We start from the raw sequence: 115,031 nt of genomic DNA on the forward strand, positions 1-115,031 counted from the left end.
GCAGGGGTGCACAATTAGGCACCTATTTCCCTCAGATTTATAGCCTATGCTCAGCTCTTCCAGGCCACCCAGTATGCCTTGCGTGTGCATCAGCCACAGAACTGTTTCCTTGCCTTCTAAGTATCACTTTACCACCAAGTGTGGTGGCGCACATGTTTAATCCCAGCACTCATTCACTCTTCCACTGTGCATTTCTTTGATTATAAGGAAGAGTCCTATGGGGCCAGAAGGCAAGAAGAACATTGCAGGGCAGACCCCTTTGTATCCTGGTATAACTCAAATCCTAGATGCTTTCAACTTGACATCTCCAGGCCCCTGCTGACCTGAAACTCCTTGGATGACCTAGGCCTGGGTCGGATGTAGAAAGGCGAGTCCAGCTGCGTTCAGGAGAGGTACAGCCCGTCCCTAAGTCACTACAGGGCCAAGCCAGCTTCACCTGCAAGGGTTAATGGGCCCAGCTACCCTGGGACCAGGTTCCCATGTAGACTGCCCTCACTGCTCCCTGCAAGGGTTAATGGGCCCAGCTACCCTGGGACCAGGTTCCCATGTAGACTGTCCTCACTGCTCACCTGCAAGGGTTAATGGGCCCAGCTACCCTGGGACCAGGTTCCCATGTAGACTGTCCTCACTGCTCCCTGAGGCTGGTTTCTTCGGAGATAAGCAGTCAGAGCTGTCGCCAAGCAGAGTCAACTTGGTCCCTTGAGCCAAGTGCCAAAGAAGCAGCCAGGAGGGGAGCCTGCCTGCTGCCTGTGGCAATGTGAGAGTAAGTATGAGAGGCACAGATTCATGACCTCAGAACTGTCCTGTACCCACATCAGGCTGCCAACCTGGACTTAGTTCCCTGGGTCAGGATGGCCGCTGGGATGCACCCCAGGATCTAGACTGTGTGGACAGGATATGTGGGAGAGAAAGGGCAGTTTGACCTCAGCTCTGAGGAGGATTAGGTTTCAGGTGTTGGGCTAGAGGCCCTGCCCCTGCTGTCTAGACTGCAGTGCCAGCCACCGAGCACAGGTCACCCCCCCCCTAGAATCAGGAAAAGAGGAGGCTGTGTGTCCTGCACAAGGAGTGAGCACCCACCCACCGCCTATACCCCAGTCCGGCTCTTCTCTGGGGTTTTTCTGTTCATCTCAGAATCCAGACCCATAACCCTGGAGCCACACAGCTCATACCTGCTGGGATGCAGAAAATCCCCATGGCTACAGGAAGCACCTGACCTAATCTTGTTCAGTTGCTTGGCCCCACAGTTATCTCTACATTATTCCTGGCTCATATGTCCCTTCCTGGGGGCTGTTCTGACCCCAGCAGCATCACCTTCTTCTTCTCCTCCTCCTCCTTCTTCTTCTTCTTTCTTTTTGGTTTTTCGAGACAGGGTCTCTCTCTGTGTAGTCTTGGCTGTCTTGGACTCGCTTTGCAGACCAGGCTGGCCTCGAACTCGCAGGGATCCACCTGCCTCTGCCTCCCGAGTGCTGGCATTAAAGCTGTGCGCCACCACTGCCCAGCTACACAGCATCTTCCTTCACTGCACATCACTCAGTTTCTAAGACGCTGAACGAGAGGCTCAAACCTTGCCGCAATGCTTGGCCTCCCGACCCCGATTGGAAGGTCTACAAGGCAGGGTGCAGACTGACTGGGGGTCAGTTCTAGCACCTGCCCGGTTCTTGTCCATGAATCAAGTTATCTTTCCCAGGTTCCCAGTACAAAGCAAGTAGGATAAGAGAGAGGAGGGGCCCATAGTTTCCCAGTGGCCCACACCACAGCAGGTACCTGGCAACGAGATAGCTCTAGGATAGAGAGCAGGTTTATCTGAGCTGGACCACAATTCATTCCCAAATTTTGCTCTTCTCCATCTGGGCAGCAGGATTTGTGGGCAGGGGAATGGGAGCAGTGTCACTAGTCAGGTGGTCAGCTTGGAGGCTGTGACAGTTCCAGGGACAGACACGGATTTCTCCCCACTGGGCCAGGGAGAACCCAGGGCTAGTACCAACCTCAGAGTGACAGTGCAGAGCAGATAGCTGGGCAGATGAGCACGTTTTCCTTCAGCTAGACTTGCTGAGGAATCAGGCCCCTGTGACGCTAATTACTCAGCTGTCCAGAGGGACTGGGCTATTGTAGGAACAGGACGGCCCTGGGTCTGACCCCTGCCCATGGGAGTCCTGTTGTCAGCTGAACGGCCTACATTCCCCTAGTCACACTGGCCACAGTCAGCGTGGAGACTCCAAACCAAGCAGAATGTGGAGTGAGCTAGGGGAAGCTGGGCCTGGACCACTTCAGATCACTACAGCTGTCAGCATGAGCTGGCTGTAGCCCGTCTGTCTCCATTCATGCTGGGTACCATGTTACCTGAGAGGGACCAACTCTCAGCTACTGACCAAGCCAGGCCTAGGCAGGGTATAGTGTGTCAGGGATGCCTGGAATCTGAAATGGACCAGTACACTGGACAGTAGCAGTGGAGGGGAGAGCAGGTCTGCAAGCATGTGCACAGGTGGCCTCTACAGACACCAGCTCTACTCATGCACTTGGTACACACAGCACATGGGTGCCGCTCTCACACTAGCCTCCAGCAGCACCTTACCTTGGGCATGAGGTAGACTTCATCCTATGAGGCTCCTCTGGTCTATGGGCCTTTACGCTGGCACCAACCGGGCAGTCATAAGCAGCACCCACACACGCATCCCTGCTCATCCTGAGACTAACTTGGTTCTCACGGTTGCAGGTCTTCCACCACAGGCCCTCTACCCAGGGTTTTTGGCTGCTGATGCCGTTTCCATTTTTGTCTCTGAGCCGCATCTCGACTGTGTGTGTGTTCACGTTCACGAAGAGAAGTGTGTGAGTGTGTGTGTTTGTGGGGGGGGTGCACATGCGCGTGCATGCACATGTATTTGTGAACACATATGGGAGGCAGAGGTCAACCTCACATATCTCCCAAAAGCCATCCACTTTTAGTTTGGCCTAGAACTCGCAGGGCAGACTAAGCTGGCGGGCCACTGAGCCCCATGGATCTTTCTGTCTCCCAGTGCCGTGATTACGAGCACTTGCCGCCACACCTGGCTTTTGATGTGGGTGCCAGGGATTGGACTCATCTCCTTGTGCTTGGGCAGCACACACTTTACCCAGCTGGGCTCTCTCCATGCCCTGGACATCTTCTGAGGATCATCTAGCTCCACAGCAGTTGCTGGACTTACCTGAAAGTTTTCACGTGGGGTGCATAGCTCTTCCTTTCTCTAGGTTCTGCTCGTCTGGACTGAGGCGTCTTCTCTGAACATGGTATGCAGCCTTGCCCTGTGGGTGATGGCTGAGAGCCCTAAGGTGCACACAGGCGGCTCTGCAGTCTGTCCTTTAGGTTGCTGCTCACAGGCCAGGCTTCCTGGAGGTCTTGGCCTCTTGGTTGTCGTCTGTTTGATAGCCTTGGAAAGTCATTTATGAGATGGGTGGGTAGAATTCTAGGATGGGGGAGGTTTGTATGTGCTTGAGGGCCTCGGGTGTTATCATTTAAGAAGAAGCTTGAAGCCTAGGGGGCTTTTGGCCAGTATAACAATTGGAACATAAGTCATGCCTTACCAAGTCATGATGACCGTGGCTCCTTGGCAGCCTTGCATCTGGACCACCCAGGGCCTCCGTGTCTATCACTGCCGGCCGAGCAGCGTTCTGAAGAGGCTGGTGGGAAGAGACAGCAGGCGCCACGTAGACGCTCACCACATGCAGTACAGAGAAATGGCAGAAGGTATCCCCACAAAAAACACCTGGCAGTGGCCAGGCCAGTTTGTTTACCCAGCAAAAAGTAGGGTGAGACCCTCTCTCAAGAACTAAGCAATCTTTCTGCTCCCCTGCAGCTGTGAAATCTAGCTTTGCTCCCTACCTTCTGCCAGTCTCTGCCCCTCAAAGTGAGTAAACAATCTGCGTACAAGCTGGCAGGTGGTCCCAGGACTGGCTCCCAACGCTCAGCCCTCAGGCCACCACAGCTCATTCCTTTGTTCCCATGTAAGATATAAAACACAAGAGGGCCCTGGCCAGAAGGCTATGTGTCCCTGGGCTTCCTTCTCTCAAACTTGGGTCTCCTAGACCTTGTAAGTTCATCACTTCTGAGCTGTTTCCTATTTTCACAAAGCTCACTTACCTGTGTTTAGAGATAGGAGGCCAGGCACCCACACCCCCCATACTCTATCCCCAGGAGGAGGGTGCCACTAAACAGTGTCTACTACAGGACTCCAGCAACGTTTAAGGCCAAAGGCACCTACTGCATTGAGGTCAGCAGAACCTAACCTCCAAGACCCCACATCAGCTTGGCCTAACAGCCCGGCCACGTCCCACGTCTCCCTGTGCCCCAAGTGTGTAGAGAAAAGGAACAGCCCAAAGAACAGGAAGGCCAAAACGTTTAAGTTATTAAATCAAATATACAGAGTGATTCATTTAATATGTACATATTTACAGAAATGCACTTTCACAAGGAGGGGGGCCGGGGCCGGCAGGTGGGCAGTGGCCTGGTGCCCGCGGCAAACGCTGACAGCTGGGAGGGGGGTCTGTGTGAAGGCACTTGTCACAAGCTTCAATACTGCCGCCATCCCGGGAGGGAGACCGAGCAGTTGGGAAGGGCACTTCTGAAAGCACAGTTGGAGATCTCTGGAGAGTTCTGGGCAGGAGGAAGCAAGGACGGCAGGCTGGAGGGGCTAGCCAAGGCATGGGCCAGGTCTGCTTGCCAGCCTTAGGCCACATGAGTGACCTCCAACCCCACTGAACCACAGGCGCCACCAACAGCTATAGTAACCAGCATCACACGGGCCACCAAAGGTCCCACTGACAGCTGCAGGCCAGCCCCGGCAGCTAGTGCCACTGACAGCCATGGGTGTCACCAACAGCCACAAGCCGACGGCCACAGATGTTTCTAACAGCCATAGGTCCCACTGACATCCACAGGCCAGGCCCATTGCCGTGGGTGCCACTGACAGCCACAGGTCCCACTGAGAGCTACAGCTAAGACAACAGCCACAGTCCCGCTGACAGCCTCAGGCCGCGCTGTCAGCCACAGGTCCCACTGAGAGCCACAGGCCACACTGAAAGCCACAGATCTCGCTGAGAGCCACAGCCCAGCCCATGGGTCTTGTGGGCTTTTGGGCCTCGAGCCAGAGAGAAACTCAAATGAGGAATAAAAAAGAAGATTCTGTAAACAGCGACAGCCTGTGGTAACAAACATTATACGATTTGGTGAGAACACAAACACGCCCTGCTCTCCTGCCACAGTGCGTGCGGACACGGAAACGTTACAAAAATAGCAATGATCCGAGAATACTCCGTTGTTTTCTGCCTGACAGCCATTGAATAATTTATACAAGGTTAAAGAAACGTAAAAAATAAACATTTGTTTTTTGTTTTTGGTTTTGTTTTTTACAGAAAATAAAGAAACTATGCACACGGCCTTGGGTCCTGTGGTCCAGCAGGCAGCGTGGCACCAGCAAGAGTTCTGGGTGCCAGCCTAGCAGCCAGCCTACTCCCTGCCAGCACAGAGCACATCCTTGGTGCTTCTGACCGCGCGGTTGTCCACTTTGGGCCCTGGAGCCCAGCAGGCTGGCCTTCCCAGGGAGCAGCTGGGGTCTTTGGTGAATTTGTGTGAGAGGAACTTCTCTGCCTCTGGGGAGTCCCCGTCTCCACGGCCCAGCTCCTCATCCTCCTCGTCCTCCCCACCAGCCCCGTGGCCGGCTGGCCCGGGCAGTGCCTCGCCTGCCCTGCGGGGCGGTGGCGTGAAGTTCTTGCACTGATAGAGTCCATCCTTGTGGCCCCCAGTGCCCAGGCCACTGCTGCCTGGCCGCTCAATGGGGTTGCGGATGGGGTTGAGTGGAGCCCACTGGTTGTTGGCGCTCTCATCCCGTGGTAGGCGGCTCCTCTCACGCTCTTTCCTGCGCTTTCGCGTCCACCATACGCAGATGACCACGCAGGTGAGCCACAGCACACTGAACACACTGCACAGCACAGGTACCAACAGACCTACGTGGGAGGAGAGGAAATAAGCATCCTCAGATCCCCAAGGCCAAGCAGGGTCTCTTTGGTTTCTAGAAGGGAGCTGGAGTGGCAACAGATGCACCTGCAGATTCCCACTGGTCTCAAGTCTGTGAGCCCCCCGTCACCCCAGCTTACCTGTGGAAGAGCCACCCATGACAACTGTTTCCACTTTGACCTCAGTGACAGCCAGCAGCAGTGAGCTGTTCCCTCGCTGAGTGATGGCAGCCACGATGGCATGGGCTGTACTCTGAATCAGGTTGCCGTCAGGCAGGTCCCTTGCAGGGCTGAAAGACTGCAACAGAGGACGACACTGGGGGACAGCCCGACAGCCCAAAGGTACCCTGCCTACATACCAGGAACCTGTCATGGCCACTGCCCAAATCCAGACGCACAGAGGGCTGCCACGGGTAGAGCTGCAACAGCGCTCTGTGCTACATATCATAAGGACCTGAAAGAGCCTGGAGGCCAAGAAATGGGGTGCTCAGTGGATGCCCCACCAGAGAGGCTCAGGGAGCGGCCTGCCTCTCCCCAGGTCAAGCCCCTGAATCCTGTATGGGGACAGTTGGCCTTTCTCAGTCTACTCAGCTCCCAGGTCTGCCCCTAAAGAGCTACACACACAAAAATAAGCCTCATCCCTCCAGCTCTACTTGTGTGTTGAAACCACGCATCGGCACCCAACCTGCACCCAAGGCCTCTCCCTGAACACGGTGCTCCTCCGTTACAGTGTACCAAAAGGCTTCTTTGATCTCCTGCCTCACCCTTCCCTTGGCTAGCCCCTACCCCTGCCATCTCATGGCCACCTCTTTCAGGGATAGTTCCAGAACATCCTCTCCTACCTGCTTGTACATGTCAGCCAGGGATCCTACCCAAGAGCCAAAGTGTGGCTTCAGAAGCCAGGCAAAGGAAGGGACTTGTGCTGTGTGGTGAGCCAGGAGTCCTAGGAGTCACTGCTCAAGCTGCTTCTGGAACTCTATTTCCCACTAGCCTGTGCCCATCTTGACATCTCTGCCTCCGCCTCTGCCCTGGGGCCTGCCAGTGCCTCTGTCCAACCCTCCCTTCCACATCACACAGCCAGCACCGCCTCACTGAAGCAAGCCCCCTGCTAACCCCACTGGGCTCTAGACCATTCTTCCTAACAGAATCTCATCATCTCACACCCTTGCTGCCTTCTCATCCATCAGCTGGCCCCATGGACTGCCAGTGACCATCATCCACATGAACATCTTGGTGTTCTTGCCTCTTACAGCTCTTACAGCCCTCGCTATTGCTGCTGTCCAAGTGGGTACAGCTCCCCACCCAGCCCTACTCAGCTGTGGAGGTGCCCCCCAGGGGGATGCCGGATCTGGTTCCCATCTCAGTCCCCACTCTCCAACCGCCATTCTCCCATGCAAACGCCTCCCTGCCTCAAGTTTGCCACTGCCCACCTCCTCCAAGATGCCAGAGTGTCACAGCAAGGGGGTTTAGAGCCTGCTTGGGACAGGTCCCCACTCCACTCACACTCACCACAGCCACCTCCACGGCACTGGCCCCTGAGGATGCACGGTCACAGAGCAGCAGCAGGAGGCGGTCTCGTGCCACTGCCCTTGTGGCAGGCAAGGCTCGGATTCCAGAGCAGATAGCGTCCACGGTGGTGCCCTGGGCAGAAGGGCAATAGGTTAGCAGGGCCTGGGGCCTGAGGCCACTCGTCTCTCGGCTGCCGGGGGCTCCATCCACGAAGCAGAGGAACAACAGCGGGAGCCTCCCCTCTCCCTGACCCAGGGTGTCTGTAGGCAACGGAGGAGCTTAGGGAAAGCAAGGTTTGTCAGGACAGGCGTCATGGCTTCCAAGCTTCTCCATTCCAGGGGACAGGCAGGTTAGTTCCAAACATCCAGAGGATGAAGAAGGGATGCTATCACAAACAGGAACTATCCTTTAAACGGCAATCTAAGGTACCCCTGCAGTCTAGGCTCCTGGAACACTGGAGGAGTAGGCAACCCAGACAGGATCTACTCTCTCCCGTGTGAGCCCACTGGTGGCCATCTGGCCAACTATGGCTTCTGGACCTACGGTAGCTGAGCTATGACTCTAAGGGTAAGCTTTGAAGTACGGGGCTCCCCCAGGATCACTTACCTGAGGCACTTGGTCACGGTTAAAGCGCAATGTGAGGCGTGCACAATTGTTGTCTAAATGGGTGGTCCGTGGCAGGCAGGGGGTGCTGGGTGGCAGAGGCTCCTCAGCTGTGCACTCCCCCCAGTTCTCACAGGGTGGCTGCAAACACTGACCCAGGGCCTTCTCCCGGCATTGCTGCCCTGGTGGGCACTGGGCACTCAGGGCGCTGGGCTGGCCAGAGAGCAGACAGGGCTTCCATCCACACCACACCTGGGGGGAGACACGCCCAGGAGACACACATGGGAATGTGGAACCCCAGGCAGGCTCAGGCAGCACGGGAGATAACACATGATGGAGTCCGTGAGTCCCAGGCCAGTGTGTGTACCACCCAGGGACCCGAGGGAGGCAGGCGAAACCGCTCCGGAAAGGGCTTTCTGTCCAAGGAGAAAGAGCAGAACCTGGGTGGACCTCAACATCCCTAAGAGTACTGGGAAGAGAGATGGGTCCAAGACCCCTCCCAGTTTATCCCCCTAGGATGAACCTCAGAACTGGGCAGCCTTATCCACCAATACCCCGACCCCTGCACCAGCCTCTTGATATCTGAGTGAGCCTAAAGGCTCAGACTGCTCAGGGTCAGAGTGCAGAAGGGGTGCACGAGGGGCTGGCCCCACCTTGCTGCAGTCCCGGTGGCCATCCAGGCAGTGGCAGCTGTTACAATCTTCGACCCAGGAACTCCCATGTGGGAAGGTCATGCCCCGGGACCAGCAGGGCCTCCTGATCATGACCACTGTGACGAGAAGGAGGCGGCTCAGCAGAGAATCCAAGGAGGATGGGTCTGGTCCACGCCCTGACCAACGTGATCGTGGCCAGCCTACCTTCCTGGCATCTGGGGCCTGAGCGGCCTGGTGGGCAGCTGCAGCGATACCCGTTGATCTCGTCCACACACGTGGCTCCGTAAGCGCAGGGCGAGGACTGGCACTCATCGATGTCTGCAGGGAAGAAAGCGGCTGTGTTTCTTATGGCAGGAGGGTGGGAGGATGTGCCTCAGGCCACCTGACCCCACAGCTACCTAGGCCGAGATGGCTGCTATGCTATCGCTGTCACTCTGCCAGTCAGAAGCCTGCTAGTCCACAGGCCTTTTCCCTCTTCCACGGGCCTCTGTGCTCCACTCTTTCTGAGGTGGCCACGCCCACAGAGACATCCTTACAGTCAGAGGTGAGCATGTGCATTCCACCCTGTAAGCCTATCCCCCTCCTCCCAAGATGCAACTGGCTCTTTGGGGAGGACTAGGAACCCATAGGACACAGACATGAAAGAGGGGTGGGGGAGAGCTGTGTCCCCAGCTCTTGACACTGAGGTTGCCAGGTGGGGGCCCAGGACAGATCCCTCCGCCCCACCTCGATTCCTTCTATCCACCTAGGCTGCTTACTGATGCGGCAGTCAGGACCCGCAAAACCGGGGGCACACTCGCAGCGGAACCAGTTGATGCCATCAACACAGATGCCTCCATTGTAGCTGCAGGGGAGAGGGTGGTCATAAAGGGGTTCCTCATGATGGGCCCTGCCCCCTACCAGCCTCCTGGGCTACCACTCACCATGGCAGAGGGTTGCAGTCGTTGGTGTCTGGATTTGGGGAGAGAAGACAGGGTGGTTATTTCAGCACACACTTGCCTGTCAGGCCTCTGCAGCACATCTTTGTGTCTGAGGTTCATGGGTAGACACTATCCTATCCATACCAGCCTGGCACAGCCAGCAGCAAAGTGCCAGGAAGGCTCAGGAGCCCCAGGCAAGGCACAGGGAATGGGGCTATAGTTGGAATGGGACCTGTGTCTCGGCAGGAGCCGCAGGCTGCACAGTGGTGGGTTGTGGGGTGGGGGTGGGAGGTAGCGGACGCTGCAGATCTGGGGTAGGGGTTGAATCGCAAAAGGGCAGAGCAGAACAGCAAGAGTGTGGAGGTGTGAGGAGGAGGACGGGTGGAGGAACAGGTCTTCGAGGCAGCTGGAAGAAGGGATGGGGAGATGGGTGAAGACACACAGACCCCACAGGCCTCCCCCACCTGAAGCCCCTCCAGCTCACTGTGTGTGCAGGTGCGGCCCTCCCAGCCATCCCGGCAGATGCAGGAGAAAGAGTCCCCACTGCCCACGCAGGTGCCTCCGTTCGCACAGGGATTGGGCAGACAGCTGCTGTTCTTGGCTGCAAGGAGGGAGAAAGGGCTTCTTGTGACACCTGGGCAGACCCCAGCACAACGGGGGCAGGCAGCCCAGGGCAGGGCGGAAAACAGAGCACGCAGGGCTGTGCTGGGCAGGTAGGGGGCTCACCGATGGTGCAGGTGCTACCCTTCCAGCCTGGAGGGCAGGCGCAGCGGAAGGTGTCGCCACTGTCATAGCATGTGCCGCCGTTGCTGCAGGTGTAGGCGTCGCACTGGAACTCGCCTGCAAGCACGCGGGCGCTCAGTGGGCGGGCCATACTGACCACAGCAGGGTCCCAGCGGGCAGCCCCTTCAACTTGTTTGCGGGGACTCCAGGCACTCACGTGAGTGGCAGGTCTTGCCCTTCCAGCCCTCATCACAGGCGCAGTAGAAGTCGTTGACCAGGTCAAAGCAGCGGCCGCGGCTGTGGCAGGGGTCGGGGAGGCAGTCGTTGGGATCTGGGGGGAGGACGCCGGTCAGCGGGGGTCACCGGCGCTGGGGAGGGCTTCACGGAGAAGAGCAAGAGCTGGGCCCAAGCACATGGGAGCCTGGGATCCTACCCCACAACTTCAGGCCCACGCACACAATGCCGAGTAGGACACAGGGGCGGAGCCAGGCCTTAGCCAGTGGGGCAGTCCACATGAGGCAGGGGTCTGCAGGAGGACACACTCACTGATGTCACAGAGCTCGCCTTCCCAGCCGCTGGGGCAGAAGCAGCGGAAGGAGTCCACTTCGTCGATGCACGTGCCCCCGTTACGGCAGGGCCGGCCCATGCAGTCGTCAATGTCTGTGGGAGAGGTTAGGTGAGCTGTCCCTACGGCTGGCCAGCCTGCCCCACCCCACCGGACTCTGCGGGCCACTCACTCTCATGGCAGTAGGTGCCCGTGAAGCCGCTGTCACAGATGCAGGAGAAGTTTCCCCCAGGCAGGCTGACACAGTGCCCATGAGGGCCACATATGCCAGAGGACGCTGCACCGTGTGCCCTGGACCCTGCCTCGAACCCGCAGCCATCAACCACTGTGGGAAAGACGGACGGGGATCAGACCCATCTCCACCTGGGCGCCCACCCTGCCTTGGGGGCTGCATCCCGCACCTCTGCACACCCCGCCAGGGCATGTCTCCCTGGGCACCGAGCAGTTCTTGCCGCCAAAGTCTTCTGGGCAGGCGCAGTAGTAGTCACCCTCGAGGTTGTAGCAGCGAGCGCCATTGAGGCAGGGGCTTGGCTCACAGAGATCCAAATCCACCTGCAGATAAAGGGTGGGGGTGGGGGTGGGGGGTATATCTGTGAGAGCCCAGCTCTAGACAGAAGCACTGTGTAGTGTAGACTGCCAGGCCCTTTCAAGCTTAGACCAGGCAGTGCCAAGCTGAGCTCGAAGCTCCCGCCCACCCGAGAATGTCCAGGCACCATCAGCTGGACGGAAACACCTGTGGGCCACCAGCCCCCTCCTGCCGTCCTCGCCTCCACAGCAGCCAAGCTTCCTCTGCCTCCCACAGGCAGCATCCGGCCTTGGCTCCTCCTGCCGGCAGGAAGGCCAGCTTCTGACTGACCCCCATGTTGCCAGGCTACCCTCGGGGCTGAGAGAGGACCTTCCCACAGCCAGCACCGCCATACTCCCTGGACCTGAAGCCAGCCCTTTGCCATGGGTCCCCAAGAAGCCCACTGCGCTAGAGGCTCACCCTTTTCACAAGGGCCAGAGCAAAACCATGTGTTACCCAGGACAAAGATCATCCAACAGAGGTCAGGGCAACAGCCGTGGGGAAAGCCACCCATTTTTTCCCAGGCCCACCCTTGACCCACAATGGGCCCACACATCTAGTACTTGGCTCTACCTTTGAGGGGGGGCAGGTCCTCACAGGTTGCCTCCTTGCATCGTCCCATTAGAGGGCACAAAGCACAGGACCGTTGTGACAAAGGTCAGGCCTGTCTTTGGTGATGCTATGAGGCCCCCTCTCAGCTAGGCTTCTGAGTGTGGGCAAAACACCCAGCTCCCACCAAAGCCCTCCAGGTCACTACCTCACAGTGCAGCCCAGAGAGGCCCCGTGGGCAGTGGCAGCGGACGCCATCCACCAGGTCCTCGCAGATGCCACCTCGACGGCAGGGGTTGCTGGCACACTTGGCATACTCTAGTTCGCAGTGCTGGCCTCCAAAACCCCGTGGGCATACACACTGGTACCCATTTACCAGGTCCTGGGTATGTGGACAGGTGGGTGGGTGAGCCTGCCTCACCCCACTCCTTACCCCACGCCCTCCAGCCACACACCACCCTCTCCGGTCTTAGCAGGGCATTTGTCGGCCTCCTTACCTTGCAGGTGCCACCATGTTGGCACTGCCCGTGACAGTCGTTGACGTCTAGGGACAGAAGGGCACGTGGGCAGGGTCAGGTGGGCCCCCCTCTGTGCTCCCCAGCCCCACCCACCTGCGCCGCCCACCCATACTGACTGATGTGGCAGTTGATGCCCTTCCAGCCCGGGAGGCAATCACAGTAATAGCCGCCAATCAGGTTTTTGCAAGAAAAAGCATTAAGGCACGGCTTCCCTTCGCACTCATTGGCGTCTGTGAATGAGACAAGGGGAGCTGTGGGGCTCAGGCCCCACGTTTCCCACTGTGCCCTGCACCTGGCACCCGCAGCCCCAGCAGTGCCTGCAGCAGCAGCAGCAGTCACATGCACAGCACGCAACTCATGCACGGACAGCCCCTAGGGAGCCCTTACCCAGCTGGCAAGTAGCCCCCACCCACTGCTCCGGGCAGATGCACTCAAAGCCGTCCACCTGATCCACACAGGTGCCGCCTGCTGCACATGGATTAGAGGCACACTCGTCAATGTCTGCAGGGGCAGAGCGGGAGAGAGGAAGAGAGAGAGGGAGAGGGAGAGAGAGAGAGAGAGAGAGAGTTGTAGAGGTGTGGCCAGCCAATGGGAAGGCAAAGTCACTGGGTATAGAGCACGATCAGTGGATGAGGGATCATTTCTAGTTAGTGTAGATGCATGAACTGTGGGTATGGGGTGTGGCCAGTCAGAGGGATGGCACAGCCAGGGAGTAGGGGGACAGCCCATGGGGGCTCGGTCAACAGTAGGGAGAAACGGTCCCATGTAAAGAAGCAGGAACCAGTTGTCATCTGCCCAGTGTCCACTGTGCAGTGAATCCAACCACTCCATCCACACTCCTAGGTGCTGCCCACTCCCTACCTCGTGATGCCCCCGGACACTCACCGAGTGCACAGGTAGGTCCACTCCAGCCCGATGGACAGTGGCATTCAAAGCCAGACGGCACTTCATGGCAAGAGCCCCCGTTGGCACATGGGTTGGAGGCGCAGGCATGCTCAGCTGCAGAGCCAGAGTGAGGAGAGTGACACCAACCAAACTCAAGCAACTCCTCCCCAAGCTCACAAGACCCAGAGTCCACTGGGGGCACAGCCCACTGTACCACAGTGAAAAGTGGGCTCAGCCAGGCTCCCCGAGAAACAACGGCATTGCAACGTACCCCGCTCGCAGTTCTTTCCCAAGTAGCCCTCTGGGCAGGCGCAGAGATATTGGTCAGGCTCAGCATTGATACAGGTACCCCCATTGACACAGGGGTGGTGGCTGCCACAGTAGTTCAGGTCTGGGCACAAGAGTAGAGCTCTCAGGGATGGGCCTAGCTTCAGAGCTGAAGGCCTGGCCCTGCCCACTGCCCACCATCTACCTTTGTCACAGAGCAGGCCACCCCAGTTGGTCTCACAGTCACAGTGCCAGGGCTCCACACAGCTGCCGTGCACACAGCCAGGGTAGGGGACACACTCATCACAGAACTTGCCCTGCCAGCCGTAGCTGCACCTGGGGGGGGGGGGGTTGGACCGAGCGGTGAGCCCATCAGACAGGCAGATGAGTAAGGGATATGGGAGGCAGGCACAGAAGTGCAGGCCACCGCCACTGGGCCTTGGCCATAAAGAACAGCTCTGAGCCAAGCAGGGGTTACGGCCCACCGGCCAGCCTCACTGTCACGGGCATTCCCGGCCACTGGCCGACATGATCAGCCCAGCTGTCCCGTCACTCCTCTCTGAGTTATTCTAGGACTCAGCCCTGAGCCAGGCCCCACAAGCAGGCGCCGGGGAGGAAGGCCAAGCCGAGGGAGGCCCAGGGATATGGTGCCAGGTCCTGCTCACCAGGTGCTGCTGGGGCCACAGCACAAACCAGAGTCTGAGGAGGAGAGGTCCCGGCTATCCTGGTCCAAGGACTGTGTGACCTTGGGTGCCACCCATGTACTCACTGCTACTCAAGGGCTGAGGTTTCTCTGATTCCTAGGAAAGTCCAACCCACGGGCTGTCTAGCCACCCTGAAGGGAGGGCCACATGGAGTGGACCTGAAGGTCTTGGCTGACGCCGTAACCCTAAGACCTGGCTCGGACCGCACAGTGGATTAGAGTCTCCTCTGGGGAGTCCCTCAGGATGTAAGTAGGTGGCCAGCAGGTGAGAGTATAGGGTTCCAGTAGGCAGCCCTCTGGGCCCTGGACAAGACTCTGGGGGCCCCTTCCTTAAAGGCTAAGGCCCTGTGGGGCAGGAATGACGTGCAGTCCACGTCACTTCCACGCCGACACCCGCCACAGGAGTTATTTTTATAGAAGGAAAAACCACAGCCCTTCCTGAGCCGCCTGGAGCCACGCACACAGGCAGTTATCAGCTCGGCTCACCCAGGCTCACCTAGGGAAACTGAGGCTGGCTAAAGGATCTAGCCCAGAATGTCTAAGGCAGGCCCACAGTAGGCCTCCCATCTATAATTGGAGTCTTCTCCCCCAGGTGATATGGGGAGTTGAGGGACAGAGTGAGGCTGTGACTTGCACTGGGTCATCCACCAGGGAGCTCCATGGCCAGCTAAGAGGCCAGACCCTGTGAGTCCCAAGGGTGAGTTCTCCACCCTGGGCGGGCCATTCCACACCAGACCCCACCTTGTGGCTTTCCTGCCAGTAGTTCCAGGGCTTGGGGAGGGTGGCAGGAAAGCCCAGCCATCTCCGCAGTAGCATCCGGTTGGGGAGGGGTGTCCTCTGCTGAAACCTGAGCCCTGCACAGCAGGAGGCTATTTGGCCTCACCTTCTGGCCCAGAGTGGGGGGGAGGGCACTCACCTAGTGCCCCCTAACCCGGTTCTCCCCCCTAGCACTCCTGTCGGTGTGCTACCCACAGCCTTCCAGCACTGTGGGGAGGTTGACTTCTTTCATCTCCCTCCTGCCCAGCACTGACCACAGGGGGATGCTGGTTCAGCCACACCTTGGGCCAAGGAGTGAGTGTGGGGTTTGAGGGCAGGCTCCTATGTTTACCACCAGTATAGGCCACATCTGCCCAGAAGTCATGCCAACTCCAGCACACTGCTCAGAGCCAGGCTGTAAAAGACTTACACCAGACAGAGAGCTATCCCCACGGACAACTGCTGCCCCTCCCACCCCCACTTCCCTCCTAGGGTGTGGCTCCTACAATGAGATGCTAGCCTATCCTGATGCAGGTGCTCCACACTCTGCCTGGAGTTCATGCCTGTCTGAAACCAGTGTGTGCAAGTGACACTGGGGAGTGGCGGCAGATCTCCACTGCACACACATTGCTTTTTGCCCCGGGACCAGCCTGGCTGCTGTTCACATCACCACCCAGGCCGTTGTCACCATACCCCTCCCCAACCCACCTCCACTCCCTAGCCATCACTGGCCTCACTGACCTCACCTGAGAACACTCAGGAAGCATACCCATCATCGCTCAGAGGGACACCCAGGGATACTGAGAGCCAGGATGGCGGGGGGGGGGGCGGGGGGGGGGGGGTGGTGCCTTGACAGGCCGACCGCTGGAGCTCCTCATCTCCAGACCCTTTTTCTATACCCTCCAGCACCCTGGGCCGCCTCCCCAGTTCACAGACCTGAGGGTGCCAACCTTCGCCCGCGCGAGCTCTACTCGACCCTCTACACCATCACCTTGATCTCATTACACCCAGAAGGCTTTGCAAGCTTCAAAGGTCTTCAGCTTTCTGCTCTAAGCTGCAGGACCCCTTCTGGCCTCCCTGAAGCTCTAGGTCCCTTGTCAAGCCCCTAGTTAGTCTCTGTCTACACGCTTCCAGCTGCACCATTCCCAGCCTCTCCTCTCCACCTGACCATTGGGCTGTAAATGTTCCTGTTTGCCACACGCTCCGGTGCCTTAAGGCCAGGCCAACCCAGAACATCCATTTTTATATACGCCAGCCTGCCTCTCCCATAGCCATCCCTACCTCAGCCACCACAGCTCCAGTGTTTAGTAGCTCAAGCTGGCAGGTTTGCAGGCCCTTCTTGACCATCCGCTCACTCCTGTACCAAACTTATCACCAAACCCCTCCCCCCACCCCCCAAGCCCTGCGAGTGTCTGCAGGCCCTGTCCACCCCTCCACCCCTCTGGCCCGTCACTCTCCTTTTGTGGTCTCCAATGTACTTTCTTCCTCCTTGCCACCCTGTGTGGCTCTCCCAAGCCTCTCTTGATAGGGTCCCTCTTCTCACTAAGCCTGCAGCTCTCCCTTTCCCAGCGGCCTGCCACTGTGACTTCCTACTGCGCTCCTCGGGGCAGCAGACTCCTCATATTTATGTAGGGCGCCCGCACGCCCGCACACCCACATGCCCGCATGCACACGCACGCACACACACACACACCTTTGGCCTCTGTCTCCTGGTGGTGTGACTACTTGACCACCCTCCCTTGTCCCCTTCTAGATGTCCTAATGGAGAAAACGTCACACTGGGCAAACCATGCTCAGGACAGCACTGTCCCCTTCATAGCCACAAGCTTCACCAGGGCAGGGTTCCGCTGCACCTCTATAGCCTCCATCCTTCCTGCACAGTGGGCACCTGGCATGAAGCCCATATACTCCATGGCCTACCAAAGCCTGCAAGGTGCTCTGGCTGCTGAGGGCTCAACAGCAACTCAGGTGAAGAAGGGCGGGCACGGTGCTCACCTGCACTCCCCAGGCACGGTGCATCCCCCGTGGAGCAAATTACATCCTTGTTTACACACGGCTGGAACAGAGGGGCAGAAAGAGGCACAGCTGCAGCCAGCCATGCTGGCCATGCCCCATGCCCACTCCCACAGTGGGAACACTCCTCTCACCTTCTTTGCACTCCTTGCCCATCCAGCCATCCATGCAGGCCTTGTTGCCATACTGGTCGCAGGTGTAGTGGCCAAAGAAGTCGTTCCGGGGCCGGCAGAATTTGTTGCAGGTGGCGCTGTAGTAGTGCTCATCACAGCGCACGCGGATCTGCAGCTCCAGGTGCGCCACATGTCCGCTGAAGTGCAGGTTCTTCCAGCGGTCCTCGGGGTTGATCATGCCGGCGTGTGACACCCGCTCAATCAGCAGCTCCTCTTTGGGAGCAGCAGAGTCAGCGAGCAGCATGACCACCCGTCAGACCCCAGGAACGCGCGCGGCACAGGGCTGCCAGGCAGGGCAAGGCTGACACCCGTGCAGGAGCCAGGGGCGTTGGGAGACACTGTCCAGGCTCCCACAGGAAGGCGGGACCAGAAATCTAACCCAGGGCCCAGGGAAGCTAGCACTCCTGCTCCACCTCACAAAGGCAGGGTCAGGAGGGTTGTAAGCCCTAAGCTTCCTTCCACACGCCCTGGGCAGCACATCAGCCATGGGCCACAATCCTCTCCTCCTTCCTGTACTACCTCTGGCTTCCAGAAGCACCCTATCGATGCATCTTTTTTGGTTGTTTGTTTTTCGAGACAGGGTTTCTCTGTGTAGCCTTAACTGACCTAGACTCACTTTATAGACCAGGCTGGCTTCGAACTCATGCCTCCTGAGTGCTGGGATTAAAGGCGTGCGCCACCAGGGCCCGGCTTCTGATCCGTCTTAAAACAAAATTCTGGGGCCCCATTTACACAGGCTGGGCCTCCCAAATGCACTGAGCAGGCTACCTGAGCAGGCTGCATAGTATCCGCTACTGCTGTTTGGGGTTTTCTATCTTACGGAACTCTCCATTTTTTCCTCCTGTTGCATTAGGACATGCCCAGCTGGGTACTCAGTGCCTTGGGCTAGCGCTCTCCTAATGGGGGGTGGGGGGGTTGCATCAGGTGCATTGGCCTCTCCTTGTTTTTTTTTTTTTGTTTTTTTTTTTTTGGTTTTTCGAGACAGGGTTTCTCTGTGTAGCCTTAACTGTCCTAGACTCACTTTATAGACCAGGCTGGCTTCGAACTCACAGCGATCCGCCTGCCTCTGCCTCCCAAGTGCTGGGATTAAAGGCGTGCGCCACCACGCCCGGCTGGCCTCTCCTTGTTAAGACCCTATTGCATTCCTTGGGCCTTGGTGACCCCTACCCTAGCAGTCTGTTCTCCCTGTTCATGTATCCTTGGCAACATCATGGGTAGAACTGGGTTTCATCCTGGTCATCATGCCTTGCTCTGGAAGGCCTCGAGGGTGACATTTGACCCTATGCCTCAGGTCTCATATATCAGCCACCCTGTGCCTCCGCCTTCAAGAACAGCCAGAGCCCCTTAACCGTTCAAGCTGCCCATCTCAGGACCCCTGTCTTGATGTGAGCAGCATCCTCTCTGCTGGCCTTAACTTGGCCTTGCAGACTTTGTCCACACAGCAGCCAGAGCAATCCATCCCCAGAAAGAGGCCGGGCTCCTCACTGGCCCCAGAGCCTGCCTGACCTGAATGTAGCCTGACTGACTGCCTCATCCCCAAGCACGGGAACCCCACCCAGATCTTCAAACACTGGGTGTGATCTAGCCTCTGGGCCTTTGTACCTACAGCCAGTCTCTGCTCAAGGAGCTTCCCTGCGCGTCCACAGAAAACCTCTGCCTCACCACTAAAAGGCTGAGGTGACCCCACCATATACACACACTGCACACAGAACAGCCGGCTTTGAGGTGGTGACCCTCAAGCTTCATGTTCCAAGATAGAGAAAATGCCACAAAGCCAGAGAGCCACTTGAGGGTATCCCATTCCACCGTGTCACTAGCATGGGCCCCAAAAGAGTGCACTGGGAACCCAGGAATGGAGGAGCTGTACACACAGCTCTGCAAAGCTGCAGATTATGGAGAGAGTCATTGCCCTCACAGAAGACAAAGGACCGGGGACCTGGCCACAAGCACGCTGGCCCAGGGACCAGTTTCTCAGCACCTTGGGGAAATGCTGCTGGCAGCGTCACCCGCCCACCCACTTGCCCCAGTACAGGGTACACTCACCATCTGGAGTGGTCTCGTTGTCCCAGTCCCAAGCCTCCACAATGAGGGTGAACGAACGCTGCAGACAGAGGATAGCTGGTCAGGTGTCTGAGGTTCCCTCCCACCTGCTGCTATTCAAGTTGGCATCCCATGTGGCTCTGGGATGCTCAGGCCTATGGCTCTGTGGTGTCCTCCCGTCACCATCTTCTGTCCCCAACACTGGCTCCTCTCCTCTGCAGACCCCCAGATATCCCAACTCAAATGTAGAAGATTTATCTCTGGCTGTATCTGTCAGGAAACTCCGGCTCCTTGCTCTTGGGGTTCTTGGGGTTCAGCCCAGCCACGTGCAAGCTCCTTAAGTCAGCAAAGGGTGAAGCAAAGGGTTCAGGCATCTGTGGGCTAAGCACTCCACTGGGAACACACCCCTGCGCCTCACTGAGGCGTAAACTGAGGTTGAGAATTATGTGATGCTATGTATTTTAAGCCCACTTGGGAGGATGGTACCCTGGCCACTCAGCAGTCCCTCTAGCGGGCACATGGAGGTGTTTACCCAGAAGCCCCCCCCCCCAACAGACAAAACCAGGGAGAGTAACTACCATCCAGAGCAGGGGTTAGGGAGCTCTCCTGTTGTTCAGATAGGGGATACTGAGCCCAAGATGTGCTATGCTCAGCACAGCTTCAGTCTTAACCATAGCCAGCCCTCACCATCTGTCCCTCCTGCCCCGGGCCACAGTGATGAGCACTGCTGTTGGCTGTTACCTTGGCAACATAAGGCCTGCCTTGTGAGAGGGTGACCTGCGCCCACCATGCCTTGTCCCTCGGGCACCCCTTCCTCTGCATCCTGGCTGTGCTCAGGAAACTTCATGCTTTCCTGAATGGCTGAACACACCACTGGCCATTGCTCAGCCCCCAAACCCTCCCCTCAGTTGCACTGGAGCCCCATCTAACCTGGTCCTAAGCCCTAAGCTTTCTAGGGCTTTTCCCATTCCCCACTCAGCCTGCCATACCCAGCCTCCCTGGGCCTGGGGTCGGGAGACCTTGACCTGTTCCCTGTCTGTTGGCACCTCAACCTAGACACCCTCACTTCCTACTCTGGCACCTCCTCTGAGCACCTGTCTTTAGACATAGGGTCCATGCCACTGTGAGCAAGGCCAAAAGCAGAGGGCCACTAGTTCCCCCCTAAAAGTCCCTGGTTCCATGAAGCTACTACCAGGTTTCTTAATACTCACTAATCCCCCTTAAATTCTCTTCCCCACGCCCACGCCCCTGTTCCCACCCTAAGAGCTCCTCTCTCTGGTCTCTGAGCAACCACAGGCCTCCCAGCCCTATTCACAGAAGCCTAAGACAGCCCCACAGCACTGCCGTCACCGGCCTTGACGAGAGCCTATCTGGTGCTCCACAGTTTCTCCCTTTGCTCCGGCACATCACGCGAACCACCGGGAAAGCCTTCCTCCGGGGCCTCCATTCTGCCAAGTCTGTCTCCCTGGTGATAAGCCGGGTACCCAGTCCCTTCTCAGGCCTTACCTGCCCTGTTTCTTCACCCACCCACTGGTTAGAGTGCAGGGCATAGTTCAGACACTGCCTGTTGCCTACAGCCCCTGCACCAACAGATGGAGCCAGAGAAAGGGAGAGAGAAGCCCAGGTCATACAGCCCCAGGAGAAATAGGCTAGAGCCCAAGGGAGAAAACAGTGCAAAGAGGAGGGGAGGAGGAATGAGGGCCAGAAAGGTGCCCAAGCGGGCAAGGACTGTGAAACGGAGAGGGCCACAGACCCCACCGTGGACACCATCACCGATTCCCACAAACACAGGTGCCCAGTGGGATCTGACGCCACCAGGCTTGACACTCACTCCACTGCATAGGGGCAAGGAGCTGCTGGGCTATCAGAGGGCAGGCTGCGCCTGAGGTCACTGCCATCACTGCCACAAGCCAAGCCTACCAGCTGGGTACAGAGGCAATGGCCACAAGGCAGGCATAAAAGCCCGGGTCTGGATTCCCTGCACACACCTGGCCTTCAGGTGAGCCAGGAGCACTCCCAGGAAACCCATGCCAGCCACACAGGTAGGGTTACCACCACCTTAGCCTGAGCCCAGGGCTCCGGTTACCTGCTCCCGCAGGGACATGGCCCGCCCGCCGCCCAAGAGAGCCTGTCGCCCGCCAGCTGGGCTCCCTACACCTGGATGGCAGGAAGTCATCCGGGGAGAACCTGAGCCAGCAGGCAGGCGGCACCTGTGGCTTCCCCCCACCTGCCACAGCAGCCCCCCAGTTCCTCCCTTCCCCCAGCCTCCAGTACCACATCCCTCACTACAAGGGGCAGTGTGCATCCCTGCCTGAGAAGCCAAACCCTACAGCTGACAGAGGGACAATGATGCCTAGGCTGGAAGCCTGTGGGATCTTGGGGCCCTTGGGGTGTGTAGGGGCTAGGAAAACTGGAGGAGTACGGGAGAGACAGAGAGCTACCACCTGCCCAGGTTCCCCAGAAGCAGAGACAAACTTCTGGTCCTTCCTCCTAGGCCAGCCCTCCTGGGCCACCTGCCTGCCAGCCTCTGGAGGCTCTATGCATCAGAACCTCTTCCTACGAGCCTGGCCCCAAACACACCCACAGCCCAAGTCCATCGATGTCTGGTCAAATGCCAAGTCTTCCTGCAATCCCCTCGCCTCGCCCTCAGACAGAGCTAACAGGACAACAGACAAACACGGGGTAGGTCCACCTGGGACCAGGCGTGCCTCCTGCCTAACAGCCAGGGTTCTCAGCACCCAGCAGCAGGCATGACACTGGTTCTAATCCAGCCGTCCAACTTGGCCCCCCGACACAGCTCCACACTTGCTGCCAATGCCTGGAGCCCTAAACACAGACACGTTTCCTGAAGCCAGAGCTTCGGAGAGGCCCAGACCTCTGTCACCACTGTTACCCAAGGGATCGGTGGAAGGGGCAACCCTCTTAGGCATCAGGTCTCTGGATCACAGGAAGAGACGGTAGGCTACCCCATGCCAGAGCTTAGACAGCCACAGCCCACATCAGAGACCAGCTGAGGCCTGGCCTTGGCGCCCCACTCACCCACTGCTGGAGAACCCAGGCGTGAAGAGAGAAGCAGCCAACAGGCACCCTAACACGCCTCAGTTGTCTGGGGTTATAGCTAGCCCAGGATCAGGTATGCCCATACCCAGCTCAGGATGGGGTGTGTGGACAGAGACTAGTTTAGGCCTTCAGTCTGCTCACAAACCCCTTCTGGGTTTGCGGATTAAGTTCTGTCATCTCCTTACTACCAACTAGCTCAAGGCCTTGCCTGGCTCTCTAGGACCTCTCACTCGTCCAGCCCCATGACGCATGGCCGGCCTGTCACACTACAGCCCTGCTTTCCAATCGCTCCCGTGGGCCCAGGGACAAAGGCCCCATCTACTTCCATGTCTGGATCCTCCACTGGCTTGTGCCTCCTGGGGTGCCCCCATGCTGCGGGCTACTGGGAGCCCTACTTCACTGCACACTGTGCAGCCTTGAACAAGACGCCCCCAACCCACGAGGGAGAAGGTTGGGTACAGAACAAAGTGCCACCTGGCCCTAGTTCCACTCAGGGAGGACTCTGGGTCTCATGGGGATGGTGTGGGAGGCATGATGAAGAGGCCAGCGCCCAACCCAGTCCCGGAAGGCATGGAGGGCAGTGTGGCCTTTTGGTGTACACACAAGGCACAGATTCCAGAACAGCTCACCTGGGTCAGGTGGCTCCAGGCCGTGTGCCCATGCCACCAGAGCTGCTCCAGGACCTTCTGCTCTGACTAGGTAGAACTGTTTAGCCCTCTGCCCTATAGGACAGTCCTGTCCTGATCCTCGCCTTGTCACCCTCAAGAACACACTTGGCCATGTGCTAGACAGCCAGCACGGGGAGAGGACGGATTTATGTAAGACAGAGCCACACTGAGGACTTCAGCTGAGGACGTGCTGGGCATCCTACAGCCTCTAGGCTTGAGGACTCACAGTCAAAAAGGCACTGCATCCATCTCAAGGGAGGGGAGCCAGGCTACAGCACTGCTGCCACCACAGCTCTTCTGAGGCACAGAAACCAGGTCAGCCTCAGAGTGCACCTCACTTTCACACAGGACCCCAAATGAGCCACGGAGGCCACACTTTACCATGACGCCATTCTTGCAGCTCTGATGGTACATACACCACTGACCTGCCACCAAGGAAACAGACTGGAACAGGGCTGCAGCCCTGTGCTCAAAAGGCAAGCTGGTCAGGCAGAAGGCTTATAGCGGAGACCTGCCCTCTCTGGCAGCCTTTCAGGAGCAGAGCCCCACTATACACAGGCCAGCAACCACTTTTCTCCTCATTCGGCCTACAGAGACCCCCCCTGAAGATGCCTCCCACCAGACCCTGAAGGAAAGCTCTCTCTCTTCCCCAGAACCCTCCATCAGCCGCCCGCTCAACCCACAGAGCTCAAGCATGTATGGCAGGCAGCAGAGCCACCCCAGGGAAGACACACATCTCCTGGGGCCATCTGCAACGTGCACAGCCTGATGTGGGTTGCTGCGCCTTTCCGAGACACATCCAGAGTCACCGCTACACCAGTGCAGGCAGAGGGGGGACTCGTGGGAGGCCTGGGCTTGTTCTCCTCCCATCTCTCCACAAGGCCCTCCTTCAACCCGAGGAACCCAAGTCCCGGCTGGTCCTTGCTGTCCCCAGGAACCAACTGCTCTAGTGGGCACCTGGATTCCCAATGTACCCTGGCTTACGGAACAGAGCCGAACTTGTGGCAAACCGAGCCGCATGGCCGCAGGGCAGTTGCTGAAGAGCGGAAATACCAAGAGCCTGGCATCACGGCACCAGCCAGAGGCCTGGCAGCCAGGTCATGCAGCAAGAGGGGAGAGAGGGAACCAGAACGGTCCCCCAAACACAGGATACCCTTTAACGCCAAACCTCCATCCAGGCTAGAAACTTGCTCCTTCCTGGGGCATTTGGGGAAACCAGCTGGGAACAGAATGAAGGAAGTTAAAAATGTCCTCAGGACCAGGTACCCTGACTCCAAGGAAGGCAAGGCCTGTTCCATCCCGTCCCACACTAACCGGCTGGCCAGCGGGGCAAAGAGCCACAAGGGACACGCGTTGGCCCGCCACATTCCTCCAGGCCCTCCCTACCCCCACACCCACTGCTGCCAACTCGAGCAGAAAACACATCCTCAGGTAGCGATTTGGAGCCACGCTGGCTTGGGCCCAAGTGCAGATGACAGGCTGTGGGCCCTGCTCAGACCTGCCTGCTGTGCTGCTGTGGGGGCGAGGGGGGCAGGGCCAATAGTAACTGCCTAGGGCCCCTCCCATGCCTGCCCCTGCCTTTTCAACTTCAGGGACACACTTCCTACCACAAGCCCCCAGGGTTGAGGATACCTGGCTAGGCACTGGAACAGAGCGCACCCTATATACGGGGCAGGAGCCCAGGAAAGGTAAAGTGAAGGCACAAGCTGGGTGGCCTTGGAAGGAGTTGTCCAGGGCTCAGAGCAGAGCAGGGGAAACCCTGCCTGCCCAATCTTGGCCACGCCTGATCCCCAACTGGTTTCTTTCAGGACCCAGGCACCAAGCAGACCCACTCCCATGGTTCTTGGTTGCCGGACCAACCAACCACAAGCCCTCGGTCAGGACAGCTCTTGTGCCATTTCCTGATAGCCCACTCCACTCCCTAGTCAAAGGGCTTACCCACACTAGCTGTTTTTGACCTGAATCTCAAGGCTGTGCCCACGCTCACATCTGCTCCCACCTAATTCCACCCATGCGGACATCAGGTAAGGAAGGGTATGAGCCAGGACCAGAAAGTGAACAAGACCGAGCTCCGTAGGGCTCCCAGCTCCGAGGCCTTTCCACTACAGGCACGGGGCCTGTCTCCCCGATGCTGGATCCCCACCACCTTTCTTCCCAGCATGTTCAGGTTTGGGTTCCTGCCTGACCTGGCCACCCCTAAGCCGACAGAATGCTTCTCGATCCCAGAAACTAACGAGCAAAATAAAAAGTCTACAAACGGCAGTGCCACAGAGGGTTTCAACTTGGAGCCTAGTCAGTGTCTCTTCCCTTGGTGGGGGGTAGGGGGGGTCTTTCCATCTGTAGCAGCTTCTACCAACACACACACACACACAATCAGGCCATCCCAGCACAGGTACCGGGGGTGCCTGTCCGTGCCCTCGGGCATCCAGGAAACTGCAGGGCAGGAGCAGGCTGGCCACGGGCCCGGACGGCTCCGCCAGGGCCTGCCCTAGACCAGCCCCAGCACGCGCAGCGCACATGCCTGCGCAGTCTACCGGGCCGCAGACGCCTCGCACCTCCCCACGCGCAGACACGCGCACGGCGACCTAGGCACACTCCGAGGCCGCCGTGCAAGCAGACCTCGGCCACCCCACCCTGCCGCGACCCCAAGCCTATCGGTCCCCGGGTACCCCGCGCGCCCACGTGGCCAGGCGCGAATCTGGTCTCAAGAGCACGCGCCCCAGGCCCGCCCGCGGCGCGGCGCCCCCTGCCGGCCCCGCCCCGTCTGGGCGCGCGCGGCCCGCACCCGCGCGGCCGCAGGTGCTGAAGGGACCGCGGCGGGCGCCGAGGCGCGCAGGGAAGCTGAGTGCGGGGGAGGGGCGCACGTACCGGCCAGGCGAACTGAAAGGGAATGACGACGAGGCCCGGGTCCTGGTGGCCGCCAGTCCGAGACCGCGCGCGCGCTCGGTCCCCCGCAGCGCCCGCCGGCGGCAGGTAGAAGGAGTTGCCACCCAGCACGGGCGTGGCGCCGTAGCCGTAGCTGCAGGGCCCCGTGGGCGTCACCTTGGCCTGGTACTCCTTAAGGCACACGCGCACGTACGTGTCGCACTCGTCCCGGCCGCAGCCCCCCGCGCGCGTCGTCCGGCCGTCGCCGTCACAGCAGGCGCCGCTCAGCAGCTCCCCGTTCACGTTCCGCAGCGCGCTCAGCTGCAGCTCGAAATAGCCCATGGGCCGCGCCGCCTAAAAATAAGGCAGCGGAGAACGCAGGGAGGCGCGGGCCGGGGTCGCCGAGCCTCCGCCCCGCCCCCACCCTCGCGCTATCCCTAAGGCTCCGGACTGCGGTCGTTAGTGCGCCGCCAGGCCGGGAGGAGCGGCCCTGCCCGGTGCGCCCCGTCAGCGCCCGTCGCCGCCGCGCGCCCCACTCACCTGCACGCACAGAACCAGCAGCAACAGCAGCCGCCGAGGCAGGCGCCCCCAGCCGCGTGCCCGCATCGCCGCCTCGACCCCGCCCGCGGCCCCGCCGCCGCCGCCGCCGCCCTCGCCCGCTACAGCCGCCGCGCTGGCCTCCAGCGCCCGCCCGCCCTCCGAGCCCGGCGGCGCACAGGCGGCGGCGGCCGCACAGGCGGCGCGGGCGGGGTCGAGCAGTGCGCGCGGGCTGCGCGGCGGGCGTGCAGGGGAGGCGGCGGCTCCGGCTCGTTGCGACCGCGCTCCGGCGGCCGGCCCGGCTCCCACCCGGCGGCGGCGGCGGCGACGGCGGCGGCGGGTCCTGGCCTCGGCTCTGCGCGCCCGCGCTCCCGGCACCGCAGCCAACAAGTTCGGGACGAGACTGACAGCTCGCTCGCCCATTCGTCACCCGCGCACCTGCATATGCATGAGAGGGCGGGGCTTCTCAGTGGGGTGGGGCCGTGGGGGGGTGCCGGGGGCGCCCCTGGCTTTAAAGGAGGCGAGGGCGCGGTCTGTGCTCCGGGTGGCGGGGCGCAGGGCCACCAGGCTGTGGCTTCTCCTGCGCCCAGGCTCGCTGAGGTGGGGCTTCTTCTGCTCCAGAATTCTCGCCCGGGTTAACAGCCTGGGAGTGGGGCGCCCCCTGAGGTCACCGCCTTGGTCCCCTCCCATCAGAGCGCAACCACTCTGGCGCTGCTCTTGGTCCCAAAGGAGATGCTGCCTGCTGTACACATCAGGATTTTGTCCCCACGCAGAGCGGGTGGGGCCCTGGGACCTGAGTGAGCCCAACTCCTGGTTCGCCCCCTTCTTCAGAGGAATCTCCCTCGCTCCGCAGCCTCCTATCGCTTCCACACCAGCTACAGGGGGCGCTGCTCCCCTCCGACGCCCAGCCCTCCCTTCTTCCAAGCGCACAGGTTGAGTAGCCAGTCAACAAATGCTCCTTCCTGCAGTGTGTTCCCTAAGATGGAGGTGGCCAGAGGTCCAAATTTGAGGGAAAGGAAACTGGCATAAAGGATAGTGGTCCATGTCAAGTGAGCTACCCAAAGAGTATTTTCTAGCACTCTGGGAGTCGAGGTCAAAAAGCCTGGGTGACCCACCCCTCCGCTACCATCTCTTAACCCTGTTCCCAGGTGATCGCCTCCTCCATATGTCAATACCAGGGGTTCTTCGTCTACAAACTGCCTCTCTTCCACACGACAGGGCCCTTTCCAGTGCCAGGGCTAACCTCAGTGATTAGAAATCCTACCTACCCTTGGAGCCAGGTATGGAGGCACACACCAGGAGTCTCAGCACTGGGGGAGGCAGAGGCAGGTGCAATCTCTGCGAGTTCGGGGCCAGCCTGGTCTACAAAGCAAGTCCAGGACAGCCAAGGCTACACAGAGAAACCCTGTCTGGAAAAACCAAAAAAGACCCAAAAAAAAAAAAAAAAAAAAAAAAGAAAAGAAAAGAAAAAGAAAAAGAAAAAAAGAAATCCCCACAATTGGGGTGGTGATGTGCTATCCTCCCCTTGAAAATCCCACATTAGCTGTGCTGTCTTTCCCTGCACTAGTCTCCTTGACTGGACCATATCATGGTAGAAGGAAAGTGGATCAGGGCTACCACCCATTCTCCTGGGCAGTGCCAGGCAGCCTACACAGGGAGTCGAGCCCTGGTAAGTCTTGATCCAGTTCGCCCGCCCTACCACTGTCTGGTGGTCCTCCACAATCTTCTGCAGAAGCAGTAGGCCTGAAAGCATATGCCAGCATCCCCGACTCTTGCAGTGCTCCTGGCTCTTTCCACTCAGAGTGCTCCCACCCCAACCTGAGCCCAGAGAGCCCACAGGCAGGTAGGGTACATGAGGGACCAGACACAAACCAGGCTTGGCTACACCCAGAGCCCCCACCAAATAAGGGAACTGGAGTGTGTTAGGAGTCTTCCCATTGTTTGCCTCCTTCAAGAAACATTCCCTTACCTCCCCCTTCCGCTTGGCCCGGAGACCTGAGGCCACAGAGGACAGATAGCCTTAGCTTCCACCTTGCCTATGTTCACCACCTCTCTGAGGCACTTAGCCAAGCTGTGACCTGGGCAGCCACAGCTCTGGGCTATCTGCAGGGGCCTCTGTATAAAGATGGATGGTGGCAGAGACAAATATTGTAGACCAGCAAACTGTAAGAGTCTAAAACCAGGTAGGTCCCTCCCCTAAACACCAGAGGGTGGGGCCAGCGAGGTGAGGAGGAGTAACACGCCACCATCAAGGTCCTGGGGCTGAGAGAACCTCACAAGGCAGCCAAAGCAAGGTGAGTGGCATACCACAGTCTTCCTGCTGACGCCGATGGGAGCTCAAAATGAGCAGGGCTGGGCTGTGTCACACAGTGACTTACATTTTCACCAACATCCCTGGCTGTGGCATGGAGGGGTTCCAGGGGAGGTCAGGGTGATGCCATGGTGCTGTTGAGAGCCACGGGGGTCTAGGACAGTGACTAATGGTGCGAGGACTAAGGAGAGGGAGTTTAGCATAAAACAGAACCCAGGGAGGCTCCCTACACGCCCCCCCCCCATACCTCCCTGTTTCCTGCTGTCAGCCAGCTGTAGGAGGACAAGCCAGCAGCAGGCAGAACCACAGTTTGCTGACACGGGCTTCTGTATGGCTGCCTGACTCAGACTACCCCCCCCCCGACCCTGCTCCTGCTCAGAACTGTGGGTACAGTGGCCCAGAGAAGGATTCTTCATGAGGTCAGGACACACACGCAGGCTCTTGAGGGGATCTGTCTACCAGCATGTCTTAGAGAGCAGGGAGATGTGGGTCTGCCCCTCCTGTCTATCCAGGCCCTTTGTGTGTGAGACCTGGATCCCCTTGGCCAGAACAGCTGGTGAATGTTAGGGCAGAATATTCAGTATCTGAATGACACCTGCCATGTCCAGGTGCCATTTCCACAGTGGTGATGACCTCTTCCTCCTCCTCCTCTTCCTCCTTCTGCTGCTGCTGCTCTTCTCCTCCTTCTCCTGTCTTCTGTGAGCCACAATCTTGCCTAATAGTGACCAAGAAATGCTCAAAGTGTAAAAGGTGGCCACTTGCATTGAGAGGGTCCCTTCCCTGGAAATACCCTCCTTCCTGCATGGACGTCTGCCGCCCTTGGGTAGCACTGCCGGGGCAGATGGGCGACCAACATGTGGAGAGTGTTGCCTCACACCCCTTCAAAGCTTATACCTTCATGCTGCTCCCAGTGTACTTGGGGGAGGGGGTTGCTCAGGGTTCCTGACCTGACCCTGTGGGGTCAGCTGCTCTCTAGGCCTTTACAGGAAGGCCTTTATCACCCTCCAGGCATGATAGCCTTTGGTCTCCCACCTGGTAGCTCTCTCTAAGATCCCTAGCACTAGGGGTCTGGATATATTCTAAATCTGTGCTTGGCTTGAGCTGAACAGGCATAGGGGTCCTCAGGACCAGGCTAAAGGATGAGGCAGCCCAGGATTTGGACAGAGCTGGCTGGCCTCAGGAGTGAGCTATGCTTCCGCCCATGTCCTGTGGTGCTAAATATAGTGACCAGGGAGGGGAGTTTCCGGTTACAGCCCCCCCACCCCAAGCCGGGAAATCGATGCCAGCTCCATTAGTCCCGGCAATGGTGCCTGCTGACCTGCCCGTAAGGCTGCAGATCTGAGTGAGGGACTGGACTTTACCCAACCCAGGTTCCCTGACTCCCAACCCATCCTTCAGGCCACCAGAGCCCTCCCTGACACAGTGCCTGTAGAAGCCCCTCAGACAGCAAACACCAGAGAGCAACCCGGAAAGCCACGGGATTCCATTGGTGGATGTCAGGCAGCTGCAGAAAGTCAGGGCAGAGCATAGTTGGCAGGGTCTGAGTAGACTCCTGTCCCAAGAACATCAGGTTGAAGCTGGGTCACTGTGCTCCACCACCCCCCAACCCCCTAGCCCCCCTCAACCCTTCTCCACAGACACATCTATGGACCCTCTGCTAAAAGCTGTGTTGCTTGTCTGGCTTGGCTCCACCTAAATTGCTGCAAACATTTGCATACAGCTGGTGCTACCTGAGCACTCCACATGTCACAGCCTCCTCAGGGTGGTGCCTCAATGTCACACCCACCTGGGGCATTGTGAGGGGGTGAAGTCGGTACCCCTCATCTTCCAGGGCAGGGCAGGCAGGGGAACTAGAAGAGGGCAGAGGGCACCCCATCTACGTCAGCACACCGATCTCAATGTGTACAATTAGGACTCCAACACTTCAGCTCCCGGCCTCATCCAAGGAGTTGCTGGGACAGAGAGGCCCCCAGGACATGCTCGCAGATGGCTCATCACCTGAGCTTCACTGACTAACAGGAGGTTGGGGGGGGGGGATCCCTCCAGGATACCTCACTGCCTTGGGGAGAGGGGGGGGGAATCAGTGGGCCATGAACTTGACTGATCCTCAGGAAGTCATACAAGATGCTGACTGGAGGGTTTGAAGCTCTAGGAAAAGACACAGCTGGGCCACTATTCTGAAGCCTGATGTTACCCCAAGATAGACCAACTGACCCCCCCAGATGTTGCCCCAGTGCACCTTTAACAAAGGGGCCCTAAATACATGCCTGTGTCCCATGCAGGTGACTGGGTGGGACAAGAGTGCTCTTTTGTCTATGCCAGGTACTCTGGGGACGTGTAGGATGGCTCTGAGCTATGTGTATGCCTCTCATGTAGCCCCACCCTCAGGCCAGAGAACAAGGCCACACTCCTGAGGCAGTGCAAAGACCAGGCTGCCCACACCAAGATGACTACCCTGGACCCCTGTCATGAACCTATCCTTCAGACATTACTTATGTCCTGCAGGCCACCTGAGGTCCCTTCCCTACCTCCTGTGGCCCAAAAGTCATGGAGAGGGTACTGGAGACACCAGATAAGGAGCATCACCGGATCTGAGTTCCTGGGCAGTGGTGGTACTGCGGTTCTAGCCCAGCCCCAAGCATGGCAAGGACCTGGTATCTGCCCGTACCAGGGAGTACACAGTCTCTGGGATAGGGAGTACTGTGCCCATTCCTCTCTCCTGAGGCCAGGCTCAGTCTCTCCTTTGGGGACACAGATGATGTTATGCATATGAATCATGGCCCCATCCAAGGCTGAGCACCTGGCCCTCTTCTGAGCTGGCTATTCCACCTGACAGTACCCCAGGTTTGTTGTGCCAAGCCCACGGACAGCCATGTGCCTCCCAGAGCCTGCACAGCCAGTAGAGGAACAGAGGGTTTTGTGTGGAGACCGTGCTACCCTTCAAGGCACTTTCCTCACTCAGGTCACAGTGCTCAAAGCCATCGGCCTTCGGTAAAAATTATACAAGCTTTATTGTGTGTTCTGGGCATGAAGAGGAGTGGATGGACCAGCCTGTCCAGCTCTAGGGTCTCCTTGGAGACTCAGGTGGGGAACCACCTGGCTAAAGAACCAAGAGATAGCGAAGATAACACCAAGGGTCTTGGGAATGTCCGGGTTGTCTGCAAAGGCCTGGGCATCATCCACCTTCAGATGGACCACCTCGATGAGTTCTCCCTCCTCCGCCAGGCCTCCACCAACCCCGCGTCGCTGAGCATCTGTCACCTCCGCATAGAACATGGTCTGCCTGGAGCCAGTCAGTCCTACGCCAGACCTGTCGGGAGGGACAGGGATCGCTGAGACAACCTGCTCCCGTACCTCTCTCTCCGCCTTTTTGAGTTGCTCCACCCTGGTGGGTACATCCGCGTAATCTGGCCCTACAGTTGGAAAGCCTCATGCAGGCTGGGCAGTCCTTCTGTTGCTAGGCTGTCACACAGCAGAGGTGGGGTCTCACACCAATGAGGAAAGAGATATAAAGGGCACTGGGGAGCCGGACGTGGTGGCGCACGCCTTTAATCCCAGCACTCGGGAGGCAGAGGCAGGCGGATCGCTGTGAGTTGGAGGCCAGCCTGGTCTACAAAGTGAGTCCAGGATGGCCAAGGCTACACAGAGAAACCCTGCCTCGGAAAAACCGAAATAAATAAATAAATAAATAAATAAATAAATAAATAAATAAAGGGCAGTGGGATGATTTTTAAGAGGACTCTGATAATCAGGCAGGAGAGAGGGTTCAGGCACCAAAGGCAGCACACCATCTGACTTCCCAGATGAATATAATAACTGGTATTCTGGGGGGAGACAAAAATGTCAGAGAGAATTTACATATATCAAGGACCCGGGACCAGGACCCAGCTCAGCTACCTCACTCAACTCACCCTATGGGAGACACATAGATAGGCCTGGCCTGATCACGTGAGTTCACAAGACAGCTGCAGGCTCAAAATCTGAAGAAGTCTGATACTCTCTGCTGGCACAGAGGCCAGACAAACTGCTGTGTGTAAGGAAACATGTGGCAGGGACGTGCAGGCATCACAATCTGAAAGTGATTCTGGTTAACAGCTTGTCAGGAAATGGCCTCTACTCCATAGCCACAAGGAGTTAGATTCTGCTCCCTTTGCACCTGGATGGACCATGGATGTGGCTGGTAGCTCTGAATGCAGCTCAGTCTCGTGAGGAGAAGATAAAGGACACTGGACGTACACTGTGCACATACAGATGCCATGAGGTAATTAGCTAGTGGTATCTGAATCTGTTCCTTAGGCCCCTGCCCATGACTCCTGCTGTACCCAACCAGGGCCTCTGACTTCCATCCTGCTAAGGCTCAAGCCAGGCCTACCCACATCAGGGCCTTCTGACTGGCTGGGGAGTCATGGACTGCATGTGGTGGTGGAGATGCAGGCCTCCCACAGAAAGGCCAGAACTCCAGCACAGTTCCAGACATGTGGTGGAGGCAGGGCATCTCCCAGCAGGACACTTCATGGAGACAAGAGCGGAGCTGCAAAATACTCAAGGCCTCCCAACCCCCAAGAGAAGGAGCCTCCCCCCTCCCAGACTGACTATGCCCAGCTACCTCTTTGTCCCCACAGGTGCTACCTGATGGCCCATTTTCCTGGTAGTCATGGCTGTGGCTGGGATTAAAATAAGCCAGTGTGTGCAGCCTCCAGCCTCAGTTTCCCTAGTTTCTGAGAGAAACAGCTCCAGCCCGTGGTCTGGTCAGACGAGAGGCTGCCTCCAGCCTGAGCGGCTTCTCACTCACATCACAAGGCAACAGTGAGGAAGCTCCTTGGCTTCCCTGGGCCTAGTCATTTATGACTATCAAGGGAGTAAACTGGCTAAGCTCTGGGGTCTTGGGCAAGGAACCAGTAGGCAGTGGTCTCTGGCCTGTTCAGTCCCAGTAAAGCTCAGAGGGACAGGTGCTCTGACCTTTACTTACCTGACCCTCAGTTCAGGCTTCCCCACAGCCACATCCTCCTCTTCAAAGCATCAACCGGAGGAGGACATTCACTGTCCAGAACGCTCACTGTCTTGCTGGTACTTTGTGCAGTCAGGACGCAGGCCAGAGGCCCTGCCTATGAGACCTCTCAAGACAAGGCTCCCCTGCCATCAAACATCTGCGAGGACATCGCCACCCCCGCCCCCAGGCTAACTTCCTTCCTGCCCTCCATGCCTGGCCAAACTCCTATGAAGGTCAGGCTCCTTAGATTTTTCCCCCTGCCCTAAACACTGCCATGTTGGAAGTAGAAGGATTCAGGCATCACTGGCTGTCTACATGGAGGGAATAGGGCACAGGCCAGCACTTCAGAGGCAAGACGGTCAACACACCGGATCTAACACGCTCCACCCACAGCTAGGTGTACAGGGTGAGGTCAGCTGGGAGGAGGCAGGAGGTCCCTGGCTGTGTGGAGTATGCCAGGAGACAGGTGGCAGGGACTCTGGTCCTTCTTGGCTGGGGGGTGGTCAGAAGCTGGCATGCAGCTTGTTGGGGATTGACAGGCACCATAAGACCTTCCTTCTGCCCTAAGACCTCAGCAAGGGTCCGGGATGCACACACCATCCTGAGGTAAGGGGTGGTTTCTCATCTAAGGACGGTAGCCCGGGTTGGCTGCCTGAGGGAATCATGGGTGGCTGGCACCTGGGCTTCGGTCAGGGGTTGTCCCTCCTCTTTCCCCTCCTCAGGACTTGTCCTTCCCTCATTCCTGAGCCACGGGTCAGAACAGAGCTGTGACTCACCCCACCCCCAGCGCCGGGGCGCTTAATCCCACAGGAAGTGGGGCATCTGTCGGCAGCAGCTGCCACCCAGAGCCCAACCCCACATGGCCAGGGCTGCAGGGTAGGGGCACAGGGTTAGCATGCTTCAGAAGCAGCCCAAGGGCCCCAAGTCCGGCCCTTCCTAAGAGGTGGTCCACCAACCTCTTCCAGTTGCATGTCTGCACACCTCCGGGGACAGGGGTTTCACCCACTCCCTGACAGCCCATCGCATCCTTTGGACCACACTTGGTAACATTCCAACCCACCAAGCCTCCTTACATGTACGTGGCAATTCTGCGGATATCAGTGGGCTCCAGGTGATAGCCACACTCTTCCCAAGCCTCCTTGCAGGCCACCTCTTCCAGTGAGCAATCAGGCTTGTCCACAATGCCGGCGCACAGTTCCACCATCACTCCCACTGAGCCAGGCAGTGCTGACTGAAGTTCTTTGGGCTGGTCTTGGTCCACATCTGCCAGAGACCCTGGGAAGTGGCGCTCCACCTCGCTGGCATATACAGCTGGTTTGGGGGGGGCGGTTGAGGGAGGAAGCACCGCCACATGGAGATTACCTCAAAGCCATCTACTCTGGGCCAGGCACCACTTGCTGGCCTCAGTTTCCCCTTCAGCCACCACTGCACCAGCATCCAAACCCTCAGGATGAAGAGCTTGAAAGCACGCTGCCGTTCCCCATTCCCACCTCCTGCCCACCCCGCTGGTCTCACCTGGCCGGAACTGCTTCACCAACACCAGGCTTCTCTGAGAAGTGTTGAACATAAGAACCGCTACACTACATGGGGGAACAGAGCTCAGTAAACACACACTCCCCTCTCCCCAGAGCCCCAGTCCCCAAATCTTTTCTCCCCTTGACAGGCCTTGCTCAGATGGCCACACCATCAGGCCATGTTCCAGCTTGCAGGATATGGGCAGGGGAAATGGGCAGCTGGGAAAGTGGAGGCCCCTGCTGGACAGTTTCCCAATTGTCACACCTCCACGCTGCTCTGGATCCTCAGAAGTAACATCAGCTCTAGGATGGCCAGCCTGCCACCAGGGGCCCCATGTCCCCATGCTGGACTTAGCCCCCAGGCCTCAGGGACATGAGAAGCAGAGACTGGGTTGAGGTGGGAGGTGTTTGAAGACGCCAAGAAGAGCAGACACTGGGGAGCTCCCCAGAGGCCAGGCCAGGCTCTCTCACCTGTCATGTGTCTTCATGAAGTCCCACGACTTTTGGACACCAGCCTGAAAGAGAGACAGGGTAGCAATCAGGAAGGGTGAGTAGCTGCCAGCAACAGATGGAGGTACATGGGCCAGACAGACCCGTTGTAGCAGCTCCCAGCAGCGTCAGGGATGGGGACTTGCAGGAGGTGGTGGAGGAGATTGCCCAGGAGGTCAGGATAGCTTGATGGTCTGGGAACGGTAAGGCAGGAAACCTGGGCAAAGGGCAGGAAAGGCATTTCGTGAGCACAAAGGACCACAGAGACCTATGCTGCCACCGCGTGTGGCAAGGGACCAGGAGGATATGAATAGGGCAGACATGACACCCTTAGGCAGAGTAGGGAGGATTCCAGGTGGGCAGAGCAGAAGCCGGTGTTCATTGCTGAAGCTCCCTTGGGCCACTGGACAGTTTACAGTGCAGTTGCAGGTGTGGTGACACCAGAGGGATGGGTGAATACCTGCCCCACCCTGTTTCAGGCTATCTCTTTCGCATCTTATGGTCCTGCTCCTGCACGGACGGCAGGCTGCTAAATTCATGCAGCGCTCAGGAAGTAGGTAAGGTGAGCCCTGCAGGACAGGGCAGCCAGAAAGGATGCCAACGGTGCTTTGTATACAAGGTTACAAAGGCCCCACCATTCCTGTCATCAGTGGGCTGGGATCAACAGAAGGACTCCTCTGTGAAGAGGATGGATCCAGGGCTTAGGCACCCCACCACCACCACCTGCTTAGTCCACCGCTGGGACATTCGTGAGCCCTGGCCAGCCCACCACAGATGCCCAGGCTCCATCCAAACTGCAATAATAGACAGAGGCCTGATCCCAGAGACAGTGTGTGGCAGGCCATGCATCAAAGAGGGAGGACACTGAGGAACAGCTGCACTGGCTTCCTCAGGTTAGCTTACAGGTGGAGACTGGTGCCTCACAGGTGGAGCTCCCAAATCAGAAAGGTTGACTTGAGCCTGCAGGCTGAGATATTCCTAGGAGGGTAGCAGCAACCTGGTTTCCAGGGGGAGAAGAGAGCCAGTGTCCTGGGCAGGTCAGGCTGCCCAGGAGGCCGTTGAAGCGCCACTCAAGAGGCGAGCCCAGGCCTGCCCGACATCCAGCCACCCAGGCAGGCTCCAAAGGCTGCCAGCCCAGGCTGCAGTGAGCCTGTCCTGCCTACCCCCACAGCTTCCCTTCAGGTAAGCATTACCTTATATGACTTCATGGGACCCTCTTGACTCAAGGTCAAACATTTTGTCAGGTAGGAAGGGCCTTCCCTGGTAGGAAGGGCCAGGGAAGCTAACATTAGCACTAGGAGACAGGCCCAGTAACAGTGGACACATGCTGGTTGGTCCTTGCTTTTGGTCTGTTTACCAGACCTCTTTGGTCAGGAGGAGCAGTCAGTTAAAGGCTGCAGATCTCTACTTATGGCAAACACAGCCCAGCCCACTATCCCTCAGCTCCTGAGGAAATGCTGCCTGGCCCCCCAGCCATGACTGCTGCCTGCTCAGCTGAGCTCTGGTTACCAACACCATCAGCGGAAATGTGCTGGTGGGCCGCCAGCCAAGGCTGCAAAGCCATCCCACAGCACTTCCCAGGAAGAGAGGGAGAGTGCTGCTGTCACAGGCCATAACAGAGCTAGCCTGGGTCACCCTGCTCCCACCCACTGCTCACCAGAGCCCCAGGGCCTGGGTATGGACAGCCACATGGCCATCCCATGTCACCAGCCAGTGAGAGGGAAAATGAATGTGACCCTCATGTCCTGACCCTTTGTCCCTCAAGTGAACCCAGCTGCTCCCCCCAAGCCTCTACCACCCTTGGCTGCACTCCAGGAGAGGAATTCTTATTCTGGGGTGGGTGGAGGGGAAAGGACCTCCACACAGCAAACTGTGCGGGTCAAGGGGATTTTCAGGCTTGGGGGGCCACAATACTTGTGAAAGGGATGGGTGGAATGGGAGGAGGGGTGAAGGGTGGCGGGGGTGGGGTGGGTGGGAGTGCTGGGCAAACCCCAAGCCGTGGGTGGTGTGATCTGGGCTGAAACTTGATCAGAGCTACATTGGTCAGGTTTGGAAAGCAATGTGTATCGGACAGCATGGAGAATGGAGACAGGCACGTGCCAGGAACAGCAGGGACGTACTGGACGGGGCCACGCGAGGTGAGGAGAGGGAAGACCACAGGGTGAGAGGAAAAAGCCGTGGCAGCAACTATGATCAACAAATGCTCTCCGTGAGCTACTATGTGCCCCACAGTGCCAAGTGAGATAGCAATCTATGGCCCTGTTGTCCTGGGGGACGCCTGGGAGCTGAGAAAGGCTGAGCTGAGGAGGCTTCTTCAAGGCAGTTAGCCTTTCTGTTAAGGCTTGAAGGAAGAGCTAGAAGGTGCGATAGAGGGTGTCTCCAAAGGTGGGCTTCTTTTCCAAGAGCTCTTCTACCTTGCTACCCAGGGTAACCAGTGGGTTCAACTGCATAAAAGGATCGACGAGCGGTCAGAAATGAAGGGTCAGTCAATCCACTTTGGAGGAAAGAGAGACTCTCTTCTTCGTACGTCCTTCCCAGCCATTCCGGGTGGACTTGTGTCTGAAAATCCGCGATCAGGACTGCAGGAGGGCGGAGCTCAAGCTCAGAGAACCGGCTTTAGGGAAGAGGCAGGAGCTCGGGGGCGGGGCCAAATCGGGCCGCAGGTGGGGGCTGGGGTGGTGGTGGAGGGAGTGAGCACTGAGAGGCGCGCTCGGGGCGGATCACCTGGCGGTAGTGCAGCGTGAAAGGCCGCAGGTAAGGCGAGCGGGCACAGAGGCCCACGGCCACCTGCTCGATGCGCTCCATGGTGGCGCGCGGAGCAGTCTTCCTCAGACCGGAGCTGGCGAGCGCGTCTACGCACTTCTGGGCATGCCCAGTTCACGCGTGGGGCGGGGCGGGGCGGGGCGGGCCGGAGGGCGGGCCACAGCACACAGGTAGCACTTGCAGAGTGGTTCGCTGCCCGGCTAAAGGTTACTCGAACTGGGTGGGATGGAGGAGGGTTTCGTGGTAGGAATCAGAGGGGACCACCGGGGTAGGTGAGTCGAGCGGGTGCCTGCTGTCCCTGGTTAGTAACAGCCCCACCCCCTCCCCGAGTCTGTCTTTTTATGCATTTGATTTTTTTCCAATTCAGATTCCACTCGGGCCTTTTTCTCAGTCTTTTTGAGCGTCTTACTGTGTAGCCTAACCTCACCAGAAACTCCAAGCCCATCACCCTACTTCAGCCTCTCAAATGCTAGGATTACAGTTCTGAGCCACCACACTGGACAGTTAAAAAGGTGTTTGTTTGCTGTCTGGTGTAGCCTGATGACCTGAGTTCAGTCTCTGGTCTGACTCTACAAAAGTTGTCCTCTGACCCCCACAGGCCACGTGACACCACCTTCACCCATCATACATATACCTTTCTATATATGGTCATGCTCACTCCTCTACTGCGTGCCTTATTTATTCTGCCTCCTTCCCCAAGAGCTGAGATTACAGATGTGCACCCTGGCTTTTGTGGGGGGGGGGGGTGCTGGGGCCTGGATTCAGGTTGCCAGTGCTTGCATAGGGGACACTTCACCCACCCCTCAGAACAGACTTTTCAAAGGAATAGGTCCCTTACGACCAGCGGTGGCCTCAGCCATCCCAAGCATGTCTCAGGCATGTACGCATCCTCTCAGGCAAGCTCTATCGAGAGTTCCAGCAGGCTCCTGTAAAGTTAAGAGTGAAAAACATAGAGTCAGAATATTGCCCAGGGGTTGTGGCCCAAACAGCTGGAAGTGAGGCCAGGGCAGCGAAAGCAGGTCCTAATGTTTGGCTGTGGGGTGGAGACTGGGGTTTTTGGCATCTTCTGAGTGCGAGGCATCTTGGGGACGGGGGGGGGGGGGGGGGGGGGGGGGCGGGCGGGCGGGCACATGGGTATCAACAGCAAGAGAATGGAGTTGGAGCCTTGCCAGGCACCAAACACAAAATTAATTCGAATGGATCAGAGGCTTGGGCATAAGAGGCAAAGTTTAAGACCCTTGGGGAGGGGGCAGAGGGGGACATCGGAGAAATCCATGATGTTCAACTTGTCAGTGACAACCAAAGGGGCATCAGACAGATTGCACTTAACAAAGATGCAAAAGCCTTGTAAGCTGAAACCTTTGGGCATGAGAACATGACTGGATGAGGGAACAGGCAGATGTGAGGGAAGGAAGCCATGGTACATGCTGCAGAGGATGACCGAGGAGGCGGCCGAAAGCACTGTGCTTCCATTCATATGAGGGCCCTGGAGCAGACAGGTTGGTGGATGCAGGGGATAGAACGGGTCCCTGGGGAGGGGCTTGGGGAGTTACATAGTGGGACAAGACTTTAGTTTGGGATGATGACAGTGCTCTGGAGATGAACATAATGATGCTGAGCTTAATGCCATGGCCACTTGAAAGTGGTTATAATGGTCAGGTGTGGTGGCCCACGCCTTTAGTCCCAGCACTCAGAAGGCAGAGGCAGGTGGATACGTGAGTTCAAGGCCAGCCTGGTCTACAGAGCAAGTTCCAGGTCAGCCACGGCTACATTGAAAAACCATGTCTTGAAATACCAAAAAAAAAAAAAAAAAAAAAAAAAGAAAAGAAAAAAGGACTGGAGAGATGGCTCAGTGGTTAAGAGCACTGCCTGTTCTTCCAGAGGTCTTGAGTTCAATTCCCAGCAACCACATGGTGGCTCACAACCATTGATGATGTGATCTGATGCCCTCTTCTGCAGATAAAGTACTCATATACAATAAATAAATAAATTAAAAAAAAAAAAAGAAAGTGAGAGGGTTCACAATAGAAACTATAATCCCACACAGGAGATGTGGAAGTTCAAAACTCACATTGGCTACATGAGACAGTTTTAAACTAAAAAAAAGTTATTATAATAGTAAACGTTGGGTATGCTTTAAGGAAAGAAAAAAAAAAAAAAAAAAAAAAAAAAAAGACAGTGACAAGATTAACCTTGAACTTTCAGCAGTCCTCCTGCCTCAAACTTCCAGATTAAAGTGCTAGGATAACAGATGTGCACCACATACGAACAGTCAGCAGTGAATGAGTATTATGCTGTGAGGGCAGGATTTGCCAGGTGTGTGTGTGTGTGTGTGTGTGTGTGTATTTTGTGTCAGAGGTGAAGCGGCCCTGGGAGACTTAAGAGAGAGGTGGCAGGACAGGGACGTGAGCAGCATGTAGCGAAAGGCGCCCAGATACCTTGGCTTGCATCCCTTTAGAGCCTCCACCACTCCTCTCAAGAGGTAAGATGAGGGAGGCTTCCCTATTATACCCCTGAGACACCATGGTGGCTCTCGTCCCTCCTAGTGTGTTCTAGAAGGCTCTGCCGGGGCAGGTACTCAGCCCTGAGTCAATCCTTAGGGCCACCTCTCCTGAGGGGTCTAGTCTTGTAACCTGTGCCGTTGCCCCCGGGGGTCCGTTTCAGGCCCCTCCAGTACACAAGACGTGGTCCTACTTCCTGCACTAGGACTGGGCTCCCTTCAGCTGGCCACCTGCTTCTGTGAGATGATCTCCCCACATGTCACTGTAGACTCTGGGTCTCCAGGAGACAGCTGTGTTGTGGACTCTTGGAACCAGGAGCCCCAGATCTCCCTGCGTGCTATTCGGCTGTGGACAGTTCTCACCTGCCTTCAATAACGCTGTTTGTTCTGTCTGACCAAAGAGGTCTGGTGACACCAGAGGGCTGCAGTGTGCTCACGTACAGGCCTCTGTATGTCAGGCCGAGCCTGCGAGTCTGTATATGGTGGTGAAAATGAACCCGAGCTCTGGTTGTGCTACTGAAATCTTTGACCTGCAACTGAGGCAGGTTCAGGCTCTCCCGGGACAGCTTAGGAGAGCTCCCAGGTGCGCAAGGGTGGTGTGGATCTGGGCTTCGGATGCAGCTCAGAGGGTAGAACTCAGAAAGGTGAAAAATGGGGTTGTCCCTTACTCTCTGGGGGTTGAGGGAGAGGTGCTGGGGCTAGGGACCTGCCCACCTGGCTGCCTTCTGTGCTACTCCCACCTGGTTACTTCTACGCTGCACTGCACCGCGTAGGGGGCGGCAGCTTCCCCCTCCTCCTGTGAGGCCTTGAGTCTTCTGCGGTCTGTCAGTAAAGGTGAGCACCTGAGGGCCAGGTGACACTCTGCCCTTCTCTACCCATGTGCCCATTTCCATACCACAGCCATTACAGGATCACCCCTTGTCACAGGGCCTGTGCAGACTCAGAGCCAAAGTGAACAGAAGGCTGGGGTCTGCAAGGCTTTCCCGGGGGAGGCAGCTGCTGGACACACTGCATAGTGTAGGGGACAGTGCTCAGCCCTTGCTTCTCCCTCTTTCATTCCTGAGCTCCATTCCTGTGACCTTCCTGATCTAGCTCCCCCTCCCCCCCAGGGCACCCCTCCATGTAGACGTGCTCCTGTCACCTCAGACTAGTGGCTGGACCAGGGCCCCACATTCTTAACCTCCAGGCGCCCCTGGGTCTCAAAGGGAAGCAGTTCAGTCCAGAGTCCTAGCCTGCTGGTTTCTGAAGGAGCCCACCCGGAAAGCACTGGCCACGAACAATGCCTGCGTGTGACTGGCTTTCCCCCTGTGAGAGAAAATAGTTCCATAGAATGGCAGTTTCCTGCATTTGTGCCTGGGCCTGAAGGGGGTGACTCATGCTGAGACCTCCAAGAAAGAGCCGGCCCCAGAGCCCCTCCCCACCCCAGGTCCCAGGCAAAGCAAGGGTCCATCTTTCCCCGTGGCCAGGCCTTGCCCAGCATCGCGCATCTCCCAGGCGAGCGGATGATGGGAGGGGTCTTCTTGGGTGAACCCGGTGGGGTATGTAGCTAAACTACTTAGGGATAAAAGGCTTAGGGAGAGAGGCCATTGGCGTGAGAAGGGTGCACTGATGGCCAATTAGGACCCCACAAAGGGTTGAGCCACTCTGAGCGGCACTGTACCCCTGAGAGGGTTTTCTGGAGCAGTGGGAACAGCTTCGGGGGAGCTGACAGGTACTCCAACTCGGGGTGATGCAGGGGAGTCATTTCAGACCAGGACTGTGGGGACGAAGCATGTAAGGATGCCTGGCTCCTCTGGCCTTTTGTTGTCACACAGGGAGCTCGTGTCACCTCCTGCATACTGCATGCTCTGGGAGACTGCTAGTTCCGGTTCTGTCCTCAGCCCACCAGGCTGCCTTCCCAAGTCTGTTTCTAATGTAGGGTAGTCCATGGGAAGGGAAGGGACACACCTCTAGCCTTTTGTCCCTGCCTGGCCAGTCCCATGTGACCACCTATCTCCCAGGTCCCCTGAAACCTCACCTCAGCCCTCCCTCTCTGCCAGTTCTTGCCCCTCTCCTAGGGGCACCACGGTACTCAGAAATGATGGCTCCAGTGGCCAACAGTGCTCTCATCTCATGCCACCTCCACTCTTATTTCCCAGGTCCCCGTCTCTCAGACCTTGTGACCTCCAGCTGTTCCCACTTAAAGCCCCTGTCAGACATCGGTCGTGTAGGGCTTTTGTCCCTGGAGGGTCCAGGCTTCTGAGAGCACCTGCTGCTTGTGAAGGAGCACTAGGCTCTGTTCTATCGGATGGTGTTTGTGCGTGCCTTCTTCAGTCAGCACAAACTTCACATCATGGCTAGAGACTCAGACATGGCCAAGACATGCCCAACGGGCAAGGATCTGGCTGGGCAGGGCAAGCAGCTGGTTACGCTCATCAGCTCACCTGGAGCATTCTCGCCCCACCGTGCCCTGAGGTGAGTATGTAGGGAGGTCTGCCTTCATCCCAGGGAGCCTGCCATCCCCAGACACTTTCTGTCCATTTTGTGATATCCTGGTGCCTGAAAGAATCCAGGACAGGCATAGGTATTCTGGCTTCCTGGACAGCAGGGCAGTTCTGCCCACTTGCTTAAGCCCTTTGTTGCTAACTCCTCGTATGAAATCCCTATTTGAAGTATGGGTGTGAGTGGCTGGAGAGATGGCTGAGAGGTTAAGAGTGCTGGCTGCTCTTCCAAAGGTCCTGAGTTCAATTCCCGGCAACCACATGGTGGCTCACAACCATCTATGATGAGATCTGGTGCCCTCTTATGGCCTGCAGGTGTACATGCAGACAGAATACTGTATACATAATAAATAATCTTAACACACACACTTACTTATCAGTGTGAGACTGGGTACTGAGGTCTGGAGAAGGGAGGACAAGAACTGTCTTGATCTATACTAGGTGGTCATGGGCAGCCCGGTGGGCCAGAGGGCAGATTCCTCTCTCCCACCTGACTCATAGGCCAGGTGTCGGCCCTCAAAAGATGCGCCGTCTGGCAGGCAGGTCCACAGCCAACCCAGGGGTCCCACAATGCCCAGGAGAAGGAGCGACAAGAGGACTCACAGTCCACGCCACAGTCCCCTTTTTCTTTTTTTTTTCAGAGACAGGATTTCTCTGTGTAGCCTAGGCTGTCCTGGACTTGCTCTATAGATCAGACTGGCCTGGAACTCACAGTGATCCGCCTGCCTGAGTGTGTGGATTACAGGCATTGCCACAGTCTTTTAAAAAAAAAAAATTTTTTTTTTAAAGTTGAGTTCCAGTGGATTCTTCCTGCACGGGAGGCAGTAGGAGTGGAGTTTCCACGCCCGGATATCTGAGTTCCATCCGAAACAGCGGTTCTTAACTTCTCTGAGCCTGGTGACCCTGTGTCCGGCAACAGCAGGAGGCAGCAGACCTGGAAGGGCACCCGAGTCTGGGGAACCTTCCTCGGCCCCTCCCCCAGCTCTATAGGATCTAGCTCATGAACCCAGCCCCCACCATCGCTTCTCCAGAAGGAGTCATTCCGGCTCTCCCATCCACCCAACAGGCTGCTGACGGAGCCGAGACCCTGAGACAGGACCCCAGGCCAGGCTGGCCTCCGCATCTTGGTTTCCTGCCGCCCGCCCCCTGCTCGGTCCTGCAGGAAGTGGCCGCCTCCTGAACAAAGGGGCCGGCGGACAATGGCCATTGAATTGGGCTGGGGCGCTCGTGCGGGGACAGGCCGCCAGCTGCCCGCACTGATAAGACCCGGCGCGCCGGGCCCAGTGCGACACGGAGCTACGCGCGCGTCCCTTCTCACCATGCGCTTCCACGGTGGCCTACAGAAGCACGGCGCGAAGCCGAAGGCACGCCGAGGCCTGCGCGTGGGTGGCTGGGGACCAATGGGGAGTCGGCGCGCCCCACTTTCGGACCAATCTCGGGAGTGCGCGGGGCAGCCGCCCCGCCCAGAGCCTGGCGCAGCTCCCAGCTTCGGTACTGCCTCTTCTGTTTCCTACTCTAAGGCCGCTAACGAGCGACTCCATCCGTGCTGCCTGATACCGCTGACCAGCGACTTGGTCCTGTGCGGCTCTTGAGAGCTTGTATGATGTTTTGATTTTTTTTTTTTTTTCTCCCTGAAGCCCCAGACGTCATCCCTGTTAATGCTGGGAAACGTTCTCATAGCTGCGCTTCTCTTGTATTTCTTTGGGTGGCATGGGTGCCTACGTGGCAGGCAGTGCCGCCTGGCTTTCGGCAAGGGTTGAGGTGCTGGCTGCCTAGACTCCACGGATAGTACGAACAGCAGGAGCCATGCTAGAATAGCGTCTGCTCCAGACATCCCCTTTCCTTGCCACACTTTACCCTTAAAGTGTGACAGGGCCATCAGAGCCAGGCCAGATTCCTACTCCCGGTGACTTTGAGGGCTATCCAACAGATTCCGCGAGCCCTCTGGGACCTTATCTGGAAAGCTCACCTCCTTGGGCCTCCTCCTGCTCCGGAGGCGTGGATGGCTAGCACTGGAGCCTACTCCAGAGGAGAGGGGAGTTGAAACTATCAGTTTCCAGGTTCCCAAGTCCTTACCCTAACCCGGTGCGGCTCTGAATGAGCCCACAAAGCTGTAATTAGTGTATGTGGCAGGCATCTGTTGTAGTTGGCCAGGGAGAGCTCAGCTGCCCCAGAATGACAGGGGATACAGGGAAGAGACAGGTGGCAAGGGTAGAAGCAAAGGCTGTAAGTTTGGGGAAACTGAGGCAGAGTGAGATGGCCCTGCTCATGTCCAGTCTTGGCAGACCCAGGCGGATGGGACAGAGAAGGGGCTGCTTCCCCTGGCAGTGCCCAGAAGACAGCTTTTCCTGCTTCATCTTCACAAGCAAGCAGCCCCTCCCCCCAACAAGTTCGGATCTGCTGGCTGCTCTCCCTACCACGGGGGGGGGGGCAGGAATTATGGGATAGCAGAATGCAGTGGGTTGGGGACAGAGGGACCTTCAGACACTCCTGAGGCCCTGGAGGAGGAGGCACTGTAACTCAGCTCTGGTGCAAGGGAGCAAAGGCTTCTTCAAGAAAGGAACAGAGAAGAGAGGCTGCGGCTGCAGCAGCAGCAGAGTAGACACTAGGGTCATGAAGAGCCAGTTTTGGGCAAAGAGCAGCATACAGCAGGGGTGACATAGGGTGTTAAGAGTGCTAGGGGATCTGATGAGATCTACTTCTTGTGTTGTTTGAAGCCATTATATTGGTAACCCTGAGGAGGCCAGCCCAGGCAGGGAGCATGCCCATGTGGTAAACACCTGCCAGGGCCCCCAGGAACTGAGTGGGAGTGACTTAAGAATATCGAGTCTGGAAGGCAGTGCTGCGTGTGTGGCCCTAGTGATGCAAGGGTCAGGCTAAGCAGTCCCTCAGTGGCCTTTGTGGCTCTGTTGGTGGGCAGGCTGGGTGGCCATAGCATGGCAAGAGTGCTGAGGTGTGGAAGGGCAGCACCATAAGCCACAGAGATAGGACTTTGGGTGGGGCTCTCTACAGGTACCATCTGGAGTCACACCAAAGGTGCGAGTACGGTGCCCTTCCTGGGCGTGCCTTGCCTCCTTGGCCTGGCACTGTCCACCTTCTCCACGCTGCCCCTGATTAGAAGGACCTTCTCCTGGCAGCTGTCTGAGATGCCTTGTGCCCACTAGGTGTTTTCTTGTCACCGATACTGCCAGACAAGTCATGTTTTGTGAGACATCCAGGCCAGGCTGTGGACACCTGGGCCTGCAAAAGCAGATGCCCGTAAGTCTCCTGGCTGTACCACTCAGTCTGCAGGAAGTGGGAAGCCCTTGGCTTCCAACCCTGCCTTTTATCAGCCTTCATGGCTTCCTGCCATAAAAGTGCCCTGCTCCCCCACCTTGGCGCCAGGACGTCGGGTCAGTGGTGACTCACCCAGTGCCCAGCATGAGGACGCCTTGGCCTCATGTCCTCCTGCCTACCTTCACAGCACTTGTGGCCTGGTCATTAGGTCTCACAACAGGCTGGCTTCTTCTCCAAGACCCTCACAGCAGGGCACACCTCTGCTTCTGGGCCATGAGCTTGCCTCTGTTGGTCTGCCCCACTCTGCAGAAAGTATGACACCCCAATCTCTGGGCACCTCCCACCCAGAGAACCATGCTATCCATGTGAGTCCTGCCCTCACCTCCCTACACCTTACAGCTCCATCAACCTTACTCTAGCATAGTCTCTATTGCCAGCTGGGTCCCAAGTATGTGGAGACCTAAGACTGTTTTGGCCTGGCTCTGGGAAGCTGTCCCAGTGTAACTCCCATGTATCTCTCCCCTCAGGGCCTCAGGAAGGCTCTCCAGGGCTCCTTTTCCACCCTGGGTGCTTGCATTCCACAGGCTTGTCTCTCAGTGTTAACGGACTGTTAGAACCCTGAGGGATGCTGCCCTCTGGCAAAACTGATCCTCCACTTTCGCCTGATGCACCCTTTGCCCAGGGCACTCCAGGACTATAAAGATGGGAGCTGGGCTGGGGAGAACAGAGAGACCCTTGGCTCCTACACCAAGGAGGCTGGTGGAACGTGGGGAAAGCCAGGATGTCTGGGAGGGCTTTTGCCTGTAGGGGAAGCATTTCTCTCCTTTGCATGGGGCTTGTGTTCCCCGTCAAGTCCTGCCCTGCTGAGCCTGAGTGGGGGGTTGTGTGGTTAGTTAGCACAGTCACCTTGGAAGAGCAATGATAATTAAGGGATCCTGTCTGCGGGGAACCTCACGTGGGCCACGCCATCCCCGGGAAAGCAAGCTGAACAAGCCTTGGAGATCACAGCGGTAAGCGGTGATCCTCCATGGATCCTGCTTGGACTTCCTTCAATGACGGACTGTCAACAGGACATGTAAGCCAAAAGAACCCTTTCCTCCCTCCCAAGGTAGGTTTGCTCAGCATTTAAAAATCATAGCATTTAAAAATCATAGCAAGCCATGCTCGGTGGCGCATGCCTTAAATCCCAGCACTTGGGAGGCAGAGGCAGGTGGATCTCTGTGAGTTGGAGGCCAGCCTGGTCTACAAGTCCAGGGCAGCCCAGGCTACACAGGAAAACCCTGTCTTGAAAAAAAAAAAAAAAAAAAAAAACACAACAACAGGCTGGAGAGATGAGATGGCTCACGGTTGGGAGCACTTGTTGCTCTTACAGAGGACCCAGGCTCACTCTCTCCCACCCACATGATGGTTCACAGAGATGTTAAGTTCACAGAGATGTTAACTCGAGCTCCAGGCATCTCATGCCCTCTTCTGACCTCTGCAGGCACCAAGCATGCATGTGGCGCACATACATGTATGCAGCAAAACACTCACACACAAAAATAAATCTAATGCCGGGCGTGGTGGCGCACGCCTTTAATCCCAGCACTCGGGAGGCAGAGGCAGGCAGATCGCTGTGAGTTCAAGGCCAGCCTGGTCTACAAAGTGAGTCCAGGATGACCAAGGCTACACAGAGAAACCTTGTCTCGAAACCCCCCCCCCCAAATCTAATGAAAATTTAAATCACGGGAGAAAGCAAACTATGACAGAAAGGGTGTGACGCCCATGTCCCACCCAGCTGGACATGGCTGTGTGCAGCCTTCAGCCCAGGACAGCGCTCCTACTCCAAGTTCTCAATCTGTCAGTGGGCTGGGACCAAAACCAGGCTGGGGCACATCTGCCATTAAGCCTACAGTCTGGATTTTGCTTGTTTGCTTTTTGGAGAGAGGGCTTCTCTGTGTAGCTCTGGCTGTCTTCGAACTTGCTCTATAGACCAAGTTGACCTTGAACTCAGAGATCCATCTGCCTCTGCCTCCCAAGTACTGGGATTAAAGGTGTGCCCCCACCATTGACCAGCAATTCTAGATTCTTATGCGCAGGGGCCCCTGTCCACATTGCAGGCCCCTCAGGGTGAGCCAAGTAGCCAATCCAGCATCTTAGCAGGTGATGGGCATGGTTTAGCAGCTTTTCTGTTACACTTGTCTTTGAAGTATGCTCATGATAACAGAGAGGAGTCTGGATTAAATTCCATGGGGCATCTGCTTTCTATTAGTTCTTTTTTTTTTTTAATCTTTTTAAAATTTATTATGTAATGTGTACACTTGCAGGCCAGAAGAGGGCATCAGATCACATTATAGATGGCTGGGAACCACCATGTGGTTGCTGGGAATTAAACTCAGGACCTCTGGAAGAGCAGCCAGTGCTCCTAACCTCTAAGCCATCTCTCCAGCCCTATTAATTGTTTGAAATAGGGTTTCTGTGTAGTCTTGGCCTTCCTGGACCTCATTCTGTAGATCTGCCTGCCTCTGCCCCCTGAGTGCCCCACGACTGCCTGGCCCATTGCCCACATTAAAAAAAAAAAAAAAGATTTAGTTATTATTATGTATACAGTGCTCTGCCTGCACATACAGCTGCACAGACCAGAAGAGGGCACCAGATCACATTATGGATGGTTGTGAGCGACCACGTGGTTGATGGGAATTGAACTCAGGACCTCTGGAGGAGGAGGTCAGTGCCCTTAACCTTTGAGCCATCCCATCCCATCCCAACCTCCAGCCCCCCATTACCCAGTTGGAGTACACTATTTGCACTCTTGTGGAGTGTGCTTGTCTGTAGGTAATGAGGGTGCCTTGCTTTCCACGAATTGGGAGGTAACTCAAACCAGCAGAATCAGCAGCTCCTTAAGTGAGCGCTCAGCTGTGATGAAGGACCTCAGTAAGCCTACACCACCACCACCACCACTTTTTTTTTTTTTTTTTTTAAATAAAGACAGCATTTCCCTGTGTGTAGCCTTGCCTGTCCTGGACCCACCAGGCTGGCCTTGAACTCACATATCTCCACCTGCCTCTGCCTCCCAAGTGCTGGGATTTTAAAGGTGTTTACCACCACTGCCCGCTATAAGTCACTTCTGAACACATGTCCTGAAGACAGCATGCTTTACCTCTACCTCACAGTCTGTACCTTCATCCACCATAGTCTGCCCCTTGCTTCTACCCACACTACACCTCAGCTGGACAGGGGGGGTTATGCTCTGTGATCAAGCCATGCCAACTTCCCCAGGCCCTGCTGAGGCCAGATGCCTGGCAGAGAGCTAATCATAACCTTCATACTGGGAGATAGGAGTTATGACCAGGCTTAACTAGACCCTCTCCAGACTTCTCCAAACTTGGCCCATGCTTGGGTTTCCTGGGCCTGCCAGGCCTCCACCTAAGCAGTAGGGCTGCCAAAGGGCCTGTGACATTCTCTCTACTCCACTCCCTTCGAGCTGGGCTGGGGTATAAGGTGCATTATGCACTAAAGCCCTTCAGAGATGCTTTGGGAGGACCTCCGCTCTCCTCACCGGCAGGGTCAGCTGGGATGATGGGAACCAAGAGTATGGCAGGATGGGCCTCAGGACAGGCTAAGACCCAAGGTTAGGTTGAGATGAATTAGGTCCCTCCAGCTTGGGGGGAACTGGCTTCATGGGTCCTAGCCAGGCCCATTGTTTGGGGACAATAGCTCCCCTGAGCTAGGTTCCTCTCCCAACAGGAAAAACCATAAAGTCTGCCCATTACCACTGCCCACGGCCCCTTTGAAGGCCTGGGCAGGCCTCAGGCGCCAAGTGCAGCTTGGAACCTGGTCCCACCGGTAGCCAGTCTGCCCTAGGGACTAGGAGTCCTTCAGGCATGTAGCTCAGGCTACAGATACAGGTTCTAAGGAAGCAGTGGCCCGCCTCACTAGAACTCAGTAGTATGTGGACAGCTAAGCCCCCTGCCTAGGAGTCCTTCCTGAAAACCACTATGGGCTGGAAACTCCCAACTAAAGCTGACTTGATACCAGTGTCCCCTAAGAGGCAAGAGCACTTTTGCATAGTGCCTGAGCCCTGTGAATGGGACAGATAAGGAGTTTGAGCAGTGGTTCCCAAACTTTCTCAAGCTGTAACCCTTTAATGCAGTTCCTCATGTTGTGGTGACCCGCTCCAGCCATAACATTATTTTCATTGCTACTTTATAACTATAATTCTGCTATTATAAATCATAAATATCTATTTTCTGATGGCCTTAAACAACCCCCGGTGAAAGGGTCATTCCACCCACAGGTTGAGAACCACTAGGTTAGAGGGTGCCAACTGTAGGGTAAGTGCCTTAGGACTAAAGCCTTGGAGGTGTGTGGCTCCAGGAGCTGTGTTCCTGCCCACATGCCTGCCAGTCCTCTCACTGAGCCTGGCTGGTTCAGGGGCACCCTGTATTTGTTGATCTGTAGTGTAGGGAGTGATAGGGCCAGTCTGGCTGCACCACCCAAGCAGTCAAAGCACCTGAGGTCAGCTTTGACTGCTAAGAGCATGCCCAGCAAGGTCCTTCAGAGAGCAGTGCTGCACACAGCCACCAGAGGGTGCAGCCCAAGCCGACCACCCACACCGTGGCAAACAGACCCATTTGCTGCAAGCAGCAGATAGATGTGCCTGTAGATCCTGTGCTCCTGAGGTTCAGCCCCAATGCCTAGCTTCTCCCCTTCACTGTGCCCTACCCCACTTCTGCCCAGCCAGCTTGACACGTGCTTCTAGCTCACCTGCCCTGCTGTTTCCTCACCCCCACTGGGGTTTACTGGCCCAGGGCAGTGTAAGTTAAAGGTTGCTTAGCTGTGGGCTCTGGTCTGCAGTCCCACAAAGCAATGGTGCTAAATATTAAATTTTACCCAGGTCAAGAACAGGAGGGGAGGCTCAGACAGCACTGTCGTAAGTGCACACTCTCATGGATGACCAAAGTCATGCTTGCCTGCCTCAGGGCAAGGCACACCGCCTTATACTATAGGTCACCTGGAGACCCCAGTCCTGACTGGGATAAGCTGACTTCTAGGAACTCAGGGAGCAGGCTACCTCCTCCAGGATGCTCCCAAGGCAGGGCCATCCAGGGCGTTCATGGAGTAAGCCTGTTGTCCTTGGCTGGGCCCCTGCACTTGGAGGAGGCTGCTAAGTTAGGTGCAGAGGGCCATGCAAGCTTCAGAGGGCTGAAGGTGCAGGGGAGCCGAATAGGAAGATAGCCACAGTAGATAAAAGTGGCGACACCCTCAAAAGATACCATTGCCACATGAAACATTAACCTGTACTGCATGTCACCAGACCTGGGTACAACCAGCAGAGCACCAGCAGAATCAGCCTTCCACCCCAGCAGTCACAGAAATGGGTTGGGCTGAGGGGTGGGGGTGGAGGGATCAAGCAGGTATGTTTTCCCCAGTGATCACAGAGCTTCCTCTGAGCCCAGGAGAGGCCCAAGATTTGGGATTGCCACAGGCTTGCCTGACAAGGGTTACACCCCAAGGCTTCAGAGACTGTGTTCCCAGAAGGAGCAAATGAAGTCAGACACTCCACTCTACACAAACTTAGGGAGGATGTTTAGTTCCAGTTGGGGTAGGCCCAGAGCTTGCAAGGGTTGTGGGGCCTGCAGGGTTGGTGGCCTGCAGCAGGCTACGGCTCCAGCCATCCAATGAAGTTGAGCTGTCTGGATCTCTTTGCTAAAGTCAAGGCCTTTCAGGGGTTGGCCCAGTCTTGGCTCCCAGACTGGACAGACTCCCAGGAAACCACCCTGGACTCAGTTCCAGCTACTGCCTGTAACCCCATTGTCCAGGGCCCCTAACTCTACCTAAACTGCTGAGCAGAGAGCCATTTGAACCCAGGTTATCTACCACACAGGAAGCAGTCCACAGAGGGGTACAGAACAGTCTCCTTCAGTCCCCCCCCCCCCGCCTTAACTCCTGTTCTAAGTCTCTTAGAAGAGAGGCCAGAAAGAAATGCTGGGTCTAACAGGTATTCTAAGATGTGGGCACCCATTCCCTCAGGAGCAACACCCACTGAGGCTGCTTCTCTGACCTAGGAGTCCTTGCCGCCTAGCCAAGCATCTGGTGACAGCTACTTCGAGCACATCCAGCTGTACCCATGTCCATTTCATTCATTTCTCTCAAACTGGCAAGGTGTGTGTCCCAAGTCTGAGGCACAGACCTGGGCTAAAGGTGCCTCTGCCCGGGCTTACTTCACTCCTGCTCTAACAGCTGTGCGGTGGGGTAAAGCAGCTGGACCACAAAACTGGGGTTTAGGGTTAGCTGGACAAGACTCTTACTAGGCCCAGCCAGGCGGTGGTGGCGCACGCCTTTAATCCTAGCACTTGGGAGGCAGAGGCAGGCGGAACGCTGTGAGTTCGAGGCCAGCCTGGTCTACAAAGCGAGTCCAGGACAGTCACGGCCACACAGAGAAACCCTGTCTCGAAAACCAAAGCAACAAGACTCTTACTAGGCCCAATAGCTCAGCTACAAGTGGGAGCAGTGCTTCACAGCCATGAGGGACTATAACCTCTCTCTGTGCCCAGATCCTGTAAGGATAGGCACATACCCTTCCAAGCCTCAGATACCTAGGGTCATCAGGGCCCTTGTGACTGTTATTGTCTTGCCCCTGTGATCACCAACTTTCAGAGGTTCCTCAGTTCAGGTGGCTGGCAAGAAAAATGGATAGTGCATCCTATAGGTAGCATCACCTGCACTTCCCTCTCCCTGGTAGGAGAGGGCAGAGCAGGCTGCCAAATTTGCTGTCTGCTTAGCATTCAAGTGTGCACGCCATACAGGGTCCCAGTCTAGAGTGCAGGATCCAATAGACTCCCTTATCCCTTCCTCCCCACCCCCACCTTGTTTTGTTTTTCAAGACAGGGTCTCTCTGTGTAGCCTTGGATGTCCTAGACTCACTTTGTAGACCAGGCCTCTGAGTGCTGGGATTAAAGGCCTGCAGCACCACATCCAGCTCCTCCCCTTTTCTAAGGTTCAGTGTCCTGAGACCTGGCTCTGCCCCTAGAAGGCTGCCCGAGGCACTGCTCCGCACTCTGGGAAGATCCCAGCCAGGGGGACCCTGCTATGATAATCCCAGTCAGAAAAGAGCACACAGAAATGGATTAGCTGCATGCAGACGGGAGCACACAGACGCAGTGCCTCCTCGAGCTGGTGGTGGCTCAAACACAAGGCTGTGACCTCAGCTCAGAGGCACCTTGCCCACTTCATGGGCTGCCCCCTACTGGGACCCTCCCTCCTCAGCACCCCAGTCTCTCAACTATGTGACACAGGTCCCAATCATCTCAGGACCGTCCCATGTCACCTATCTTCTAAGAACCATCCTCACTACTGTCCCCCATGTGACACAGGTCCCAATCATATCAAGACCTTCCCATATGTCACCTATCTTCTAGGGACTGTCCTCACTACTGTCCTCCTCGCTCTGCCCCAACTTTTTTCAACTCTACCATGGTAGTGTGGAATTCAATTACTACCACCATTCCAGCCTTACGGGCCCTTGCTCATTTCCCAGGATTGACAACCCCTCCTCCTCTGTCTCCCGGGGCACCTCGGTTCCCATGCCAGGGTATTTGCTTCTATGGCCTCAGCTCTCACCTCCCACTCCTCATCCCTGTATTCTCTCCATGCCACAGGCAAGTCGTGCTGTAAATAAGCACACAAGCATCCTGAAAATACTCTCTCCTACCACAGTTCTAATCTCACTTCTGAGAAGGGCCCCTGACTATGGTTGCACACCCCTCATAGACTTCAAAAGCATTCTGCAATCTTCTCATCAAAATCACATCTATCGGTCCTGCCCCCAACTCACCATCTCCAACCTGGCCCCACCTCTGGATCTAAAACAAGTACTCTGCCTCAGCCCAGGGAAGGGCAGCTTCAGTTAAATGCACTGAGGGTAGGCCTTGGGTCTTCTCATGAAGAGGCCCAGGAGACCTTGTGGGCTTCTTGGCAGAGGGTTCTGTTCAGCTCATTCCGAGTGATGGGAGAGCACCAGAACCCAGAATTCCACATAGGATGTGCTGGACATCAGCAGGAAACTGCATGCAGGTGTCCGTGGTCTGCTGGTCTCCACTTTCTGGGCGCTGCTGATGAGCTTGACTAATTTGCTATTGGGTGGCCCCAAGGGCTCCTGGATGCACAACTCATGAGTCCTAAGCAGGAGGCTGAGGCCTGTAATGCTCTTGGTGGTTCAAGACAGTGAACGGCACTGGAGACGGTAGGGAGCTCCTGCTCACTTCTGCAGGAAGCTGGTGCTGCAGTGAAGGCAGGCGCTCCAAACTACAGTTGCCTAGAACAGGGCAGTAACTGCCACGTGTCTCCTGACCCTGGCAGCAGCACAGACCAGGGCTCTACTTCTTGACTTAAGCCCTTGTGCTTCGGCCTGACGAGTAGGCTAGGCCATGAAGTAGGATCTGGACTCGGCTACTCCCTGACCATGTTTCATTACACATAAACACACAGCTAGTTTCCTTCGCTGGGCAAAAATATCCCTTACATTGCTCAAAACATGATTCCCAACAGTGAGTATGATGGGGCCGCAATGTGGCCATGGGAAGGAAGAGAGGTTCCAATCAAACGGGACAGTGCTTGACTGGCCGAGTCTCAGGAGTTCTGCCTGTGAGCCATGGCCCAGGGCCCATCTGACCCTCATAAGACAGACACACTTGGAGTCCAGCACCCGGACGCTGCCTGGCCTTGAGTTCCACTCAGTAGCCGTCGTCCTCATCACCATCACAGCCGTAATCTGTAAAGCACAGAGGACAGTGGTGGGGTCCAGGCAACCCTCTGCTGTCATAGGCAGCATGCCTCCAGCTCCCAACACCAACTCCTCTGCTCATCTCACAGGCCCCACAAACTGAAGGACCATCATTTCAATCTGTTCCCAGATGTCTTTGGGGTTGGTGGACTGTGTGTGGCCTGTGGGGAGGCCTTGGCTCCTAGCTGCGCACTGTCAACAGTATGACCAACCCATGCCATTTCCCTACTGACCGACCAGCCCCTCTGCTGACTTGCAACAAGCCCAGAAACCATGACCCTCATAGCAGATGCCTTGCCTTCACTGTGGAGCTGGCCTCCTAGTCTTTGCCTAGTTCCTTCTAGCATATTCAAGGGCCTCAAAATCAATATGGGCAATTTTCAGTCTTTGTTCAAATCCCCCGCCCCCTTTTTTTGTTTTGCAGAAAGAAACTTAGTTTGCAGCCAATGGGCTCATTCATACTTAGAAGTTACTCAGGTGAGCGGCTATGTTTTTATGTCTCTGGATGCCCCTCAAAGTTCCTTATTGGGCCCATACCATGTGGGCCCTACCCACCATTGCCACCCATCATCTGCAGAGCACTGACGCAGGGCTCTCCATCCTCTTCCTCTGCATCCTCCTCATCTGCATCCTCCTCAGGATGATATGACACAGGGCCACTCTCCACCAAGACTGCTGATGGCTTGATGGGCTCAGCTCCCAAGGCAGGGGGACTTAAGAGCAAGGCCTGGAAAGAGAGGGCTGACTGGGATAAAAGCAGAGTGTGTGCTGCCCTCCTGACTGTACGGGACCTCAGGTTTTTCTCAGTGTGAGCATGGGCACTTCTCGGAGCTCCTGTGGAGCTGGTCAGAGGGTCAGCCTGCCTCCTAGTATGCACTAGCTCCTTCTGGTCTCCTGGGGTTATGTAGTCCCAGCACTCCTTCTCCCAAACGCTGTGGTATGCAATCTAGCCTCTGCCCACATCAGTCCACAGTGGCAGTTAGCTTACCCCTAGCCCCAGACCAGCAGCATATAACTGGCCTTTATTACCTGCTGCCTGCTCCACCCAGAAGCCCTCTCACCCTGAGCTTTAGGACTCTCTGCTGAAGCCAGGCCAGTACTGGAGCAGCAACCAGCTAGGCCTCTCTCCCTGCCAAGCCTGATGGCAACTTGTGATCCTGAAGCTAGGCCTAGCTGTGTAGGACAACATACCTGTCCCACAGCTGCCTTCTTAGTGGGCTGTGCAGATACCAGAGGCCTCAACCTGAAAGAAAGTATAGAAGCAACTTCATGGAGGAGGAAAGAGGAGGGGAGGGGAAAATATGTCATACATGTGTGGGTTCCTGTGGAGGCCAAAAGAGAACATCAGATCCCATGGAGTTATAAGAGCTCCTGACATGGGCCTGGGAACTGAACTTGGGCATCTCTTAACCACTGAGGCATCTTTCTAGGCAGTTTTTGATTATTTTGGGGACTGGGCCTCACTATGAAGCATCAGCCTTCTAGGTGCTACAATAGGTCTCTATTATTAAGAAGACAACAAGAGGGAAGAAGCACAGCAAAGACATGCAGGCATTTGCTCCATTAAGACAGATGCCCAGGGCTGGAGAGACGGCTCAGCAGTTAAGAGCACTGTCTGCTCTTCCAGAGGTCTTGAGTTCAATTCCCAGCAACCACATGGTGGCTCACAACCATCAATAATGTGATCTGATGTCCTCCTCTGCCTGCAGATGTACATGCAGGCAGAGCATTGTATACATAATAATAAATAAATACATCTTTAAAAAGAAAAAAAAAAGACAGATGCCCTTCTGGCTTTCCTCCTTCAACAAGCCATGGCTAATTTAAACATGAAGACTGAGCAGGACGCTCACCACACTGAGTGTCCAGCCTATTGCCAGAACCAAAGAATGAACTATCTTGGGGCCTCATCAGGAAAGCTGGCAGCTACCACCCAAAAGTAAATCATAGCACAGGAGGACCACACACAGCTCAGCAACCCCCAGTTATCTCCCTGTCAAGCCACAGAGTAACACTGACCCAGCATGCTGTGGCTGGTCGGCTCTGTCCCCACCAGAGGTCTAACTGTGGCTGCTTCCTCCCTCCCAGCAGAGCCAATGGTGTGGCCTCATGTCCAGAAGAGGTGTGGGTGTGGCAGGGCTGGAAAAGCCCATTTCCACTGAGTGTCCAGCTGCTTTCTGGGGATGGAGTAGGTCCTGCCAGAACCTCTCAACTCTGGGACCCAGAAGTGAGGGGCGTCAGGAAACACCCACATCTGGAGATCGCCTGTTAGCATTCAGCATACAGTGGGACAAGTATGGCTCCTAGAGCTCTGGCTGGCAAACAACAGCCCCGATGGTGGCCTAGACCTCTGCTTGCCTCTTCCCAGGCCGAGACCCAGTCCAAGGGGCAGAATGGTACCTCTTCCCTATGCTTGTCCCAGGGTCAGCACTATTCCTGCTGGCTGCTCTTTTCCTCTGTGACAGCTTCTTGGTACTGGCACGCTCTGGGGGCTGTGAGTCCTCCCTGGGGGGGCTGCTGCCACCCTTGCTGTTAAGGTCCCGCAGCACACTGTAGTTAATCTTGCTGGAGATTTTCTTCTGTTCCAGCATCTTCTCGATAGCCTCCCCAGCTGTGCTGGCCAGGATCGGCTCCCGGCGTTTGCAAGACTTCTTGGGCTGAATGAAACACAAAAGTAACTCCTGTCACCTGCTGGCTTCACAGCTGCCATCTACGCTTGAGCCACAGCTGTAGCCCCACCTGGCACAGGAAGCAGTTTAGCCCTTCTGCAGGGGCACAGGAAGCTGGCTTGGATCACCTTGGCAGCTCCCAGCCTGGGCACCTGCTACCTCACTTTCTGTGTTACCTACCGTTCCAGCTAAGCCTTTCTTGTGGAGAAGAAAGGAAGCGCCTCACAGAGCATGGAGCATGATGCCTGGTGGTATGGAGTTTTGGGACCCACGTCCCTGCCCAAGTCTCCAGTCCTCCTTTGGGGCTAGTAGCACTCACTCTCTGGGCCCCTGCCCAAGTCTCCAGCCCTCCTTTGGGGCTAGTAGCACTCACTCTCTGGGCCCTAGAAGTTTTGCAGCACATCCTCTTCTCACTTGGCTCCTAAAAGGTTCAGCCTCTCCCTAAGATAATACTCAGAGGCTGAAGCCCCAGACAGAGCGACTGAGCCAAGTTACCAAGACTGCTTGCCTATTATTGAAGAATACAGGTGCAAAGAGAGGTTTTTTGTTTTTTGGTTTTTTTAATGTATACAGTGCTCTCCCTACACATACCCCTACAGGCCAGAAGAGGCCATCAGATCACATTATAGATGGTTGTAAGCCACCATGTGGTTGCTGGGAACTTAACTCAGGACCTCTGGAGGAGCAGTCAGTGTCCTTAACCTCTGAGCCATCTCTCCAGCCCCAGAGAGGGATTTTTTATTTAATTGTTTTTTTTATATCCCAATGGAATGTTCTCCTTCTTCCTTCCTTCCCAGTCCTTCCTTCCCCACTCCCTCTCCCCATCTATTCCTTCTCCCCTTCTCCTCAGAAAAGGAGAGGCCTCCCACGGTAGCAAACAGCCTTGTCACACCAAGTTGCAGTAAGATCAGGCACATCTTCTAATGAGGCTAGACAAGGCAGTCCAGTTAGGGGAAAGGAATCCAAAGGCTTTTGTGTCCTCAACAAAGACCTCAAGCCCAAGGACTTTTGAGTCCAGCCCTGTATCTCAACTCTGTCTCCTCCTTAACACCTGTACTGGATACCCCACTCCAAACCATCTGGGATGGAGCACGCAACCAACACCACAACCTGGCAGTCAGATGTGTGGGTCCTGTGGTTTCCATTGCCTGTTCCAGGCGGGTTCCTATGGACACAGGAGAAAGGTGTTCCCAAAGTTCTTTCCTCCTATCAGCGAACTCTAAGGCTGAGTTAAGCTGGCAAGAGGCGCCCACCTTGTGTTCTTTATAGATGCCAAGCTCCTTCTCCTTCGCTATTCTTGCTTCTTTCTCTGTAAGATGAACAGAATAGCTGGCGTCAGCAAGGGACATGTCCTGGGACCTGGGCAGATGGATGGATGGTACTTACCCTTCTGCTCCCGAAGGTACTCAGCATTCTCCCGCATCCACAACTCGGCTTTTACTCGGGTTTCCGACTCGTTCAGGATATACTGTGGGAAGCACAGTGAAGTGGCTTCAGCTCTCTGAAGGTGAGCTCTCAGGTATCTTGAGATCTCTCAGCAACTAGTTTCCTATTTATATGCTCAAACTGCTAAAGAAAGGACGTGGGAAGGCCTCCCTTCAGCATTGAAACCTGTCACTCCTTTGTCCTTCTCTGCCAACTTTACCCTGCAACCATGAGCCAGTACTGATAGTTCCTAAGCCTTATTAGGCACATCTCTGAGATACGGAGCCAAGTATGAGTGTAGAGTCTGGAGCCCCTGAGGCTTGGGGACTAGAGATGTACAACATACTTGTAACACAATGGGAGCCATGGCAGGTGCAGAACTCAGGGTCTTCCCAACATGGTCCTGGTGGGGCTGCTTGGGGTTTCAGAAGGAAGGGCACATGGCAGCCGAGGCTGCTTTGGAACAGAGTTTGGAGAAGGGAGTCCAGCTGCATGCCTGGACCATAGGCACTACATCCTGAGACCACTCACCTCTCAGGGAATGTCTGAGAAAGCCACAAGGCTCAGAGAGGCTAAAGATAAGTGGCCGGCCCTGAAGCTAGGAGTCCAACCCACCTTTGCCTCCTTAAGTCCCAAACACCACTTGGGGACAAGGAAAGCCAGGGCGTACTTACTCTGTCAATCTCAAGGTCATCGATGCCACTGAGGTCCAGCTCTCCGTCCTCTGAAGTGTCTTCTAGAGAGAAGAACCTTGATCAGTGTCACAGAGGCTGCCCTAGCAGACACTGCTCACCACGGGATGCTTGGGACACAAGGCTGGGACAAAGGGGCAGCCCACACAGCCAGGGTGTCTCATTAGTGGTCAGACCATCCCTCTAGGCTCTCTGAAGTCTGCCCCACTTACCTTGCTTTCTGCTCTGAGCTCCCTATGCTCAGATTGCCAAGTCCTTTTATATTACTTTTAATTACCTGCTCCATCAAAAGCAGATATCCAACAGTCCTCTACATACTTGGCCCATAGGTGAAGCATTCTGCCTCCCCAACTCAGAGGCTTACCCCTCATATAGGCCCTACCCTCCACCCATTTGAAAGGCTCAATGTTCTTGCAAAGGCCAAATCTTTTTAAAATATACTTTATTAATTTATTCATATTACATCTCAATTGTTATCCCATCCCTTGTATCCTCCCATTCCTCCCTCCCTCCCGCTTCCCCCTATTCCCCTCCCCTATGTCTGTGACTGAGGGGGACCTCCTCCCCCTGTATATGCTTATAGGGTATCAAGTCTCTTCTTGGTAGACTGCTATCCTTCCTCTGAGTGCCACCAGACCTCCCCTCCAGGGGACGTGGTCAAATATGGGGCACGAGAGTTTGTGTGAAAGTCAGACCCCACTCTCCACTCAATTGTGGAGAATGTCCTGTCCATTGGCTAGATCAGAATAGGGGTTCGAAGTTCACTGCACATATTGTCCTTGGTTGGTGCCATAGTTTGAGCAGAACCCCTGGGCCCAGATCTGCCCGTCATAATGTTCTTCTTGTAGGTTTCTAGGGCCCTCTGGATCCTTCTATTTCCCCATTCTCTCATGCTTTTCTCACCTAGAGTCCCAATAGGAGGTCCTCCCCTCTGTCCCACTTTCCTGCTAAGTGAAGACTTTCATGGGACATGCCCTTTGGGCTAGTGTCCAGATATAAGTGAGTATGTAACATTTGACTCTTTCTGCTTCTGGGTTAACTCATTCATTATGATCATTTCTAGTTCAATCCATTTGTCTACACATTTCAGGAATTCCTTGTTTTTAATAGCTGAGTAGTATTCCATAGTATAAATGTACCATAGTTTCTTTATCCACTCTTCTACTGAGGGACACTTAGGCTGTTTCTATGTTCTGGCTATTATGAATAAGGCTGCTATGAACATGGTTGAGCAAATGTTCTTGTTGTGTGCTGGAGCATCTTCTGGGTATATTCCAAGGAGTGGAATAGCTGGGTCTTGAGGAAGCCCTATTCCCATTTTTCTGAGATAGCACCAGATAGATTTCCAAAGTGGCTGTACTAGTTTGCATTCCCACCAGCAATGAAGGAGTGTTCCTCTCTCTACACATCCTCGCCAGCATGTGGTGTCACTTGAATTTTTGATCTTACAAAGGCCAAATCTTTACCTGATCAGGGGTCAGAGCCAGATTACAGGGATGGAACCAGGTAGCCTTCCAGACCATTGGTGCCCTAGCCCTTCTTCATAATGATTTAGTATTAATTTTATTCTGTGTGTGGGTGTTTTGCCTGCATATATGCCCATGCATCACATGTGTGCAGGACCTCTAAAAGCCAGAAGAGGGTATCAGATCTCCTGGGACTAGAGCCACCACGTGGGTGCTGGGAGTCAAACCGGGTCCTCTCTGAAAGAGAACAGTCAGTGCTTTTTTGTTGTTGTTGTTTTTGTTTTGTTTTTTCAAGACAGGGTTTCTCTGTGTAGCCTGGGCTGTCTTGGACTCGCTTTGTAGACCAGGCTGGCCTTGAACTCACAGCGACCCACCTGCCTCTGCCTCTGGAGTACTGGGATTAAAGGCGTGGGCCAGGCCACCACCGCCCGGCTTTTTTTTTTTTTTTTTTTTTTTTGGATTGTTTATGAAGTTTTCTGCCTGATTGTGAAGAGGGTAAACAAATCTCATTATGGATGGTTGTGAGCCACCATGTGGCTGCTAGGAATTAAACTCAGGACCATCAGAACAGCCAGTGCTCCTAACCTGTGTGCCATCTCTCTAGCCCCCAATCAGTGCTCTGAACCTCAGTCATTATCCCAGCCCCCCAGTGTTTTAAAGGTGACGGGCAGAAGCTGTAGGGATCTGGCACTGCTGTGTAGCAGAGGCAACTGTTGGCCTTTATGTTTCCCCTCTGCCCATGCTCAAGCTCAGCAGGTGATACTGACTGTGAAGACTCACCACAACTCAGGCTTTCCTACCCCAGCAAACAGGGAAGGATCAGGAATGACCTGGTCCCCTCCACCTGCATGACTCCAGGCTATGTCAGGTCCTCTCTGAGTCATTTGGTAGCCATGCCGTAAGGCAGCTAGCCACAGCAGCTGGAGTAGAGGGAGCTTATGATGTAGCAAGACCAGCTGGCATCTCAGCATGCTGCTACACACCCGGCTCTTCACCCTGTGTGCTCCTTAGTTTTAGATGTCAACTTGTCACAATTCAGAATCACCTGGGAAGAAAGTCTCAATTGTATAAACATCTCTGTCAGGTTTGCCTGAAGGCAAGTCTGTGGGGCACTGTCTTGAATGTTAATTGGCAGCACTTCCCTAGGCAGGAGTCAGGCCTAAACTAGGTAAGACAGGAGAGACCCACATCAGAAGCAACAATGTGCTCCTTCTCTTTTTGCCATTGGCTATGGGTGTGACATGATTAGTTGTTTGAGTTCCCTCAAAGGATGGGCGTGACCCATAGCTGCTCCCTGCTGTTGCTTCTGACAGGAAATCTATCACCTAAGATAAATGAAACTGGAGCACCTGGGACCTGACTTCTGCAGGGGCCTACCTAGCAGGGCCTCACCCTAGCCCATGGTATTACTGGTTCAATCCACAGCAGGGGCCACTCAGACTATAAACCTCCCCTGTCCCAGGGCACTCACTGGGGTCCCCACTTGGGGAGGAGATGCACTCTCGAATGGAGTCGGAGATGCCCAGGCTGGCAGCTGTGGGCAGGGGGCCAAGTAGAGACTCCAGAGCAAGGGGCCTGCTGCCCCCATCAGGACCGTCTGCTGCTTCCGTGCTGCCGTCTTCCCCCAGGAGCTCTCGGTAGAAGTCCTTGTTCATATGGCTGGCAGCAGCCTCCAGCTCCTCATCCTCAGTGTCCTCCTCACAGAATGGGCTGCATGTGGTGTCCTCACCGGAGCCTAGGGACACACGATTCGCACACCACCTGTCAACCAGGCAGAAAGCCAAAGAGAACCCACTTTTGTAACAGAAACATTTTTGCAAAGCTGCAAAATAACCAAGAACACAAAAACTACCAAAAAGCATGCCTTTTTCTGCATCAAAGAAAGCATGGTCCTGCCAGCAAATGGCATTGGCTGCCTACGTTCAAGAAGAGCCCGGCTTATTCCTCATGATCTGTGCAAAAGCTGAGTTAAATGTGGTATCTGAGAGTGCAAGAATATTCAGGAAAGACAAAATGTCTGTGACCTAGGGTTGGGCAAACACACCTCAACAACACTAAAGCAGAACCCATAAAACACACACAGATTGTGAAAGAATTATGATTTTTTTTCTAAACAAATAATAATGCTCACCCTGTGAAAGATACTGTCCAGACCAAGGCGAGCCACAACTTCTTTACAGATAATGTCTGAAAAGGACAGCCTAGAGCATGTCAAGAGTGCCTATGCTCAGCAAACACAGAACCCAAATAAAAAGGGACCAAAAGGAGACCTGCCAGGCCAACACAGAGAACACATGAAGGGCAGAAGAGCAAAAGAGCACAGCCAAGCCCTGAGAGACTCGCCAGCTACACCAAGTCAGAGCGTGAGAGCTGTCTCCTATAGTCTGACTGCTGAGAACTCACACCATACACACTGGTGACCTCATCAGAGAGGATGGAGAGAAAAGAGAGGCACTGGCCTCATCCATGCTGACAGTGGGAGAACAGTGGTGTCTGCTGTGCAAACTGTTTGCCAACAGCAGACCTAACAATTCTATTCTGCCCAAAGGAAATGAATATTGACAGAGACTATATACAGGTTTATCTGCAGCAAACACAAATGTGCAACAGGACTGGTAAGCACCTCACCGCACTTAACAGCAACTACAAATACAAAGGACCACACTGCCCTTGAGCAACATAAAAATGGTGCTAAGGAAAAAAGAGAAGGGAACACGCTATGTCTATAAAAGACTTCTGCACAAAAGTCTAGGAAAAAACCCACTAACTCAATGACAGAAAAAGCCAGTGGCAGCCTGGAGTGGGAAGGAAGGATGGGGCTCCATTACCAAGGACACAAAAGACAGTGACAGCAGCAGGTCTGGAATCACAGTGACTGTGGTGCTGGCCTTAGCTGACACCAGGTATGTCCACAGTCAAAACTCAAAGCCAAAGGTGCTGCAGGTCCACACACAGCCTGCAGCATGTGCATTCTGCCCTCTCATGTTTGATCTGAAAGATACATCTCACCCCAGTCTGTATGATCTGACCCAGAATACCCGGCCAGTTGTCTCTGTTGTGCTCCAACGCCAGGATATGTGGAAGAGGAACACAGATATAGCCCAAGAAAAAGAGGAATAAAAAATTACACAAAGGGCAGGGTGTGGTGGCACACGCCTTTAATCCCAGTACTCAGGGGGCAGGGGCAGGTGATCTCTGTGAGTTCTAGGCCAGCCTGGTCTACAAAGAGAGTCAAAGACAGCCTGAGCTCTGTGTAACAGAGAAACCCTGTCTTGACAAACAAAACAAAAACAACAGCAACAAACAAAACAAAGCACAAAGGACATTAGAACAGACAGACAGCTCTCCAAAAAGGGTTTAATGAGTAGATAAGCTTACTTCAAACCACTAAAGGAAAATGGATGCTCCAGATTGAATCAAGACACCAAACACGGTCTCTGCTGTGTTAGTCAAGTCTCCAAGTGGGCATACAGTAAAAGAGGAGGACAAGTGGGGACCTAGTGACACCTGGGCTTCTATGTGCCCCAAGCGACAGGTCTCTAGGCTTGAGGGTGGTTAAGTGCCTCCAATAGAATACAGGCCTCGGGAATCCTAACAAGGCAGCAGCTGTCTCTTTTTATGAGGGGCCACTGGGGAAAGTGAGGAAGGACCAGAGCTCTGAAAGAGAGCCACTATGTGGCAGGTTCTCAGTATCTATTAGTAGTGACAGTGGGCTAGCATCACCTCTGTGCCCAAAATACAAAGTGCCTCTCATACTGCATGCCCAAGAAATACCAAGGAGCAACAAATCAACAGTATTGCACAGCACAAGCAGCAGTTAGTAGCCATATCAGAACACACCTTACCCCCAGAATTTCCATAGCTCCCTCACATAAGGAGAAGAGGAAATATCTTGAGACTAAGAAAAGAGGACAGTTCTCACAGGAAGTTCACTGCCCCAAATGCAGGAAACCAGCAGACTCAGAACAGAGAAGTCAGCGGTGACCTGGAAGGTGGAGTAAGATTAGAAGGAAGGATGGAGCCAGGCAGAGGTCACTGACCTAGCAAACACAAGGCAGCAGACTATGCACAGCAAAGGATGGCTTATGCAACAAACCTAAGTTAAAAACAAGACGGTAAGAAAGGTCACAGAGAAAAATCACTACACAGAGAAACCGAAAGCAGCAAACTCAACTCTGCAAACAGACAAAGTCCTTGATTGGTATGAGTAGAGCAGCCACTGAGGCTCAAATGATGCCTTCCAGGTATGAGGAAAAACCCAATGTGTGACTGTCAGGACACTGGATCATATTCATCCATTACAGGAACTCCTGTGGTCTCCAGAGACACTGTGATCCTCTGAAGCCCTCACTTGCATGGAGATTAAGTCAGCAATGCATGTGTGGCCGTATACTCACCATGACAGGTGAGGGAACAACCTGCCCAGTGCATGCACTCTAGTCCATGAGAGCTCGAGTGAAGATATACTGCCATCCCCCAAATCAGGAAGATGCTGCAGGGTCAGGCAGACTCAACAAAGAAATTAAGGGGTGGTAGAGAACAGCAGTAGAATCACCATGCGAAGATGACACGATCAAGTACTTAGAAAACCCAATGGCAAAATGACTGAAAACTAGTAGGAATGACAAGAGAGTTTACATTGCCCAGGAGTAGTCAACACACAGAAGTCAATGCTATTGTCCAGCTGGAAGTTGCCATGGGAACCAAAGGAGGAAAGATACTACTTACAACAGCCACATGGAGGCAGCGTGGTACTAGCATCGGAGCAAAGCCCAGACAGAAAGGAAGCTAGTGCAGGACAGAAAGACAAGCTCCACAGCTTCCCCAAAGCTGACAAGTGAGGCAGACTGTAGGCTGGAGAGTGGTGAACAAGGTGATCCTAATGTGGACATAGAACATATGCAAGTGTCTGCAAACACTGAGGGGAAGTACAAAGGACATTCACCTTTCTCTGGCATGGCTCAGAATGTTAGCGCAGGGCGTCTGATGAGCAGAGAGGAGAGCAATCACAAGGATGCCCAGAGTAGCTTCCCCAGACCAGGTGTTACAGAAGGAAGCAAGCACTTATGCCTTCACTCTGCACGGTCCAGATGAGGGCTATCTAGCAACACAAATGGCTGCACCAGCTCTCAAGAGCCCACCCTGGGATGCACTGTCCAACAGGGGCAGGCAGAGTAAGCACACCCCAGTAGTCACAGCCTTGCAACAAACAGCTTGACTGGACGTCAGGGCTCCCTAATACAGCGCATGCAAGGCTGAGGCTCTTCGACAGCCACTGAAAGGACAGGTGGGTGTCCCGGCATAACGTGATATACAATTTAGTGCTTCATGTAGGGAGTGACAAGCAGCCAGGGGTGGGGTCATGGATCAGCGCATAGGACAGGTCACGGATACTGGCCTAGGTCCTCATGACCCACAATGGCAGGGAGGACTCACCATCTTTTGACAAGTTGGCAAGAGCCCCTTTTGCTTTTGGCCGGCTGTTTTCTAGCTCAATTTCAATGGCATCCTGGTAAGTGGATATTTCACCTAAAGGGAGAAGTTGAAAGCAAAAAGTAAGCATGTTGATTTCCTACCAGACAGGAAGCACTTGTGTGAGAACTGGTTAGTTACCTTCAACTTCTTCTAGCTTTTTCGACAGGACCTGTTCCAGCTGAAAGACAAAGGGACAAGGAACCAAAGGCTCAAGGCCTGACTGTGGACCAGACTGTGGCATGTCAGGGGGTCTGGGTGGTGGTCAGAATGGTGCTGTAGTCGGGCCCTCTCCTTCCAGCACAATGCGTGGAGCCCTGGACAGAGCACCCTTTCTAAACACCGAGAACTTAGACTCTAACCTCTCACCAAAGCCAGCCTGAGCTGGCAGGGTCAGGTCTGGCCCATCTGCAAAATGCACCCCTGTAATCCCCAAAACTCAGCTGCAACACACTTCTAGCCCTCTGCTCTCCCCTGCTGAATGCAATCCTACTATGAGAGCAGCCACAAGCTCAGTGACGATGAAAAACAGTCTGGTTGCAGTGGAAGCTGCCTTGATGATGAGCAATAAACCAGAAACAAAGCCTGGCTGTGGGGATGGGCTCAATGGGCCAGGATGAAAAGCTCGCCACGAGCCTCGGCATGAACAGTGCCTGGAGGTCCACATGCCACACACACCCTGACACTCTCATTTTTCAAGACCCAAAGAAGACCAAGTTAGCAGCATGGAGAGCTCAGCAAGTGTGAGAACGGCAGCGCAAACGCTCCTGGAAAGCCAGAGTGCTACTGGAAGGTACAAAGCCACCTGCTTCATGCGCAGCTTCCTCTGTCCAGCTGTGTAGGAGGGAGGGTCGCATTCCTCCTCCAAGTCAATCTTCATAAACTCATCAATGGTGAGCTGACTTGTTGGAGTGTCTTCAAATTCTGTGAGCCTAAGACAGAAAAGCAGGAGAAAAGCCCATGGCTCCCTCACTGCCTCCACACACCTCCCCCTGAGTCTGGTGCAAGAGTCTCAGGAGACCCTACAAGGAAGGCCCTCAGGAGACCCTACAAGGAAGGCCCACCTCTACCTGCCAACAACTTAGGCAGGCACTTCTGTGACAGCCAGCACAACGTAAATCTTCTTCTTTTTTTTTTTTTTTTAAAGATTTATTTATTTAATGTATGTGAGTGCTCTATCTGCATGTACACCTGCAGGCCAGAAGAGGGCATCAGATCTCTATATAGATGGTTGTGAGCCACCATGTGGTTGCTGGGAATTGAACTCAGGACCTTTGGTGCTCTTAACCTCTGAGCCATCTCTCCAGCCCCCACAATGTAAAAAATATTTAAATTTTATTTTGTTTTATATATATTAGTATTTTGCCTGCATTTGTGAGGGAGTTGGATCCTTGGAAGTGGAGTTTCAGACAGCTGTGAGCTTCCATGTGGGCACTAGGAATTGTACCCGGGTCATCTGGAACAGCAGCTAGTGCTCTTAACTGCTCAACTATCTCTCCAGTTCCACAATTTAAATCGTATCAACTTTTCTACATTTTCTTAAACTAAAAAAATTTAGTACATTTATTAGGGGGGTGCTCTTGTACACAAGCATGCACGCCTGTCACACTGCATAGGCAGAAGTCAGACAACAACTTGTAGGCTTGGCTCTCTCCTACCATGCAGTCCTGGGGACTGAATTCAGGCTGTTAGGCATGGCAGCAAAGGCAAGTGCCCTGACCTGCTGAGCCACCTTGATGGCGTAAACTTGGACTCTCCATCCTCAGGCCTCACTAGCACTCTGAGTATGAGCACCTGGACAGTGGAAGGAAAAACAATTATGGCAGGTTGTCTCTTGAGCTCCACATGCATACTTACACACACTATATTTTTAAAATGTATTACAGGGGGGAAAAAAAGGAGGTTGTGTGTGGTAGCACAAGCCTTTAATCCCAGCACTTGGGAGGCAAAGGCATTAGGGTTTATGTGAATTCAAGGCCAGTTCTATCTAACAGCAAGCTCTAGGTTGGCCAGGACTACATAGAGAGACCTTATCTAAGAAAAAAATAAAAATTTTAAAGAGTGATTTGTGAGACTAGCTCAGTGTGTAAAGGTTCTTGCTGCCAAGCCTGAAGGCCTGAGTTCAATACCTAGGAACCACATAGAAGGAAGAAAGAGAACTTACCGCCCCCATTGTCCTCTGATTGCCATATGTGTGGACTTTTGTGTACATGTATGTGCAAACATACACATAAATAAATGTAACAAAACCTTTAAAAAAGTAATTTTAATGATATTAGAAGAAAAATACTTAAAAGCAATTTTTGAACTGCTTCTAGAAGGTATTGCAGCAGCTGCCCTCGGCAGAAGTGGTCGTCACGTGTTGAACCTGTGATACATGTCAGCAATAGCAGGCGTCCCAGCAATTCCTTGGCATGTTCACCTTGCCCAGGTTGCCCAGGTGAGCTGGCACAGAGCCTGTGGCCCATGACAAACTTGAAGAGGTTTAACTAACTCTAGCAAGAAGTCACTCGGGCTCTCAAGGCCAGAGTGGACCATACCTAATGGGCTGAGGTGGCCTCTGGTGCTGTACTAGTGTGTGAGGTGGGAAGTGTCTGCACTTTACAGTCTAGTAAACTCACGAGACACTGGAGTAGGAAGCCAGGGACTTCTAAAGGGTGGGACAACCAGGGCAGGAGCTGCTCCAGTACAGGCTGGCCAGTAGTTGTGACAACATGAACTAGAATGCTTACCTCTTTCGTAGTGTGGACTCACACACTTTGACCACACTGATGACTTCTTTGACGGTTCTCCGGAAGTCATGCATTCTGGCTGCAACCAAAAGCGCTAGAAAAGAAACAAGAAAGATCATCAGAAAAGTCACACAGAAAGGAAAGCAAGCAAAATTCTGTCAAATGGTGACTGACAGCTGAACAAATGTGGGTGGGATGTGTCTGCTGTGGCTTCTGCAAAGGGACGTGGTGTTTGCACTCTCTAAGTAGACCTATGGTACAGACAGTCTTGGGCAGTCACAGTTCCCTTCTTATTTTGGGTTGAGACTATACTACATTCTACTTTTAAACATAAGGGAAACTGAAACACAAGATTTAAGAATTTCTTATAACCTTTCATTCAAAGCACATGAACTAACTTTGATGCGATGTATATGAAACCCCTAGTTGTGATGGTCCTGAGGATCCGGTAAAGCTGAAAGGGCTGGGGTTGCAAGGCCAAAGATACCACCTGACACCTATGAATCATGGTAATAGTGAGTGAATGGGGCCCTTGAATCTGCAGTCTAAGTGTGGAAATCAGGTTTCAGATACAAGGAGAGCCTCGGGCAGCCTCACCCTGCCACTGGCTGGTGCAGAAGTGGTGGCTGGCTTTGCAGAGAGAGAGAGATGAATGCTGTAGAAGGAGCAGCCCCGCTGGCCCGCGGCTCCTCCTCAGTAGGGAGCTCTTGGTCCAGGCCACCTGGTGCTCCTGACAGGTACAATCAGAGCAGCTATGCTCCTAGGCTAGCAAAGGCTCAGTGTCCAGTGAACGGCCATATTACTAACCAGCTGAAAGTGCCAATAATTTGCCATGAGTAGACAACCTGGGGTGGAACTAGGGCTACCACTGTCATCTCACCCTCTGAGGCCCTGTCTCTCATCTTAGAACCTGCAGAGGCCAACAGAAGCAAGTACCAGAGTCCTTACGAGGTGAGGAGCATGAAGGTCAGGCCAGTCCTAGGTTCAGGACACAGCTCTTCTACAGAAGCGACTCTAGAACTACAACCAATAACTCATGGGCTTACTGCTTACGGCTCAAGACAGATGGCTAGGGTTCAGTTTACCTACTGTGTGTGGGGCCCTAAATTTGTCTGCTAGTACTGTTCCACACACAAGCATGCATGCAAACATGCACACATCAAGAATCAGGATAGAAAATGCTACCCAAGAGCCAGACTGAGCAGTCATCTTAGGGTCAAATGGCCCCCACTGTACCTGCTCCACAGAGGCCAGAAGGGCGCCGGCCCGTGTGCATCCAATCTCTCTTCATTCTCTGCAGAAGCCTCAGGGCTGTCATGGATACCTCATGGTTCTTCTCCCCAAATTCCAGTAGATGAGCAAAGCGTGGAATGTACAAGCATGGGTCTGCACAGTAGAAACAACACTGGCATTTATGCATGTGTACACATAGCACTAAGCAATGTCCTGCAGTTGGGTACCCACTTCTCCATGTACACAGTCTCTCTGAGGTGCCCTCCCTTGAAGCACAGCCTCTCTAACCCTTAGCTGTACAGCTGTGTTTACCGTACTCAGAGAACCACAGCCTTCACATGGCACAGTCCTGGGCATTTATGGCAATGTATGGGGGTGGGGAGAGGGGTGATGAGAGGTCAAAGAGTAAGACAGACGTGGGCTCTTTACACCGACCACCCTCTGAATTTCCTGAATGGCTGTTGTCAGCTCAGCACCTTACAAAATGAGCACAGTAGGCACACAGGTCACACATGCGTTTACAGTTGCTTATTCTCCTCCTTAGTGCCTGGTACTCTGCTAGGTACTAAGATTTCAGTCAAAGATTTATGGAGTTCGTGAATGAGGCCAGCAAGAACCGCCGAGGCACTTGATGAATTCAGTTTATTACTACCATGCCATTAGTGCACTGATGGAAGCCACTAACTAGGGACTGAGGAATCTTGGGATTTGTCCAGGAAGAGCCACTTATGCTCAGGCCTGAGAAGCAGGCAGCAGGAAGGGAAGGGAAGCCAGCCAATGAATGACCTAACCCCCTCCCAGGCTAACTGACCTTGACCAAGAGATCCTATGAGACCATTATACAAGGGTCCACTCCAGCTCACAAAAAGACACAGACAAAAAAAAAAAAAAAAAAGCTGTTGGTGCTTCCCCCATGCTGCTCCTGTTACTGCTAATGCACTTGACAGAAGACAGTGAAGAAATTCTGAATCAAGGATTGGACTTGCCCCAAGGAACCTAACGACCCTAAACAGCAGGAAGTAGCTAAGGAAAACTACACCCCATCTTCCTACTAACCTTTCTCTCCTACCTGGTGTTGGAAGGGATTGGGGTGGAGAAGGGAGAAAGATATAAGAAACAAAAATATAAGGAAAAAAATGGGAGTTGGCAAAGACCACTTCAAGATATTCTAAAGGCTTCAGGAAGGCTGCTGCTGATTCCTTCCACTGCCACTGTTTGCTGCTTGCTGTTTGCTGTGTAGCTGAACTACTGGAATTGCCCCCAAGGAACTGAGTCTAAAAAGGTCTGCCTCCCCTGTCCCTACTTTCTTTCTCTCCTACCTAGGACCAGTGAGTTGGAAGGGAGGTAGAGGCATTAAGGAACCCCAAGTAAAGTAGGCTTTAAAAACAAAATCAAAGTCTGGGGGCTGGAGAGATGGACGGCCCAGAGGTTAAGAGTACTTCCAGAGGTCCTGAGTTCAATTCCCAGCAACCACATGGTGGTTCACAATCATCTATAATGATATATGGTGCCCTCTTCTGGCATGCAGGTGTCATGCAGGCAGAACACTGTATAGATAATAAATGAATCTTTAAAAAATAAAATCAAGCTGGGCATGGTGGAACACGCCTTTAATCCTAGCATTCAGGAGGCAGAGGCAGATGGATCACTGTGAGTTCAAGGCTATTTTAGTCTACAAGGGTACACAGAGAAACCCTGTCTCAAAACAACAACAATCACCACCACCACGACCAAAGCCCACACAGAGGAGTCTGTCCACAGACAAGGCAACCACAAAGATGGGAGAAAACGTCTGTCAACTGCTAGGATCAGGACTGGCACCCACACTACCTAAAGAGCTCAGCACAGTGAGAAGGCAACTAACTAGAAGATGGGTGAATGACTTGAGTAAAAACTTTTCCAAGAAGATTCACCACCTCACACCCACTAGATCATCTCTAGTAAATCTACAACACTGTAAGAAGCCTTGGTCAGGGTGAGGAGAAATGAGCCTGCAGAGATTGTGGAAGAATGGAAAATAATGGAACCACTAAAAAAGGCTGTTGCAATTTTTCCTCAAAAGAGTAAATGTAGCCAGGCAGTGGTGGCACACACCTTTAATCCCAGCACTTGGGAGGCAGAGGTGGGGGATTTCTGAGTTTGTGGCCAGCCTGGTCTAGAGTGAGTTTCAGGGCAGCCAGGGCTACACAGAAAAATCATGTCTCGAAAAACAAAACAACAAGAAGTAAATGAAGGGCTGGGTGTGACTCAGAGGATGAGGAGAGTGCTCACTGCTCTTGCAGAAGACCCGGGTTCAGGTCCCAGGACTCACATCTCCAGTCCCAGGAGATCCAACACCTTCTTCTGACCTTTGTAAACACCAGGTACACATGTGGCACATAGACACATGCAGGCAAAACATCCATACGTATAAAATAAAAACACACATAAAAAATTTAAAGGTAAATGAAGAATGACCATTTTCTCTAATCATCTCACTTTTTCTTCTTCTTCTTCTTTTTTTTTTCTTTTCTTCTTCGAGACACAGTTTCTCTGTGTAGCCCTGGCTATCCTGGAAGTCTTTCTGTAGACCAAGCTGGCCTCAAACTCAGAGATCTGCCTGCCTCTGCCTCCTGAGTGCTGGGATTAAAGGTGTGCAACACCACGCCCAGCAAGTGTCTCACTTCTAGGTAAAGACCCAAAGAATTGCAATTAGGATCTGGAAAGGATAATTGCCCTGCTGTGGTCACAACAGTGGAGAAATAGTACCTACCCTGGAGTCTACCCATTGGTTGGAAAAGCTGGCAAAACACACACACACACACACACACACACACACACACAGCACAATGGAATAGTCAACTTAAAAGGAGGGTCTACATACGGAATTTGAAGTCACCCTCGGGCACCAGAGGTCCTGATTCATAAAAGAAAAAGAAATTCTGACATACTACAACATGTACTGCCCTTGACTTTAGGCTCCATTAACCAAGCAAAACACAAAAGGAGAGATCATGCCTTGTGTTTGAGACTCATTTCTTCCATGAAGAAAAGCTAGCAGTGTCAGGTTCTTTTACTAAACCTGAGCTGCTGATAAGGTCTTATTTCTGAGTGACAGAAGGTGTGACTATAGCCCGCAGACAAACCTGGGCTCCCGGCAGGCTTCACTCCACCCCCACCAGGGCGGTTCCTCTAAGGGAGGAGCCGCGTCGTGACGCACCGTGACGAGAGACGCCAGCGCCGCAGAGGGTACGGGCCGGACAGCGCCCCCTGCGCGCCCCCTGCGGCGGGGCCGCCGGCTTGGTGCGGGGCGTGGGGTGCGGGTGGGCGGCGGGCAGGGCAGGCGTGGCTCCATGCTGCTGCCGCTGGCCTGCCTTCATGGGCGGGTGGCGCAGTGCCTAACCTCCCTGCTGGTGCTCGCAGAGCCGCTGCCCAGGCCCCGGCGCGGCCCGAAAGCGTGTAGCGCGGTGCCGATCAGCGTGGAGGCCGCCCCGGCAGGAGTGAAGATGGCCGCGGAACTGTACCCGCCCGCCAGTGCCTCCCCAGCTACTGCCACTGACATCGCCAACAGCAACGCGGCGGACGTGGCTGTGAGCAGGAAGGTCGGCCTTTGCTGCCCGCCCTGCCTGGCACCCGCCCCACTGCCGCCCTTGCCCACGCCACCCTTGCCAGACAACAACAATCCCGAGAGCCCCAACTGGCAGTCCTTCCACCCTACACTGCGCGAGAGGTGAGCCACCGCCCGCCCCCGGGCTCCGGAGCCCGGGAGCGCGCCGTTCCAGCCCGTGTGCCTCTACCCTTTGCAGGAATGCGCTCATGTTCAACAACGAGCTGATGGCTGACGTCCACTTCATCGTGGGGGCTCTGGGGGCAGCAAGGCGCGTCCCCGCCCACAAGGTGGGTAGGGGCGCAGCCCTGTCCCCTGGTGGGCCCGATTTAGTGCAGTCTCCCTGGGCCTTCTTTACTGCCCTGTAGCTCAGGTGGCTTGCTTTCATCCACAGTACGTCTTGGCTGTTGGCAGCTCTGTCTTCTATGCCATGTTTTACGGGGATCTTGCAGAAGTCAAGTCAGAAATCCACATTCCAGACGTGGAGCCTGCCGCCTTTCTGGTCTTGTTAAAGTAAGTGTTCTGCTCTGGGGCTGGAAGGATGGGGTGGGTACATGCTTCCTACAACCCAAGAGGTTGTGCACAGGAGCCCATGAGCTCTTCTCTGAGGCCAGCCCTTGCAGCTTCCCAGGAGAGTCCCTGCCTTACCCAGGTACATGTACAGTGATGAGATTGATCTGGAGGCGGACACAGTGCTCGCCACTCTGTATGCTGCTAAGAAGTACATTGTGCCTGCGCTAGCCAAGGCCTGTGTCAACTTTCTGGAGACAAGTTTGGAAGCCAAAAATGCCTGTGTCCTGCTATCCCAGAGCCGACTGTTTGAGGAGCCTGAACTGACCCAGCGATGCTGGGAAGTCATCGATGCACAGGCTGAAATGGCCCTGCGGTCTGAAGGCTTCTGTGAAATTGACCGGCAGACGCTGGAGATCATTGTGACCAGGGAGGCCCTCAACACCAAGGAGGCTGTGGTCTTTGAGGCGGTCCTGAACTGGGCTGAGGCAGAGTGCAAGAGACAGGGCCTCCCAGTCACCCCTCACAACAAGAGGCATGTATTGGGAAGAGCCCTCTACCTGGTCCGAATTCCAACTATGACCCTGGAGGAGTTTGCCAATGGTGCTGCCCAGTCAGATATCCTGACCTTAGAGGAGACCCACAACATCTTCCTTTGGTACACAGCTGCCAAAAAGCCTCTCCTTGACTTCCCCCTGACCAAGAGGAAGGGCCTTGCTCCACAGAGGTGCCACCGCTTCCAGTCTTCTGCCTATCGAAGTAACCAGTGGAGGTATCGTGGGCGCTGCGACAGCATCCAGTTTGCAGTGGACAGAAGGGTGTTCATTGCTGGGCTGGGCTTGTATGGGTCCAGTTCTGGGAAGGCTGAGTACAGTGTGAAGATTGAACTCAAGCGGCTAGGGATGGTGCTGGCTCAGAATCTCACCAAGTTTGTTTCAGATGGATCCAGCAACACATTCCCAGTCTGGTTTGAGCACCCGGTCCAGGTAGAGCAGGACACCTTCTACACTGCCAGTGCTGTCCTGGATGGCAGTGAGCTCAGCTACTTTGGGCAAGAAGGAATGACGGAAGTGCAGTGTGGAAAGGTGGCCTTCCAGTTCCAGTGCTCCTCAGACAGCACCAACGGGACTGGAGTCCAGGGTGGACAGATTCCAGAGCTCATCTTCTATGCCTGAGGCACAGGGGTTGGGATGGCCTTGCCACCAGGCTCGCTCTTCATGGAGTGCACCCAGTAAGTGCAGTGGAGGTGCGGGACACTGCCAACTGCTTTACTGGTACCATTAAAGGCTTGGCTTATGACATCAGCCAGAGTTTGAAACAGATATGTTCTCCTCACCCGGAGCCTAGGAACTGGACTGCAGGTGTCCCCTCACCCTAGATGGTACTCCACAGATGGAGGACAGACTTGGGTCCCAGGTAGTGTAGTCCCAGGCCCCTGCCCAGGGGCACCCCACGCTTCAGGACCCTTGGATTTTCCTCGCCCTCTTTTGGATTCTCAGTGGCTCCAGCCTACCTTTGGGCCGTCCATTCAAGCCACAGTTGCTGAAAAGTCACTTAAAATAGTTTCATCCTATTTAAGTGAATTTTCATAATAAAGATTTCACACAACCACACGTAGATAAGTGACTGTAGGAATTATTAACTGGGGCATTCTCTTTCTCAATTCTACTGAAAAGAACATCTTGTTTGTATGAAGTCTGCAGTGCAGAGCTGTTAAAGTCAAACCCTATGTCAGGGGAACTCATTCCCAAGATAACCTGTGTAGAAGTCTGCAAGTCTGGGTGTCTGCGTTTCTTTAAGTACCTCAAGGTTCTGTTGCAGGCAGGAGTCATATTTAGGGAGTGGGCTGTGTGCTCTGCTGCCTGCTGTGGGGTGCTCTGTGAATAAAGCAGGGTTCCTAGGTCCAGGCCTCTATGCTCCCTTGCAGTTTTGTCCTGGAAAAGCAGCTGACCTTTAAAGACCCACTAGCAGGGCAATGGTCTCTAGGTAGAGTGTATATGCCCAATGCCAGAAGCTTGGCAGCACTGACACTCAAATCGACAATCCCAGCCCCTCTGCTCCAGCCCAGGCTGATGCTTCAGAAACCATAACAACCCCATCTTTGCATAAGGGAAGGAACATGGCTGAAGGGCACCTGCTCCTGGGGCTTCCCTCAATTGTGAGGAGGGCCCTGCCTTTCTCAGGGTGTCTGCTTTAAACAGGACAGGTTCCCAACGTGACGCACATCCCTCTCTCTGAGCACCTTAGCATGTTAGTTTTCAGGGATGGTCCTATCTGAAGCAGCCTACCTATAGCTGGTGCGTTGATGCAGAGCTCCCTCGCCAAGAGCAGGAACGTCTTCCCTAGCACGTACACGTTCACCTGTGGCAAAAAGAACACAGGAGTGCATTGCTGTTCAAGGAAACATTTGCTGCCTTTCCCCCTCTGCGCCCCCCTCTCAAAACAAAACAATTTTTGTTGTTTTTTGAGACAAGGTTTCTCTGTGTAGCCCTGGGCTGCCCTAAACCAGGCTAGCCTCTTAACTCAAGAGTTCTGCCTGCCTCTACCTCCTGAATGCTGGGTAAAAGCGAGTGCCACCACAAACAGCTGTTTTCTTAAAGTGCCTTCTTCACTGTTCAGTCTTGAGAGACCCTGCGGGACTGCCTCTCTGCCCTTCTTCCTATCTGGCTGACCAGACTCCACCAATCTTTTCCACAGTTGCTTAGAAGAGTTCTTTGAGGGTACCTGCTAGAGTGCGGTAGGGTAATACAGTACAGAGTTATGCTGAATTCTGAACCAGCACACCTTACAGTCCCAGGGATCTGTCGCCTTGCTGGACTCCCAATATTTCTTCCACTACCCTCACCTGAAGTCCTTCCTTATCTGCTATGAAGCCTGCTGCCCAGATTGGGCCACCTGCCATAGCTTTCCTTTGCCACAGGAGGTAAGCAGTGGGAATAAGCCCGTCCTGTGGGCTTTGCTAATCACGTGTCCTGACATGAAGGTAACACCCTCTAGATGTTTGCATATGAGAGACAGCCCAAGGGATGACACACAATAGCGTCTATATTACATGCAAGACTGGGGGGGGGGGGAGATTTATGACTTATCAGCTTAGTGAGTCAAGCCAGCTGAGAAGGCCAGGTTCAGCCACCATAGCCAATCAGCATTGGGCTGGTCACCTTCCACCCTGACTAGACAGAGGTACTATCTTCCTGAGGTCTTCACAAGGCCTGGCAGCTCACAGAACATCTTCTGAAGTAATTCTACCTTCCTAGAGTCTCAAGGGTTGTCCACAAAACTATGGTGTACCTGACTATATGGCCTATGTGAGTATGCCGGAGTGTGTCATTTAAGCATATACATGTGACATAGCATGTGGTATGTAGTCTGCTCAAGTATGCAGGTAAATGTGCTCCCATAGAAGCACTCCGCTCTGCAGCAGCCTCTCAGCTCCTACAGATATCCAGGTCCCCACTCCAGAGGAGTGGCCAAGGCTGGCCTACCTCCCTCAAACTCCTTCACTATCTTAACCTTGGGCTCCAGTGGACATGCGTGACGGTGAGATCTGAATGCTACAGAAAGTTCTCAAGCTTTACTCATATGTCAAGTATAAGTCCAAAGTTTTAGGAACACTTTCCAGGGGTTAGAGAGATGGTTCAGTGGTAAAGAGCACTGGTTTCTCTTTCAAAGGCCTTGGGTTCAGTTCCCAGCACCCACACGCTGGCTCACAACCATCTGCACCTGGAGTTCTAGATGATCCAACACTCTGTGCTAGCTCTATGCGGACCAGGCACAGGTGGTCCACATACATGTAGGCAAATGCTCATAGAAATAAACCTAAAAGAAAAACTTAAAACCAATCCTTTCTAGAGATAGTTTTTGGATACTCCTGCACCTAACTTCTAGGCATACTAATATTGGTAGGTACTATTAGATATCGCTACATTGACAATTCACTGTGTGCTTGTGGCTGCCAGCTACCTGCCTTTGCCATATATGTGAATCAGGAACAAGCAAGGCTTTAAATACAGGGCCTTTGCCAATTCTACTCTTTCACGCATTTCTTCAAAGCAGCCAGTCCCTCCAGAAGCCTTCATGGACAGGGTGGATGTGCTCCACCCAGGTAAGAGCAGAACTGCCTTTAGGTCAGGCAAAGGCTGGCACCAGGGAGATCTTGGAGGAACAAAAAACATACTGAACATGTTCCAGGGCAGGGACAACTCTGTATGGCCCTCAGCTATAGGCTCCCTCATACCTTGCCAGCATAGCCCTACCAAGAAGAGTAGTCTGTAGCCACACAGACCACACAGCTGGCCAGCCCTCAGCCCTTCCTGGTGGCATGCTACCATGTATCCTGACAGGCCCACCTCTGTTTTTCTCTAAGAAGTGTCCAAGATACTTCTAGAGCAGCCTGGCTCTGGCCCTGGCCCCCATCTATGGCCATGTTCTGAACTGAGTACAATGCAATCAAAGGTGGAGTCAATGGAGTATCACAATTCCAACAGGTTATTTTTAGCTTGACCAAAAAAATATTTCAGCAATAGCTGCTGAGAGATGCCATTTATAAAGACAGCTGGAATGACAAAAATACACACACAGCACCCACCCTCTGACTGGAATCTAAATGTTAGCCTCTCCAGGGGCACTAGTGCGCGAGCAGTAACCTGGCCTATCAGCTCTCAAGATCCCAGGCAGGCACGCAGATCAGGGCAAAACTTAGGGGCAGTCTACTTCCTAGTCCATAGTCACTGGACCTCAAGATCTTGCCACAACTCAGGGTGTGGTCTGGAGACTTCAGTCAGTCTCCACCCAGCCTCCTAGCAGTTCTATCAGTGGAGTGATAGGGCAGTCTTGATGTCCCTCTCTCCTTCACTGCCTATGAAGATCCCTCGCTGCATGTTCCCATGACGTTCAGTTACTTAGAAGTGAGCGGTGCACTGGTCACTGTACCACATGCCTTTAATCCAACTACAATCAGAGCAACATGAAACCTGGTGTTAAAAAACAAACAGTTGGAAGCCAGGCATGGTGGCGCACGCCTTTAATCCCAGCACTCGGGAGGCAAAGGCAGGCGGATCGCTGTGAGTTCGAGGCCAGCCGGTCTACAACAACGAGTCCAGGACAGCAAGGACTGTTACACAGAGAAACCCTGTCTCGAAAAACCTAAAAAACAAACAGCTGGGCATAGTGGCACACGCCTTTAATCCCAGCACTCGAGGAGGCAGAGGCAGGCAGATCGCTGTGAGTTCAAGGCCAGCCTGGTCTACAAAGCAAGTCCGGGACAGCCAGGGCTACACAGAAAAGCCCTGTCTCAGAAAGAAAAACAAACAAACAATGCAACAAAAACCACTTATCTGAATCCAGAAAGGCAATGACCCTAAATAGAGTCTCTCAAGCAGTTCTAAGGCCCTTGATAATGCTGTGGCTATGAGCTGCCCTTCCCTGCTGAGGCCCCAACCTCTGGCCACATAAGCTCCACCACCCTGAACACCAAGGCTGCCTACTGCAAGCAGTGGCCCTGTAATGCCCTCGGGCCAAGAAGGACTTAAGAAGTGATCTACCTGGAGCAGGTCGCTGAGGTCAAGGAGCATATCTGCAGCCGGAGTTAAGGAGTGTCTGCATGGAGGCTACTAGGGCAGCATACCCACTGAGCTGGACCAAGTCATCACCTCATTAGTCCCAGGGTCTCTCCAGGCACTGAGGGAGACCTCTACACTTCAAGGACAGAAAAGTACAAGAGAGAGTGGGGAACAGGGTTAGGGAAACCAGAAACGGAGGTGTCAGACATCTACCTCAGTGTCTTCTGTTCAGACACAGCATGGAAATGGACCAGCACACTTCAGCTCTATTCCTTAGGTACCAATGGGGATCTGCTAGTCACCATTCTGAGAGTCAGCAGGCCAACTGCTAAGGGGACAGACATAGACATTGTAGCAAGGCAGAACACCTACCAAACACTGCCAAAGGGGCTCTGATGTGAGACCTATCCAAGAACAGGCCTCACATGAGTCCAAACACAGATAGCACACAGACAAAACAAAAAACAAGTTACTTGTCAGTGAAGTTAAGATGCAGCCCAGTGGCAAATCTTGCTTAACATGCACAAGGCCAGCACCCATCCCCAGTGCTACATACTTATACAGGCTGCTCCAATGAGAGCAGAGACAGGAAATTGCTGGGGCTTGCTGGCTTCCAGCAGAGCTAAGAAAATGAAGCTCCAGGCTCAAGGAGAGACGCTATTTTAAATGAAGAGGTGGAGAGTGATAACGGCTGAGTCAGGAGGGTGTGAGTTACAGGGCCAAACACTGAGGCCTTGTCTCAAAAATAATACTCCTCATACCATACTGATCTGGAGGTTGGCCACTGGGAAACAAAATGTGGGACTCTGGCCAGGCGTGGTGGTGCATGCCTTTAATCCCAGCACTCGGGAGGCAGAGGTAGGCGGATCACTGTGAGTTAGAGGCCAGCCTGGTCTACACAGCAAGTCCAGGACAGGATAGCCAAGACTACACAGAGAAACCCTGTCTCGAAAAACCAAAATGAGGGACTTTGTACTTACCACAGAATTTTTCTGTGAAGCCTATAACTTCCTCTAAAAAATAAAGGTTATTTAAAAATAAGCTGAGGCTGCATCGATGACTTAGCAGTTAAGAGTACCTACTGCTCTTCCAGAGGATCTGGGTTCACTTCCCAGTACCACACGGCAGCTAACAACCACCTATAACTAAGGTCCAGGGGATCCATTACCTCTCTTGGCCTCTGTGTACTGCATGCATATGGTGCACGGGCATATGTGCAGGCAGAAATCCATACACATAGAATAAAAATAAATCTCAAAACAATTATAATGAAATAAAAATTGATCAACAGGCCAGGCATGGAAGTACATGCTCATAATTCTAGCACTTGGGAGATGGAGGCAGGTGGATCTCTGTGAGTTCAAGACTAGCCTGGTCTATGTAGACACCGTGTCTCAAACAAACAAACAAACAAACAAACAAACCCCCAAAATTTTACAAGGCAAAGGAGGGTAGTTGTAACCTATAGTTCTAACACCTAAGGATCTGATGAAGCAAGATCATTTAAACTCCAGTTCAAGGACAACTGAGGAGAGAGAAACAGACCTCTCTAGAAGATAAGATGGAGGGAGGGGTTTAGCTGGCAGGACTGTTTATTGCACAAGCCTGAAAACCTGGGTTTGACCTCAGAAATCCATTGTGAAGGAAGAAAAGTGACTTTTTCAAGTCCTCTGATCTCCACAATGTCCATGTGGCATGCACAAGTCCTATACACACAAAGATGCAGATAACTCATTTTTTAAAATATAGAAAAGTTTGTATGGGTAATAAAATAAGAGACAAAAACACAGGCAAATCTTGTGAACAAAAGCTTTACAAAGGGGCTGAAGAGATGGCTCAGAATTTAAGAGTACTGGCTGTTCTTCCAGAGGTCCTGAGTTCAATTCCCAGCAACCACATGGTGGCTCAAAACCACCTATAATGAGATCTGGTGCCCTCTTCTGGTATACAGGTATACATGCAGGCAGAACACTATATAAATAATAAATAAATATATCTTTTAAAAAAAGAAAAGAAATTACTCCATGGTACTCATAACACCAAATGCTAGCAAGGATATAGGTAGCCTTAGCCCCACTCTGTCCACAAACTGACCCAGCACAGCCACTGAACATTGAAGGGTTTTGAGACAGGGTTTCTCTGTGTAACAGAGCCCTGGCATCCTAAACTCACTTTGTAGAGTAGGCTGGCCTTGAACTCACAGAGATCCGCTTGTCCCTGTATCTAGTGTGCACCACCATACCCAGCCCTGGCTGCAGGTTTCCTAGACAAAGTACAAGCCCACCTGTAACCCACTATTCCAGTTTGAAGCATTTATTTGAGACAAACAAAATGGTTCACCCACAAAAGACTGCACAAGCATGCTTACAGCAACTTCATTCAAAATGGCCAAATAATGGGACCAACCCAGGGATCCATCAACAGAAGGCTAACCACTATCTTATAAATAAAATGACTCTAGTGTGAAAGCAACATAAGAAATACAAAGCTTGCCAAGTGACACAAACCTTGGAGCAAAGAGCTTAGGCAGTGTGCCTGTATTTAAAGTACATCCACAATAAGGCAGCAAGTCTCTAGTTGTAGGACAGAAGAAAAACGGCAGCCTTTGGGAGCTGGTGAGGCAGAGTCTGACTGAAGGGGCAACAGCAGACAGAGAGGCATGCAGATGTATATAAATTTTTCAGAACTCACCAAGCAGTAAAGGAAGGCCTATGCACTTTGTTTTATGTCAGTGTTACCTCCAGAGCTAACCCTGTTTATCTACAAGGCGGGGGCAGCTGGGTACACTGCGCTCTACAGCTTGTTTTGAAATGTGTCAGAAATAAGATGCTAAAGGACAGAGCTGATGGGAAGAGAAGGTGGCTGGGGTGGAGCTGCTCTGGGAGAGTATAACTGCTTTAACCCTGTGATGACTGGAAACCACTCAAATAAAGCTGTGGGAGAAAACTTATGTACTTCAAAAAGAGACTAGAATTCAATCTGCAACCAAAGTGGCGACTTTCTTTGGTGTGAAACCACCAGGCTGATAGGATGTGTCTGTGGAGTTCACAGAAAACTGAACCAGAGTCTGTTAGTGCCCTGGAGGCCAGCCCAGAGTTTCTCTAAATAACAGCCAGAGGCACTGAACCTCCAGCCCCCTTTGATAAACCCTCTGCTTTTAACATGGGTGCTGGTGTGTCATAGAAGTCAAGAGAAAAGTGAAAGTCTGACCAAAGCATGAACATGCAAGAACGCCAGTTTCCAAGGGGTAGGACCACTCTGTGACTCCATCTGAACCATACCATACTGACAGGTGGCAATTCTGTTCAACAAGCCTCTAGCTCCAGTTGTTAAGAAGAAACATAAACACAGCAAAGATTTTGAGAGACGAAAAACTGTTAGGCTGGACTCTCTGGAGGGCTGGAACAGGCCAGAGTGTGAGAGATTCCCTCGAGCCATCATACCTTTAACAAAGTCTGAAAATGCCACTACGCCAACCTGGCCCCATGGCAGCCAATGCTGGAGGCTGGGATCAGTCTCTCTGTAGAGAGCAGGTTAGTGGGCAACCACAACATGAGACTGGCTGTGCTTGGCAGAAGAAGCTCTGATTTAAACTTAGAAGCAGTCTTAAATTCGCCATAAAATTAAAGTGTAGAGATTTAAATGAAGCAGAACTAGAAAAAACATGGAACTTCTTTCTTGCTCTCTCTTTCCCTCTTTCCCTAGAAGCATGGAGGCCTGAGCCGAGGACTTGGCACAGACAGCTCTCTATCACTAAGCTCAATCTCTAGCCCATCCCTACATCTTCCAATTTGAGCTACAGGTAGGGTCCAAATTACACAATTATTATATTTTTTAAATATTTGTTTGTTTACTTATTTATGTATGAGTGCTCTGTCTGCACGTACACCTGCAGGCCAGAAGAGGGCATCATATCATGTTATAGATGGTTGTGAGCCACCATGTGGTTGCTGGAAATTCAATTTAGGACCTCAGGAAGAGCAGCCAGTGTACTTAAACTGCTGAGCCATCTCTCCAGCCCTGCCATCTCTAACTACCTAGACTAGACTATTCTGGAACTCACTCCAAGGTCCAGGTTGGCCTTGAACTTAAAATCCTTTTGCTTCAGCCTTTTGTGAAGTTGGGATTAAAAACTTGTATCACCAGGCCCAGCTATGAAATTTCTTTATACAGCCTCACATATAAAATGTTTCTACAGATATCCAAAGACAGAAATGAGAGAAATGGCCCTTTTATGTACAATCCAATAAAAAGTTCTGTGTCCATAACAGCCAGCAGATGCATGGGTTAGTAGGGAACCAGCCAACTAACACTGTCTCTACAGGACCCCAAGAAACAAAGAAGAGAAACTGGCCTAACACTCACCCTAGTCCGCCTCCACCGTCTCCTGGGCCCTCCTGCTTTGACCAACAGCCCTTTAACTGGACAGTCCTTCTAAGCCTGTGCATGGCGCCCTCTAGAACAGGAGCTCTCAGGATGCTCCATCAGGCAAAGGCCAGCCTGAGCTCCCTCTGTCTGAAGCCATGGTGAGCAATGCCTACAGGGCTCTGAACACCTGCTGCCTGTCATCAACACTGGGGTCTGCTGCCTATACAACACTAACACCTGAGCTCTACAAGAAGCTGACGGCTACTGGCTGTATGACATTTGCTTTCTGTTCTTTATATAACCCCAAATCTAGTGTCTACACCGTACTACCTGCTGTCTATAAAAAGCTGGAGCTTGTGCCCTCTATACCACTGGTGCATACTGTCCACACAACATGCGGATACTTGCTTCCTGCACAGAACTGATCCTTGTGCACACAGAACTGATGCCTGCTCTCTGGCAACATGACATGGAGGCATAAGGCTTTCCCTTCCCCTTCTCCCTGGGAAGACAACAGACTAAGAACCAAGGTTACCAAACTCTGGGGCAGAGGCAGAATTAAAACCAACATAGTTTGGCCTTGTAGCTTTTGGCCTAGCAGAGTACAGACCCCTCACCAGAGGGTGACGGAGACTTCACAGAGGCTCCCAGTGTGTGCTGTCTTGAGTCTCTGCACTGGGACCATGAAAGAGAAGCAAGCTCACAGTTCAGAACTTTTTTATCTGGATTCCTGAAACAGGAGCTAGAAGGGCTGAGGGCATCCTTCACAGCTGCCTAGGCCAAATTCATGGTCTGAACAGGGCCTAGAATGGCTTGAGTTACCCCAAGCCTCAGGCAGCCCCAACAACCAAGGGCAGGTTCTATGAGAATCCAGTCCTCAGGATATTATCTGCAGAGACTAACTGGCTTTAAAGCCAAATAAAACAGATGCTCTGGATGGTTTCTAATGTCTCAGGGCCTGCTGATGTGCTTCATTCATCCATCTCCTCAGGACTGGCCCCTCACCAGTAGCTCCTGCAATTCTGTATGTATGGCACACCTCAGACAACGGACACATCACACTACCCTAACAGAATATCTGTATAGCGTGGTGCTGCCAACGTGCCTCCGCAAGGCCTCTGCCTTGAAGACTAAGCCTCCTCCCTCCAGATCCAGAGATGCTAACTACCTGCTTCTATCTGCTCCATTCTATGTCTGTGCAAGCCAAGTTAGTTCACACTCAGGCCCCACTGCCAACGCGTGTCTCCTCTCCTCCCCCAACCACTGAAGAGAGGCACAGAACGTAGGTGGAAGCTGCAGAAGCCCACTCTGTGCTCATAGGACAGCAGCCAAGCAGTTTAGTCATCCACGCACAATCTGACAGAGGTTCCCCCTGCTGCCAGGGACAGCTGAGCCAGCCAAGGCAGGAAAGCCAGGCACCACTGATCTATTCCCAAGGTCTTCAGGTACCCTGCCCCAAAAAAACAGAGGACAAGAAAGTAGCAGACTGGTACTCACATGCCTCACTGGGAGACAGACTTAAAATTCAGTGGTCTCTAAACAACCAGACTTGAAGTATCAAGTTGCCCAAAACAGAGGCAGTCACTTCAAGTGACTCTACCCAATGTGCCCAGGTTCCCTGTTGGCACTGGTCAGCCTGAGCTGCCCCAGTGTTAGGGCTGGCTGGCTGCCTGGCAATAGGAGCGCTGCCAAAGATCTAAGTAGCTGTGTGATTGAAACGTATCATGAAGCAAACAGCTAAGCACTCGAGAGTTCTTACAGACCAGGATGCTCTGTGCCAGGGCTAGCTCTCCAACTAGCCTTGCCTGCATGGGTGCCAATCTCTTCAGATTTCCAGATATACTTTTCCAAACATTCGAGATATGACCAAATGTGACAGTGATAAAAAAATGGAGAGAGAACACTAAGAAATAAGACCAGGCTTACCTTTAAGCCTCATCCCTCAGTCTTCTGAGTAGCTGCTAATGCAGGCTATACCACCAGGTACACATGAGTCAAAGACTTAAACTGAGCTCAAAAAACAGCCCAGGATGGTCAGCACTTGGCAGATCTCTGAATTCATGGTCAGCCTAGTCTACCCAGCAAGCTCCAAGACAGCCAGGGTAGAAACTCTGAAAAGCTGACAGCTGGGTGTGGCCATTAATCCCAGCACTCAGGAGGTAGAGGTAGGCAGATCTCTGTGAGTTCAAGGCCAGCTTGATCTACAAAGTGAGTTCCAGGACAGGCAGGGCTCTTATACAGAGAAACCCTTGTCTCAAAACAACAACAACCCAACAAAAAGAAAGAAAGAGAGAGAGAGAGAGAGAGAGAGAGAGAGAGAGAGAGAGAGAGAGAGAAAAGATGGGTATCTTTTGATAAACTATCAACCATTCTGGTTTAAACCTACTGTTCTTGAGGATTATGGGTAGTGGCTGATGCCCAGGTAGAGGTGAACCATGAAGTCTAGGAGAGCCTGCCCATCATTTTCAGCAAACCATATAATTAGGTACCCAAAACTTGTTTAAAAAAACGGAAGGGGGAAAAAAAAAAGCAAACCCTGAAAGCCGCTTCAGGCCTATAGAACGTGCTGCTGTAGTAACTGCACAGGACCCGGAGGCACAGCCAAGAGGCCTCTCCGACGTAACAGCACAGGACCCCATGGGGCACAGCCAAGAGGCCTCTCCAGTGTAGTGAGGATGCATGTGGGAGCCAGTCAGCTTAGTAACACACCCTGAGCAGATCATTACTGCCTATCACACCGAACCATGTAGGCTCACTGGCCTCCTCCCCTGGGGGTGTCAGCTGTAGTGGGTCCTTGGCTTAGACCCACTGCCTCAGGCACCCATTGCAGGCTCCTGGCCACATGTAGGTCTACTGTAACAGCTTAGGTGTTCCAAATAAAGACAAGTGTAAGCAGAAGCACCCTCTTCCATGAATGTGCCTCACCCAAGTCGTATAGGAACAAATCTGGACACACAACTCAAGACAAGTACACTGGTCATACTTATCTTCTTGAAGGAAACAATGTCTCCTTGTATCTGCCCATCACACCTAGATGCTGCCTGAAACAGGTCAGGTCCTTCCCAGCCCTGATACCCCATCAACCTTCCACTACCCTATGAAGAGACTTGAAAACGGAGGGTGAGCCCACAAGGCCTGGTTCCTATATACCAGACGTAGGAGATCTCAGTTCCCCTAGGGTAAGGGACTGGAGTGTGGGCTGGCAGGCTGACAAGGGTGGGCACAGTGTGTGGGTGAAAGGTCCCAGCATAACCTGGTACTTACTGGGTCACAGTAGACACAATTTTGAGGATGCACAAGAAACAAAGTTGGGCAAGATGGCAAGCATGAGCCTGAGTATTGTAATAAGCCCTATTCCTTCTGCACGAGGACAGCTTGTGATTGGTCCCACACCCAGGATTCTCCTTCTGCTAGTGGGCTAACAGAATGACAAAAGAACCCCAAAGGGGCCTCAGCCCCTCCAAGCACAGAACTCTCCCAAGTACCACCTAAGGCAATCGGGAAAGGGCTGGGGTATGGGAGTGGGTCTTAGAGAACCAGGTGTCCCACAGCAGCATGGGCGAGCCAGGAGGTGATACACAGTACATGCCTACTAGGACAGCATTTCTGGTGCCAGAACCACTAAACCACAACAGACCAGCTGAGGGAAGTGACCCAAGAGCTCACCTACACCACTTCCTTAGGAAGTCAGGAGATGCCACGTCTGCACGGAATGGGCACAAAGACAGAAATACATGAAGCACACAAAGTGCTCTAAGAAGAAACATGAGACAGAAATGAAAGAACTTTGGGGCTGGGGAGGTGTCTCTGTATATAAAGTGACTGCCACACAAGCAAGAGGACCTGAGTTCAGAAGCCCAGCACTTACACAAAAGCTAGGTGTAGCAGTGAACGCCTGTAACCCCAGCATTCCAGGGGGTGAGGGAAGATAGCACATCCCAGGACTTGCTGGACAGCTCGTCTAGACAAAATGACAAGCTTCAGTGAAATATCCTGTCGCAAAAAATAAGCAGACAGAGGCCAGAGAGATGACTCAGTGGGTAGAGGTGTTTGCCACCACACCTGACAACCTGAGTTTGATCCTGGAACTTACAGGGTAGAACTGACAATCACAAGTGGCCCTCCTAACCTGACTTGTATACTATAGCACATGTGCTACCTGCAACCTCGCCCTCCCCACTTCAAAAATACAAGGACTGTGCTGAAAGATAAAAGTCTAGGAACTATCTCAAACCAAAAGGGTGAGTACACGATGGAAAGGAAGCAAAGATTACCTAACATTCAGACTGGGCAGGCAGGGCACACAAAATAGAAACAGGTAGAAATCAAGTAACCTAAGACAAGGTGCAGGTGGGACGAGGTCAGAGGGAGGGGCTGGAGAGAAAATGCCTTATGCTTATATATTTAAGCAGCAGCACACCCAAGTCCCTGGAGTGGTGGGGAGAATACACTCTAAGGAGTATGTATACGGTAGGAATGCATGGCTGATGGCACCGGAGGGTTAGGAGATGCTGAAGGACAAAAGAGGCACCTGACAGGTATGCCTGCAGAGCTGCAAAGGAAGAAAACAAAGCCAGAGATCATCAGCTGTCCTCCTCCTCCTCTGCCATCCAAAAGTGGCAGGGACTTAAGAGTCTAGCCTGACTACCCACTTTGGCAGCTGTGGTTGTTTGAATGAAAATGGCCCCAGAGACTCATAGGGAGTGTCATCACTGGAGGTATGGCCTTGTTGGAGAGAGTGGTGGGCTCAGAAGCTCCAACCAGGCCCCGTGGTCTTCCTGCTGCCTACTGGTCCAGCTGTAGAGCTCTCAGCTACCTCTCTAGCGCCATGTCTGCCTGTGTGCCACCATGCTCCCTGCCATGATGATAACTGATCAAACCTCTAAGCCAGCCCCAACTAAATGTCTTCTTTTATAAGAGGCGCCATCGTCACTGCCTCTCTTCACAGCAATAGAAACCCTAAGACAGCAGCTTCAAAAGGGAGCCCTGCATCAAGTTGGGAGGAGATATCCAATAAGGCAACACCAAACTCCTACAATTCCTAAATCAACCAAGAGGGGACTCCCCAAGCAAGGATATGAGGTGTGCCTTCAGTTCGGCAAACCAAGTAGAGGCAGGCAGCAATCACATGGGCCATCTTCCGTCCTCGGGTAAGATGCTTGCTTACAGCCATCTTGAAGAAGTTGAAGGCTGTGTCCAGGCAGTGCTGGTTCAGCTGCAGTTGGCTCCCCAGGTGGTGGATGTGGCGCCGCCCTAGGACAGAATACAGAATGACTCTCAGTCACAACTTTCTACTTAAAATTAATTATCACAGGTCCACCTTACAATTTAAGATTTGAGCAAAGCCTGTTAGTGTAATTTCATCCACTTTGGAGATTGAGGCAGGAGAACCACAATTTCAAGACCAGTCTAGGCCAGGCATAATGGCGCATGCCTTTTAATCCCAGCAGAGGCAGACAGATATCTATAGTTTGAGGCCAGCTTGGTCTGCATCATGAGTTCTAGGACAACCAATGCTACTCAGGGACCCTGTCTCAAACAAACAAACTAGCCTGGGCTACAGAATAGATTAAAAGCCAGCCTAGAAACTAGGCATGGTGGTACACGCCTTTAATCCCAGCACCTGGGAGGCAGAGGCAGGAGGATTTCTGTGAGTTTGAGGCCAGCCTGGTCTACAAAGTGAGTCCAGGACAGCCAAAGTGACACAGAGAAATCCTGTCTTGAAAAACAAAAACAAACAAACAAATAAAGCCAACTTAGAAAACTTGGTGAGACTCTCTCTTAAGTCAAACTAGGGACTGGAGAGATGGCTCAGAGGTTAAGAGCACTGGCTGCTCTTCCGTACAACCTGGATTTGATTTCCAGTATTCATACAATACACAGACATACATACAAACAAAATATCCATACACATAAAATAAGAAATGTTTTTAAAATAAAATGAGGTTGCAGATGGAGATTAGTGATAAAATACTTGCTTAAAACACACAAGGCCTTAGATTTAATATTTCAATAATCTGAAAAAAAGACAGATGACAGATAATAGTGATAGATTTATCTTTGTCCTAAGTTTTTAATTCAGTTTGTACATTCCAATCAATTTTCATTATGAACACCAAAATATTAATTTCCTGATTTTTCACATGCCATAAAGCCCTGTTCCTGACACACAGCCTTTTGGCTATGCCTCTTTTGGAGATTCCCCGAGGCCTGGAGTATCTGGCAGGAATGGGTCTCCCACAGCTATGTGCAAAGCACCATTTTTGTTTTAACAGCACAAGACTCAAGCCATCTTCCTGGCTTCCCAGGAATGGTCTCTCTGCCTAGTCAGCCCTGGACAAGCCCTGGATAGGCTTTACTCCAAGAGCAAGCAGCTTGGCCAGACAAACTGGCAGCCTAGTGAGCTATTCCCTGTACACTTGCAGAAGCAGCAGCAATGGCAAAGCCAGGCATACTACCAGGCCCTCATAAGGACTGCAGAAGCACCTGCAGCTGGGAGGCTGTGTCTGTGTGTATTCACTGCACTGCAGAGAGGAGACTCGTGGTCTCTACCTACATGATAAGCACAAAGCAAAGACACCCTGAAGCCCAGTGGTGTAGCTTTGTGGGAGAGCTGCTGATACCAGCTCTCAGTGCAGACTTGTGGGTGGGTACCAGGGATAAAGAGTCCTCCAGACACAAGGAATACCGTAGGACATGGGGATGGCAAGCACTGTCGCCAGAGATGTCTAATCCCACTAGCATCTTCAGGTCCTTCTCTGACACTGTAGGCAACCTCCATCTCATCCACAAAATGTTAGATACTGGCTTCTCTGGGTCTTTGATAAGGACTGAGGGCTAGCACACTACTCACAGCCAACGGGGACAATAACACATTTCAAGGCACGACTAACACCTAACCAACTGCACAAAAATCAGCTCTTTTTGTTTTATTTTGGAGGTTTTTCCCCCTCTTTCTTTCTTTCTTCCTTTTTTCAAGACAGGGTTTCTATGCAGCCCTGGCTGTCCTGGACTTGCTTTTATAGACCAGGCTGGCCTTGAACTCATAGAGATCTGCCTGCCTCTGCCTCCCAAGTGCTCGGATTAAAGGCCTGCGCACCATGCTCTGCTTTTTTTTTTTTTTTTTCCCTTTTCTTTCTTTATTTTCCCCTCAAGATTTGCTTGTTATTATGTATACAATGTTCTGCCTGCATGTACACCTGTAGGCCACAAATAGGCATCAGATCAGATTATAGATGGTTGTGAGGCACCATGTGGTTGCTGAGAATTGAACTCATGACCTCTGGAAGAGCAGTCAGTGTTCTTAACCACTGAGTCATCTCTCCAGCCCTTTTAAAAAACTTTTTCGAGACAGAGTTTCCTAGTATAGCCCTGGCTATACTGGACTTACTTTGTAGACCAGGTTGGCCTTGAATTCACAGAGATCCACCTGCCTCTGTCTCCCAAGTGCTGAGATTAAAGGCCTGTGCCACTGTGCCTGGCTAAAAGATCAGCTACTCTTATCAGCACACAGTAATAACACACCAGAGACAGCTAAGGCTACTCTGGGTCCAGAAACCGACAATTTGCAAACAGTAGACTACACTAAGCTGGAGCCCAGGCCCACTAGCCATCTAAATTCTACAACGCAGGTAAGACAGTTCTTCTCTACAGCCCATTGCTCAAGGCTAGACCTATTCTAAAGCCTCACAATCCCAGGCTAGGGCTTGCCAGCATCCCATGAACAGGATCATACAATAACTGTAACTGATACAAAGCAGCTGAAGATACTCTTTATGACAGTGTTCCTGACAGCAAAAAACACTGACCCTTTCACACTGAGGTAGGTTGACTCTTGTTTTTAAACACTGTTTTATTTGGGGTATTGAAGTCTCTACCTCCCTTCCAACAACCCCTTAACTTCTCCCGGCTGTTCAGGGTCAACTGGGTTCTTTTGAGGATAATACCAATCTTCTTCAATAGCAAATGCAGCAAGCAGTCTCCTCTGAGCCACTGTGTTGAAACCTTCCTCTCTATTTCCAAGCTGCCCATTACGAGCTGGCAAAGACCACGCCCCACAGGAGGCCATTATGAGCTGTGGACAAACTAAAGCCCGAACTAAAACTCCCCACTTGGGATTAAAACAAAAACATTTAGCAGGGCGTGGTGGTACACACCTTTAATCCTAGCTTGGGAGGCAGAGGCAGAAGGATCACTTTGAGTTCGAGGCCAGCCTGGTCTACAAAGTGAGTCCAGGACAGCCAGGGCTAAACAGAGAAACCCTGTCTCAAAGAAACAAAACAAAACAAAAAAACAAAAACAACAACAAAAACCCATTTATATAACATAACTGAGTTTACAAAGAAACTAAAACTTCCATTACAAAGGTTAGCAACGAGTCAAGCCTATCCACTCTCAGCAATTCTGAGAAGCCTACAACATATGACAAAAAAATAAATAAATAAATAAATAAAATAAAAAAAGAAAAGAAAAAGAAAAAGAAAAAAAAGAGCACAGCTTTGAGAATAAGTGAGAACAAAGGTGGGAAGCAAGTCTGCTCACAGCCTGTGTGATTGCTAAAATAAGAAACTGTACAAGTTCACAGTTTTAGGTCAATATCATAAGTTCTATAATTTGATCTACAGATTCAATACGACCCCAACCAGATTCTTGTCAGGCTTCCCTTTGGACAGATACCAAGATAACTACAAAACTGAAACTATAAAGACTCAACTCAATGAAAAGAGAAGCCCAGAAGATTTAGTGTCATCGAGGAACCATATTCCCCACAACGATCAGGAAGCAGAGGCAGGCGGATTGCTGTGAGTTCAAGGCCAGTCTGGTCTACAAAGTAGGTCCAGGACAGCCAAGGATAACACAGAGAAACCCTGTCTCGAAAAACAAACAAACAAAACAACAACAACAATAACAAAAGCAACAACAAAAGAGAATCCCCTTAAGCCCCAGCTGATTTCCTGGCAGAAATTGGACACAAACAGACTCAAGGGATGTAGTGGGGCAGGCCTTGTGAGCCCAGAACTGGGTAAGGCAAAGGGTATCATGAGTCTTAGGCCAGCCTAGGCTACACAGCAAGACTCTGTCTCAAAAAAGAGAAGGAAGAAGGAAGGAAGGAGGGAAGGACGGATGAACCAACCTATAGAGCGATTCAAGAAACTCAGAATAGGGGCTGGAGAGATGGCTCAGAGGTTAAGAGCACTGGCTGCTCTTCCAGAGGTCCTGAGTTCAATTCCCAGTAGCCACATGCTGGGTCACAACCATCTACACAGGGATATGATCCCCTCTTCTGGCAAGCAGGTATACACCACACAGATAGAGCACTCATATATTAAATAAATCCTTAAAGTTAAACAAACAAACAAAAACCTCAGAATAATCAAAACAGCACCCCTAAGAGAAGAAGTATATACACCTCCCAAATTCAAACTCACCACAACGCTAGCAGCCAAATGAGAAAAACATACAGACCAGCACAGCAGAACAGTCTGGAAATGACTCTCAACAAGGGAGGGTGTCACCTGGGAAAATACAGTCTGGATATGCACACATAAAATGGACCCAGCCTCTCACCACATGTTCTAACTCATAAGGACCAACTCCCAAACACAACAGGCAGCCCAGACAGTCAAACCCAGACTAAAGAAGCTATAAGCACCAGCTTGAAGAAGGGGATGCATGCCCACCATGATCACACCTATGAAGGCTGGTGCATGCACACCATGACCACACTATGGAGGCTGGTGCATGCACACCATGATCACACCTATGGAGGCTGGTGCATGCACACCATGATCACACCTATGGAGGCTGGTGCATGCACACCATGATCACACCTCCAGAGGCCAGAGTCAGGCATTGGGAGGGCCCTCTATTGATCTGCACCTTGTCAGTTTTTTGATACAGAGTCTCTCATTAAATCTGGAGTTTGCCACCAGGTGTGGTGGCGCACACCTTTAATCTCAGCACTTGGGAGGCAGAGACAGGTGGATCTCTGTGAGTTCGAGGCCAGCCTGGTCTACAAAGTGAGTCCAGGACAGCCAAGGCTACACAGAGGAATCCTGTCTCAAAAAAAGAAAATAAGATAAAATAAAAAAGTTGGGGGCTGGAGAGGTAGCTCAGAGCACTGTCTGTTCTTCCAAAGGTCCTGAGTTCAATTCCCAGCAACCACGTGGTGGCTCACAACAATCTATAATGAGATCTGGTGTCCTCTTCTGGAGTGCAGGCATACATATGGGCAGAATATTGTACAAATAATAAATCTTAAAAAATAAAAATAAAAAAGTCTGGAGTTTCCCATTTTGGTTACAGTGACTGTCCACTGAGGCTCTAGAATCCAACTGTCCTGTCTCTCCAGTGCCAGGGTTACAGGCTCAGGTCATGATGCTCAACTCAGGACCCTAACTCAGGACCTTATCTCCGCACAGCAACCACTATTGTATATCATCAAATAATGAGAAAAACAAAAGTAGTGAAAAGACAGCTCATGTAACAGGAGAAAATTTTCCATAATATATATATCTGGTTAAAAAAATAAAAAAACCAAAAACCTCATAGAGGGTAGCAAGATGGCTTAGGGGCTAAAGGTGCTTGTGGTCACAACCAATAATCTGAGTTCAGCCTCCAAATTCACACAGAGGAAAGAGAGACCAACCTCCTGCAAGTTCTCCATAAATGTGCCATGGTAAGCACACACACATACATATATAAATAAATGTAAATAAATAGATATTTTTAAAGACTTACAACTAAAACCAGGTGTATTGGCACACATCCTTAATCCCAGAACTTGAGAGGCAGAGACAGGCAGATCTCTGTTGAGTTCAGGGCCAGCCTGGTCTATATAGAGTTCCAAGACAGCCAAAGCTACATAGAAACCCTATCTCAAAAAACAAAACAAAACCTTGTAGCTAAAATATACAAAGAACTTTTTCTTTCTTATGTATATGACTACACTGTCTTCATGCACACCAGAAGAGGGCACCAGATCTCATTATAGATGGTTGTGAGCTGCCATGTGGTTGCTGGGAATTGAACTCAGGACCTCTGGAAGAGTAGCCAGTGCTCTTAACCGCTGAGCCATCTCTCCAGCTCCTACAAATTCAATAAAGGCAAATAACCTAATTAAAAACAAGCAAAGGATCAGACAGACATTTCTCTATTCTGATGCTTTCATAAAACAGTAAAAATGTCACTTGTGCCAGGTCAAACTGTTACAAACTTTCTGGTTCTATGCCTATCTCCAAGAGATCAGGAACAAACAGCTGCAGGCTGGTTCCATCTGAGGGCCCTTCACTGAGGGGAGCTGTAATGGAACTTTTGGTTTCTTTGTAAACTCAGTTATGTTATGTGAATATGTTTTTGCTTTAATCCCAACTGTGGGATTTCAGTTTGTGCTTTAGTTTGTCCACAGCTGATAACTGTTTCATGAGGGGCGTGGTCTTTGCCAGCTGGTAGCACCTGCCTTATGTGGCATGGATGGCGTGGTCAAAGACTCTGAGGAAAATAAATATGAGAGCCTGGAGAGAGAAGGTGGGGGGGGGGGCGCTAGTATGTGGTGTATAGCAGTTTGGAGAGACCAAGGACTGGCGTGGTGGAAGGAGAGAGACATTTCAACATGGTTCAGAGGAGACTGCTTGCTGTGTTTGCTGTAGACGAAGATTGCTCTTGCCTCAAAAGAATCCAACTGACCCTAAACAGCTGAGAGAAGTAAAGGGGTCTGCACCCCTCTCCTGACTTCTTTCTCCCTTATCCAGCGTTAAGAGGTTGGTGGAAAGGAGGTAGAGGCTTCAATACCCCTAAGAAAATAGAGTTTAAAAACAAGCATCAACAGGGGGCCTAACAAGAGCTGCAGAATGCGTAGAAGAGGGGACACGCTAGGAACCACTCCTCCCAGAGTGCTACTGGCCCTGGACTATAAGGGTGGCAAAAAGTAGTTGGCCACAAGGTAGGACATGGGATAGACAGAGTGGGCACTGCAAAGTCTGGTAGATTCTTACCCTCAACCGCAGTGTCCTGTCCCACCACCTCCCTCTCCTATCCCACCCCATGGCCAGCAGCATTGAAGTGGGCAATACCATTCTGTAGGGTCTGTGCTCTTGATTCCTTTCCCAAGTTCACGTGGAAGCCACCGCCTAGGGTTGGGGTTTTGCCCGCACCTGGAAATATAAAAAAGTGAGGTTAGCTAGAGCCTAGCAGACAAGCCCCACAGCCCTTTACTGACTGAGCAAAGCAAGACCCAGCTTTCCAACAGGGAAGAGCAGCGGGATGAGAGACTTTGCTCTGCCTATCCAACATCTGTGGCCTTGGCCAGAGGCACCCAAACCTTTAAAACAAAGCAAACCAACAGGGGCTGATGAAATGGCTGAGTAGCTGGAAGCTCTTGTCTCCAAGCTCGATGCCTGCAACTCACACTGGTTCTCCAAGTGTTCTTCTCCACACATGCACCATGATACCTCCCCCAAATAAATGTAATTTTTAAAAAGAACAAGAAAAATACTTTATTGCTCTAATCAAAACGAATGTGTGTTTTGTTTGTTTTGGTTTAAGACACAGTTTCTCTATGTAACCCTGCTCACTTTGTAGAGCAGGCTGGCCTCGAACTTAAAGAGATCCGCCTGCCTCTGCCTTCCTAGGGCTGGGATTACAGGTGTAATCCCACCACACCCAGCACCAGGATATGTGCTTTTAATACAAGTCACTCATAGGATCTAGAAAGAGCGAGCTCTTTTTTTTTTGGTTTGGTTTTTGTTTGTTTGTTTGTTTGTTTTTGTTTTTTGAGACAGGTTTCTCTGTGTAGCTTGGCTGTCCTGGACTCTCTTTGTAGATCAAACTGGCCTCAAACTCTCAGTGATCCACCTGCCTCTGCCTCCCGAGGGAATGCCATCAATGCCTGGCCTAAGAGCAAGCTCTTAAAGAGGATTCAAAATTGCTTCACAGACAGTTCTCAACTGCCTGTGACTCCAGTTCCAGGGAGAGCTGGCACCTGAGGCCACTGTGGGCATTTGCACTAACGTGCACATAGCCATACACAAATGCACACATAATTTAGAAAAATAAAAAGATCCTAAAAAACACAAAAATTGGGCTGTAGAGATGCTTAGAGGTTAAGAGCTCTGGCTGTTCTTCCAAAGGTTCTGAGTTCAATTCCCAGTAACCACATGGTGGCTCACAACCATCTATAATAAGACCTGGCGCCCTCTTCTGGCAGGCAGGCACACAAGGAGACAGAATACTGTATACATAATAATAAATAAATAAAGCTTAAAAACAAAAACACCCACAAAAACTACATTACACTTAAAAACAATGGTGGCATGAGACAGGCTGGGTATGGTGACTCAGGTCTGTGATCAGGCAGCCAAGTGACAACACGGCAAGGCTTGCCTCACTCTCCTACTGTACCCGCACCCTTGCACCCCCCCCCCCTTACCCCATGCCAAAGAAAAGACTTCTACTTCAATTGAATGCTTACTGCAGTCTTTGCGCTCCTCCACTCCAGACCCACAGAGCAGTCACTACCACTTCCACAGACACAATCGTACCCCCATGCTGGGAACCCCACACTTATGGTTGGGCCGTCGTTCTATCTGTACTGGCCCTAAGAACTACCTTCTGACTACTGCTCCTGCCACACCTCCACGTGTGTGCAGCAAGAGGAAATGTGGTGTAAAAAGCGGTTACTCCTCAAATGTCACACCAGGTGCTAGCTGACTCAGGCTCCCAGCAAGTGTGAAAGAAGAAAAGGCAAATGTGCCCTCTAGATGGCGCTGCTGACCCTCAATGTCAGCTGCTCTCTACTACAAACACTGGGCATTTCTCTTCTCTCTTCTTCCTTCCAGACCAGGTTTCACTGTGTAGCACAGGTTGACCTAGAACTCTGCCTCCCAGTGCTAGGATTACAGATAAACAACACTATGCCCAGCAGGCTGGAAGTATAGCATAGATGGGTTTGGAAGAGCGTGGCCCCTAATGGTCAATGAATGGTCAAGGAAGGAAAGGAAGATGTACTCTGATTTAGCACAGGATACAGAGGGGTCAGCTCAAGACAGTGTGAGTACAGACAGACTGGACATGCTTTGGAACAGGAAATACTACCCTCACATGCTAGACCAGACCTAGGAAGAGGGCCAAGAGACCTCAGTGTCCAGAAAGGCTAGCCCATAACGCTGTCCTTCATTTTTCTCAGAGTCCCCAGATTAGAAAGTCTTTACAACTCTATTGGCTTGACATAGAAGGCTAGAGACTCTGAGGCCAGACTGGGCTACAAAGCAAGTCCGGGACAGCCAAGGCTACACAGAAAAAAACCCTATGAAAAAAAAAAAGTTCTGTGGGGCTGAAGAGATGGCTCAGAGGTTAAGAGCACTGACTGCTCTTCCAAAGGTCCTGAGTTCAATTCCAGCAACCACATGGTGGCTCATAACCATCTACAATGAGATCTGGTGCCCTCTTCTAATGGGCAGGTACACATGCGAGCAGAATATGTATAAATAATAAATACATAAAGTTTAAAAAAAAAAAGTTCTGGCTAGTGGGCTGGGAAGTACCTGCCCCACACATGAGGCTCTAGGTTACACCAGGGAACCTCAGGAGTATTCCCAGCCTACCAACAACGTTTGCTGCTCCCAGTATAGGGGAGGACGAAGCTGAGGAGACAAGAGCCACAGGAGGCAGCCTGGTGCAGGAGCTCTCTCTGCAACAAGCATTCTGAAAGTAGTTCCAAGTCTTGAGAAGGGTGCATTAGCACAGAGGTCTTCATCCACTGACAGAGGGAGGCCTCAGAGGGCCATGGCACCTGCTGGGGAATGTGTGTGTATAACATGGAAACCCTGCTTTGCCCCTACCATCCTTGCTCATAAAGCCCAGACTCTCATGGTACAGCTCAAATCCCAGCTTCTCCAGCTACCCACTGCCTTGCATTTGGTATCTGAGCCTGTGGTCCTGAAGCCCACTATTTCCCTTGGCACAGGCTACTTAAAAAGGCCAGGTACAGGGTGCCATGAACCACTGCTGTAGGACTCTCATCACTCCCTTTGGGGTATTAGGCACATATCCTAGAGCAGACTCTTACGTGTCCAGCTTAGGCTGTGGTAAGCAAGGACACCTAGGGAAGATAGGTGTTTTAGAACCTATGAGATACCCACCAATGAGAAAACAGAGCTTTAAAATGAAGCTGGAGGAAGGGCAAGATGAGCAAGGAAAACTAGGGACCTATGAGGGCAGGAAATGGGACAAGTCATTTGTTTCCAGCCCATGTGGTCATGCTAATTAATGGGGTTGGGGTGCAGGGTAGGCAGGTAGCCATGTGAAAGATGGCTGTTCAAAGCAGCTGACACCTCTCTCCTGTATACCCTGTCCGACCAAGGCTAAGGATCCACGGACCCACAACGCATTCCCATGGGCACCCGTGGCTGGTTGCTGGAGTGCTGCTCCCTGAAGAGCTATCCTGATGCCACCTACGAGCCCATCTGAGCTTTCTGCTCAATGCCTCTGAGCATGATTTCTTAGGATGCACGGTGAGACCTCACTCCACCCTGGCTCCACACTATTTCCCTGGTGTTATGAGGGAACAGAGCGCAAAACATTGTCACCAAGCCATGGATGCACCTAGAAAAATGCTGCCCTAGATGTCTGCTCTGACTAGTACTGTTATCACTCCAACAAGGCATCAACACCCAAGGCTGATGGATGGTAAACTGCAGACCAATATCCCAAGTAAACAGAGTCAGAAATCTGCAAACATGCCCAAAGGATAATACCTCAGGAGAGCTTAGCTCTGGAACTCACAGCAGATCTGAGAACCTGCCACAGGGGTTGGGGAGATGGTCCCGTGGATTAAATGCTTGCTGTGCAGGCATGACCACAGTTCAGATTCCCAGAACCCAGCCACCTTTAACTCCACCAACTGGAAGGCTGAGCGTGGGAATCCCTTGGGCAAACCGTCTAGCTAGAGTAGCCTGGATTGGTGAGTTCCAAGTTCAGTGAGAGACCCTGCCTCAATAAATAAGGTGTAGAATTACCAAGGAAAGGACTCAATGCCAACTTTGGGCCTACTCACTCATGTACCCACACACGTGTACCTGCACATGCATGTGCATCGATACACACACAAACACTACAACACACACAGTCAGCCACACAGGGCATGGTGGTGATGCATGCTTGCAATCCCAGCGTTTAGGAGGCTGAGGCTGAAAGACTTCAAATTCAACGCTTCCCTGGACTACTGATTAAACTCAAAGCCTGCCTGGACAACTTGGCAAAGCCCTGCGGGCTCAGTGGCAGAGCACTTGCTTAGCATGAGCAAGACCTGCGTTCTGGCCGGAGGACCACATACACACGACACATATCAAACAAATACACAGTTACTCTACAGTCCCCAAAACGGAGACAAACGCTGGATGGCTCACAGTATCTGATCTCAAGACATTAGAATGTAAACAAAATGTAAGGATGGACACAAGACAGAACCCGGAAGCAGGCCCACACAGATGACATACAGTGATCTCTGCTGAAGGAACAATGGTAACTCCATGTTTAAAAAAAAAAAAAGCCGGCGTGGTGGCTCATGCCTATAATCCCAGCACTCCTGTGAGTTCGAGGCCAGCCTGGTCTACAAAGCGGGTCCAGGACAGCCAAGGCTACACAGAGAGACCCTGTCTCGAAAAACCAAAAAAAAAAAAAAAAAAAAAAAAAAAAAAAAGAAAGAAAGAAAGAAAAAGAAAAAAGAAGCCTTCCAGCAAATTGTGCAGAAAAAAACAGGATCTCCACACGCAAGAAAGGAACATCGGCCTGCACATCACACTTTCCACAAGGCTTAACTCAAAATGTGGCATAGGCTTCCATTGGTATAAGGATTTGGGAGCTATTTAGTATGCCAGAAGCCCTGGGCTAGATGGGGGAGGGCGGGTAACTATATAAACATATAAATAACTTTTAATAGACAAATGCGGTGACTCAAACAAAGACATTTTAGGTTCATGACAAAAGAAAAATTAAGAAAGAAAAGACAAGTTGGAATGCTTCAAAATATAAAACCTTTGGTCAAATGAGTTAACTTCTGCTTCATGAATCACATATACAAAGAAGGATTTGGAAGTAGACCACACCAAAGACTCCGACACTTAACGGTTAGGAAACAAACACTAATTAAATCATAATAAAGACTTAGGTGACTGGGCAGAGAATTGAGGCTGGGCGTACCTATTTCACAGCCCTTGTCAATGCACACTGTCAGTGGCCAGCCGGGGAAAAACTGAACGTGCATCAACTGCGAACCTCAAAACCGTGCCTACCAGAATCCAGAACCCAGCTCGACCGTCTCCGTTGGACCAGACCGGGACTTTTGGACCGCGCAGATCGCAGAGCTAACGTCGGCGTACGGGACGCGGCGGAGAGCTGGCTGCAAGTGCCTGGCCTGGCCCTGCCTCAGTTTCCCTGCCCGCCTGCCCACGGCCTGTCGCAGGACATCCGCTTCAGCTTCCCAGCCGGCCTCGACTTTTTACTCATCTCGCATACTCAGCCCTGCCCGCCCCACGGTCTCCCCGAGCTGCGGGACCCACCGTCGAGAGACACGAACTGGCCGACCGCCGACGAGCCTCCGCCGCTGTTCTCCACGAACTGCACCTCGGACACGATGATGTTGTCCTCCAGCACCGAGCCGCAGCCCGTGCACACCGCGTCGCCGCGCGCCGCGTCTAGCTCGATGTCCGTGCCGCCGCAGCCGCGGCACACGCGGCCCGTCATGTCGGAGCCCCGTGGCCCCGCCGCCGGCCCCTCCCCCGCCGCCCGGCCGCCCCGCCGCCCGCTCTCCGCCCGCGGCCCTCAGCCCGCAAGGCCCTTCGCGCCGCCTCCGCCTGCGCCGCGCTCTCGCGAGGCCGCCGGCGCCACGCCCGCCGATTCGTCGCGGCAGATTCGCCTCGTGCGTCCGGGCCGCGCCGCCTCCAACGGCCGCGCCCGCGGGACCGGGAAGGGAAGTCGAAGAAGCGTCCTGAGGCTGGGACCGAACAGCCGACCTCCCGGCCGGCCCGGAGCGACGCTCCGAACCAGCAGCCCCGCAGACCTCGCGGGCCAGCAGCGGGGCGGGCGGGGAGGGCGGGGCCGCGGGCGGAGCCTAAGCGGAGCGGACGGTCAATGAGCAGACTCTGCAAACAAAGTAGTGGGAAGGGCTTGTGGGCGGTAACTTGAAGCGGCCAAGGCCCGGCCCAGGGTTATGGTGGCTCCAGCAGCGATTGGCACAATGGGCCTGGAGGGCGGGCGAAGTGGGAGGGGCCTGGCGAGTAAGCGTCCTCTTGCAAGATCAAGGGGGGTGCGGGGCCAGGTTGTGCGAGGGGCGGAGAAATGTTCTCAGCTGCACCCTCCCTTCCCCCTAGATGGAACGCTTGGTACCCCCTTAGCGCTAAGTTTCCCCCCGGGCTCCCCATTTCCTGGGTAGGTGGTGAGCTCCGACGGAATGGAGCCAACGCAGGGCCCTCTGGATCTGCAGGTGCGGCTCACCATCTGCCTGGCAGCCCTTGACAAGTTTTAGCACGACCACAGGTCGGAAACAGTTAGACTCCAGGATGTCACAGGAGCTCAAACTAAATTAGATTAGAAAGGACCTTTTCCTGGGTAAGCAGAAGCATTGTAAATGTGCAAGCTTCTCATCAGTTTGCAAAGCTAGTGTAATCCCAACTGAAATATTAACAGAAAAACATTTTAAGAACTTGGAAGACGCCGAGCACTGGGGAGGCAGAGGCCAGCTTGGTTTATAAAACCAGTCCAGGACAGCCAGAGCTCTGTTACACATAGAAATCCCGCCTCAAACAACAACAACAAAGAACCTGAAAGATCTCAAAACATAGAAAAGAAAAGCTTGGCGGGCTGGAGAGCTGGCTCAGAGGTTAAGAGCACCGCCTGTTCTTCCTAAAGGTCCTGAGTTCAATTCCCTGCAACCACATGGTGGCTCACAACCATACAGAGATCTGGTGCCCTCTTCTGGTGTGCAGGTGTACGTGCGGCACTGTCTACTTAAATAAATCTTGAAGAGGAGGAGGAGCTTGGCGAGATGGCTGGGCAAGTAAAGGCGCTTGCCAAGCAAACCTGAGTGTCCCAGGGATTCAGGGCAAGGTGGACGGAGAGGCTTGACTCCACAGAGCTGTCCTTGGACCTCCACACGTGTGCCCTCCCCAACAGCAGGCACACAGCAATACATTCTAAAGGCAAGGACTGGAAGGGTCTGGAGGGCTGCACAGTTCTGAGCTCCGAAGCCACCTCCAGGGATCCTAACCAGGAGAGCCAATGCTGTGTTGAGAGACCATGTCTCGGGGCGGGAGGAGGGGGGAAGCCTTTTTATCTTGGAGTTGGTTTATATTTTTTTAATATTTTTATTTAATTTTAATTGACGTGCATTGGTGTGAGGGTGTCAGATCTTGGAGTTACAGACAGTTGTGAGCTGCCATGTGGGACCTGGGAATTGAACCCGGGACCTTTGGAAGAACAGACAGTGCTCTTAACCACTGAGCCAACTCTCCAGCCCCCTTGGAGTTGGTTTATAAGGCTCACCCTATGTAGGTCTTGAGGGCAAGGAGCGTCCTGCTGCACAGGGAATAAACCTGAAAAGGTGAGCGCACGGTGGCGGTTCCCTTTATCTGGCACACGCTTGCTTCTGAATGTCATCTTCTGGAGAGAAACACAGCTCCGAGCTGGGGTTTGTTGTATTTCAGCAGGACACACACCCAAATGCTTCATTATGGAAAAGCACCAAACTCACAACAAAGGTGCGAGAGTGCCGGTTAAGTCCCTCTGCCTGCAGATTCCGAGGTGGACCTCCTGCTTTTGCCCACCCCCACCCCCTACCCCCCCATCCCCTGCCACCCTCCACACTCCTGTCCACTCCATTAGCCTTGCATCCTCTTATTCCCAGGTATGTGTGGAACATTCCAGCCCTCCCACACACCAGTCCACACATTGCCTTACCTTCAACTCTTTTTCTCTTGCTTCAGTAAGATTTGTACAGAGTGTATTTGTTTGCTAGGGCTCCCACAGTGAAGTGCCACCGACTTGTTGGCTTAAAATTGTCTACTCTTCGGACTGGAGGGATGGCCCCGGTGCTAAGAGCACTGGCTGCTGTTCCTCCAGAACTCCTCTGAGTTCAATTCCCACCAACCGCCAACCACATAGCAGTTCACAACCACCTAAAATAAGATCTGATACCCTCTTCTGTCATGTAGGCAGGCATACAGACAGAACACTGTATGCATAATAAATCTTTTTTTTTTTAAGTGATCTTGGATCTAGAGGCTGAAAGTCAAGGTGTGAGCAAGGTTGTTTCTCCTGAGGCCTCTCGCCTTCTGCCTCAAATATCCTCTGTACGTGGGTGTCTTCAGTTCTTTTAGCTACACAGCCATAGTGGATTAGGGCCTTTCCTAACAAGTGCGTGCCACCATAATTACCTCTTTAAACGTCACCTCCTCAAATGTGAGGACTGCCCAGTCCCAGGGAGGCGATGAGCATGGCACATCATGTGTCAATAGTCTATGGCTATCAATGCACCAGGTGAACCTCTTTTTTTTTTTTTTTTTCAAACACCCAGCTTATTGAAGGATTTAAGTTGGGCAGAAACACTAGGTTGCTGTAGATGGAGCGCTCATCCCCCCTGGGAGCATGCACCTGAGCCCTTCCCTGAGGCTTTCAGTGAGCGAGTGAGGCTGCCCTTCAGGTACTTCCAGTGCCTGCGCTGCTACTGCAGTCAGAGTGAGCAGGGAAAGATTCCACATGGCCTGACTCAGGGCTACTGGCAATAACTTAACATGAATTTTCCCACATTGCGAATTCACAGGCAAATTTGCTTGCTTTACGTTTGCTCTGTCTTTTTCATTTGATGGTTCTCAGTTTCCAAACCTGAGCTGATTTTTTTTTTTTTTAACTGTTCTCTCGTCCCCTTCCTCAACTTACCATATCCCTGTCAAACCTGTCTTCCCAGTGGCTTTCGCCCACCTGGCACCCTCCAGGGCAGACAGGGCTGACCTTTCCTGCAGCCTCTTTGCCCATGGCTGGCCGGCTCTTCCATGACTTCCTGACTCTTTTTTTTTTTTTTAAGGACTCTTTTACTCCAGAGTCTCACATTTCTGCTTGCTCCAGGATACAGCCTGGCATTGAAGGCCCACTCCATATGGAGTGTAGTAATCCCCATTCCTGTTAAATCTCAATGCTCAACGTGACAGTATCAGGTAGAGAAATGCTGGCTCAGAACTGTAATCCAGTAATTGAGCAGGAGAGGCTGAAGGATCATGGGCTTAAGAACTGCCTCAGCTACACACAGAGCTTTGAGATCCAGGGCACATATGGTCCTGTCCCCCAAAACAAACAACAAATTGTTGTTTTTCAGATTGCCACGATCAAGCCGGGCAGTGGTGGCACGTGCCTTTAATCCCAGCACTTAGAAGGCAGAGGCAGGTGGATCTCTGTGAATTCGAGACCAACCTGGTCTACAAAGAGACTTCCATGACAGCCAAGGCTATTACATGGAGAAACACTGTGAAGAAAAAAAAAAAAAAAGGCTGGAGAGATGGCTTAGCGGTTAAAAGCACTGTCTGCTCTTCCAGAGGGCCTGAGTTCAATTCCAGCAACATCGCAGTGGGTCACAGCCATCTACAACGTGATCTGATGCACTCTTCTGGACTGCAGGTGTACGTGCAGGCAGAGCACTCTATACATAGTGAATGAATATTTTTAAAAAGTGCTATCTCAGATTGGCATGATCCTTTTTCCTAACTATAACTAGCTAACTTTAGAAAAATGAAATAGCCCTACAGAAAAGAAGCAATCCCTTGGATTATTCTGGTGCAACAGGATTGAACACCTGTGTGTTGTCTGTGGCATCGGGTCTTTTATGAGTGTCATTTTGTTCTCTTCTCTGTGTGGTGTTGGGACCTTGGTATCTTCCCAATGTACTTATCCTTATACTTCTCACTCTGCTTTCATCTTCTGTTTTTTGTTTTCCCAGAGACAGTGTTTCTCTATGTAACCCTGGCCTCAAACTCACTGAGATCCCCCTGCCTCTGCCTCTGCCTCCCCAAGTGCTGGGATTACAGGCGTGAGCCACAGCACCCAGCTAGCATCATTGTTTCTATTGTGAGAAAGATAGAGGAGCATTTAAACTCAAAAGTCCCTCTGATTCCTTTTTCTATTATTGTTGTTTTGTTTTGTTTTGTTTTTCGAGACAGTGTTTCTCTGTGTAGCATTGGCTGTCCTGGACTCCCTTTGTAGACCAGGATGGCCTTGAACTCACAGTGATCTGCCTGCCTCTGCCTCCTGCATGCTGGGAATAAAGCTGTGCACCACCATGCCTGGCATTATTATTATTATTATTATTATTATTATTATTATTATTATTATTATTATTATTTTAAAGATCAGTCAGACTGGGGCTGGAGAGATGGCTCAGAGGTTAAGGGCACTGACTGCTCCTCCTGAAGTCCTGAGTTCAATTCCCAGCAACCACATGGTGGCTCACAACCATCTATAATGTGATCTGATGCTCTCTTCTGGCCAGAGCACTGCATACATAATAATAAATAAAAATTAAAAAAAAAAAAAAGATCAGACCATATCTGGCCTTCTCTCTCTCTCTCTCTCTCTGTGTGTGTGTGTGTGTGTGTCTTTTATTTTATTAATTTATTTTTATTTTTTATGTGCATTGGTGTTTTGCCTGAATGTATGCCTGTGTTAGGGTGTCAGAATTTGGAGTTACAGTGCTCAGCATGGTGGCACACACCTTTAATCCCAATACTTGGGGAGGCAGAGGCAGACAGATCACTGTGAGTTTGAGGCAAGCCTGATCTACAAAGCAAGTCCAGGAAAGCCAAGGCTACACAATGAAACCTTGTCTCAAAAAACAAAAGAAGGATTTGGAGTTACAGACAGTTGTGTGCTGCCATGTGGGTGCTAGGAATTAAGTTCGGGTCCTCTGGAAGAGCAGCCAGTGCTCTTAGCTACTGAGCCATCTTTCCAGCTCTCCCTCTAATTCCTTTTTTTTTTCCTCTCTCTCTCTCTCTCTCTTTTTTTTTTTTTTGTTTTTTGTTTTTTGTTTTTTGAGACAGGGTTTCTCTGTGTAGCCTTGGCCATCCTGGACTCACTTTGTAGACCAGGCTGGCCTCGAACTCACAGCGATCCGCCTGCCTCTGCCTCCCAAGTGCTGGGATTAAAGGCGCGCACCACCACACCCGGCTCTCTTTTTTTGTTTTTGAGACAGGGTTTCTCTGTGTAGCCTTGGCTGTCCTGGACTCACTTTGTAGACCAGGCTGGGAACACCATGCCTGGTTTGTTTGTTTTGGTTTTTTGAGACAAGGTCTCTCTGTGTAGCCTTGGCTGTCCTAGACTCACTTTGTAGACCAGAATGGCCTTAAACTCACAGCGATCCACCTACCTCGGCCTCCTGAGTGCTGGGATTAAAGGTGTGTGCTACCACGCCCAGCTTCCCCCTCTAATTCATATTCTCTCTCTCTCTCTCTCTCTCTCTCTCTCTCTCTCTCTCTCTCTCTCATTTTTGGAGAGAGAGTTTCTCTGTGTAGCCTTAGAAATCCAGGGCTCATTTTGTAGAACAAGCTGGCCTCAAACTCACAGAGATCCACCTTCCTGTTCCTCCGGAGTGCTGGGATTAAAGGCATGCACCGCCACGTCTCTCTCCCCCTCTAATTCTTGTCTTTTTTTTAAAAAAAAAAGTTTATTTATTTATTTATCTATGCAATATTCTGCTTGCATATAGGTCTGCACTCCAGAAGAAAGCACCAGATCTCATTCTAGATGGTTGTGAGCCAACATGTGGTTGTTAGGAATTGAACTCAGGACCTTTGGAAGAACAGACAGTGCTCTTAACCTCTGAGCCATCTCTCCAGCCTCTCCCCCCTCTAATTCTTAAGCATAGTTTAACTGTGGTCAGTGGGTTAACAGGCATGGTGTCTCACAGCATATGGATTCAAGGCCAGCCTGGTCTACACACAGCGGCTTCCTGAACAACCACAAGTACACAAAGAAACTCAGTCTCAAAAAAAAAAAAAAAGAAAAGAAAAGAAAAGAAAAGAAAAAAATAAAGATCTAAGGTTACAGGATGACTTCCGGATGGGCCATCTGCCCATTACTCCAAGTCATACTGCTCATGAGCTTTATTTCCTGGTTTTTCACAGCATCACGTGCCATGAATGTTCCCGTAGAATAACACTGGGAGCTCCCCTTCGCTGAACACCTCATACCCGGGGAGGATAAGATGTCGTGGCTGGTCTGTCATTCCCGTTACCAGACATTCCCTCCCATAAACTCAGCCTTTGAAATAACACACGCTTCTACAGTGAATGCCTCACAACACATGCCCAGGCAAACGCCAAAGACCGCTGCCAACCAGAAGAGGGCAGCTCTGCCATCCTTGGGTATAGGGTGAGAGAACCCACACCCCTGAGCAGAGTAGCCCAGGAGGGGGCGCTTGCCCCTGAGTGAGCCGAGATCAAAGGGGCTAACCGCCCCGATCTGTGCTTGTCTCCTCTATCAGGCGGGCAACTGAAGTGCGCATCCCGCTTCGCAAAAACAAAAGCCTGTTTTATTCTTTGTGAATACTTGGACATTTGTGTTTTCCACTGGCCTACAGACTTGAATGGTGTCCAAGGTCTGTAAGGATATATTACCTGTTAAATAAATGCATATTTCTATAAAGATGGTCCCTAGCTGATACAGCGGATGAGCTGGGTCTGCCCTTCGCTAATTTTTCCAGGACTCAGGACGCTCCAGCCAGGAGGGCACCTGGCGCCCTCCTCTCAGTCTATCTTGACTTATCCTAAACAAAACATATTTTTATTTTTCTGAGACAGGGTCTCATGATGTATCTCTAGCTGGCTTGGAAACTTCTATTCCAACCAGACTGGCCTTGAAACCATAGAGATCCACGTGCCTCTGTCCCCAGAGTGCTGGGACTAAAGGTGTGCACCACCACTGCCCCACAGCTGGCTCGACACACAACATTCTCTATTCCGTTCTCAATATACTTCACTGTAGTAAAAACCATGAAAGACAAAAACAAAAGAAGCAGATAACAAAAAGGAAAACAAAGGAAACAACTGAATTCCAGCACACAGAGGTAATCTCTTGGCTCTTAGCACAGCTTACGATTTTTTTGTTTGTTTGTTTTGTTTTTCGAGACAGGGTTTCTCTGTATAGCCTTGGCCGTCCTGGACTCACTTTGTACACCAGGCTGGCCTCGAACTCACAGCGATCCGCCTGCCTCTGCCTCCCGAGTGCTGGGATTAAAGGCGTGCGCCATCATGCCCGGCCAGCTTACAATTTTTAAAAAAGATTTATTTATTTATTATTACGTATACAGTGTTCTGCTTGCATGTACACCTGCAGGCCAGAAGAGGGCGCCAGATCTCATTATAGATGGTTGTGAGCCACCATGTGGTTGCTGGGAATTGAATTTAGGACCTCTGGAAGAACAATCAGTGCTCTTAACCGCTGAGCCATCGCTCCAACTCTTATGATGTTTTCTTACGGCAGCTTGAATTCCTGTGCATCAGTATGTTTGAAAAAATGTATCTGGCACACAGTCATGTAGTCCTGGCTGTCCTGGAACTCACTCTGTAACAAGGCTGGCCTTGAACTCATAGAGATCTGCCTGCCTCTGCATCCTGAGTGCTGGGATTAAAGGCATGTGCTACCACTGCCTAGACCAGGATTTTCAAAAAAAGAAGAAAAATAAAAGAAAAGAAGGAGCAAGCAGCTAAAAACTGGAGGGAAAACTTGTTATTCCATTAAAAAAAAAAAGCTACCTTCTGCTGGTTTTTTGTTTTATTTTATTTTTCATGCCAGAGTTTGTCTATATAGCCCAGGCTGTCCTAGAATTAGCTCTACATATCAGGCTGGTCTTGAACGCAGAGATCTGCCTGCCTCTGTCTCCTGAGTACTGAAATTAAAGGTGTGTGCTGTTCAGCTTTTTCTGGGCTTTCATTCTGTCTCACCTGGGCCTTTCTGCAATGTAATAGTGAGCAGGCTGGGAACACCTGTACACCTGGACTGCATCTAAATCCTTAGGGACATTGGACCTTCCAGAGCCTTGACAGTACTGCCCTTTTCCGCGGCAGTTCTACCTCATCCTCAGGCCTCACTCAAAACTCATGCATGACCTTCTACCTTCCTGCTTTCTGCAGTGTCAGAGAACATACCACTTTCCTATGAGGACCGTGTCCTAGCTCCTAGCTTCTAGGGCAAGCAGTTCACTCTTGCATTTCCAGGGGTTGACACTGGCTTGATAACAACCTACTGAATGAGCCAATGAGTGCCTTTCTGAGCCTTCCAACTCCAAGGCCCTATGAGGTTCTGGAGATGCCTTCAGTGGCAGCTGCTGGTAGTGGTTCTGGGTGCAGTCAGCATTAGTGCTTTAGGCCCTGCCCCATGCCAGCCACCTGGCAGGGCATCCACACAGACCACTCCATAGATCGCATCAATGCGTGAAGCTCAGGCTCTTGACTAACTAGGTCACACATAAAATAAACCAGGAAACGGAGAGATACAGCAGGTGCCTGTGAACTTCTAACCTCTTGCTGGTTTCCTAAGGATAGCCCTCCAAACACAAGCAGCTAATGTTCCAAATGCTATTCGGTAGAATAGAGACTGAAAGCTAAATCAAGATTTAACAGATGAGCCAGGCAGTGGTGGCACACACCTTTAATCCCAGCACTCAGGAGGCAGAGGAAGGCGGATCGCTAGCCTGGTCTACGTAGAGAGTTCAGGACAGCCAAGGCTACACAGAGATACCCTGTCTCAAGAACAAAGAAAGAAGCAACAACAACAAAACATAAAAGAAGCCACCAGGAAGACTGGAAGCCTTTCCATACCTGACATCATCTAAGGAATAGCGTATGTTGAAAATGAATCCATGAAATATAGCCAGGAGCAGAGTTAGGCGCTATGAGTGGCCAGATAATTTCTGCTCACTAGTTCATTTCCATTATTGGGAGTTCTTCCCCCCTTCCCCCTCCCCTCCTCTTCCTTTTCTTCTTCATCGTCGTCATCGTCGTCATCGTCATCTTTTTTTTTTTCTCCTGAAACGAGGTTTCTTCTTGGTTTTTTGAGACAAGGTTTCTCTATGTAGCCCTGGCTGCCCTGAAACTCACTCTGTAGACCAGGCTGGCCTCCAACTCACAGAGATCTGCCTGCCTTTGCCTCCTGAGTGCTGGGACTAAAGGCGTGCGTCAGCACTGCCTGGCCTCTTTTCTTTTTAAAATTGATTTTATTGTCTGTGTGTGTGTGCAGAAGCAAGAAGATGGTGTTGGATCCCCATGGAGCTAGACATGGACACTGGAAACTAAACTGCTGCCCTCTGCAAGAGCTCCTACCCATGAACCATTCCTCAGCCTCCATCTGTCTGTTCTTCATAAGCCATTTCTTTTCTTTCTCTCTTATTTTTTCCTTTTCTGAGTCAGGGTTTCTCTGTGTAGCCCTGGCTTTCCTGGAACTCACTCTGTAGACCAGGCTGGCCTGGAACTCACAGAGATCCGGCTGCCTCTGCCTCCCGAGTGCTAGGATTAAAGGCCTGCGCCACCACTGCCTGGCTCATACATAAGCTATGTCTATCCCACGTCTAACTTAAAAGGCATGGCTTTTTCTCTTTTCTTCCTGGTGGTGGCCAGGATTTCTACCTAACCTACAGTATGTTTTCTCTTAAGTGCTAATAAAATTGTTTTGGGCTTCTTTTTTTTTTTTTTTTTTTTTTTGGTTTTTCGAGACAGGGTTTCTCTGTGTAGCCTTGGCCATCCTGGACTCACTTTGTAGACCAGGCTGGCCTCGAACTCACAGCGATCCGCCTGCCTCTGCCTCCCAAGTGCTGGGATTAAAGGTGTGCGCCACCACGCCCGGCTCTGGGCTTCTTTTATTAATGACACTTAGTTTCCTGTATAACGTCTACAGTCCTGTCTCCCTTCTGTGGACTGTGTCTGCAGCCCTGTGCTCAGCTCAGACTCCAGAGTCCGGTGCCAGTCAAGCCTTCCTGCTCATCGCCTCTCTCTACACGCCCACCTGGCTTCTGAAGGCTACCTAGGTTCCTGAACACAACATTCCTTTCTCTGAAGGAGGCCTGCATGACCCACATGCCTTGTGACCAATGTATCTCCTGTGTGTGAAGTTTCTGTCTCTACCTCCTTAATAGTGGCTCAGCTGCACAGGCCAGAGCTGAGTCTGAAACCCTACAGAATATGAACCACGGTTATCACAGAATCACCAGCTTCCCAGGGTCTTGGCAACTTACCCGATGGATTGTAGCCCAAAGTTAACAGTGCAAAGGAGGATGCACAGAGGCAAGCAGGGGGCCCAGTGCCCAGTGTGCACCAGTGCTAATTCACTAAATACATGAGTCTGGTGCACCCCTGGCATGGTCAGAGGCCTGGAGTCCCTGTGGTCCATGTATCTTGGACACACTGCAAGGTCTCTGGACGCTGAGGGAGCTCCTTCAGGCATGGGCCATGTCACACCTGCACACGTTCCTCATGATGCATCACATCCTCATGCCAGGTGCATACCACTGTAACCCAAGCTAGACAGATCAGTGGCTTCCAAGGAATGCATGGTCCAGAGCACCTGCTGGAGAGTCAGATCCCCAATGTGCAGGCTGAGGGAAACCCAGTGACCATCTGTGGGCCTGTACTTCCTGCCACTGCCTAGGGTGGCTTTCTGGAGCCCAACAATGTAATTACTTCCAACAAAGGATTGTTGGTGAGCAGGCAGCACGTGGTCGGGCCTTAATAGTGGTCTATGTGCGCTGACTTGGGACTGCAGGGCTCAGAAGGACCCTCTCCTTTGGCATTCACCCCAGTCATGGCCACCCACCTCAGCTGTTCACAGAGGCTCATCATGAACTAAGTTCCTTAAAGGAAAAGCTGTAAGAAGATGAAACATGTGTCAGGCTAGGAGTCACATCATACCTAGTTCCCAGGAAGAGGCATTTTCCAGCTTTCAAGGAACTTGTCTTGGGAGCCATAGTTTCCAAAAGGAGGATGGACACAGCATTATTTTCAAACACAGAGGCCAAAAATACAAATAACAGGTTTGGTGAAACAGAGTCAAACCGCTATCTATTCACTCAGAAAAACACACTGGTAACTACTAACACATCCCCATGACCTACCTCAACAGACAGCCATCTCTCTCTCTCTCTCTCTCTCTCTCTCTCTCTCTCTCACACACACACACACACACACACACACACATCCCTTAGGACGTGCAGAATGCATGCATCTCACTTTCCTCCCCTTTAAAAGGAGAACGGACAGATATGTCATACTCACTGAGAACCTACAATGGTGTCTAGTACAACTTAGCACAGCTCGACCAAGGCCACTGGTGCCAAGCCCCAGTGTGCACAGCTTGGTCACTCTCATTTCTTCCTCCCTTGACCCTGGCCGCAATGCCTGCCTGGCGCACACAGACACAACTCATCAGGCAGCCCATTCTTCTGCTGCAAATGCACCCTTGGTCTGTCCCCAGCACTGTATGCCAACTGCTGAGGTCAGTGTATGCTTGTTCTTTGCTTCCAATCAAAGGCAGCCTGTCCACCAAGGCTGACGAAGCTCAGTGAACACAGCCTGCGGTTTCCTAGGTACAAGCCTCACTACTGGCCCCAATAGGGCCGCAATGTCAGACAATATTCATCTCAGCTGGGTA

At 52.7% G+C, this 115,031-nt stretch overlaps 4 protein-coding genes across 7 annotated transcripts; 1 reads left to right on the forward strand and 3 right to left on the reverse strand.

Annotated features, from left to right (window-relative positions):
* Window positions 1–4,344: 4,344 nt before the first annotated feature.
* Jag2 (jagged canonical Notch ligand 2) lies at window positions 4,345–26,644 on the reverse strand. Of its 2 annotated transcripts, XM_051152363.1 has the most exons (26): window positions 26,561–26,644; window positions 26,024–26,374; window positions 19,431–19,488; window positions 17,349–17,600; window positions 17,197–17,257; window positions 13,948–14,078; window positions 13,747–13,866; window positions 13,476–13,589; window positions 12,978–13,091; window positions 12,707–12,820; window positions 12,570–12,616; window positions 12,281–12,454; window positions 11,360–11,510; window positions 11,131–11,283; window positions 10,940–11,053; window positions 10,611–10,724; window positions 10,397–10,510; window positions 10,155–10,271; window positions 9,674–9,701; window positions 9,509–9,594; window positions 8,955–9,068; window positions 8,751–8,866; window positions 8,101–8,349; window positions 7,495–7,626; window positions 6,127–6,283; window positions 4,345–5,976 (listed from the first exon to the last, which is right to left on the reverse strand). In XM_051152363.1, the coding sequence occupies exons 1-26, from the start codon at window positions 26,624–26,626 to the stop codon at window positions 5,480–5,482; spliced, it is 3,744 nt and encodes a 1,247-aa protein (XP_051008320.1). In that variant the 5' UTR covers window positions 26,627–26,644; the 3' UTR covers window positions 4,345–5,479. The 2 variants fall into 2 exon arrangements, with proteins under 2 accessions (XP_051008320.1, XP_051008327.1); XM_051152370.1 differs by lacking the exon at window positions 12,707–12,820.
* Window positions 26,645–31,835: 5,191 nt separating this feature from the next.
* Nudt14 (nudix hydrolase 14) lies at window positions 31,836–38,725 on the reverse strand. Its single transcript, XM_051152377.1, has 5 exons — window positions 38,586–38,725; window positions 35,844–35,887; window positions 35,374–35,438; window positions 34,932–35,169; window positions 31,836–32,178 (listed from the first exon to the last, which is right to left on the reverse strand). Exons 1-5 carry the CDS (start codon window positions 38,664–38,666, stop codon window positions 31,878–31,880), a joined length of 729 nt encoding a protein of 242 aa, XP_051008334.1. The 5' UTR covers window positions 38,667–38,725; the 3' UTR covers window positions 31,836–31,877.
* Window positions 38,726–54,690: 15,965 nt separating this feature from the next.
* Brf1 (BRF1 RNA polymerase III transcription initiation factor subunit) lies at window positions 54,691–103,114 on the reverse strand. The gene is made up of 18 exons (XM_051152394.1): window positions 102,914–103,114; window positions 97,430–97,510; window positions 90,438–90,611; window positions 80,973–81,004; window positions 77,718–77,790; window positions 71,337–71,486; window positions 70,101–70,194; window positions 68,174–68,300; window positions 67,510–67,549; window positions 67,333–67,425; window positions 63,368–63,631; window positions 60,413–60,474; window positions 59,700–59,781; window positions 59,567–59,622; window positions 58,045–58,301; window positions 56,836–56,887; window positions 56,200–56,371; window positions 54,691–55,632 (listed from the first exon to the last, which is right to left on the reverse strand). Exons 1-18 carry the CDS (start codon window positions 103,095–103,097, stop codon window positions 55,595–55,597), a joined length of 2,031 nt encoding a protein of 676 aa, XP_051008351.1. The 5' UTR covers window positions 103,098–103,114; the 3' UTR covers window positions 54,691–55,594.
* Btbd6 (BTB domain containing 6) lies at window positions 74,636–78,400 on the forward strand. Of its 3 annotated transcripts, none has more exons than XM_051152387.1 (4): window positions 74,636–75,042; window positions 75,119–75,209; window positions 75,314–75,432; window positions 78,221–78,400. In XM_051152387.1, the coding sequence occupies exons 1-4, from the start codon at window positions 74,666–74,668 to the stop codon at window positions 78,276–78,278; spliced, it is 645 nt and encodes a 214-aa protein (XP_051008344.1). In that variant the 5' UTR covers window positions 74,636–74,665; the 3' UTR covers window positions 78,279–78,400. The 3 variants fall into 3 exon arrangements, with proteins under 3 accessions (XP_051008344.1, XP_051008338.1, XP_051008339.1); XM_051152381.1 differs by lacking the exon at window positions 78,221–78,400 and adding an exon at window positions 75,572–77,042 and having other exon boundaries at window positions 74,649–75,042; XM_051152382.1 differs by lacking the exons at window positions 75,119–75,209; window positions 78,221–78,400 and adding an exon at window positions 75,572–77,042 and having other exon boundaries at window positions 74,902–75,042.
* Window positions 103,115–115,031: the final 11,917 nt, after the last annotated feature.

The sequence above is a fragment of the Acomys russatus genome, chromosome 1, assembly GCF_903995435.1.
Source record: "Acomys russatus chromosome 1, mAcoRus1.1, whole genome shotgun sequence".
Taxonomy (NCBI): domain Eukaryota; kingdom Metazoa; phylum Chordata; class Mammalia; order Rodentia; family Muridae; genus Acomys; species Acomys russatus.

Bases quoted from the DNA above. Each gene is read 5' to 3' on its own strand.
- Btbd6 (XM_051152381.1), top strand. From the start codon at position 74,666: ATGCTGCTGCCGCTGGCCTGCCTTCATGGGCGGGTGGCGCAGTGCCTA. The intron at 75,043-75,118 runs GTGAGCCACCGC...TACCCTTTGCAG, and splicing joins CACCCTACACTGCGCGAGAG to GAATGCGCTCATGTTCAACA. The intron at 75,433-75,571 runs GTAAGTGTTCTG...TGCCTTACCCAG, and splicing joins GCCTTTCTGGTCTTGTTAAA to GTACATGTACAGTGATGAGA.
- Brf1 (XM_051152394.1), bottom strand. From the start codon at position 103,097: ATGACGGGCCGCGTGTGCCGCGGCTGCGGCGGCACGGACATCGAGCTA. The intron at 59,782-60,412 runs GTAAGTACGCCC...TGCTTCCCACAG, and splicing joins ATGACCTTGAGATTGACAGA to TATATCCTGAACGAGTCGGA. The intron at 56,372-56,835 runs GTATGTTGTCCT...CTCTCTTTCCAG, and splicing joins AGAAGGCAGCTGTGGGACAG to GCCTTGCTCTTAAGTCCCCC.
- Jag2 (XM_051152363.1), bottom strand. From the start codon at position 26,626: ATGCGGGCACGCGGCTGGGGGCGCCTGCCTCGGCGGCTGCTGTTGCTG. The intron at 26,375-26,560 runs GTGAGTGGGGCG...CCTTATTTTTAG, and splicing joins TGCTGGTTCTGTGCGTGCAG to GCGGCGCGGCCCATGGGCTA. The intron at 9,702-10,154 runs GTGAGCTGGAGG...CCCCAAATCCAG, and splicing joins GGGCCGCACCTGCACACACA to ACACCAACGACTGCAACCCT.
- Nudt14 (XM_051152377.1), bottom strand. From the start codon at position 38,666: ATGGAGCGCATCGAGCAGGTGGCCGTGGGCCTCTGTGCCCGCTCGCCT. The intron at 35,888-38,585 runs GTGATCCGCCCC...TCTCTCTTTCAG, and splicing joins TCACGCTGCACTACCGCCAG to GCTGGTGTCCAAAAGTCGTG. The intron at 32,179-34,931 runs GTAAGGAGGCTT...CCCTCCCGACAG, and splicing joins CGCAGAATTGCCACGTACAT to GTCTGGCGTAGGACTGACTG.